The sequence below is a fragment of the Astatotilapia calliptera genome, chromosome 8, assembly GCF_900246225.1.
Source record: "Astatotilapia calliptera chromosome 8, fAstCal1.2, whole genome shotgun sequence".
NCBI lineage: Eukaryota > Metazoa > Chordata > Actinopteri > Cichliformes > Cichlidae > Astatotilapia > Astatotilapia calliptera.
Genome location: NC_039309.1, coordinates 17,989,606 through 18,129,868, shown reverse-complemented (window position 1 = coordinate 18,129,868; position 140,263 = coordinate 17,989,606). Strand labels below are relative to the sequence as shown.

The 140,263-nt window shown below is 41.8% G+C and overlaps 10 protein-coding genes across 24 annotated transcripts; 5 read left to right on the top strand and 5 right to left on the bottom strand.

The window, feature by feature from the left end:
• Positions 1–1,307: 1,307 nt before the first annotated feature.
• ogfod3 (2-oxoglutarate and iron dependent oxygenase domain containing 3) lies at positions 1,308–33,831 on the bottom strand. Of its 2 annotated transcripts, none has more exons than XM_026177256.1 (9): positions 33,646–33,829; positions 31,800–32,026; positions 30,230–30,305; positions 30,050–30,092; positions 26,931–26,995; positions 26,068–26,124; positions 25,452–25,605; positions 17,121–17,244; positions 1,308–2,069 (listed from the first exon to the last, which is right to left on the bottom strand). In XM_026177256.1, the coding sequence occupies exons 1-9, from the start codon at positions 33,711–33,713 to the stop codon at positions 1,933–1,935; spliced, it is 951 nt and encodes a 316-aa protein (XP_026033041.1). In that variant the 5' UTR covers positions 33,714–33,829; the 3' UTR covers positions 1,308–1,932. The 2 variants fall into 2 exon arrangements, with proteins under 2 accessions (XP_026033041.1, XP_026033043.1); XM_026177258.1 differs by lacking the exon at positions 1,308–2,069 and adding an exon at positions 16,484–16,684 and having other exon boundaries at positions 33,646–33,831.
• hexd (hexosaminidase d) lies at positions 33,542–39,125 on the top strand. 3 transcript variants are annotated; one of them, XM_026177254.1, is made up of 12 exons: positions 33,542–33,600; positions 34,112–34,199; positions 34,288–34,403; positions 34,597–34,684; positions 34,763–34,927; positions 35,006–35,189; positions 35,383–35,454; positions 35,831–36,029; positions 36,108–36,269; positions 36,363–36,470; positions 37,126–37,215; positions 38,267–39,125. In XM_026177254.1, the coding sequence occupies exons 2-12, from the start codon at positions 34,113–34,115 to the stop codon at positions 38,436–38,438; spliced, it is 1,443 nt and encodes a 480-aa protein (XP_026033039.1). In that variant the 5' UTR covers positions 33,542–33,600; position 34,112; the 3' UTR covers positions 38,439–39,125. The 3 variants fall into 3 exon arrangements, with proteins under 3 accessions (XP_026033039.1, XP_026033040.1, XP_026033038.1); XM_026177255.1 differs by lacking the exon at positions 33,542–33,600 and having other exon boundaries at positions 33,934–34,199; positions 34,775–34,927; XM_026177253.1 differs by lacking the exon at positions 33,542–33,600 and having other exon boundaries at positions 33,935–34,199.
• On the bottom strand, positions 38,620–42,370 carry cybc1 (cytochrome b-245 chaperone 1). Of its 2 annotated transcripts, XM_026177260.1 has the most exons (7): positions 42,183–42,370; positions 41,932–42,059; positions 41,173–41,260; positions 41,008–41,049; positions 40,743–40,913; positions 40,495–40,639; positions 38,620–39,527 (listed from the first exon to the last, which is right to left on the bottom strand). In XM_026177260.1, exons 3-7 carry the CDS (start codon positions 41,258–41,260, stop codon positions 39,371–39,373), a joined length of 603 nt encoding a protein of 200 aa, XP_026033045.1. In that variant the 5' UTR covers positions 41,932–42,059; positions 42,183–42,370; the 3' UTR covers positions 38,620–39,370. The 2 variants fall into 2 exon arrangements, with proteins under 2 accessions (XP_026033045.1, XP_026033044.1); XM_026177259.1 differs by lacking the exon at positions 41,932–42,059.
• A 190-nt stretch (positions 42,371–42,560) lies between these two features.
• Positions 42,561–52,980, top strand: narf (nuclear prelamin A recognition factor). Of its 5 annotated transcripts, none has more exons than XM_026177250.1 (12): positions 42,561–42,786; positions 43,703–43,777; positions 43,885–43,950; positions 44,231–44,359; positions 44,442–44,574; positions 44,866–45,000; positions 45,904–46,022; positions 47,327–47,459; positions 49,002–49,074; positions 49,229–49,366; positions 49,870–50,027; positions 50,120–52,980. In XM_026177250.1, the coding sequence occupies exons 2-12, from the start codon at positions 43,721–43,723 to the stop codon at positions 50,368–50,370; spliced, it is 1,392 nt and encodes a 463-aa protein (XP_026033035.1). In that variant the 5' UTR covers positions 42,561–42,786; positions 43,703–43,720; the 3' UTR covers positions 50,371–52,980. The 5 variants fall into 5 exon arrangements, with proteins under 5 accessions (XP_026033035.1, XP_026033034.1, XP_026033033.1 ...); XM_026177249.1 differs by having other exon boundaries at positions 42,561–42,916; XM_026177248.1 differs by having other exon boundaries at positions 42,562–43,000.
• A 20,928-nt stretch (positions 52,981–73,908) lies between these two features.
• On the top strand, positions 73,909–77,541 carry LOC113027871 (uncharacterized). Its single transcript, XM_026177692.1, has 3 exons — positions 73,909–74,392; positions 76,133–76,415; positions 76,549–77,541. The coding sequence occupies exons 1-3, from the start codon at positions 74,262–74,264 to the stop codon at positions 77,215–77,217; spliced, it is 1,083 nt and encodes a 360-aa protein (XP_026033477.1). The 5' UTR covers positions 73,909–74,261; the 3' UTR covers positions 77,218–77,541.
• Positions 77,542–80,087: 2,546 nt separating this feature from the next.
• Positions 80,088–83,818, top strand: maff (v-maf avian musculoaponeurotic fibrosarcoma oncogene homolog F). Its single transcript, XM_026177246.1, has 3 exons — positions 80,088–80,524; positions 83,027–83,120; positions 83,298–83,818. The coding sequence occupies exons 1-3, from the start codon at positions 80,436–80,438 to the stop codon at positions 83,739–83,741; spliced, it is 627 nt and encodes a 208-aa protein (XP_026033031.1). The 5' UTR covers positions 80,088–80,435; the 3' UTR covers positions 83,742–83,818.
• A 5,040-nt stretch (positions 83,819–88,858) lies between these two features.
• Positions 88,859–99,337, bottom strand: tmem184ba (transmembrane protein 184ba). 4 transcript variants are annotated; one of them, XM_026177243.1, is made up of 10 exons: positions 98,946–99,337; positions 98,813–98,855; positions 96,933–97,166; positions 95,566–95,731; positions 92,773–92,863; positions 92,020–92,187; positions 91,602–91,771; positions 91,318–91,512; positions 90,998–91,024; positions 88,859–90,419 (listed from the first exon to the last, which is right to left on the bottom strand). In XM_026177243.1, exons 3-10 carry the CDS (start codon positions 97,164–97,166, stop codon positions 90,190–90,192), a joined length of 1,281 nt encoding a protein of 426 aa, XP_026033028.1. In that variant the 5' UTR covers positions 98,813–98,855; positions 98,946–99,337; the 3' UTR covers positions 88,859–90,189. The 4 variants fall into 4 exon arrangements, with proteins under 4 accessions (XP_026033028.1, XP_026033030.1, XP_026033029.1 ...); XM_026177245.1 differs by lacking the exon at positions 90,998–91,024; XM_026177244.1 differs by lacking the exon at positions 98,813–98,855.
• Positions 99,338–102,132: 2,795 nt separating this feature from the next.
• Positions 102,133–109,971, bottom strand: LOC113027619 (casein kinase I-like). 3 transcript variants are annotated; one of them, XM_026177239.1, is made up of 11 exons: positions 109,432–109,971; positions 108,040–108,137; positions 107,837–107,947; positions 107,289–107,437; positions 106,804–107,032; positions 106,437–106,607; positions 106,175–106,323; positions 105,896–106,094; positions 105,661–105,806; positions 104,522–104,587; positions 102,133–103,433 (listed from the first exon to the last, which is right to left on the bottom strand). In XM_026177239.1, exons 2-10 carry the CDS (start codon positions 108,113–108,115, stop codon positions 104,555–104,557), a joined length of 1,263 nt encoding a protein of 420 aa, XP_026033024.1. In that variant the 5' UTR covers positions 108,116–108,137; positions 109,432–109,971; the 3' UTR covers positions 102,133–103,433; positions 104,522–104,554. The 3 variants fall into 3 exon arrangements, with proteins under 3 accessions (XP_026033024.1, XP_026033022.1, XP_026033025.1); XM_026177237.1 differs by having other exon boundaries at positions 102,133–103,436; positions 109,432–109,970; XM_026177240.1 differs by lacking the exon at positions 109,432–109,971 and adding an exon at positions 109,188–109,270 and having other exon boundaries at positions 102,133–103,436.
• A 2,205-nt stretch (positions 109,972–112,176) lies between these two features.
• On the bottom strand, positions 112,177–134,153 carry tnrc6ba (trinucleotide repeat containing adaptor 6Ba). 2 transcript variants are annotated; one of them, XM_026177235.1, is made up of 22 exons: positions 133,956–134,153; positions 132,245–132,334; positions 131,616–131,637; positions 130,841–131,278; positions 127,300–130,209; positions 123,877–124,041; positions 123,465–123,661; positions 122,917–122,991; positions 122,562–122,768; positions 122,241–122,360; positions 121,915–122,040; positions 120,654–120,824; positions 120,064–120,186; positions 119,760–119,949; positions 119,395–119,562; positions 119,141–119,287; positions 117,377–117,520; positions 116,608–116,700; positions 115,963–116,166; positions 115,600–115,667; positions 114,611–114,750; positions 112,177–114,075 (listed from the first exon to the last, which is right to left on the bottom strand). In XM_026177235.1, exons 2-22 carry the CDS (start codon positions 132,299–132,301, stop codon positions 113,508–113,510), a joined length of 6,333 nt encoding a protein of 2,110 aa, XP_026033020.1. In that variant the 5' UTR covers positions 132,302–132,334; positions 133,956–134,153; the 3' UTR covers positions 112,177–113,507. The 2 variants fall into 2 exon arrangements, with proteins under 2 accessions (XP_026033020.1, XP_026033021.1); XM_026177236.1 differs by lacking the exon at positions 122,241–122,360.
• A 240-nt stretch (positions 134,154–134,393) lies between these two features.
• Positions 134,394–138,793, top strand: LOC113027620 (probable endonuclease 4). The gene is made up of 7 exons (XM_026177241.1): positions 134,394–134,554; positions 134,633–134,842; positions 134,958–135,140; positions 137,780–137,911; positions 138,056–138,160; positions 138,243–138,372; positions 138,504–138,793. The coding sequence occupies exons 1-7, from the start codon at positions 134,407–134,409 to the stop codon at positions 138,562–138,564; spliced, it is 969 nt and encodes a 322-aa protein (XP_026033026.1). The 5' UTR covers positions 134,394–134,406; the 3' UTR covers positions 138,565–138,793.
• Positions 138,794–140,263: the final 1,470 nt, after the last annotated feature.

The following is a 140,263-nucleotide window of genomic DNA, read 5'->3' as shown; positions in this document are numbered from 1 at the left end:
TACCTCTGTTCTTTATATCACCAGTGAATGTGCTAACAGCTGTGCAGCAAGGTGAGAAAAGTGTGAGAAAAAATGTTTCAGTCACAGCTTTTGAATATGTGTGCTCACTAATGATACATTATAAATGTATACTTACATTTTTGAGAACCAGTGTGCAACTGGCACGTCTTTCTGTAGCACAAAAGTTGCAATTGTTAGCAACAAACTAACAGGGAAGCATCACCTCACTTCAGTTTTTCATGACCTTTACGAGCATTCTTCATTTACCATTCATCTATTCATTTATTCTGCTTTATCGTGCAGGTATTTTTAATTTAAAACTAAAAATCTGTGATAGTCCAATGTGCAACGTACACAACCAACAACACCCAAACAAAATTAGTTTGGGGTTTTTCAGAATTTATCTACACAGCCTGATATTTTCAGTAGGAGCTGGAACAGAAACAAAAAGAGCTAAAAAAGAAAGCGAATATTGGACATGCACACAAAGAGAAGTTTACTAGCATATTTATGTTAATGAGTCAACTATATACAAGTGAACCTAGTGCCTAAAAATGAATGCTTTTAGTGTAGGCGATTTATAAAACGTTTACTTTCAAATGCCAAAAAATGCAGAATTGCACAGCTGATTTTAAATATACGCTAAAAGATTGTCCTAGTGTGTTGACATTAACAGAAGTAAACAGCTGTTTGCATTTATTAAGTGTAAAAAAACCTGCTGTTATTTTAAATGACATGAAGAGCCGTTCTTTTGTTTTGCTTTTTTTTTTTTAATGGAAAATGACACCACGTAATAATATTTTGACTTTCTCTTTCTTTCTTTCTTTGATGGCTGGCTGACATTTTGTTTCTGATTCTACCTTTAAAAGAAAAAAAAAAAGAAAAAGCCCCAAACACATGAACGCATTAACATTTAAAATCACATCAGAGCATAAAAACTGAAATGGGTGTTGACATATAAAATAAACACAAAATTATGGATCCTAAAATCAAAAAACTCCAGAATCAATAAAGAAAAAATAAGAATGGAAACGGTGGGTGGTTCGGTGCAGCTGTGTGAAAAATAAGAAAGGCGAGGATGATGACTTCCCAACCACATGATAGTCTCAGATCAATCAAGAGATTCCTCAAGTGGCTGGCTCACAAAGGAAGGGCGGATAAGACTCTAGTAGCAATCAGCAGGAGCAGAGACGGGTATAACACTGGTTAATTGAATTTAAAAAGTAGTAATACATAAAGGTTTAATGTTCCAGGCTGCTGGTTTTAAAATAGAAAAGTACAGAGAAGCATGACTAACAAAACCAGGCAAACTTTTGATGTCATTTTATTTCAAAACATCCTCAAGACTGCACAGAAGCATAAGGTAGGAAAAAGCAAACGAACAGGACAGAGAGACGGTTCTTCTTAGAAGAAAATACCTCAACGGGTCATAGGACGGGGTATGAGTGGTACTTGGTGATGAAACGTTGATTATTCAGTTGGCAGTTCATAAGTTTCAGATCTCTTCTTCAGGGAATCAGCAGCTCTCTTAAAATAATAAACAGAAAGGCAGAAAACAATCCTGCTTTGGCAGAAAGCCTGCAGGGGAACTGAAAAACCCTTAAAACCAGCGATTAAGATGGTGCAGGAAAAAAAGACATTTCTGTAGAAAACAGGATAAAAACACAAGGGTGCGTAACAAACAGGAAAGCACAGAGGGAGACCACATGTGGCTCTTTTTTCCCCCTGCTGCACCATCAGCAAGTCAATACTTGAAAAATAAACGGAGAAAATTGAAGATATTGACCGAGCAGCTACAGAATACCAATGTAAAAATCCATGTAAAAGCTCTTTTTCCTTCCCCTTGTTCTTAATTCCTGCCTATTCTGCCTCTTTGTTGCAGGGCCTATCGGAACCAGTGGGCAGTGCCGTCATCCATCATCCGTGGTTGCCTCATGGCAGGGCAGGGTCAGAGATGGCGTGTGCAGGGTCGCAGGTGAAGGACACAGTGATGGCGTAGCGTGTCCCCCACATTACCTTCTCCACGCGGTGGAGGTTCTCTGAGCCAGAAGAGAAGAAAGAAACTCTCCCTAAGGGTGGGGACAAAAGGAACAAGAGGAACTCTTTAGGAGAGAGGAAATGTAAAAGCTGTTCAATATTTACCGATTCAGATCCAACACACACACAGCTGGTGTTACCATGTGTTGAACAAGGCTTTTAAAGTCAGAGAAAACCTCTATTAATCTCATGGTCGGTTGTTACATCAGAGGTATTGGCAAGGCAGAGATACGGCACTTGACGAATAGAAATCTTGAAGCGAAATCTATTGGAGAATGCTGTAAACCCAACTATAGAAGCTGCCAACCATACCTCTTTTACGAGATGCGATCACAAAGTTCTGGGATTACACTTCTACAAATCAAAAACAGCATTAGATTTAAATGTAGACGATCTGTCCTTCAAGGGCATCTTCTCGTATATCTCTGGACTAATTTAAGTGCCTCTGTGCGCACGCTGGATCCTCCGCTGTGTCAAAATGACGATCAACTTGAATTAAATCATAGGTGTCAAACTCTGGCCCGCAGCCTAATTACATTTGGCCCGCGAAGCCATACCAAATTACTATTAGAGCTGGCCTACTGGTATTATACAGCTAATATATATATTGTTTAGTATTAAGCTTTGCTTGTTCCATATTCAGTTTTTCAGCAAAACGTGTTTTGAGTCCATAAGAAAAGATTAATTTTTATATCTGGAGGAATAAATATATTTCAATAAATATTAACGTTAGCCCGCGACATTGTTCCAGTTTTGAATTTTGGCCCACTGTGTATTTGAGTTTGACACCCCTGAATTAAATTGTATGAAAGTGGGGGAAGTTGCAGGAAGATAAATCTGGCGGTGAGGCAGGTGGTGAGAAACGATTATGCTGTCGTGGCCACAAACCTGTAGCATTTTTCATGAGCCGTGGGGGCTCACAGACACACACGGCAGTGCAGGTCATTCCAGCTCAATATTCTCTCACAGATACTTCATAGCTATAAAGGAGAACTCTGCGCTGACAGCTCAAGCCCCGCCCACCCCCAAAACCCCCCAGCAGGTATGCTCCTGTTTATAAAACTTAGGTGATGTGCTGTGCTGGAAACTGGACATTTCAACAAGAGAACGAGAGGGGAAAAGAACATGTAGTCCCTGTATCATAATTCAATACAACAATGATCCTCTTCAAGAAAGTGTTTTCAGTTTGACACAAGCTGAGGTTTGCTCTCTGTGCACACTTGAGTCGCTGAACTTGGATCATGGTGAAATCACAGAACGCACAATGTCGTTTCCAGGGATTTAAATCAGCAGCACTGGCAGCTGTTCAAAGGTGTATGAGAAGATGACTTTAAAGTCAAACTAATATATAACAAAAAATGTTACATTTTTTAATTATGATCACATCTCATCTCAACAGTCAACCTAGGAAACATATAAATGAGTTGACTGGTTTAAACCGTCATAGTAAAGATGATGATGGTACGTCTGCTTGTTTCTAATGGCTGATCATTCACATGATTAGCATATTAACATTCATTACAGAGCAATGCAGGGTAAGAGAAGTGATTGTATCAGAAATCTGGGTAGAGGTGTAGATGAAACTTGGGGCATGTGTACTAGAAATAAATCTGTGGGGAAAAAAGATTTTTAAAACCTCTTTCTGATGAAAAGTCAGCAAACTTTTTAAATGATTCTTATGAGATTTAACTGGCTGCAAACATTCAGTTTTTATGAATTACTGATCATTTATATAAAGTTATGGCCTCCGTAACCTTCCTTCAGATATGTATCTGGTTTAACAAAGTTGTTCTCAAACTGTGGGGGTGGGACAGAAAAACGTCAGTTTGGGCTTGGGTGACCAGGCTAAAAACCCCGAGTCTGTATTGAATGAATATGATAAAAAATTAAATTGCTGATACTTTCGTGCATACTGAAATTTTCTTTTATATTGTTGATTTATAAAAAATGTTTAAAATATGAGGCGTGTGAACTATTATTGACTTCTAAAGTGGGACATAGTGGAAGTAGTTTGCAAACGATTGGTTTAACCTGTTCACTGAGAACACAGTCGTCCCTGGCAGAGCCCGACCAGAGATTTTTAACACTGATATTTGGTGATTTTAAAATCTGGCATTCTGAAATAAACGCTGATCGTTTTAATAAATTCCAATATTGATATTTCGGCAAAATGTTAATATCAGCCAATAATATCAACTCGCTGGTAAAATGGTAAGGGTCTCGAGACAACTCCAACTCTAACACCATACCAACACCATAGAAGCAGAAGTTTAATTGACTTGATGATAGCTTACTAAACAGCTATGCTGTTCATAGAGAAACTGCTATAACATCCAATTTGAAAGTGTTGGTATGCACTTTTTAAAAATTATTGTTATTATTTTAACCTTTCGACAGATTATACCTTGCTTATTAACCACGTTTCCAGGTTTAGCCTAATATAGCTTATAAGCCTTAAAACAGTTCAAACACTCCCCCTAAAACTCTCACTACAATCACAAAAGCTGGATGTTTATTTCGAGCTAAACTTGCTGTTTTGTAGTTATTATGCAAAGCAAGGTAAACCATGTCCTCCCTCTGTCTGGTTGTAATATTTTCCTTTCATTTGCAAAAAGAAAGTAAATAAGGTGAAGCTATTATTTATTATTATTTATTTTTTTAAAAGTATTTGCAATGATGGTGGAGTCAAAAACCATTGATAAGGGAAGCGAACACAAAGACAAGCAGTTGGGAGCAATTTACTTATTCTAGGGTTTCATTTTTTGGACTGAAATGCATTTCCTTTGACTGAAAAGGTTTTTTTTTCATTAAATAAACAAACAGTCTGAGTCTGGTGAGGTTTCCTCAGGATAAATTTTCTTCACTTATCAGAAGCTCTGCGTCACCAGGTCATCTCATGAACTACTACCAGTTACTAGCCAGTGTTGTTTTACCTGTGCTCTGTGTTAGATAAGACATTTCCATTCAGTTTGGAACGTTTAAGCAGCAAGCCCACAGTTGTAGATTTTTATTCAGAATTCTTTCAGACTCTTGGTTTGCTAATAAACTTACAGTGTCTCAAACCTTTTGAAGAGAATATCTCATTATCTTATGCCATGAATAAACAGCTGGAATCACTGAGCCCCCATTCTGCTGCTATAATTTCCCTTACAGGCGCTTTATACATTTGTGTGTCTTTGTGTGTCTGTGTAAGAGAGTTTGAATCTCCCTGGATAGCATTAGCTGATGACATCAGAGGTGCTCGCTGTATAACAACAGAATTTATGCTGCAAACTCTGAGAATAAGGGAAAAAGGAGAAGGATAATAATAATAGATAATAATAGTAATTCAAAATGCAGTTTTGAAATTTGATAATTAGGGAAAAAAGCATTTTGAGAAAAAAATAATTGCCCCCTACCCCTAATAACTGGTAGCGCCATCCTTGGCAGCATGAACTGAAATTGAGCACTTAAGATAACTGGCAATGAGTTTTTCACCTCACTGTGGAAGAGGTGAAAAACTCAAGCCCACTCTTCTTTGTTTGAATTCAGCCACCCTGGAGGTGGTTGTTTGAGCATGTACGGCTTGTTGAAGGTCATGTCAAAGAATCTCAATCAGATTGGAGACCGGACTGTGACTGGGCCACTTCAAAACCAACAGTTTGTCATTTAGAGCCATTCAGAGATGGCCTTGCTGCTGTGTCTCAGATCATTGTCCCGCTGCACAACCCAATTTTGCTTCAGTTGAAGGGTACAAGCTGATAGCTGGACATTATCTTTCAGGGTTTTCTGGTAGAAGTCAGGTTCAGTCAATTACAGCAAGTCATCCAGGTCCTGAAGAAGCAAAGCAGCCACATAACTTCCACCACCATGTTTGACTGTTGGTATGATCCTTTTAGTTAGTTTTACACCAGATGGAACGGGACTCAAACCTTCCAATGATGTTTTGTGGCAAATGTGAGACTGTTTTCCGTTTGGTCAACAGTGGGTTTCTCCTTGGATCTCTCACATGGAGGCCATTTTCGCCCAGCCTCTTTCTTACTGTTGAATCACGAACTTTGACAAGTTAGCCGTGGAGTTCTTCAGATGTCGTTGTGTGGATAATGGCTCTTTGTGGTTCAGTGGAGTCCCAAAGCCTTAGAAATGGTTTTGTAACTCTTTCCACAGTGATAGATATTACTGACTTTGTTTCTTTTTGTTTTCTTTTTCTTTTAGCCTACTTCACTTCATGCTTTTTTCGACACTAAAATTATCATTTAAAAACTAAATTTTGTATTTACTCTAGGGCAGGAGTGGGCAACTCCAGGCCTCAAGGGCCGGTGTCCTGCAGGTTTTAGATATTACTCTTGGTCAACACACATGAATCAAATGATAAGTTCATTACCAGGCCTCTGGAGAACTTCAAGACATGTTGAGGAGGTAATTTAGCCATTTAAATCAGCTGTGTTGGATCAAGGACACATCTAAAACCTGCAGGGACACCGGCCCTTAAGGCCTGGGGTTGCCCACTCCTGCTCTAGCCTATAAAATACTGATGACCAACGAGTAATGCATTTTTTTTAAATGTAACATCAAACATCCACTTCCATTACCTAATAACTACCTTACAATATCAGCCACATCATCTTGTCTGCTAGAGTCTAAATAGTACTTTCTTCATTAAAAGCACAACTAGAAAGGTCTTCATAATAAATGCAACATGCTTATTAGCAGAAAAAAGGCAAAACTGCTACTTCTTAAAAACAGAAAAACTATATGTTGTAATTATTGCTTTACCTGCAGTCTTTCCCAATAGTATTTTAGCACTTTGCGGTGTCATGAAAAGGAGTAAAGCATCAGTACATTTCTGTCATTTAAGGATTTGGGTTTCCACAATAGAAATTTTCCCATGAAACAGAAAACTTTAGAGAAACAATTCCACGTCCTGAGCTTATTCTTGAAGCACCTGGGTCAACAATCACTTCTATGGAGGAAATGTATCCTCCCAAGCTAACCTCTGTTTAGCAGTGCTGTTAAGTGCCGCACTTAACATTGTCTTCACTAAATGTATAGGGGAAGTTTTGCCTCATGCTACTCATGTGTCATGCCATTAACCCATGAATATTTGCCCATAATCACCAACGGGATGAGCAAGAGTACAGGTCTAACAGTAAACAAGACCCCGAGATACTTAAACTCCTCCACTTGGGGCAGGGTCTTGTCCCTGACCCGGAGTGGGAACTCCACCCTTTTCCAGCTGAGGACCATGGCCTCAGATATGGAGGTGCTGATTCTCATTCCCACCGCTTCACACTAGGCTGCGAACCGTTCCAAGGCGAGCTGGAGGCCATCACCTGATGAAGCCAACAGAACCACATCATCTGCAAAAAGCAGAGATGAGATCCTGAGATCACCGAAGTGAAAGCCTTCCGCCACTTGGCTACGCCTAGAAATTCTGTCCATAAAAATTATGAACAGAATCGGTGACAAAGGGTGGAGCCCATCACCCACCAGGAACGAGTCCGACTTATTGCCGGCTGTGCGGACAAAGCTCTTGCAACCGTATAAGGACTGAATGGCCCGTAGCAATGGGCCAGACACCCCCATTGCTGAATATAATATGTACTTAATAATGTATAGCATTGATATTTTGTAGTACACTGTATGATTTTTTTTAATTCTTTAATTTTATATAATAGAAAAATCCAATGTATATAATTTTAAAGTCAAGTGAAAAAAATAGTTTTTTTTTATTATTTCATGGAATTTTCTTTTTTCACAGAAAGGAAGAAAAGTGGTTTGGGAACTAGTTTGCTTCTCTTGTACGTCAACAACTGAGCATCATGTCAGTGTTTGACTGACAGCAGGCTGCGGTCCGGTAGCAGAGCGAGAGAAACTGGGATTAATTTTTGATGGATGGAGTGAGAAAGTAAGGACCACACGCCTCCAACTAGACCTCAGTGAGAGCTGCAGCTTTGTTTACATGGAGTTTAATGCGCGGAACCAAGCAGCAAACTAGGCATCTAGCCTTCAAACTAATGTTAGCGCACTTTTCCCTGGTGACGTGTGCTTTTTGAAGCAGGAATGTGTGAAACAAGACATGCTCATCTTTTTAGGACAAGAAAGAAAAAGACTTAAGTAGTAAAGCTAAAGTGAGTTATTTTTAATATGTAGATGAAGCAGTGCGTGGGCTCTGTGTTTGGCAGATAGCCGACATAATGTAGTAGTGGTAAGTTCAAGGTTTGGCATCTACCATTGGTTAGTTAAATTAAAAAAAAAGGCAGACCTTTAAATTCCAAGCTTTTATGTATCAGAACACTTGAAATAATCAGATCCTTATTATATCTTAAACATCTGAATCCCACTGAAGTGCGTTTGGTTGATTTTAAACAGGCAGTATAAGCGCTACAACTTGTGCAAAAAATGTACACATTACTTCTAAAAGACACGGGGCTGGGTATCGTCCCTGATTTCTAGAATTGATTTGATTCGATCCACGATTTAAATTCGATTCGATTCGAATCGGGGAAATTTTGTCAAAAATATTATAATTCTGATCATTTATCAGTACTGACACTTGTGAGAGCTGTGTGAGAGCTTCTTATCGTGGTGGAAGCAAAACAGCAAAAGTAAAAAGGGAATTCATGACGATGTGTATGTGAAGTGAAATGTGAAGCTTAGATTTGATCTTCTTTTGCTGCTGGTTCAGTCAATTTTGGTTGGAGAGTGATTAAACCTACAGCTTCAGAATCTAGTGCAAAAAAAGACAAAAACACAAAGCGCTGATCCGCCGCTTCAGAATCAGCCCCGGTGGTGTGTCCGTGTACATGCCGTCGGGTGAAAAAGCCGACAGCTCACTGATTCTGATGTGTCGAGTTCGCGCTTTGCGTTTATTTCTTTTTGCAGAATCCGTTCACCTGCTCTCGTTTGCTGTTTTAGTTGTTTGGTGGTTGGTGAAATAGTTTTGTGAGGTTTAACCTGAGATTTTGGGTTTCTGGCAAAATACATTTATATTTAAAAATCGATTCAGGATTTTAATGAATCGATATCGCTTTATTCAAACTAAAACCGATTTTAATCGATAAATCGATTATTGAAACCCACCCTAAAAATACAGTAATAAACTGTTAAAATTTCCACATAAGATTTAATTCTACTAATAGTTTGTAAAATGTTATTTTTTAGGTGATTCTTACTTTGACTGTATTTAGGAAATTCTCCATTATCTGTGGGTATCCAATCATTAGGATCAAAAGTTTGATGCCATATAAGGGCGTGGAAAGTCAAACATTTTCCCTGAATACACGTTTATTTTTTAACATCACGGTGAATCTGCATTTTGGAGTCTCATAAAGTGACTATGTGCACCATGATGAATTTTTTTCTTTTGTTGTGTATTATTCAAATGAACGAATTTGCCTTGAGAACCAAACACGGTTAAACATTCAGAGAAACAACGACCACGTACAAAGATAGATAAATGTAAACGCCATCAACGGGAAGTGAACAGAAAAAAAAAAGTATGTCATAACACTTGAGACAGTAGGAGAAAAAACCTGCAGAAACACTGCCGTCTCTCTTGGACCTGCTAATAAGAGGCTTTTAAAAAAAAAAAAAAAAGAAGATCCAATTAATACCATCACAGAGGTACTACGATGCGTAATAGTGATCAGCACGAAATACTTCAAGCAACGCCACCAGACTGTTTTTGTTTTTAATAATAAAAAACAGCCACATGCTGCTGATTAGCACTTAATGAGCTCTTGAACTTCACAGACCCAACCGGGATGAGTGCACAATTCTAACAAGATGCTAAACGACGCATGACTCATCCAGTGCCGATAACAAAATCGCCTGCTGGAGCGAAACGCCTCTTTACACTGCCGGCACAGTCACAAGGTGCGCGGCACACTGACACAATGTCCAGTCAATTTATTACTCCCACAGCCTTATAATTAATCAGCTGGGGAAGAATTAAAGAGGGTGTTTGGTGTAACCAGAGATGAAAGGGATAAAAGTAAGATAAAGATAGATCACGCTAAGCTTGAGCAGACAGGACAGAAAAATGTGCTCCCAGATGCAATTACCTGGATTACATTGTGACTGACTTCAATTTAAAACCCTTGAGAAGGCTGAAAGGAGTGTGGTCGCTTTCCATTTGTCACCATGCGTCAGTCTAAAGAGCAGCTTAAGTGGATCCGTTTCACTCTTTTCTTTTAACGATAACTGGATACAGCTTAAGATGGCGAGTGCTGGAAAATGTATATCTGCTAAACATCATCTTATTAGCATTATGACTCTGAGAGTGTTAGCACCGTGAGCTTCAGACAAGAACAGAGCTGCAAAATGTTCTTGTTTTATTCAGTGTGAAATTATTCTGGACATTTTCAGTAGCATTTGGGCGTCTCACCACTGGCTGTCTGTCGGGGTGTGTTAGCTGTGTGATAGACTGACAACCTGTCCAGGCTTCACTTCAGCTCCCATCCAGTGACAGCCAGGATAGGCTTCAACGCACCGCAAACTAAATGGGAAGAAAATGCACGGAACTCTGTCGAGCTCTCAATACATTTATACAGGCTTACACTCGATACTAAAGTCATAAATGATTTCACAAGAATCAAGTACAGATGTCATCCAAAGACGTTTCCCGTCATTTGTAGAACAAGAAGGAGAAAATCCTCTTCAGGCGAGCTCTGACTAGACAAGTGGAGGGTATGCAGCAGGACGCGTGACGCACAATGCACAAACAATTACTGTGAATTCTCTGGTCAGTTAGTTGTGCTATTCTCACATCTCTGCAGTCTTAATCCACACAGACTTTGGATTCCAGAGCTGGGAGGCTAAAAGCTAACTTGCTTTCTCACATCCACCTGTAGAAAACTGTAGGGCAGTGCGGCAGGGATGAAAGCATCTTAACACAAAATCTGTTTGTCATTGAAAAGAAATGAGCATTAGACAGGAGTCTAACAAACAGCTACAGAAATGAGAAGTGTGGGATCCAGCCACTGTCACGTTAATGTTAATCATTCTGTCTGTGATGAAACATGAGGAACCAAATTTTATACAAAATTCAAGGACTCTTTTACTTCTTAATTCTATAAACAATTCTCACTTTAACCATGTGGCAGCCTCCAGGGATGAAAAATCAACCGAGTGCAGACATGCTAAAAGTCTACAGTTTCTTCAGTTCAGTTCAGTTCAATTCAGTAATAGTTATATATCACCAATTCACAACAACAGTCGCTTTATATTGTAAGATAAAAACCTTACAATAATACAACAATCAAAGACTCGCTATGAACAAGCACTTGGCGACAGTGAAAAGGAAAAACTCCCTTTGAACAGGAAGAAACTTCCGATGAACCCAGGCTCAGGGAAGGGCAGTCATCTGCTGCTGGGAGTGAGGGGAGGAAGACTGGACAAAAGACACACTCTGGTATAGAGCCAGAGATTGATAATAACTAATGATTAAATGCAGAGTGGTGCGTAAACGCACAGTGGATGGAGAAAGTAAAATGTGGGTGAAGAAGAAACGCTTAGTGAAGCTCCCAGCAGCCTACGCCTATTGCAGCATAACAAAGGGAGGATTTAGTGTCGCCCTAACTATAAGCTTTATCGACAAGGAAAGTTTGAAGCCTAATCTTAAACGTACAGAGGGTGTCTGTCTCCCGAATCCAAACTGGCAGCACAGAAGAGGGGCCTGAAAGCTGAAGGCTTTAAATATCCTCGGAACCACAAGTAAGCCAACAGTATGAGAGCGAACTGCTCTACTGGGATGACACGGTACTGTGAGGTCATTAAAATAAGATGAGGTCTGTATATTAAAGACCTTGAATGTTAGGAGAAGGATTTTAAATTAAGTTCCAGTGGCCACTTGAGGCTGCATACAAAAGGAAGTTGATCCCCAAGTGCCCAGCTATGGGCATATATGTTTAAACCCTGGCAAAAAAAATGGTTTTAGTGTCCTTTCCCTTTATGGCAGTTGTGTAGTAGGTACATTTAAGTAGCCAGTCGGCGTCACTCTGTGCTTCCTGTGCCTTTAATTAAACTACCTGCAGAATCCTACAACTTCCTGTAACACTGCAAGCTGATCTTCCATATACGGTCATTTCTGACTAACATTGAAGGCATCGTTTCGATCGTATGATTTCGCCCACACACACTAGCAGCGTCTTTAAAACAACACACCTTCTCAGAGTGAGAGATTAATGCACATATTTTCACTCCATACACTGTGTGTGTCTGTACAAGCACAGCGGGCAAGGTCAGACCGGCCGTTTTAAGGTGTCTGCCCAGCTGAGGTTATCTAATTCCCCCGTGGTTATCCAAGCAGTCAGGTTAACTGCTGCTGGCTCCTCTAACTGGTAGACGTGTCTTTTTCGCTCTGTCCTTTTATTACCCTGTTTGTATCTGCCATTCCCAGCCAAACACCATATCTCTCACGCTATCACACACTGTATTTACTCTTTATCTGTCTCCCAGCCATTTTCTGTGTCTGACCTACCTTCTTGCCCTATCGGTGGCGCTTTTCACATTCCACAAATCTATCCATCATCTCATCTAATCCTCCACTTTTTCCTCTGCAGTCTGAACACCTCCACCTCTGTCCCCCTACTGCTCGTTGTCATTACATCCTTGACTGTTGCGCTCTCTGACAGCAAAGTCCTGATTGTCTTCCTGGTGTTATAATTACACCTTGTTCATTGCAGTCGCCTCGAAGAGACATGATTATCTCGGCAAACTAATCATCCAACCAGATATGAGGATCAGACTCTTATCAAGTCAAAACATGTCAGTGGGATCCATCCCAAACAGTTTCTTGATGAGGTGATGGTGGATTTTAGTAGAGAAAATAAAATGATGGGATGTTGATGCATTATGAATGAGCCTGTATCATGTCTACTACTCGACGCACACACATAGCAGGTTAGGATTTACCAGCTTTACAGATTGCCAAGCATTTAAAAATCTATCCAAGGGACAGACTGTACTTTTCCTAGTTCACTTTTCCATGACCCTCTTCCCCACCTTCCTCTTCCTCCTGCAATGTTCACTGGGTTTAAAAATCCTGCTCATGTCGCCCTCTTTGCTGTCTGGAGGTTATTCTCACCTCGCCGATACAAGACGGCTGAGCTATTCACCAAAACCCGTCACAGGAGACTAGGAGGCAGACACGCTGCAGTCACTCTTTATTATCATACGTCCTTCAGTCGATGTTCAAGACAGTGTCAGCAGCCCAGGATCCTTCACTGCAGCTCACCGAGTATGACACATGAGCGAGAGTGGTAGCAGAGATTAAATGGAGGTGAAAAAAGGCACACAAAAAAAAAGCATTTAAGGTAAGAGAAGTAGTAAAATATCATTTTTCTGAATTGCTTTTGATTAAAAGTGGCAAAAGACTTGATGTAAATGGCACGAGATGATGGACAGTGGGGGAGATAAAGGGAGAGAGCGAAAAGCGGTGAAGAAAGAAGTTCAAGAAGGGACAAGGTGAGCGGAGGCAGTCTGGGATGGTTTGCTGTCAGAAGGAAAACGCCTCAGGCGATGTTTCCCATACAGAATCGTTCAGGAGTAACGCGTACGTGGGGGAATATGAGCCGAGAACGAAGCTGCCCCAAGTTTTTTGCACAAAAACTAGGTCACACAAATATTACAAACCATGACACTTTGGAGCGTCACCTCTTCTCTTCCCCCACAGTGAGGCCTCCACGATCAGCAGACTATACGACACACAAAGCTTTTGAGTTTATCTTTCAAATTTTCTTCAGTGACGACCTTTTTACACTGAAGGGGAGCTATTACAGGGAGTGCAGAATTATTAGGCAAATGAGTATTTTGTCCACATCATCCTCTTCATGCATGTTGTCTTACTCCAAGCTGTATAGGCTTGAAAGCCTACTACCAATTAAGCATATTAGGTGATGTGCATCTCTGTAATGAGAAGGGGTGTGGTCTAATGACATCAACACCCTATATCAGGTGTGCATAATTATTAGGCAACTTCCTTTCCTTTGGCAAAATGGGTCAAAAGAAGGACTTAACAGGCTCAGAAAAGTCAAAAATAGTGAGATATCTTGCAGAGGGATGCAGCAGTCTCAAAATTGCAAAGTTTCTGAAGCGTGATCATCGAACAATCAAGCGTTTCATTCAAAATAGTCAACAGGGTCGCAAGAAGCGTGTGGAAAAACCAAGGCGCCAAAATAACTGCCCATGAACTGAGAAAAGTCAAGCGTGCAGCTGCCAAGATGCCACTTGCCACCAGTTTGGCCATATTTCAGAGCTGCAACATCACTGGAGTGCCCAAAAGCACAAGGTGTGCAATACTCAGAGACATGGCCAAGGTAAGAAAGGCTGAAAGACGACCACCACTGAACAAGACACACAAGCTGAAACGTCAAGACTGGGCCAAGAAATATCTCAAGACTGGTTTTTCTAAGGTTTTATGGACTGATGAAATGAGAGTGAGTCTTGATGGGCCAGATGGATGGGCCCGTGGCTGGATTGGTAAAGGGCAGAGAGCTCCAGGCCGACTCAGACGCCAGCAAGGTGGAGGTGGAGTACTGGTTTGGGCTGGTATCATCAAAGATGAGCTTGTGGGGCCTTTTCGGGTTGAGGATGGAGTCAAGCTCAACTCCCAGTCCTACTGCCAGTTTCTGGAAGACACCTTCTTCAAGCAGTGGTACAGGAAGAAGTCTGCATCCTTCAAGAAAAACATGATTTTCATGCAGGACAATGCTCCATCACACGCGTCCAAGTACTCCACAGCGTGGCTGGCAAGAAAGGGTATAAAAGAAGAAAAACTAATGACATGGCCTCCTTGTTCACCTGATCTGAACCCCATTGAGAACCTGTGGTCCATCATCAAATGTGAGATTTACAAGGAGGGAAAACAGTACACCTCTCTGAACAGTGTCTGGGAGGCTGTGGTTGCTGCTGCACGCAATGTTGATGGTGAACAGATCAAAACACTGACAGAATCCATGGATGGCAGGCTTTTGAGTGTCCTTGCAAAGAAAGGTGGCTATATTGGTCGCTGATTTGTTTTTGTTTTGTTTTTGAATGTCAGAAATGTATATTTGTGAATGTGGAGATGTTATATTGGTGTCACTGGTAAAAATAAATAATTGAAATGGGTATATATTTGTTTTTTGTTAAGTTGCCTAATAATTATGCACAGTAATAGTCACCTGCACACACAGATATCCCCCTAAAATAGCTAAAACTAAAAACAAACTACAAACTACTTCCAAAAACATTCAGCTTTGATATTAATGAGTGTTTTGGGTTCATTGAGAACATGGTTGTTGTTCAATAATAAAATTATTCCTCAAAAATACAACTTGCCTAATAATTCTGCACTCCCTGTATAGTTTTCTTTATTTTCTGTGATATATCTACTGTTACAGTGATGAATGCTCAACCTACAAAGTTTAAAACATGAAGTCACCATAAGAGCTCCCCAGTGAGAGTGGATATCCCTAATATTTTGACTTGCTGCCTTTTATTACCAAAAACCAGTTTCCAAAAAACAAACGTCAGCAAAGTGTTCTCATATTTTTTCCTCTTCTTAGTTCAGTTTAAGAAAACAAACTGCTGCTGTCATCTGTTCAGTCAACAGTTTTTCTTATTTACACACGTTTTAGTCCTGATGGAGCGCTTAGTTACGCTTAGTTACGCTTAGTTACGCTTAGTTACGAATCATGTGGACAGATTTGTGGATAATAAATGATTGAAGTGGTCCTATTATTCTTCCTAAAGCTTCATATTTTTATCCCTGGACTCCACATAACTTAATCATAATCATTTTATTTATGATAGATGGCCCCTCAGTTGATCCATCCCCTGAAATGAGCCGTTTCAGCTCCTCTCCCTTTAAGCCAAACTCTTTCTGATAAAGAAACCAAAAAAGGATCATTTAACAGCGCTCCATGTCTGCTGGCTGTGCAACAGTGCATATATTACAGAAGACAGGAGATATTTGCTATTTGTTTTAATATATGTGCCCCCTGTAAACTGTGCTACATCTTAAAGCTGTCAGTGTGGCAGGTGGATGTTGTTCAGTCTGCCTGGAAGCATCCACAATTTTAATATGACAAAAATAAGGAAAAGTAAAAAAAGGTGCACATTACCAACGACTCAGTTATTATCTATTTAATAATAATACCTTATTGATATTTGATAATTACTTCTGTCTTACATCTTTACTCTCTACTTAAAAGCAAGTATCTTAAGTGTGTCTGTATATTGGAGAGCCTCTATTAAGTATTGACAGAGTAAAATGTGAGGTAACCAGTATTTCACCCCAGAAAGCGCAGACATTACATTTAGACTTAATGGACGACAGAAATAATTAAATAAATGTGATTTTTTAAAAAGCCATGTTAGATCTATAACTAGAAAAAGAATCCAATCACTCTTTATAAAGCATGGCGTGCCATATGTTAAACAGGAAGAACAATTTATTGCTCACTTTCAATATCATCCAATTCAGTATATAAATAAAACCGGTGTACATGCTGTGTCACATTCCTTTAAAGTGACCAGCTTGGAAACTTTCCAGATTTCCTGCATGCTCCCCCTGAGGACTCCTCCTCCGCTTTAAAATGTCTGAAAAGCAGATGCCCCTCTAGGCTTTTCTGCTTCAGTCTTCAAGGTGTTCATTTGCTTATAGTGTTGCCCATTTTTTTTCCTTAATGTGAAGTGTTGACACAGACAGATCACGTTACTTACTAAAAAAAGACCACATGTAGTTACTTCTAACTTTTTAGGTCCTAAAAGCTCAATACAAAAACAAATCCCCTGCATGCGCACTGTGCTACAGTCTGTGCTGCTGATTACCCACTTACAGAGGATTACGCCCACTTTGCTGCACACATTAGTGTGCTAAAACCATCTCCAGGCTCCCTAATGCAGCTCAGCAATTATAATTTTAACCTCTGCTGCTATAATGAAATCATTTATCTGTCTCACATCATTTACTTTAACTTTTAGGCTTATGAGAACGAATCAGCTATCAGGTGTTAACGTCGACGGCCTGCGTTTACACCATCCTGTCTTTAAGCAGGTCAAGCATTAAAAAAAGGCTTAAAGCTAAAAAAGAGTTAGGTAGATTCAGCTTCTAATACCTGTCCGTGGTTCCACAGTCCGGTTGCCATTCTGGTCCATGAAGACAAATCTACCTCCAGTGAAGTCAGAGCCGTAGTCAGACAGGTACAGGAGGGAGGTGTAGTCGAAAGAGCCATAGGTCACCTGGCAGACAGGGAGAGAGGAGGAAAGCACGAGTTGAGAGCTGAATAATATAATTTCATGTCTCATCTCCATATTCAACCAACACTCACAACACACACGTGTCACAAGTTCATTCCCAAACTTCTGCACGCTTTAAAATTTAATGTGTTCACGTGGAGCAGCAGCACCGCTCCATCATCATGAGCTGACGGGTAAAAAACACAAGCAGAATATTTCTGACTGCTGGCTTGATTTTTGAATTAGAGCTAGTGCAGTGTTCACTATGGCGACTCCTAAATGGAGCAGCTAGAAAGAAAAAGAAGAGAGGAGGAGTGACACTGCGCTTAGTAAAACATTTTTTCTCCTTTGTTTGTCCTTGAGAAACAGCGCTGTAGATCTATCAGTCTATCTAAGATTAATCAATTATATTCTGATTCTGATCCTCGCCCCAACAGAGGACTACAAACTGACCAGCAGCCTGTGTGAAAAAATTAATTTATCAATATGAGGGAGGGGGAGAACCCTATCATACAAGCCTAGCTAATGCTGCTGGTTTCACATGTCACAAATGTGTTCCCAAAATACTTTCACAATACAACAAAAAGAACAGACAGCATGCCTTTGGCTTTTTCTTTGTTGTACCTCCGCGACAAAACGTTTGAAAAGCACTAACCTAAGGCTCCGGTCTGCCTATGGAGCGTCACTCCGTGGATTCCCAAAGTTATTGTATGGATTCTTACTCAACACTGATTTTAAAAGCTCCAAAAAGCATTTACAGCTGTGGAACCGTTCACGCATGCATTCAATGCATATCACTTCATGAATCATATCCCTGAAGGTTTTATCCATCACACTGTAAAAGAAGCAGCAGCAGCTCTCTTTCTGTACATTTTGGCTCCACGTGAGGTCCCCAGGCTCTGAGGCACAGTTTGGATCTACTCACAGCAGTTTCACACATAAAGCATTAGGTAAAATATCCCACCTGCATGTTCTTTACAGGCAGGCGGATTTGTTACTTTCTGCATAAACTCATTGTGAAGTTCCTTTGTGTATACACCACACAGCTTCTCCCACAGCAGGATGGCAGCCACCTGTTTGTGCCCACTGTGTCAGCAGCTCATGTGGAAAAAGAAGAGCTTTGTCTTTACGTCTCTCAAAGATTACCTGCTGCCAGGTCCTCCCTCCCACTCCCCCCATCGTATCTGTAATCACTCAAATACAAGTCAAAACGATGCCGCTTTGAGCAGCAGCAAGCGTTATTCATGGGAAGTGAACTGTTGCCCGTTTCTGCAGAACAACTAATAGCAGTGCTAACGTGAAAGCGCCTGATCTCAAAACCTTAATATATCATCTGAAGGTAAGCTGAGAGGGAACAAGAAACGGCTGCCTCTCTTATTTCTTGCTGTGAAATAAGTCCTCTCACTTCAAAGAGAGAACAAAAGTAAGCTGCTAAGAGTTTTATGAATCCCTGAAACGACGTCAAACCGGCATCGTTCACAAAGCGCTCGTAAGTGTTTCCAATCGAGTTCTACAATAGGAAACTTTAACAATTCATGAACATTTGTCTCTTAATGTGCGTGTGCCCGAACGCCTGTGTTCTCCAATTAGAGAAGAGTGTGAAATGGAAATATAGTGTAACCATGGGGACTGAGAAGCTGCCTGAAGTTAGAATCATCTTATGTAAGATGTTATTTTTGGCTAACGTTTAAACACATTTTACTAACATACACTGTAAATCTGAAAAGTTAACATATTACTGAGATTTACAATGCCAGGCAACACACCTAGCACACATCTGTTAATAGTAAAAGCCAATTGTTGCTTATACACTGTTACTGTAACAGAAGCTCACAGCAAACGCTGCTGAAGTTTCAAAAGGATTTTGCAGGTCTGAAAACCAAAGTAGTGAGTTTGAAGATGCTTAAAATCCCCTAGTATTTAAAGTCATGTGAAAAATAATTTACACTCCATTGAATGTAGTTAAACGTAGACGCTAGTTAGAATATCTAACTGGCTTTCTAGACTTGAAGGAATCCACAACTTTGAAAAAAAGAAAATGGTTTAGCGTGCATCTTACAATGACTGCACAGAAAGCAAAGAGAACAGCACGGCTTAAACACCAGTTTTAAATAGGACAGGTTCCACCTATCTCGAAACACTGAGTTACGAATTTGACATTCTGACACATTTATTGACAATTATTTCCAGACACCGATTCAAAGAAGTGCAAATGTTTACTTGATGATTAAAATTTAAATTAAATTAAATATTCTGTAATAAATCAAAAACTGAAGAAAAACCATGAATCAACATATGAACATTACCTGATACTGCTGAAGTGAAGCAGAGTAGTGTTTTATTAGAGACACAGCCAGGTCATTTTTGAAAGAAAAAAAACAAGGTGAGAGCTGCTGTTGCGATTATTCAAAAACTTTAAGAAACAAAATGACCATCGATCTTCTTTGATGGGGTGAGGATGATCATGAGAAAGGAGGTAAATTAGCTTAAAACTACACGATGGGAGCTTGTTAACAATCTGAAGGCAGGTGGTCCACAACTGGTAACACACCTGCAGGGTCTCCTGCTCAAGAAGGCACAAGTTTGCTGACTTCTAAATAATTTACAGGAGCTATGGAGAAAGTGCTGCAGTTAGAATTCATGCACTAATGCACCAAAATCGAGCTGTTTGGCAGCAACTTGACCCGCCACGTTTGGAGAAAGAGAAATGTTCCATGATCCAAAGTAGTCTAAGGAGCTTGGAAAGAAAAGCATCTGGACTTCTTTAAGTTGCTTGAAGACAAATGGTCAAATGGTGGAGAGTCCCAGATTTAAACCCTGTGGAAGTGTCCCCCCAAGAGAGACATAGACCCCCTAATGATCCTCTACCTAATCACACGAGCCAAGGTGTGAAAACGGGTGTAGGTCACAATCAGCCAAGGTTTTGGGTGAGCTCATTGTGAAACCTAGCCCCAGCCTATTATGTGATTTCCAGAGGTCACATGACTCAGGATGTGAGTGGGCGTTAAGGCGTCTGGGAAGGGATCTCAACACTGGATTATAGATGGCAGACAGTTGGTGTCGTAAACCACCGCCTCTGTTCAAAGATGGCCGCTCACAGTGGACATAGATGGCTTCTTTCACTCCTCTTTCAAACCATCTGTCCTCTCTGTCCAAAATGTGAACATTGGCATCCTCGAAAGAGTGACCTTTGTCCTTTAGATGCAGGTGGACAGCTGAGTCTTGTCCTGTGGAGGTGGCTCTTCTGTGTTGTGCCATGCGCTTGTGAAGCGGCTGTTTGGTCTCTCCAATGTAGAGGTCTGGGCATTACTCGCTATGCTGTACAGCATACACTACATTGTTAAGTTTGTGTTTAGGATTTTTGTCTTTGGGATGAACCAGTTTTTGTCCGAGTTCGTTGCTTGGCCTGAAGTACACCGGGATGTCATGCTTGGAGAAAACTCTCCTGAGTTTTTTTCCGATACAACGGCTACATAGGGGATGACAATGTTGTTACATTCGTCTTTGTGATCCTCCCTAGTTGGGATCCAAAGTACGCCATGTCCACAGTCAAGCACAGAGGTGGAAACGTTCTGCTTTAAGCCTGTTTTTCCTACTAAGGGTACAGAATGACTGCATTACACGTACCAAACAATCTTAACAGATAAACTTCTTAACTAAGAACACTGGTGGGTCATGGATGAGTCAAACACACAACAATGTCCCTTCAACTGATGTGGGGCTGATCAGAACTGCACCATTTTATATGTTTGTCACGACACACATTCATCTGACCCATTGTCAGTGTAAAATAATGAGTGTATGCAAGATGCCATCTTTGTGTGATACAGTGTGACACAGCCTTTGTAAAAAAAATGGACCAGGTGCTATTTGAGGCTGTGAAAAGATCTGAGTGTTTGGTGACAATACGTTTGTTTGGTGGAGTTGCAAACATTGTCTGAAGAGAGTGCAATTATCCTTGGTGGGTGCATCAGAGCGGTTGTATTTCAGGGTAAATCCAGGGTGATTACCATGTTAGTAAGTTGATGTGCAGCTTTACTCCAGCAAAAGTCAAGGAAGGGTCAGGAATGAACAGACTACTTGACACTCGTGTCTTCACCTTCAATTCCATTTCATTACAACTCCAGATATGAGATAAAACACACTCTCTGTGCTGTCACACCCCAACTGCTGCTATGACACCGTATCAGTGCTATGATCGATGGGAAGAAAAATCGACCACCCAAGACAGCCAAGGGCCATTTACATTTAAATGAGAGTTGGGTTGGACAATTAGCCCCAAAATAGCAGCAGAGACAGATGGAGGGGAAAAAGTGGCTCTTTCTGATTAAGTTTTACCAGCTGTCAAAGGCCAGCAGGAGACGATTAGGTGGCAAATATTAATATGGCCACAGGGCTCACATTAGGTGTTAAGTATACACCAAGGATGAAGCGAAAGCAAACAAGAATAATCTTAGAAAGATAGCACGATCGTCACAAGCAAAGTGAACACGTAACAGAAACATGTTGTTTCTGCCTCGTGTAGCAGGAGAACCACAGAATAATATTCAGACTGCCGTGCAGTTTAAACACGATTGCAAAAGCAGCATTCAGGGACATCTCTTACATTTTAAAGTGTTTTTCTTTCACCAGCTCTTCAGTAACACATTAAAAAAATACAAGAAGAAATTCTTCCAATAAGAAAACTCTTTTCAGAATTTACTTACTAACACATTTTTCACTCTTAATAACATAATTTGTAAGCCATTAAAAGTTTGTTGGTCTTTTCCTATCAAAACACATCTAACTCAAATTTCCTCAAGGTCTTCTTTCAAACGCAGAGCAGAGAATGTGTCATGACAATGACCAAAGTGTAAAATGAAAGCGCGAGATTAAAGCAGCGAGCTTTAAAGCTGCACCTCATGAATAGAAATTATGACTGAATGATGTAGGATGTGAAGAGTTTACATAACAGAGACATGGGCTACAGGAAATTAACAACCTGCCTTGCATGGCAATGTCACCTATTTGAAGCCATGATCTATGTAAAACCATGTCTAAATGTGAAACAGCAGCTGTTTTAGAACTGCTGAACTGATGGTATAAGGGATGATCAAAAAATATTAGTAGGTGTTAGGGCTGGGCCATATCATACCGTTCATGGTAATACCGGTATAATGTTGGGCAACGATAAGAAAATGAAATATCGTGATAGAATATGGGTAAAGCGCGCATGCGCAGTGCCTTTGTTTTCATACGCACATGGCGGAAAAAGCATGGCGGCGACGGAGAATGAGAAGGGTGAAAGCGAATCGTTGAATGAAACGGATGAACCAGAATCGGTTTGCAAAAGTGCTGCAACTTCAGTGGTGTGGAACTGGTTTAGCTTTCGTCCGTCAGATACGCAACAAAGCATTTTTTGGTAGCGCATGCTAGCGGGCCGTCGTTAATACCGTGTTTTTTGGGAACATACGGCACACTTAAAATCAATCCTTTGATTTTTCTGAAAATCAACCTGGGTTTGGGGGTAGGGATGGGTATTGATAAGATTTTCACGATTCCGATTCCATTTTCGATTCTTTTTAACGATTCGATTCTTTATCGATTCTTTTTAAAAAAGGAGAACACTAAGGTCGAATAGCTTAGAACTTTGTTTTATATCTTCTCTTTGAACAAGATAGAAATTTAGGAGTAACATGGCCTTACAAACCCAACAGTGACATCTTAAGAGATCCAGCCTACGGCTCTTCAATGGGGTGTCACAGCGTCCCCAGGAAAGAAAATCGTAAATGTAAAATAATAAAATAAATATTCGTCTGTAGCAATTACACAAGAATATCCAGTAATGTCCCTGCCTACAATTAAACACATTCACTTACCGAAAATCGGAGCATCTGCTGTGGTAAATGGGAGTTTCTGGTGTGGCACGCACACCAAAAACTTAGTCACTGCTCGGTGACATTCGTCTATCCTGGCTTGAAAGGAGACGCTAATGGTAAACTGCAGCAAGAACTGCCAGCATCTGAGCCAGACTCTGTCTGTCTCTCTCATCATGGTCACCTAAATGCACAGCAATGGCAGGTTTTGTAATAAGACAGATCGCGCTAACATAATATGCACTGTTAGTTGATTATTTATCCGCCGCATTAACGGGAGAGGACGTGCAAACGTTACCGCTGCTGCTGGGTTGAGATTCACGAGTCCAGAGAGGAATTAAAAACACGACATTCATTTAAGGTCATCGCGTGTTTGTGAGCAAATGCTTTTGCATATTCGTAGTGTTTCCTCCCTTAAATTAAATATCTACTTTGCAAGTATTGCAAGTTGCCCTGTTGTCATCCGTTCTCGTAAAGTGTAATCAAACTTTTGAGCGTTTGAGCCGCTTAGGCGCCGTGTTTCCTGCCAGGTAAATGACGCTCCGCAACGTGGTGACGTCATTCAGGGCGACTGGAATCGATAAGGGAATCGTTTGCAAAAATGGCAAACAATTCCAAGGAATTGAAACAGTGGGAACCGGTTCTCAACAAGAACCGGTTTTCGATACCCATCCCTATTTAGGGGTACGTGCTTTGGAATTGTACGTGCTTTTTGGAGTTTGTACGTGTTTGTACTCTAGGGGCCACCGTATATATTTATATATAAACATATATAAATAAAACCACTTTTTTTTACATTAGTAATTCCTTTTGTGCATAATTTTATATTGTTGTTAATAATAAAAAATTAATTAAAGCAACAAAACAACCTGAAGAGCCGGTTGGGAGCCGAAAGAGCCGGCTCTTTTTAGTGCGCCGAACCAAAAGAGCTGGTTCTCTAAAAAGAGCTGGAATTCCCATCACTATCACATATATGGCAGATACAGACCGGAGTGGGCTTGGCACTACATGTTTGCAACCTCGCTTAAAGGTAAAAGGAAAAGTCTTCCAGTACTGACAACTTTCTCTTCATTGAAAGTGACCTAGTAGCAAACAAACTGAGCTTAACAGAAATTCAGATCTTTGTTCATTTCAGAAAAGTCTACAATACATTTTAAGTGAGAACAAGATGTGGGTGGAGAGGCCTTGAGATCATTTTCACTGTTGCTTTGATGTTGCAAAAAGGTTCCCACTCAGTTCAACAAGATAATGAGATACACCCTTTTACTAACCTGAATGGAATCACTGGAGACACAATATCCATGGGGCCACTGTTTTCTAATCTCACTTGATCTTCATCCTCTATGGGGGTCTCTCTGCCAGATAATTGACTTTAGCCTTCAATAAGAAACCATTTGCTTTTTTGCGCTCAGCTGCTATCTCGATAATTCAGCAATCCGGCACTGAAATTGTCCTGTTAATATTCGCTCGGAGTTTTGTGTCTATAAACAGTCTTGATAATTCAGGCCCTGAGGCTGTAATTGCAGCCATTATCATCTTATTACAAACCAAAGCTGTGCCAAGAAAATATCAACCACACCACTACACCACCACCAGTCTGAACCACTGATAGAAAGCAGGAAGGATCCATGCTTTCATGTCATTTCTACCAAATTCTGACAGTACATGTCAAAGTCACAGGTCAAGTGGTTATTTGAGTTACTGTTACCTTCCTATCAGTCTGCCCATTCCCCTCTGATCTCTGGCATCAGACATTGTCACAAACTGGATTCCCTCACTGGATATTTTATTTTATTTGAAAAATTATTTTTAATCCCTGGAGACGATTGATTGGGAAAAAAAATCCACAGTTCATAAATAGTTTCTGAAATACCCAAACAAGTTCACAATCATGCCGCGTTCCAAGTCACTCACGTCACCGTTCGTCCTCATCCCGATGCTCAATGTGAACTTTAGCATGTTGCTGTCACCATGTCTACATGCCTGAATATATTAGGCTACTGCCTTGTGATTGACTTATTAGATATCTGCATTAATAAGCAGCTGAACAGATGCACCTAATGAGGTTTCCAGTGAGTGTTTACCACAATATAAAATTTATTAATTGCCTCTATTGCACAGACTACTGACACGGACAGAGATAACTCACTAACATTAGTAAAAATTCATTTTTATTTCCTTATTCTGTTAATTTAATGATTAATGAATTAGCCTACCATATGAAACCTACCTTGTGGAGGGCTTTAAACTTAACAAGGTAACGTCGCTGACAACAACACATAATGTCGGACTGGTTCTTTTAGTTTTTCTTGCTTGTTCTGAAAAACAGACGAGGATCCGGTTTTTGTGCCTTACCTTATCAATGTGCGGGTGCCAGTACTCGTCGTGTTGGGTCTTGGCTGCCGTGCTGTTGATCCTGGAGAAGAAGGTGGGCTTGGTGAGGTACATCAAAGCTGGGTCCAAACCAAACGTCTGAGCGATAACTTCCTGGATTCGCCCACGCACATCTCTACCGGGGATAAACAGACACAATATGACAGGTTGAAAGCTCTGACTTTATTTCTTCAAACAGAATGATTTATGACCGGGGTACGCCGTCAGGCAGCGCTGCTCGAGCTTTTAAAAAATATCCCAAATAAAGCTCTGCAGGGCTCAACAAGCACTGATATTTACACAAACGCTCGAGCACTAAAACTGCTATTAGCAAAAGGTTTGTGACAATGTTCAGTCATTTTAGTTCTATGTTACTTTTTAATAATAGAAAGGTTGTATGTGCACATTGGGAACAACGAAACCTAAATATGTGTACATCTAAATGATGTAATAGTTGTATTTTATCGATGCAAATAAAACAGGACATGTATTAACAACTAACATTGCGTATGTAACCATTTTAAAAATTCAGGTGTTTCTTTTTGGTTTAAACTCTAAAAATATACAGAAAGATTTTTAATAACGGTTCCTTCATCACCTGTAAAGCTGGAAATCCTCTTGTGTGAATACATCCTTGAGCCGTTCCCCAAAATACCTGCAGTCACATCCCCACCGCACAACCACAGGCAGGTCCAGACACAGCCAATCAGAGACACAAACACAGAGAGGAGGACAGGGGGGGAAACAGAGCAGAGGAGATGGGATCTGTTAGGAGAAATTAATATTTCACAGCACAGTGCACTATTATCCAGACAGGTATTCCCACCCAACCGTCCAAACGCAACAGATTCTGAACATCTGACTGTTTCGCATGAGGAAGTCCCCAGCGGAGGGGAGGCTAACCGGGTGGGAAGTGAGCTGGGAGTACCACCGTCACTGTTTCCTGATTAAAGTCAGCCAGATGGTCCCTGAGGATCTCGTGTCAGCCACCTGCGCTATGTGACTAGAGAGCGACGGAAGGAAACTGAGGCAGAAAACTGATTGTACCAGCGCTGATGAATGAGATTCGTGCGGGTCGCTGAACCTGGAGAGTTCAGCTCACAGAGTCCGTCATCATTAAGATTGATTGTCAACTCGATACTACGACTAGATTTCTGCACATGATGCTGTAGGTGGTTCCTGCTGGGGAACAAACTGGAAAAACCTTGTAGACATAAGTACCGAGTGTCTAGGGCTGTAAAATGAAGCCAATGCAGAAGCGCCAAAATCTGCAGTTCCAAAAAGGAGTCAGTCCCCATAAATCAGCATGTTAAAATGTTTTCAGCCTGGTATGTAACACAGTTTGGCCTCTATGGATAGTTTCCCCATTCATAAAAACGAACAGTCTATGTTTTTTTTTTTTACACAGTTTCTGTGTCGATCTATAGAAGAACAAATAAAAAAACTGATGTACTTTCCCACCTGTATATGTTAACAAACTGTTTTCCCATCGACAAGGCTCCAGAGTGCAGGTCCAGTATGGAGGCCTGCAGGGTACAAACAAAAGAACTGGAATGTGTGCAAATAACAACAAAAAACAAGTCAGCTGAACAAATAATTCCAAAGTGTTGATGTGCACTGGTACAAGCATGACACAGTGACCGTTTCAAGGGTCAACACTGATCCCTCAGTGGCCTTTTTGGGGCGTTCTCCCTCTGCCCTTTACTTGTTATTGCTTATCAACTCCTCGGGGACACTGATCTGAAAATAAGTCATTTTCAAAGAAGTCTCTCTGTGGCTTCCCCTCGGTTCATGTGAGTGTCTTAACACTCCATAAACAGCTCCTTTATTGGTTGTGGACCAGGCCTGGGGGGAGCGGAAAGCATTACTGGAGAGTGCCCGGAACATCCAGGCAGTCCCAGTTTCATCTTCCACAGCAAAAGAGCCAAAGCTCTAGTTATTGCTCAAGCCTGCCCTCAAGTGCTGAGAGGGCCCATTACAGCAGTGGTGCTTTCTAGGTTCATACTGGAGTATTATTTCATTCACATCCAACAAAAACACAGATGTAATAACTACAGCACATACACATTCCTGTTGTTGAACAGGCTTCCTAGAACTGCTGATAAAACTTCATCAGACACTAATTCCTAATAAATGTGCCACATACCAATTAGTTTTCTAAAAACTACAGTGCCCGGGTGTTTAAGAAAACTGTTTAGACTTTCTCAAAAGAAGCCATTACATACCGAGTCATTTACATATCACACAGCCCATGACAGATTCAATTATTTTTTTATTTAAAGAAAAAACAAAAAAAACAGCTGGATTTCCTTCTGTTCCCCTGTCAGCTTTTTCTTTTTTTTTTAAAGACGGATGGGTTATTCAAAAGCTCTGCTCACACTCCCAGATGGATGTAGACAAATGCATACATTAATCATCTGAACAGTGTGGGATCATTTTGACGTAGAATACAAAGTTGAAGGGAGATTGCTCATAGTCACCCTCAGTGCTCATTTACCTTGTTGTATTAAAGCTTACCCTCTGCAGATTGCTGCTTTGCAACAAAACCCACAATAAAGCAGTCAAACAAATACTGACTTTTAAGCTTTAAAGAATTGTTTTTGCCTTATAAACTGCATTTCCATCTATATTTGCACATGTGCCCAGTTCTCATTTTCCTGGCAAAAGAAAGAAAAATGTGTCTCTTAAAACAAATGTTTACATTTTTCCTGTTTCCGTTATTGTTCTCTATATTGTCCTCTGCTGTCCACTCTTCTTGTCATTGTTTGTTCTAATATGATGTCATCACTGTTTTTGTCCTTTTTGTCTGTAAATAGTGTATCTGTATGTTTTTACTAACTTGTGTGTAACACCAACCTGCCAGAGGGTCTGCAGATGGAAATTAAGGGTATAGGCTATAATCATTTGCATTTGTTAAAATGTTCATTAATATGCATTGTCCCTCTTTCTAAATAAGATAAGATAAGATAAGATAAGATAAGATAAGATAAGATAAGATAAGATAAGATAAGATAAGATAAGATAAGATAAGATCAGTTTCAACATGACAGTATGAGAGGATCCCATCTTACTAACTGGGTAAAGTTTCTTTCACTACTAATAAAAAAATGATTCTGTCATCTTCCTCTAATACTTCTGTATCTATAAAGAGACTGAAATGTCTATAAAATGAAACTTTACCACGATAGGATGAATTTCACAACACTGCACATGAATGCACTCTCATTACAAGTTATAGGACACATGTGTAAATATCAAACTGGCTATAAAAATATACCAGCCATGATACAAAAACTCTAATGCAACGTACAATCAACACTCAAGCTGAGTAAACAAGGTGGGAGTGGATGTTTTGGAGTGACGTCCATATTTCTCATGTTAGTTTTAATTTCAAAGGCTGTTTGTTAATATATTTCATGCTTTATTAGTATTAAAAACACGAACCACCCATTTAATCCTGTATAAATGCACTTGTTGAAAGCTTGCTGTCTCAGAGATAGCCGGGTTATCCCTGCTTCACTGTCATGTAGGGCTGCCACGATTAGTCGACTAGTCATGATTACGTCGACTATCAAAATCGTCAACGACTGATTTAATAGTCGATGCGTCGTTTGAAGCTTTGTAAGATCCCAAAAGACGCAGGAATAAGTAGTAGTATTTAAGAGTGTAATAACGGACTGAAACAGAAGATGGCAGCACTGCATGTACAAGGATGCCAGCTGCCGTTAAACCCCGAAGAAGAAGAAGTAGCTCTGTCCCAGAATTCATAGCGCAGCCCAGCTCAGTTTCCAACAATGGCGGCAGCTAGTTAGTTTTAATGTTACTCTTATTATTCTTTCTGGGTCACAAAATAAACGTTTAACATATTTTCAGGCGAGAATGTAGCTGTGTAAACCTCAAATATCTGCTCAGTTTATCAGGACACCACATATTTTCAAAAGCGCTCCGACGTTTTCGGAGACGTCTGTTACCCACTAGCTCGATAGTTAGCCGGGGGCAAGGCTAACTAGAGCCGTGAGAACACCGGACTCCCAGCAAATCGTTTTCAAACCCACCGCTGTCTTTCGCTACTCAGGTTAAACATACATAAGTCACTTAGATAACTTAAAAATGTTATTGTTTGGCTTTTTTAGTATTTTATTTGTTCCTGAGTGAATCGGTTTGGCTGAGATCAAAGTTATAGTTTTTACACAGCTGAATAAACGTCAAGCAGACAGCTGATCATCAGAAGTGTGAGATGCTCGAGAATATACTCCAGTGTCCTGTTATATTTTAGATAGCAAGGAGTTTATTAAACTTCACCGAACAATCTGCAAATTTCATTAAAATTTAATAAACTATCATCTTGTCTTTATTTTTAGTTAGCACAGACCTTACACACTTAAAGCTGTAAGCTAATGATAGTTATATAAGAGCAGATGCTGCTGGTGCAATAAGCTGTAGTTTTACGTCCAATGGATGATGATCTGATTAGTCGACTAATCGCAAAAATAATCGTGACTAGTCGACTATCAAAATAATCATTTGTGGCAGCCCTACTGTCATGTTATTCCAACAGCATTATTTGGGGATATACTCACTCCTCCCTCTGACCCAGCCAGAGCCAGCCCCCTCTCAGCCAACCTGTGTGCCAGAGACAAAAGCACAGAGAATAATTCAGCTGCACCACAAAACACAGAAGATGATGAAGGAGAAAAGCACAAAGGTAGCAGGGAAGGGAGGGAAATGAGACCCAGCGCTCTCAGAATGACATTGTTTACCTCCTGAGTGTCTGAGCCTCCTCCCTCGTCACCACGCCGTCTGTGACAGCACGGCCACACTTCTGAGGGGTGCATCCTGAGGAGAGGACGGCCAGGAGAGGTTTTCAAAAACAACAGGAGCATAAAAATAATTGTCAGTAGACAGGGAAAGTGGGTAATAATAAAAGCAGTACTGCCAAAACATGTCCAGTCTTACTTCCAGATTCTTGACTGGTATAATTTCTTGCTTAAAGCTTCTCACTTCATTATCTTTAGGCACTGGAGAGGCACAGTTTGAGCTGTGGGCAGCCCTCATGTTTTAGAGAGAACAAATACAGATGCAAGCCTCGATCAATTATCCATGACTTCTGGGAATGCAGATTATTAACAGTTCTTCAAAAGTGCCACATGATATGCTCAACTTCTGTTCTACAACACACCAGTACAGTACCACTTTAGTACACAACTGGACAGGACAGCAGGCTCTGTATCTAGAATAGATTAAACATTATCAGGCTCCTCCTCCTCATCCCTACGAAGAATAATAATATTTTTTAAAAACAATACTGAAACTAATAATAAAACCTAAACTAAAACTTAACACAAAACTAGGACTTAACACCATAAAAATACTAGCAACTGCCAGTACTACCCCTCAAAACTTGACCTCTGACCTTGAGGTCGCTGAGATTCGAACTTGGTATCGATTTGAAGCTCTTCCGTCACCTCGTTCTCCAGCTATCCTCTTCACAAACTTAGGTGTCCTCTGCCTGCCCAAGCAGCAGGGTTACAACAATAAATACTGAAGTGAAACTAGAAAATCCACTCTAGAAGCTAAACTGAATTTAAAAGAAAGTCAAAATAAAAACTAGAATAGGTCAGATTTCCACTGACATCATACAAAGAAAAACGTAAAAGAAAACAAAAAAAACTTTCTAAAACTGAGCATTTCGAGTTTTCGCTTACAGGGATTACTTACATGTTGACAAAAGTTTTTAACTTCATCATATAACAGTAGATATATGCCAGAAAATAAAGAAAAAGCATAATAGATTCTTTTTTAATAGAGTGATCAGTGCTATAAGTAATAAAAGAAATCACTTATTGCCACATTACTCACAATCCAAGCAGCAGCAGATTTCCAAAAAGTCTGCCACTCATTCCAAAACAGGGGGATGTTGACTCTTAGCTGTATTCTTTTTACCGTGATAAAGGCCTGAGCACAGATGCAGCGATACAAACCACAAACACACCGATGGACGCAATTAGCATATTTGGGTACAAGTACATAAATTTGGGGCTTCACCTTAAGCACTGTAGCTTTGTAGAGCCTTGTAAAGAGATGTGCAAGAGATACTGTACTATGCTGCCATCTAGTGGAGGAAACTTTAAAATCAATCCATTTGACAAACTTAAAAAAAGCAATTGTGAAAAACTAATAACAGTTCCAGTTTGATTTTAAAGCCAAAAATGTGCTGCTGGATTAAAATGTTATTCATTAACTAGACAGAGCCTCAACCCTGCCATGTTTACTCAGCACAGGAGTGTCAGCTGATTAGCTGACATTATGCAGTAAGAACAGGAGCCTTACCTGGGTAGCGTTTGTAGTTGTCATAGTCTTCAGAGCACTGGACGCTGTAGACTCTGGGCTGAGGTGCGACCAGCTCCCCTTGGCTGACCAGAGTTTCTGTGACGTCACTGTCCAAAGAGGTCATGTACAGCCACGTTGCCGCCCCACATGCAGACAAAGCGACCAGCAGCAAGGCCACAAGCAAACGGGACCCCCGCCATGACGATCCCTGCCTCAGTGCATTACCTCTGACCAAGACAGAGAAAAGCTCCAGATAATTAGCTGAAGTTGAATTCTGAGAGAACTTCCATAACATGTTTAGATGAACTAAAGCCATTTCTCTCTCAGGTAACAGTTAGAGGGATGTACTGAGTAATTATTTGACTTCTAAAAAGATTCCCACATTTGTGTGTATGATAGGAAAATCCAAGATTGTATTGTTTCATACTTGTTTCCATTTCTAATGCACAGAAACTGCATGGCAAATTCAAAACAAATGACATTCTTCATTAAATGTCATGGCTAAATAACAGTGAAATACATAATTATGTGGCTATAAATGAAAAACCGCCTTAAATTGATGAACAAATAGTTGAAGTAGTGAAATCTATCAGTGGAAACTAAATAACACTAATAACATCAAAATTCTGGGATATTGAACAGTTAATTAGTTACAACTGGTTCATTAGAGGAACCACAGGTTTTACAGGTAGAGGCCACTGACATTTTCCCCCATCTTATCTGTCTTATCCCATCTATTTCTGGCTGTTTTTTTTCTTTTTTTTACTAGTTTTGCATTCCACACAGCTTCAAGAGCATGAAGGAAATTGCATGGAGACAGGTAGGAACTCTAGACAGAGCCATAGAAGGTCCTTAACCCACAGATGAGAGCAGGTTCCCCCAGAGCCCATGTGACATGCCTGAAAGACTCTGGTGAAGCCGTGGAAAACATTACGCTGCCTGTAATGTTTTTCAGAATGACCGGTGGGTCAGTGACAGTCTGAGGAGGAAAATCCATGGAGGGATTTAGGTCTATTGATCTAAATCCAGTAGAACACCTCTGGGACGTTATCTTTGGTCCAAACCTTGCTGCCAGTTCACACCTCAGATTGTGCAGGAGCTCAGCGATGCCCTGGTCCAGATGTGGAACGAGATCTCCCAGGTTACAATTCATCATGTCATTAGGACCATGTCAGGCATGCATACAAGCGCACGGGGGGCCACACAAACTACTGAGTACTATTTTGTGTTCCTGCAATGAAATTTTGTCAAAGTGAACTAGCCTGCTGCGTTTTTTCCCCACTTAGATTTTTTGGGGTTTCTTTGATCTCTGTAGGTTGATCATTTTCATTTCTATCAAACAGCTGGCATCCTTTCACTCCTAACACATTACCCAGTCCATATCAGTGTTATGACATGATTTTTTCCCCCCCAGTGAGTTGTAATGTGTTTTCAAAGTGTTCCTTAATTTATTTTTAAGCAGTATATATGCAGTGTACATATACATATAATACATGCTTAATGACGAAGTTTTTAGTTGGGGCTGGATCATTGTTGAACCGGGCATTAATACTCAGTCAATATATGTCACTGCATAATTATGTGAAATGCAAATATTATGTGCATATTATTGATTCACTTATGAGAAAACTGTGTACAGGAAAGCACAACTTAAAAGTATTTGGTTCACCTGAACACTCTATACCTGTGTTATTTTAACATTAGCTTAGCATTTAGCCAGCTGACGTTTCATCGCGGTCAAACACGGTGACAGCACCTGACTGGCACACACTCCCCTTTCACACCGTACAGCCGTGCACAGGTGAGCACATTAGCACGTTTTTTTGTTTGTTTTTTTTTAGCTCACCTTTTAATTTTCTTCTCTATCTCGGCTGCATTCGCACCCTTCGCGTTTCTTTGCCGTACTGGAGCCATTCCACCTTAAAACATCTACTACGTAGCATTTAGAAACGCATACAGTCACACACGGCCGCAGTCTTCACAGCCTTCTTCCACTAAACCATACCGCTCACCCCGCCAACAGCTTGTACAAGCTCCCGAAACTCTCTACTTCCTGCTTGCCCCGTATAATCCAATCCTATTGGCTCCGGGGAAGGGAAAGCCTTTTTTCTATTGGACCACGTTCGGGTCTCTTTGAGTTGCACTTACAGAGCATAGCTGCGAAAACAACATAGCTAGGCTACAGTGTAGGTAGCTCGGCTGTTATCATCATTTTGATAGTAAACAGTAAGAGAACGGGCTTACGCCACAATATTAACATTTCATCTGTGATTAAAGTGTACAAGTGAGTGGGGCTCTGTGTATGCATGCAGAATGAGCTGTCCACCTTGGCCTAAAGGGAAGAAAGTGGTGCACCTGGACTTAAAAGGTGCTCCTCCACGAGTTGAATACCTGCACAGGGTAAGCTTCCACTCGGGTCTTGCTGCAACATGAACAGTATTTACAGCTCTGTCACTTTTTAGTTCCCCATGTGTGCTAACATCCTCAGCTGATCGAGCTCTTCTCTGAACTGGGAGTGGATGGCCTGCTGGTGGAGTATGAGGATGTGTTTCCTTATGATGGGGAGCTGAAGCTGCTCCAGGCAACAGCACAACCTGCTTACAGGTGCAGTTTGGGGATCTAGTGCTTCTTAAATAGTTTTCACTGTGTGTGGATTTTTAATCTCTTTTCACAATAAAAGATCCTCTAATAAAATCATAACCCTCCCTGTGTTTGATAGAGATATTTTAAGTGCAGACTTGCTGTAGAAATGCTTTGGTTTATCAGACTGTCTGATTTTTGCGTGCTGTACTTTCAGCCGAGATGAGGTGCTGTCTATGCAGGAATTCGCCAGATCCAAGGGGATGGAGGTGATCCCACTCGTGCAGACATTTGGTCACATGGAGGTGAGGTGTGTCGCATGTGGCTCAATTTTAAGATGGGAGTTCTGTGTCGCCCCTGCGCTCATCTCATCTCTGTCATAGTTTGTGTTAAAGCACCGATCCATGTGGCACCTAAGAGAGGTGGCACACTGCGTGGGAACCCTGAACCCCCACAGAGAGGAGGGGGTGAAGGTGGTGATGGAGATGCTGAGGCAGGTAGTAGAGTTGCATCCGGGGCTCAGCACGCTCCACATTGGAGCAGATGAGGTGAGGGGTCAGTCTTCAGGGGGGAACCAGTTGTTTATGTATAACTGAATCTCTTACATTCGTCTTCGCGTCCTCAAGGTGTACATGCTGGGTGAGGGCGAGGAGTCCAAGTTGTGGCTGGCTTCACCTGGGCGTACAGTGGAGCAACTGTTCTTAAGTCATGTGACCAAGGTGGCCAGGGCTGTCAAGGAGGCGTGGCCTCATATGACCATCATAATGTGGGATGATATGATGAGAGGCATGAGCCTGGACACACTGAAAGGTGAGGTGATATTCAGGGTAGTTTGAAGTTCTTGTACGTGTACGGGTCTAAATACTGTCTAAAACCACTTTGCAATAAAGTTAGTACAAAAAAACATTTCAGACTCTTGTGCTAAAACTGTACAGTATAAATGATTTGTATTTATTTATGATAAAAAATTCTTAATTACTGTTTTTTTTAATCCATATGGAAGCCAGTGGTTTAGTGGGACTCGTCCAGCCTATGTTGTGGGACTACACCCCAAACCTGGATGTGTCCCAAACTGGTAGGTAAAGTACACAGATGTACATTATCAAACAGTGCACTGCAAAACTATTGACTTCAGGCTAATAATTCACCTTCTGTAAGTTTTCTTTTTGCTAGTACAGAATGTTTTCAAATGCAGAAGCTTTAAGAACTTGATATCAATGAGGGGTAAAAATGAACAGAGTAAATACAACCAAAAATATGTGACCTAATGATGATTCAACATGTTATCTTAAATTGACTGAGCTTGTTTTACTAATTTAAGTTGAAATTCTGAATGGCCATTTTTACATTTTAAAGACTTGGGAAAAATTCAACCTATATATCCGCTTTATTCATTAAGTTACATTTGTAAGTAGAATAAACACTGAATATTCTCAAACTATGTTTTTCAGTGTCTCTGCTGGAGAAGTACTGTAGTGCCGGTATGGCAGATCTTTGGGCAGCCAGCTCCTTTAAAGGCTCCACCAGTGTTTACACCTGTGTGACCAGCACGCAGAGACACCTGGATAATCACCTGCAGTGGCTGAAGGTGGCTGCTTCTTTGTCTCCTGCTGTAAATATAAAGGGTATTGCCATCACAGGCTGGCAAAGGTAAGAAGCAGAGGACGTTCTCCACGGAGTAAAAGGAAAATAAGATGTTTATGTGGGCCATCATTTACCCTTCATCAGGTATGACCATCTGTCAGTGCTGTGTGAGCTGATCCCAGTGGCTATTCCATCACTAGCAGTCTGTCTCCAGACTCTCCTTCACGGACAGTTCAGTGCTGAGGCCCAGAGCAAAGTAACCGGGAAGCTGGGGATCTCATCAGTGGAGGTGGAGACCATGGGAATGTGAGATTTAACACCGTTGTAATAAACAACACCATCACTGTATCTATGTATGCATCTCCAAGCTAACAGGATTTTATTCCCCACGGTCCTCAGGACATGTGTAGCTGACACAGTGTTCCCAGGAAGGAGGCTGGCTGAGTTAATTGTGGAGCTCAATGCACTCCTCAATTCAGAAGATATAAGATTTTTTGAAAACAGCATGTAAGTTATGGGAAATGATCATAACATTTCATTTAAATGGAATTGAATGCCAATTCAGCCTCATGTCTGTAGGCTAGCATCTATGATTTGTGCACAGTGTACCACTTTATTAAGGATATTTGTGTGCTGCGAACATGAACTAAAATTTAGTCAGTCATGTCGTTATTGAACAACAGTTTCAGTGAGATGTGGGAATGGATTAAGTCTTTAGACAGATTTTAAAACATTCTAAAAATGTTATTAAAAATATTTATATGTGTTGCTATTTTGGCAATTACTACAAGACAGCCAGATATGTTAGGTATAGTGTTTGGTATAGTGCACGGGCTACCTGTTAGCAGTGAGGTAAGCTATGCTGCTAAGTTTATAAAATGAAGTCTAAATATGAAGCCATCGTAAAACAAATTTCATTTTTACATTTTAGGTTTTGGACAATTAGCTTTAAAGGTTATACTACAATTTTTTCATTCTTCGTTTGATCTTTTTTTAATTTAACTTTAGTTAGAGCCCGCTTTTAGCTAACAAGCTAACATTAGTGCTATGTATAACTTAGAAATGTGAAGCTAACAGGTGCCAAATAAATTTTTATTAGAGATTTGTCGAGAGTTATTTTTTTCCAGTGTAGAGATTTAACTGTATGCTTGTGTTTCTGCAGGTTTGTGAGAGGATGGTTTAGCCCATACCAGCGGCAGAGGAAAACTGTTACCCCGCTAATCACCATGCAGATTCACAACCAAGCATCCCTGTGAGCACACCTTCCTTATGTTTTACCAAAATGTGGAAAATTAAAAATACACAGAATATGCAGTCATAGTAAAAAGAAAGTACAGCATGTACAGGATATATTTAAAAATCCTTAAAATTAGGCAACTAGAACCTCAATTAAACTATATGATATATATGTCATGATATTTAACAAAAGCTAAGCCAAAATGAAGAAGTGGTGTGACCCTGTTTGGCCAACAAGCACTTTGTAATCCTACATGTATGCTGAGGTCAGAGCCAAGAGCGATTTTTCGTAGACTCTGTGCAGCTAATGGGATCGCTCCATGGTGACCAATGAGAAGAATTCAGGTTTAGGGCACTTCACAATAGCTTCACTTTTCAGACCCAGAAGTTTGGAGCATCTTTTATGCTGTCAATAAACCATAGAGGGATCATGTCTGACATGATTTTGTGTGACAGTGGTAGCAACACACCTTTCTAGGTAACTAGTTACCAGAGCAAGTCTACAGAGAATGTCTTTATTTCCTGAAATTCTCAAAGGGATGCTCAGAAGATATGAAGTGACGCAATTCTAATGTCCTTATGATGCTTTTTTACCCATAAAATCTAACAGGACTGGCTTAATGGCACCAGTTTCCTGATAATAAATGCAACAGATGTTGGGAAAAACATGTACAAAAAGGAGCTTGCTGTGGTGCCAGATAGGCTTGAAGTCCTTAATGCAAGAACGAATATGTTTTACAGCAGTTACAGCTCTGTGAGAAAAACCTAGAGATGAAACTACATCTGCTTTACTGATATCTTCTTCAGAAATCACAAAGGAAACAGACAGAAAATTTGTTTTACCTCTACAAGTTACTTGTTTTCGGGCTATAGTTAAAAAGGGCCCCTGTAAGTAAGTGCTGCCATGAAACTCATATTTTGTGGTTCCATTTATATGTGCTAAGCATGTGCAGAATAGAACAGTTATTTAAATCATTTTAGCACTTAGCTCAGCCTGTGAGCTAGCATCGTGATAAGTCTTAACCTTAGTCTGTATGGCTTTAAACTCTCTTCCGGTCACGTTGCAGGTATTTGGCTACATTACAGCAGAAGGTGGAGGCAGTGAGAGAGGAGATGGCCAGTCTCTACCCAGATTCAACAGTCCAGGAGTGGATAGAGGAACACGTCAGCCCTGTAACAGCTCCTCTTCAGAGGATAACAGAGGATGTTGCAGCCTGTTTGAAGGAGATGGTGCCATAGAATCACTTTTCCGTCTTTGACATTGCTGATTAATTCACATAAAGCCTTCCTAATTTCTGCCACACACTGGCACTAAAGTTCAAAGGAGTGATTTTATATAGGGTTCTACGCTTATGTGAGAGTAAACTGCTATATGTAAATGGAGCTACATGTAACAATGACAATAAAAATCAAACCCTAGTTTAAAAAAAACAAAGTGTTTATTCCCTTAAAGCAGCACACATTTGAACTTGGAATGAGACAAAGTTTGACAAAAGCACAAAAGTCTTTTCCTGAGATACAGTCTTTGGTTCACTTTAAAAAAAAACAACAACAGGTAAAGGTTACAAGATAGACAAGCATGACGTCAAAGCATTTGACACATAATTCACTCTTGACTAAGCTCAGAAGATCCTTCATGCTCAATTACAGTTTACACATGCATTCATCTGGATTGTCTACTGGGTTCAAATAAACACGCAAAAAGACAATTATGAGCGGGGTGGTCCAGAAAACTGTGGGAAAAGCACTTTCCTGAGGCTCGCATACACAAACACTCAAATTCAGTAGGAAGGCACGGGAAATCTGTAATCTGAAGTGTGCTCTCAAACAGTAATTAGCTCAAAGATGATGAAATAATACTCGCTTAAAGAAGACTCCACTTAGAATGTAACAAAAGGGAAATAAAAAGGTCTATTCCAAGATTTCCTAAATTGTGAACATTTGCAGGACAACATATAACTGAATTATTACCAGTAAAAATACAAACAAGGAAGACTGTAAGTAGAAACTAAGGGTTATTTTCCCTGCTGTTCCACATGCATGCACATGCTTAGAGTTTGCTATATATTAAGGGCCTTGCACAAACCTCACCCTCTGTAATGGCTCTGCATTGCTGCACTGCCCCTAATTAAATCTCCCTTACATTAGAGTAACACTACACTTCAGACAGATCACAGCTTGTCTGCTTCATCTGAGTCGGTGCTATTGTCTAGAGAATCTTCATCCTCTGCGTCCCCGTACTCAGCCTCATACTCCTGCTGCCGACGTTTCTGCAGTTCCTCCAGTGCCAGGAAGCGCTTGAGCAGAGCAGCCACTGCCTCCACATCACTGAGGAGTAACCGGAGTGCAGAAAACAGATCCAAATAAATCCAAATATTAATACAGTGTATTCATGAATAAATGTTCATCTCAAATCGTAGTAATCAAAGTGCTGTGGTACTTTTTCTGCAGGGTATTATTAGCCATCACATCTCGATAGCTAATTAGCATGCAACAATAATTCCTGTTAGCAATCTTAAAGTGAACACCAGAAAGCAAACAGTGTGTCTTTTCTGTCCTGTCTCCCACACCTCACCACCAACCGGACGTGGCAGATGGCTGAGCCTGGTTCTGCTGCAGGTTTCTTTCTGCTATAAAGGAGTTTTTCCTTCCCACTGTCGTCAAGTGCCTGCTCATAGGGGGTCATGTGATTGTTGGGGTTTTCTCAGTGTCATTATAGGGTCTTTACTTTAAAATATAAAGCGCCTTGAGGCGACCATTGTTGTGATTTGGCGCTGTAGAGATATAATTGATTTGAATTGATTTGAACCGATTTAAACGGTGAAGACAGGCGACTCATTTAATGTTTATATAACACTTGGCACACACATCTACTTGGTGGTTTCTTAGCTAAAATAATTAAAATCTAACAGAACTGTTTTGGAGTCAATTCTGTGTTCTTTGGTTTTTGTTTGAACTGTGTAAGAGAGCTATTGATTTATTTATTGATGAGGGCAGGCTGAATAACAAACATCTATCTGTAGAAGTCAGCACAGTTTAACAGCAACATAAATTCTAGCCTCTAGATTGGCCACAAAATAAATCAATGCAGGAAGGATCTCTTATACAGTTGTTGTGTTTTAGCTGCGAGCCCTCTAATAAACTGGTAGCTAAACATGTATTAACTGCAAGTTTTAATTTTATGGGGTTAATATACTGAAAATCTGAACATCAAACCTCTATTTTATCTTTCATCTAGCAACAACTTCATACTAAATCAGATCCTGTGCTGAACTGTCAACTGCCGGTGACCTACCTGCGTCCCCCGAGCGTGGCACTCTGAGTGAGGGGGTAGGAGAAGCCTGCAGCCAGCTTCAGCATCAGCAGATAACCTTTTCCCAAATAACGCACCCTTTCCTCCTGTACGCAGATATCGCACAGCTGGTCCAGATCCAGCACAACTGGGAGATGGAGAGAAAAAACACAATGGTAAGATCCATTACTGTGGCCTCTCAGCTCACTAATGGAGCTGTAGTGACCAGCCCCCTCTGTGGTTTTACTCACCTTTTTCTTGGCCCTTCCTCCACAGAGTCAGGACTAAAGTGTATAAACTGAAGGTCTTAAGCTCAATCAGGTTCTTGGTTTTATCAAACACAGCCTCCTCCCATTCCTCCATGTTCTGCATGGCCACAAACAGACAGCCGGCCACGTAGAAGAGCTTCCACGGGATGCTGTCTGCGGGATCGACGCAACACAAGGAAAGAAAAGAAAGCTGTACTCAAGTGTTGGAAGTTAAGATGACATATCATATAAATTTTAGCTTGCATACCTGAGCTGTAATATGCAGCTGTTAAGCCAACAGATGCTATACCTGCAGTGAAAATAAGAGGCTTATGGTTTTGGAGCAGTTCAAGGGAATATTCCATCACTGAAGTGTGAGAGCGCATGTCATATTTGAGTATGGGAACAACATTTGCACAAAAAACAAACTTACCAACAAGAAGAGACCATGAACGGATCCCCGGGGATCTCTTTAGGTGGAGCAGGGTGGAGCTCTGGTCTTCTACTGTCATGTATCCCATCTAAACAAAGACAAGAACCCAGCAGTTTAGAAACACTAAAACCTTTGATTTCTTACAGTGGGAAAAGTGCAAAAACTTGCAAAACCTGCTTTACTCCATAATTTCACAGACCTTTCCTTTAAAGGAAGGGACTGTTTTAAGTGAACTCAATTTAAAGAGCCACTGTAAAACATTCACGTCTGTGTTCATTTTCAAATTGCCATTATAATAAATCTGATAGAGCCAGAGCTCAGTGAAATGTAAACAACTAGTGAATCACCCTATGTATTTTCTGCACTTTTTTTCAGTTTCAGCTTTTATATTTCGTATCTTTAAGTTAAAATTAATCAAATCAAAACCCCAAAAGGAGCTATACCAGACCTGTGCTCTGCTTCAATACAATGCCCAGACAGCAAAGTAACAGCTGTTCAATAGGGACCAAGTCTTCACTTTTTTACCCCAGAGCCTCCCTTGCAAATCAGACAAGCTTGGATTACCTCAAAATAAACCAAGATGGTTTCTCAAAAATAATCCAGACAAGTTGCTGTAAGCAGTGGATCTTTTGTTTGTTTGTTTGTTTGTTTGTTTGTTTGTTTGTTTTCTAACTGAAGAAATATCAAAGATGAAATGTGTTTCATGGTCACACATTGATGTTTTAACATGTTTCAGTCCTCTGAGTGGCATAGACCTACCTGCTGCTGTACTGCTGTACAGGGGTGATGGCAAAATAAAACTCAAACTGTTCTCGTGGCTTGATCTACATTTTTGTTCCATATATGTTTCTGATCAGACATACGGTTTTTTTTTTTTTTAACTGGATCTGAAAACACAAGACAAGAAAGATGCCGCTGCTGTTGCTGCTGCTGCTGACCACGATCACTCAGCGTGACAACAATCTCTGCAGAACAGGTAAAGACAGTAATATGAAATCTGTATTGCTTACCTTAAAATCGCCTTTTTTTCTTATAAAATTTTGCCTTGTAGATTTAGGAAAGAAGAATGCGTACAAGGGAACGCAACCGCTGAAAATATAAGGAAGTTCTATTCATATTATTGCAACAAAACAGTCCCTTAAGGGAAACACTTCCTTCCAGGAACAGGGCGAGCTATACTTCATCACGCCTTCAAAATAAAAGCTTAAGAAAGAAAAAAGTAAGTAAGAAAGAAAGAAAGAAAGAAAGAAAGGTTTTTTTACTTTAAATTTTACATTTAAACATTACATTTGCCTGCATACGCCTACCATAAGCAAGCAAGTAGTATATATGATTGTGTACTTAAATGTTTCAAACATAGTAACAATTTGAAAAGGCGTTCATAACTCGATAACAACCACACAGGTTTTCTTTTCAGAAATACCTAAACTGAGTTTTTATCAAAGCTGTTTCTATCACATTTGAATTTAGTGTGACGTGAGGTAAGAAGACGTCTTTCTACACACGAGCTTCCGGAGCAACTCGTACACAGTTTGCGCATGCGCTCAGAGGTCGCCGGGGTACACAATGGAGTCGGACGACTGGCTTGGACACTAGAGGAGTCTCGTCGCTTTTGTAAGCGGCAGTTAGAGTATTATGAAATAACCGCAGAGGTTCAAGCCTGGCGGCCAACAGTGGCGGTGACGCCGTCCACAGACGAGTTGACCGGAAAACGAAGGGTGCTGAGTAACTGTCGAGTTCACCTGTATGTAGTCTTCTTTAGCACTGGCTGCTCTTCTACATTTTTCCCCATGTCTTTGTCCGAAAGAGCAGTGAAATAAACCGTCCGGTGAGTTACCTTAAAATTCGACCTTGCAGCGTTAACACTGCGTCTGCCGCGCCGTTAAACCAGCATACACGCTTCGGTCCCACACAGGAATTAATGTAGAAACCCCAAAAAAGGCCTGGACCGAAATAGCGTGTTTTCAAGTGGTATATTTAAGGGCAGCAAAACTAACATACCAGGTAGCTTGTTAACGTGAGGCATGCTTAAGGATTTGGCTATTCTTATTTAAAGATATAAATATATTCACCCCAAACTAGATTTTTTTAAAGGTATTTTTGTATCATATGAAAGTAAGACTGTTTCTATACAACAAGCTAACTCTCTATAGGTTTTAATAGCACGGTAGCTTCCAGCCCATACTTCTCGCGCTTCCCCTCACGCGCACGCAATCTGACGTAATGGACTTCGTGGCGGTTTCTGTTGACTCTGTTTATATAATTAACCCGAGCAATTTGGGATGTAATGACAGAAGACTAGCTTGTGCTTGCACTCAGTTTCCCACCATTATAAAGCTGTTTTGTTTATGATAAAAACGCCCGCCTGTGATAGGACGCTGGAAGCAGTCAGTGGAAGGTGGAGTTAATTAAACAGCAAAGAGTAGTCGCCTCTGCCTTCATTACAGGAAACTTTAGGCTGTGTGGAGCTGGGATGTTAATCTCTGTGGAGCTGGGATGTTAATCTCTGTGTGTCTCTCTTAATTTAAAGATATAACTGCTGAAGAAAATGTCAGAGGTCAACATAGCCAAGCGCAAGGAGAAGTGCGAGAACTGCACCAAACAGGTATGATGATGGCTCTGTAGCACTACGCTGTCTCATAAATGGGTTGGTTGACTGCCTCTTTCTTGCTCTCAGTTCTGAGCTGAGTTTATCGATCTTTCTACACACAGTGCAATAAGAAGCAAAGCGAAGATGGGGCCAACTCAAACCAGGAAAGCGAAGAAGTCAATGGGCAGGTAGTATCTGCTTACCCAGTGCACTCTAGTCATTAATTGCTCTACATGAATCAGTCCTCATCATGTTCCCATGTTAAGCAGTTTTCATGCATCCTTTCAGACTGTTTGAAGTTCACAGGGAGGATAAAGTCTAAAAAGTTACAGTTCTTTATTTCAGCATGATTCAGATTAAGATGCTTTTAGCAGATAGTAGGCTTAAGGCAGGTAATAACCAGTACAGGAAGATGAAACGTAGCCCACTTCAAAGGTTGTCGGGGTGAAAAAAATCTAATTTTTTCAGGGGAATGAAGGCTCCCAGCTTTTGTTGAGCGCATGCCTGTCCTGTGACGGCTGTCTGTCAGACGAGGACACCTTGAAGATTTCTCAGCAGGGTCTGGAGGAAGTGGAGCGAGTTCTGGCGCTGAATAAGGTACACTTCCTCTGAAACCAGGGAGTGTTTCTGCGCTGCCTTGTTGCGCTTGCTAAACAACACCTTCCTCTGTCCCTGTCAGAAGTGTGATGCGTCGAAGCACAAGGTGCTGGTGGCGTCGGTGTGTCCGCAGTCTCTGCCTTTCTTTGCTGTCAAGTTCGGTGTGGACATCGCTGAAGCGGCCCACAAGCTCTGCGGCTTCCTCAAGCACATTGGTGATTTGAGTTTTTTTCTTTTATGAAATACGAAGTAGACTTTACCATAAGTTTCCTACTCTCTCCTTTTTGTTTCTTTCTGTTGTTAGCTTGTTTTGTTATTTTAAAAAAAGCTACTTTTTTTTTTTTTTTGGCCGTACTTCCCACTTTTCTGCTAAACAGACTTAAGTTTACCTTTCTGCAAGCAGGTGTGCACGGATTACCCGTACGCCCTGGTATTTATCATACATGTTCAACATTTCCCTGTTTGTTGTGTGCATTCTGCTTCGTCACTCTGGGTTTTCCCTGCAGGAGTGCAATATGTGTTTGACACCACTCTGGCAGCTGGCTTCAGCATCCTAGAGAGTCAAAAGGAGTTTATTCAGCGATATCGCAGGAGGCACCATGATTCCCACGCCCTGCCCATGTTCACCTCCTCCTGTCCAGGTAAACCGTCCTCTCTTCTTTGCCTTCCTCATACTCCCCCCACTCTTTACTGCTGCTTCTTCTTCTCCTCTTTTTTTCAAACCCCCACCCCGTTGTACTGGTTTGGCAGTGTGATTATCATCTGTGCTGGTGTTTGCCTCAGTTTTAAGATTTCTTTGTTCTGCAAGTCCCCGGGCTCTTTCTTGAGTGAATTTTTGTGCGTGTGCTGAACCTGGGGTTTTAGAGGTGCAGATAGCAGAGAGCTGCTGGGGAAAGATAGGAAGCTCTTCCTGCACCACTCCCTTTATCAGAGATAGGACGCTAGAACTTTTTTGGTCTTTAATTGCAGCTATACACGTGCATGCAGACACCCAGGTATTCATCCTGTGGGGTCTAACACTGGCCATGGAGGAGGGCTTTGCTCGCCTCCAGGTGAGGAACGACCAGTAATTAAATAGCAAGCCGGCTTATCATCATGAAAGAAATGTATTGGACTATGTGGATTTTTTTCCTCCTATCTCTTGGTGTGTGTTTCTAAAATAAAAAACTTCAATTCATAATAATAATAATAATAATGGATTGGATTTATATAGCGCTTTTCAAGGCACCCAAAGCGCTTTACAATGCCACTATTCATTCACTCTCACATTCATACACTGGTGGAGGCAGCTACAGTTGTAGCCACAGACTGTCAGACTGCCCTGGGGCAGACTGACAGAAGTGAGGCTGCCATATCGCACCATCGGCCCCTCTGGCCAACACCAGTAGGTGGTAGGGTAAAGTGTCTTGCCCAAGGACACAACGACCAGGACAGAGAGCCCAGGGATCGAACTGGCGACCTTCCGGTTACAGATGCGATTCCCAACCCCCTGAGCCACGCGTGCACAGTAGGCTAATGGTTATTTTAACATTGTGTGTTTACAGGGTGGATCCGCTATTCAGAGCGTGTTCTGGGCAGCCTGGTCACTCCTCATATCTGCACAGCCAGGTCTCCCCAACAGATCATGGGGTGTCTGGTCAAAGACTACTTCTCTAAACAGCAGGTAAGCATTGATCTACTGTGACAACTCACAGTCAAAGGTCTCAGGGTAATTGGAGGTCTTTCTACCACTTGTTTAAGTGTCTGTCGACAAATAAGGAAGGGTAAATAAATGAAAACTAATCTGTTGTATAGGCGTAAGAGTTAAATATAATGGAGGTAAGAGGTGATCAGCCTGATGGGGACTGATGGCTAACATTGATTGGCTAAAAGGTCTTCATGCTGCTCTAAATCTTTTTTCTATTAGAAAAGTCTCTAATAGGTTAAGACCGGGAACTTTGCTCACCCAACATGTGGTTCTAGGACTTGTTGTAGTTCAGGAAGTGCTTTACCAAAACAAGTTTCACCACTTCTGAGGCCCTGTGTTAAATTACCTCTAATTTAAGCTGTCACAAAATGCAGAAAAAGAATGCATCAAATGAACTAATGTTAATGAACCGCTCCTAAAATCTTAACAGCAGCTCAGCCAAAATATCCTGCAACAGAAATGAAGCCTGACAAATGTGTAACACCTTGCATTAAAGCTCTTTTATTAAACTGTCATTGAGGAAAAAGCAGAAGGTTAAAAAGAACATGCGTAGTTATTCATGATTGCTAGCTGGGATGTTTTGTTGGCATATTCAGTAGTGCCAGTAGCACTTGTAAATACAACCAGATATAACTTCATTTATACATACAAAGATCATCCTTTTAAATGACTTGCGACCCACTAAAATAAGCCATAACAATGCAGGCAGATGACCCTGGCACTTGTCTCCATTGCTACATTTTCTTGTTATTTTGCTGTGTTCAACATGTTCCTGGGCTTTAACCTTTGGGCAGTGGGTGTGTGGCATCCAGCCAATAGTAGTGCCAAGGGTATCAGATTACACCACTCTCAGGTGCAGTGAGAACACATACAGAGTGGATCTATGCCATTACGATTTTTTTTTTTTATTCTTTTTAATGATAACTGTCATTTTAAATTATACTAAAAAGAATACTTAAAATCCTTCAAAATAACTGTTGTGGGTTGTTTTTTGTTTTTTTAAAATGATGTTTAAAAATGTAGCCAAAGTTTAAAATAATGTAAAATTAAAGAGGTAAATTTATCAAACGTGTAAAAATCACTGTGAGCCAAAAGGCTGTTCTAAATGTTCAGTATTTGATCACCTAATGTAGTCACGTCGTCCCAAACCACACGTTCCATCTGAGTCAGTGTTTGTACTGTCTCAAACCTGAACAATCCAAGGCTAATGTCAGACTGAGTTCTGTATTTTATGAGAGAGAATCTCTCTTATTATGTCTTTGTTGTGTTTTCTGTACTAGCAGAAGTTGAGTCCAGAGAAACTCTACCATGTGGTGGTGGCTCCCTGCTTTGATAAAAAGCTAGAAGCTGTCAGAGAAGAGTTCTACAACAGTATGCTGGAGACCAGGGATGTAGACTGCGTACTTACCTCAGGTAAGATTATTAAAAAGACCATATTTGCAACCATATTAGAGTTTGTTAGACCCCTCTCTCTGGTTTCAGCAGAACACATTTACTGTCTAGAGGTGTATCTGAAACCTGAGGATTGTTTGTGCAGTGGAAAGGCTGAATTACTTGATATCCTTAAAAGGTTTCCTCCAAGAGTTGCTTTAAACAGCTATAATGTTCTTCAGAAAGGTCATAATGGATACTCGAATATAATCACTGTAATTATGCCAGCAGGATGCTGATCTGGTTTCTTTTGTTTTCTTGAGATTCAGCCATTTGTCTCTAGATCCATTTAAGATTAAGAGCAGCTGACCCCAGTATGACAGAGCATGTCAGAGTGAGCAACTGTGGGAGAGCTGCAGCTGTGGCTAAAAAAGAAATCTGCACTCGCACTCATTTGATGCACCTGCATGTACCAACCAACCAACCATGTTTCCTCTTCTTCACTTTCTTTGTTTCAACCAGAGTATCACTGCATGTATCATTGTAAAATGTACACTCACTGGCCACTTTATTAGGTATACCATGCTAATACTTGGTTGAACCCCACTTACCTTCAGAAAAGCCTTAGTGGCATAGATGGACAGATTCAACAAAGTGCTGGAGGCATTCCTCTGAGGTTTCAGTTCATACTAGTATGATACACAGCTGCTGCACATCTATGATGTACCACATCATCAGGTGCTCTGCTGGATTAAGATCTGATGACTGTTGGAGGTCATTTGAGTACAGTGAACTCATTGTTATGTTCAAGAAACCAGTTTGACATCAGTGCAACTGTGTGCATTATCCTGCTGGAAACAGCCATCAGATGATGGGTACACTGGTCATAAAGGCATGGATATGATGAGCAACTGTACTGTGGTTTTTAAACAGTGCTCAGCTGCAGTCCAAAGTGTACCAAGAAAATATCACCAGTAACAGCAATAGTTCATACTGGGCAGCATGTTGTTTATGCCAAACCAGCTGAATGTCACAGCAGAAAATGACATATTTGAGTTACTGTTGCCTTCTTGTCAGCTGATAATATTCCGTTCATTTTCCTCTCACATGAACAAGCCATTGTTTTCTTTTTTACAAATACAAATTTTATTTGTCACATACACAGTTCAACATATAGTGAACATGCAGTGAAATGCTTGTGTCCTGAACTGCGAACAGGCTGCAGACATAGCCGTGCCGTGACAGGACCCTTACTGGATACCAGGTGGGAACTGAACTTGCGACCACCACTCCAGAAGTGTGTAGTCTTACCACTACACTATCCAGCTTTTAAAACCTAGAGATGGTTGGGTGGAAAAACTTTAATCTGCAGTTTCTGAAATACTCAGATCAACAAAAATGCGGTTAAATTACTTAAAGAACCTTTCTCCCACATTCAGATGCTCACGTTGAACTTCAGCAGGTCGTCTTGTCCATCTGTACATAAGCCTTTAAACAGGTGTAGCTAATAAAGTGGCCAGTGAGTGTTGTAGTGGATAATGAAAGAGAGCACTGTCAAAGTAAGAGTCATGTTTCATGTTCCAGGGCAGATTTATTACCTGATGGAGCAGAGGAAGGTGTCGGTGGAGGAGCTGGACTCAGTTCCACTGGACCAAGTGTGAGTAGCTGAGAGCATTGTTTTTAATAATGTAAACGATGACGTCAGTGCTATGTAGTTGGAGTGTTAATAAATTGTACTTTGATGTGTAATGTTTACGTGACTGGATACAACCTCTGAGCCTGTGTCAATGCAGCTTTGACTGTGACTGTAGGCTGGGAGACGGTGGAGACGTGGCGCTGGTGAGACATGACGGCAGAGGCTCTGAAGGTTTCCTGGAACACGTGTTCAAACACGCTGCTAAAGAACTCTTTGGTGTGGACGTCCAGGAGATCACATATAAGACCCTCAGGTGAGAGACGGCCCAGTCGGCATAGTTGTGTTCTAATACCTCACGGTTGTGTCATTCTGGAGATGGTGTTAGGGTTTTAATCCATTTGTCCATCTGTTAATGTGAAATTATGACATTACTGTGGTTGTTTGTACGTTTGGCGCATCAACAGATGCACGGAAAGTGTTTTTTTTTCCTTCTTCATTGTCAACTTTATGCACATCTGCTGCTTTTAATTTCCTTTCAATTCAATTATTAACAATGAGCAATACAAAATTTGTTGTCACACCAACTTCACTGTGAGCTAACTTTGAACTAAGACTGACCCTGTGATCCTACACTCCCCACATTGCTGTGTCAGCCTGTACTTAAGAGCTGCTACTTTGTCTGTGTAAAGGTGAAAAACCAGTTTAATCAGCTTAGCAGTGTGATGTGGGTGTTTAAAACACGGCAGTGGATGGATCAGTTAAAGATCACTTTTCTTTGATTATCTGTGTATAATCCCTTTGCTGGTGACTTTACAGGAATCGGGACTTCCAGGAAGTGACACTAGAGCGGGATGGTGAAACACTTCTGCAGTTTGCTGCTGTCTATGGTTTCAGGAACATCCAGACTCTGGTTCACCGTATGAGAAAGGGACGTGTGCCTTATCAGCTGGTGGAGGTGCTGTCCTGCCCCGGAGGTAACGCCCATCACGGCCCATGAGCTCAGACATGCTGCTGCCAGCTCTTTAAGATTTATGACCCTTAACATTCCTCCTATGTTTCCCTTCAGGGTGCTTGAGCGGCCGCGGTCAGGCTGAGAGTGAGGGAGGTGCAGGCCGGCTGGACAAAGCCTTGGTCAACCAGATGGAGGAGATCTACAGCAGCCTTCCAGTCCGGCTCCCAGAATTCAACCCTACCCTGCACACCCTCTATCAGGACTGGCTGGAGGGTCAGGACTCGTCACAGACCAGAAAGTTGCTGCACACAGAGTACAGAGATAAGAGTCACGGCCACGCACAGCCCCCACACATGCAGTGGTGAGAAGAAAGGGAACGTCTTCCTTTAAAGACATGAATGGACAGCTATTCGATTGTGCTTCTGCCTGGACCATCACATATTCTAAAAAACTGTGGATGACGCAGAATGACGGACCAGTGACTGACGTCTCAAAAGATCATTCTTCCATTTAACCACGGGGGGGGGGCTGCCTCTTTTGTGCCGAGCCTGATGATATGTGAGGGGCAGAAAAACAAACACTTAGAAATGATACCGAGTGAATCAGTGAATGCAGTGAGGTGTTCTTAAACTGGCAAAAAACAAGATCACCTGCTGTGCCAGCTGTTCTAATAAGTGACATCTGTAGCAAGTGTGAACCTGTCGAGTCACAGAGCAATAACCCCTTGAGAAAACAGAAGCTTTTATCACAACTGGAACTCATGAACCGAACCTGTGGATGCTGAATGTATATTTGATGAGTTTGAATCTTAGCTGTCCAGTATGAATCATGCAGTTTTCCATGCTAAAGTCATCTCCACTGTTCCTAGCTGAAAGACTGCGTGTTCTCTAACACAGTGATAACTATGCAACAGTGTCTTATTGAATCAGTCACAGTAAGTCTGATGCATTATTCAGATTATCCGTCCCAGAGGAAGGACAGTCCTTCTGTTTAAGGCTGCAAGAGGGTTTCATTTGTATCACTGCTCCAGTTTCACAAACTAGTATTTTTATTAAGTTATGCATATTGTTTTACAAGATCAAACATTCGTGTCCTATGTAAAGCACAAAAAGAAAAATGCTTCTCACAAATAAGTGACTTGTCTCATTCTGATGCTGATGGTTTTTTGTTTTGGTCGGGGGACCTGGTCATAACCTAAAGAGACGTCACTCCGGAAACTTTTAAAAAAAAAAAATTTTTTTTTTTTAAAAGGACCCAAAAAAAAAAATTTTTTTTTTTGGGTCCTTTGAGAACCAAAAGATGCTGATCTCTCCAAACCAGGCTGATCACCAAATAATCTAGATAGAAAAAGAGTACTACAGGTCACAGGAGAAATGTGTATAGTCTTAGTGGAAACATAGAAGAACTAGAGAACAAGAAGGGACCAAAATTTGAACCTTAGGAGCACCTCAGATGCATCACTGATGATTGATGGCTGAAAATATTTAGATTTTCTGTGCTGTCATTAAGCGAACAAATGGATTAATCTTTGAATTTCTTCAAAAGAAATATTAAAACTGGCAATTTAAAGAAAAAGGTTATGACACTGTTGAAATAACATGCATATTCACACTTATTATTGCTTATTATTTAGATCCAGGTTGTCTCTGAGTCAAAGGGAAATGGCTCATCTGACGTTTTCTCACCAACACCTGCCAAGTTGTTCAGTCTGTAGTCGCATCAAATTAAAGCAAAATATGAGATTTATTGTTTTCTTGGATGGAGAAAAACACATTTGGTGGACATGTTTTTGATTTATACAAGGAAACAAATCTGTTTTCACTCAGTCAAAAAGTCAATATTGCAAGCTTCAAAGAAGGAAAGATATTAACATAGTTAATTATCACAACAAAAAGCCAAACGTGCCTTTGATTTTAAATCCCCCTTGTTTTCAGTCAGCATCAGTAGCATAATTCAGATGAATACTATTTCTTAAAATAATCTAAAAAACACTTGTGGGGTGTTTTTAATCTTCAAAAAGTTTGTAAGAGTTTAACATCAGCACCATGTTTCTCTGGCAGCGCTGGTGTGTGGTTAAAAAAAAAAAAAAAAGCGGCATTTATAATCGGTGGTGTTACTCTGAGTTGTCCCCAGATGCTCTTAAAGCAACAAGCTCTCTAACAGGTGCGTGCTGCTGCTTCTTCATATTTTAACAAATGATAGACATGCGTGAGGGTAACTGAGAGCTGCTGATCCAAATTTACAAAAGCAAAACGTTGAGTCTAAAAAGTGAAATTGGTTATTACGTCAAGCTTTTTCCTTTCAGCCAGCCTACTTAAATCCTATTTGAATTACTTTGATCTGACTGTTTAGAACATTGACTCCTGTTGGATTTTAATATGGACTTAAGTTATTCCATAACTTTCTCAGGATTTGATCATTTTTCCATTTTCTTTTTCTTTTTTTTTTCTTTTGGCTTGCTGTGTCAGCCACAGAAAACCATAACTCCCAGTGACTCAAAATTATAAAACCAGTGAGTGTGTTTGTGTATTTATGGGACATCTTAATCTATTAGTTTGTTGTGCATGTATCACAGTCCACATCCTTAAAGGGCAATGCTGAACAAGAAAGGTTGTTATACATCTGAACCGCCCATAGCATTTTTCATTTGCTGCTGTTATGAGCATGTTAACACAGCAGTTATCACACACTGTACAATTTACCAGTTCAACATTACAGATGTGATCACTTTGAGCACATGCCTCATCAACTCATACACCTACTTATATTTTAATGTGTGTGTAAATGTAAGTGAATGGACACATGACAACAGTTCATGATCTACATGAAGTATTCTCACAAAGTTAACACTGTCTTTAGTACAGTAAGGACTTGGAGATGAAGATAAGCAGAGACACAGAAATAGCATCTGTAATCTGTCTTGTGGGTTTTTCATTTAGTTTCTGTTAAGCAATAAACTCAGAGATCTGCTGATATGTATCTGTACCTCCCTTTTTTAAACTACTCACCATATCAACACTCACCGCTTGACAGATTTGTCACCCTTATAACTGCTTGTATTACCTCAGAAAACGTATGCTTGGTAAGAGTAACAGTACAATACAGCGTGGCATGTAGTGGCATGGTTCTGTATAATCTTGCCGTGACATCACACGATATCACAAGTATTTGTCACCAATTGTGACAACTACAGTTAAGGTGTAGAAACAATACACACAGCAGCTTTAAACTCAGAAAACATAAAGATGAAATAGTTCAATGAAATCCAGAGAAATCCTCAAGCATTCAGGTCTGGTTAGTCAACTCCATGACCTTAATGTGCTTCTTCTTTAGTCGCTCCTTTGTTGCCTTGGTGGTATGTTTTAGGTCATTGTCATGCTGGAGGTCGTCCCCTACCCTTGGCAGAAAAACAGCCCCATAGCATAATGTTTCCACCATGCTTAACTGTGGCGATGGTGTTCTTTGGGTCATACTCCTCAATTTAGGTTTTATCTGAGCAGCACTTTCTCTACAGTCTCGTCCTTGATGTCCTTTGACAGCTCTTTGTTGAAATGCAGGTTTTAATAACAGCTTCTTCTCAAACCTTGATGTGACTATAATTTATGAACAAAACAGTAGGAGGGGACGATGGGGTGGGTTGTGCCATGTTTTACTTAAAACCATGACTGTAATGCTTCCAAATAAAATATGTAAATATATTTCAGGATGTCGTGCGTCCCTGGGAACAATCACACATATAGTATTTAAGAAATATAGCTTTCTGAAAAAAAAGTGGTCTTGTGGCACAACTTGCCCCTGGTGCAGGGTAAGTTGTGCCTTTGGAGAGAATACCTTGGGTGCCATTGATTATGAAAGTAAAACAGTAGACTTTGATCTCAGAAACTGTAATGCTATATAACAGCTAGACAAATTTAACACAAAATTAATAATCTAAGGTTTATTTAAACTTATTTTAAAACCTCAAAGGCCAATTTTACATAAGCCAATTCTGCCACATGAGCACATCAAAAGTCAGTTTTCTTAAACACAGCCTAACAACACTTGAACTCATTGATGCTACCCACTGCTCTCTTCTGGCAGTATCACCAAGTTTGTGTGGTGTGGATGGCTGTTTTTATGCACATCTACTCTAGGGATGACTCCGTCATCATTTTCCTTGAAAGTGAAGATGGGCTTTAAATTTACAGACCTATTACGACTTCACCTTAAAAACTTAAAAACCAGTGTCAGCACCATCAACCAATCCAATGTAGGTGTATGATTTGGTTTTGATGCGAACTTCACAATGACAATCACAACTACTTTCAGATTTACATCTTCAAAAATCAAAAATGTCCGGTCTCATGACCAATTTCTTCTATGGTTCACTAGAAACAAGGGGCGGCACAACTTACCCGCTGGCACAAATCACTGCACTTTCCCCTGCTGAAATTAAACGCTAGGTTTCAATAAACCAACCAGTATGTTTCTTCATTTTTTTTAAAGATGCTCTCAGAATGATCCTCATATCTTTTCTTCTTTCCTCTAGTTTCCAAACACAGTGAAGCTTCCAGCATGTTCCATCTGTGGGTATGTCTGTGTCTGTTCTATGCACTACAAAGCAGTGTCTGATCAGGTCAAGGTATGTCTATACTGCTTGTAATAATTACTGTTAAACTGGCCACTGCAAAAACATTAGGGAGAGTAACAAATTGAATAATATCATATGTTGATGTTTTGTCTTTCAGCTGTGTCACTGAACTGCAACAAGACTGCAGGAGTTAGACAAAGTGTGACTATATTGTACAATAAACTGGAAAGATGACTCAAACTGTAGAATTCTAAATTATACCTGGGAGAACACAAATGGAGCCATAACATGTAGCAGCAACTTGATTAAATACATCCGTGAATGGGATCCTCTGAAATATGTATCTCTGACCATCCAAAATGTCCAGAAAGAGGAAAATGTCACAGTTGAAATCAGGTCAGACTGTGGTATGGCTAAATCCCATCCGGTACAGTTACTCCCTGGTAAGTATCTTTCATCAACAGAAAGCATGTGTGTGTGAATGAGTGCGTGTTTTATTCAGACATACAGTTAACACTGTATTCAGTGCGCCTGTTGAAATGACTCTAATTTACTTTGTAGCATCAGCTAGAACTGCGCAGGACAAGAAGTCTGAAGACACGACCGCCAAGAAACTGTTTGTCTCACTTTTTGCATCAGCTATTGTTGTCGCCATTTTGGTTTTTGTGTATATAACTTACAGATGCTGAGAAACACCACGACCCAGACAGAGGGAAGACTAAGATCATTTAACATTGTGAATGTTGTGTTAGCCAGTGTACAGGTGGATGTGGGTGTATATGTGCTGTGCGTCACACTGCTTTCTTCTGAATTATCACACAAACATTTTTTAAATATATTTTTAAAACTTCTTGGTGTCTTTATAAAGATCAAGCCATGTAAATATGACGATGTAAGTCAATTTTACTGCCGACCTTTTCGCTCCACCTTCTCTGGCTTTTTGTGGAATCTGAATTAAATTTTCTTGCATCTGGATTAAAACCTGAAAGTCTGCTATGACTCTCTCGTATCTTTATATTTCACATCTAGAATTTGTATTACCCACAGTGCAACCTGGCTAGTGTGTAAAGATATATGTCCATGTCACTATGGTTGTATCCCAATTCAGGGTCTGCAGCCTTAAAGTACGCATTTCAAGGCCGATTACGTCACAGCGGCGCGCCGAAGGCTGTCCCAATTCAAAGGCTGCCCTGAAATGCGTCCTTCATTTCCCTGAATTTTAAGGCTGTGGCAGTGTAGACTTCGTGGCGGCTCAGCTGGTTAACAAAGAGGGAGAACTACTTACTTACTACGACTTTATTGCACTATATAATTTTCCAATCAGTGTTCAGGAATTCTCAATGGTGCTTGGTGCCATACCCTCAGCGACTTTAATGTTATATAAAAACACTGACAGCTCAATATCTACCTCAGTCACTCTCCCTGATCCAGCTGAGTCACCAATAGGAAAAATCTGCTTTTCACAGGAACTTGGTAACAGCAATAAGAGAATACGCAGTTTATTCCAAGAAGATATCGTCTCTCTCCCATATATAATATCTTATTGGAACCGATATGTTCCAGATATCAAGTGGAAGACAGTCTGGATGGTCCCCCATAAATATTTGATTGTAAATAAGGTGAAAGAAGTCTCATTTAAAATTCTACATAAATGTTATGCAGCCAGTCACTACATGGTAAAATTTAAAAGGGACATTAATACTAATTGTACTTTCTGTGGGGATCATCCAGAAACTGTGACACATCTTTTTTGGTACTGTTCTTTTACACAGAGGTTCTGGAAGGAATTTAGCATGTTTGGTGTTGTCCATATTTTAAGGGAGTTTTCTTTACGATGGGAAAATGTTTTATTCTGTTTCTTTAAGTTCCCCAAGAAGTATGATAAATGTTTTGTTATGATAAATTTGTTAATACTTTTAGCTAAATTTTTTATCCATAAATGTAAGTTTACTAACAAAACACCATATTTCTGTCATTATTTTAAGGATGTGGAAATGTACATACAATCAATATCAGACTCCACCAACAAAAAGGCTCTCAAAACAATATATGTATGTGAATGTTTGTGTGTATTCTTATAATTGTTACCTTTTTCTTTTACCCTTGGCTTTTTGTGTTAATGCTCTGTTGTTTTGTATACTTCATCTGTTCATATGTTGTATACTCATTGTTTGTTAAATAAAGTTAAAAAATAAATAAATAAATAAATTTAAAAAAAAAGGTGTAGACTTCGTGGCCCAACATATCCCAGAATGCATAGCGCGGCGGTGGGTGTGGATAATTTTGCCGAAAAAAACGGCGGATGAGGGGTGGCCGAAGAGTAAACTTTAAGTAAGTACTGAATATAATGTCACCTATTTATGTGCAAATATTTAATAACGAAGACCATTAAAACATTACTGTTGGCCACATGTCGGCAAAGTTATGTGGCATTAGTGACGTTTGTACTAACTTGGTTTTAAAGCCTTTACTTTAAAATATACTCCGTTCAATAGCTGAGCTTAATCCTACAGAGAATGATCAAAGCTCATGTAGAAAGAAAGAAACAAATGAACAAAAGATGTTCTCCTTCATTTCTGTCAAACAAAGCTGTATGACACGTTTCCAGCTAGTATCATGGTTGCTAGGCAACCTGGGCAGCGCAACGGAGGCTAGACCGTCCCATTTCACAAGCCTCGCACTTCCGGCCTTAGTGGTCTTTGAGTACGCGGCCCTTGAGGATCGTTGAGGCTGCGTACTTTAAGGCTGCAGACCCTGAATTGGGATACAGCCTATGTCACTGTAAAGCCTTAGCAATCTTTGCCATGGTTATATAAACATCACAGGCATTCATCAAACAGGAGAGGATTATGGGAACTTCTAATTTCCCATCTCCAACTGGGCATCATCACGCTTCCTAAACCTTCACTGGTTTACGGAGAGTATCATTAAAGGGGGATGGACACAGGGGGGACACACGTACAAGTATGCTTAATGACTTGCCCTGTTAAACAAAAGTGCCAAATGTTCTTTGGCACAAATTGTTATTACTGCGCAGTTTTAACCAGCTGATATCAGTTTAAGACACTCCGGCTAGCCCGGCCACACCCCACAGCTTACGTATAAAACAGCTGTGCAGACATGAAACTGGTAATTGTTTGCTCTCCACTGTCTCGGCAGCCTCCCTGCACACTGCCTATCCCCTAGCCCCTATGTCACTTAAAAAGCAAAAGGCAATAAGAAGCTGCTGTGCTCGAGTGGCTGTTGTGGGCTGTGTTCCCCTGGCGTATTGCCCACGTTTCCCCGGCTTACGTGTCAGTTGGACCTCGCTGCGGCGAGTGAGAGTTCTCCAGCCTACATAACCAGGTTCCTGTCTGGTGTATTGTCCACCTTTCGCTGATTTATGCGGCCAGCAACCCCCCACTCGATCACTTGGGAGTTAAGCTCCTCACTCCTGTATTGCTCTTTTTGCCTACTGTTCTAAGCGCTCCACACACCAGAGAGAAAGAGAAAAAAAAACCCAAATGTGTAAATAAACAGTGACAATGGGAAAAGGTGGCAGCTGGTAGCCTGCTTATCTGACAGTAGAGGGTTTTCCCTGTGTAACCCTGGTTAACATAGCTAACAACAAATAAAAGCCTGTTAGTAAAAACAGTCATAAGAAATATATTACAGGTGATAAATAGTCAATAAATAGATCATAATGGTTAGAAAATTCATTAAAAACATCAGCAATGATATAATTCATGGTATAGGATTTCATTTGTGTTTAAAAACATGTTAAAAGGGTACAGAACTTGCTAATTCATGGTGTTTTATGTTAATTCAGGTAAAATGGCTAAAATATGTGTTGAGACTCTTATTGTGAAAGGGCACGCTGCAGCGTGACTCCTGTGATTAGCCACACCCAATCGGGTTGTTCCTTCTTTTTGATGCTCGAGAGGGAGAAATGCAGACAGTCCTTGCAGAGCTGCTGCTTAAATGAGTGAAAAAATAGTAAAAACAAGCCAAAAATCTACTTAAAGCCATTTTTGTACTCTGGAGAATGTATTTTTGTTTTTTCCGACCTGTCCTTGCCTTGGTGACGTTGTGAACATAACCGAACGGGACTTGGTGAGTTCAGAAATTGTCTTTTATTTCATGCAAGAAATTTTTGTTGTATTATATTGCTCATTTCATGCAAATGGAGAGCCAAGGTAGCAGATTTATGTTGTTTTATGTTAAAAACGGTGGATTCGTGCTAGGGCTGGGCGATATGACCCAAAATTCATATCTCGATATTTTTTAGCTGGATGGCGATATAAGATATATATCTCGATATATTTTTTTTAAGCCATAAAGTAAGAACAAAAAGAGAGTTCTTAGTCAAAGCTGTGTCCCAGATGTCACACAGGCACTTTTATTAACATACAGCACAGATGTACATGAAAAATTACTCAAAATTAAATTATGAGCATTCATTAAATAATAATGCTCCATAAATAAAAGAAAACAAGGTTGTTTTTGTGCTAAACAAAGAGCTCACAATTGTGCAGTCAAAATGTAAACTAAAAGACGCTGAGCGTAATAACAAAGACAGACAGATTTCACAGCTGCTCTGTTCCCAAGTTTTACTGTGTGACTGACAGCCTGGAGTTTGAAATCCGCTTCATAACCACGTCTCTTACAGGTGCCATTTATGGTCCTTATACACACACAATACGGTAATATTACGTTGATGCACAGTACGTATCACTCCGCGAAGCTCTTCGGTAGCCGTAATGCGCCGACAATCTATCAAGCGGTGCAGCTCCGTAGCTTACCAAAGTCGTACTCAAACATTTTTGACAGATTGCTGAGCGCCGTGTACCACATAAAATCAGTTCGCGGCCATCAAGCACAACCAGAATTCATGCATAAGGCGCGCTATCAACTTTTGAGAGAATGAAAGGATTTTAGGGTTAGCGCTGTTAGCTCGTTAGCATGTTTAGCTCGTTAGCACGTTGACGCCGTCCAGCCCCACGCATGGGGCGATGCGCAGTAATTCGTTAACGGAGATTTGCCGTGTCCGTCTTGTCGCTGCCTGCACGTGAAGCGATGGGGTAGGAGGGGGAGTTGTCTTCAGTGAAGGCGAGGCGGAGTAACGTTGCGTAGAGACAAAAGTGGACGAAAGAGAGGCAAACTTGCGGCTCCACAACTATAATTATAACGTAACATAGACTATATCGATATAAAGGATATTGTCACATCTTATATCTCGTATAAAAATATATCGATATGTTTTAAAAACTCGATATATCGCCCAGCTCTAATTCGTGCTTAAACGACACACAGGCTGCAGTTCAAAGGCCTTTGAAGGTGTTTCAGCGCGCCATATTGGCGTCACCTCATTTACGGCTAAATAAGCTGGAAAAAACGGACTTTTACTGTTATTTAAGGGCTACCCGTGTGTTATTTTCGAATGTTTATGCACTTTATTTTGTTGTTATGGTAGGCCATTAAGGTTTGGATCGGGAAATGCTGAGCTAGAATCGGAGTTTGATCCGCTGAGCGAGAAACAAGATGGCGAGCCACCCACGGACCCATTGAACTGTACCGAGCAGGAAAAAGGAAAACGCCCCCTGCTGGACGTTGAGCTCTTTCGCTGATAAAACTGGTAGGATTAATCCATACACCTCTGCAAAAGAACAGCGGACTTTTCAAAGCACTGGATAATCATTCGGAGTAATTCCAGGACTAATAGTTAAAGGACACAAAGACAACTTTCTTTTGTTTATTTGTTTGTTTAAGGGATTTATTCAGCCTTTTGCTGAATTGTTTTCAGTTTTACATTTATTTATTTATTTTCGTAATTTATTTTGGTCAACCTTACATTTTAATGCTGTAATGGTGTTAATGGAAGTGTAAATAATTTTGTTGGGTTAAAACAAAATAAGAACTGGTTGAGAATTTAAAGGTGAACCTAGACCAAGATTAAATTAAATCTTGGGCCTAAAGAACTGAACTTGATTTAAAATAACACAGTGTTAATGCAAATAGATCAAAGGATAAACTTGAACTTAGAACTTGAAATAAATAAAACAATAACCTAGGTTGAGAATAACATCCTTCTAAAGCCAAATAAAAGGTTTTGAGATAAATAGGATGAACTAACAGAACATACTGAACTAAGAAGGGGAAAGAAAACATCTTGTTTTCCTTAAATGTGTGATGTTGAATGTTTTATGTAATGTGTCTATAACTGTCTATTCTCTGTCTTCACAAAATAATAAGCCGGCAATTTAAACGTATTTACTGGTCTGTGGTCTTTATTACATGCTACGCTCATTACTGCTCTAGTAGTCGAACCTAACTGGTCCTAGTATACTGTAACGACTCCAGAAGTGTTACACCTGCATTGATGGTTCCCCGCGTGGAGATGGTTTGCTGCCATGCATGGCTGGGAGCAAATTGCCTATGGCCCACTTCCTCGCGATGGAGCCAAACCTGGCCCAGCTGTACGCTCCTTTGGTTCCCTTCTGAGGAGAGCCATGGGCCCTGGCAGGGATGCTAGGGTGTTGGACCACCTGTTGGGCTGCACAGGTCCATGGCTTCCCAGGCCTGTCTGTCTAACTCGACAGCCATTTGTTGCTTCATTTGCGGTACCTGGCCCGCCAGTTGCAGGCATGTTCCATGGAACCGGACGGTGCTGAAGGGGTGCTGGCTGCCTCCGCCAGCATGGAGGAGCATGCCATAGCTAAGCCTCAATCTGGATGTCGCACCACCACCTCTGGCTGTCCTAGTCCCAGCTCCGGCAAGATGACCAGGCGTACCTGATGAGGCTGCCGGTGGACCCTGCAGCCCTGTCGGCCTGAAGGCAGCCTGGCTCCTGCAGTGAGCTGGAGACAATCGATGTATTGCTCAGGAGATGTCACTGGGCCTGCTCAGGCTTTCGGCAACTGAACAACTGAGTGGGGAGACCCAGAACTTCTGTGTGTGGAGCCAAGACTCAGCCATCGTCCAGCCGCACATCTCCCTCCTCCCTCCTGACTTCCTTTTGAGTCAGGTTCAGTGGCCAAGCTGCTGCAGGCTGTGTTCCCCTGGTGTGTGGGACGCGGCTCACTGGTTTACACGCCAATCAAACCTTGCTGTGTCTGATACGTCAAGTGAAAGTTCTCCAACCAGCAACAGAGCCCTGTCTAGCATATTGCCAGTGTGTCGCGTGTTTACGCAGCCAGCAGGGGTCTGCTTAGTGAGCTGAGCTTCCTAGCTGCACCAGTGTCTCATTCGAGTTCACTCTTGTTGCTGCCCTGTCTGCAAACAGCGTGGAGTGGCTGCTAGGCTCTGTGGACAGACCTTCGGTTGGCATCCCTAGCTCGGTCCTCCACTTTCAGCCGCCAAGCTGCTGCTGCAGGCTGTGTTTCCGGGGTGTATTGCCCGCATGTCCTGGGTTTACTTGGCCAGTGGGGCCCCAGTTGGTACCTCATTGAGCTACGCTTCCTGGCATCGGGCTAGCAGGTTAACCGTGAGCGGCTGCTTAGTTGCAGTCCTTGCGTCTTCCGGGACTCATCCAAGGTTTTGGTTGCACTGTCTCACGGTGTGTCTTAAAGACTTAACCCTTACATATGTAATACGTAATGGAGTGGAGAGATAGCCTCGATATGATAGCCCGTACATACTAGAGATGGACCAATCCGATATTACGTATCGGTATCGGTCCGATACTGACCTAAATTACTGGATCGGATATCGGAGAAAAATAAAAAATGTAATCCGATCCATTAAATATCACGAAAGCACCTCACAAAACTTGCAACACACCGTAACTCACCTCAGGTTAGCACGTCGGAGCAGTATGCATCACGTGATAGAGCGGCTGTGGCATGCGGGACCTGTCAGTGGTCTGGATAGCATGTGGAGCTTCGCTAGCAACCCGGCATTTCATCTCCGACAAAGTTATCCCGAGAGAAGTAAAGCAAGTGTGTAAGTCCATCTCTGAATGTTTGTAAAGCATTCCTGCGTTAAGCTTAACAAGCGACTGCCTCTTCTTGCTGCTACTTCAATCATGAAACTGCTTAACGATCAGCTGATCGGCTTTTCTGTCGCGAGTCCGTGTCTCTAGTTTGCTTTTGGCCCACTTTGCACCAGAAAGAGGAAACCAGCGGCTGAACAACAGCAGCACGTTTAAGCTTGATCAGCTGTTGTTAGAATGTATTTAATATTACTTTCTACTCGAGGATCCTTTTCTACGTAGCTGACGGCTGGTAACTGTGCAGGGGCGGATCTAGCAAAGTTTAGCCAGGGGGGCCGATAGGGCATTAACAGGGAAAAGGGGGGCACAAAGACATACTTTTCTTTCTTATTCTCATTTAAAATGTCTAGCTTTTAATAAATAATTATCTGACAGCCAAAGTTTTAATTTGATGCAAAATGAATAGAAGTCCATTACTGTATATAGTAACTATTAAGTCTAATATATATACCCTAGTAAGCTATAGTACTTTTTCCTTTGGGAAGGTACCATCTGTGCAGTCTGCAATTTTGTTGAAGAAAGATGTTGAATCTATTTAATATTTCTTGAAAAATAATTGATTTCTGTGCATTTTTTTTCCACACTGCATCAAATTAAGGTTGATTACGTCGATTAAGCATCATGAGGTGGAGCGTGAGGGGTGGTTCCCTATTTTTTTATTTTTTTATTTTTGTTGTTGCTGGGAGTTGGAACCCTATTAGTTAGGTTGCTTAATATTTATGCTAAGTACTCTTTAAAATACCAGAATAGGGAGGATGGTGTAGGTTTAAGTTTATTAGATTGATCAGTATTGCTGTACTATGAAATATTTTTTTTTGCATACAGGTATAACAGAATAGCTTTAGTGTAGTTGTTGTTTTAAACTTGAGTATGAACTTATACAAAATGCAGCAAGATATTTTAAAAAACAGTTTTGTTGATTAAAAAACACCATATCGGATTCATATCGGTATCGGCAGATATCCAAATTTATGATATCGGTATCGGTATCGGACATAAAAAAAGTGGTATCGTGCCATCTCTAGTACATACGGAATATGTAACACAGTGGCTTCACTCACAGAACTAAGGTTAAATGTAACCATACGGTCTGCCTTTAAAGCTCCTGACTACTCGGGTAATCAGAAAATTTAATTTTTAGCAACTAAAGATTATACTGTGCTGAGGTAGGGAATCAGTTGAGTCATACAGGCTTTAAGTTATGATCCTGCATTAAGATTAAATTTAAAGTAATCTAAAGATTACTTTAGATGAGTACAGAGTTCTGTAATACTAAATGTCCTTTAACCAGTCATTTAGACTTAGAGTCATTTGAGTGGTTTGGCACCCCGCTGGGTCAGAATAAGTTTATATCTGAGGAGGAGTTTGAGAAACAAGCTGATGCTTACACTACAACCAGAAGACTTTCAATAGTCAAAGTAATGGATAGAAATGGACGTTTTACATTTAATCATCCCCCTCACAAGAGATATTCAGTTGTTTAAACTTGCACTTTTTCATCTACTGGATCTGCAGTGTATACTATGGCATCAAATGAGGAATTGTTGTGGTCCTGTTATTTTATGTTTAATATACGTGGTGCATAGACACGTCTGTAGTTCTTACCAGAGGTCCAATCATGTCTATATAATTAACTGATTTATGTCATTCTATGTAATGATATTTGAACATGAACATCGTTCTGGGTGGTACTTTATGCAGGATCATGATCACAGGTATCAGAAACACAAAGAAAAGCCACGAGCTGAAATATGTTACATACTGAATTGTGATTACTAGAGATCTTCGTAATAGTATCTTCACTCTAGACTGTTTAGTTGTTTCTTTAGTTAACTGTTTAGTTAGCAGTTTTTGTATAATTTTTAATCAGGGTAATGTTGGCCCTTTGATCTAAATAGAGTTAGCATTAAAAAGTCTGATTTAATAACCTTTAAATTTAAAGACTTTAACTAAAGTAAAAATGTCTCTATTGAAATTTTAAAAAGCAAAATCCTGAGTCTAAAACGTTTAAAAGCTTTTTTTTTGCTATACACTCAGGGCGAAACACCAGATTATGTCTCAGATTGTGGCATGGCTACCAAGTACTATTTATAAAAGAATACTGCGGCAAACAGCACTGGAGATTTCAAACACCAGAACAGTTTCAACATGAGGCCAGCCACAACAAGCCTGATACTCACAGCTTAAAAATCTTGATGATCTTGAAAAATTAATGAAAGTAAGAACAGGACACCACAGTGACAAACATGACACACTTGGATGTGAACCACTGAATCACACCCTGTGAGATTCTCCAGGGTCCTTTCTTTTGGCCCACTCAAAAGAAAGGACACTTTTACACTGATTGAACCCATAAAATTTCTGGTTGGAGAAAGTGCGTTTATTTGCACTTAAAAAGTATCAAACAGTGCCAACAATCCACAGCGTGTGTGTTCCCAATCCCGGTGCCGTGATTCGGTGCCGTGTTAGTTCTCTTTTGAGCCAGAGAACTAACTGAAGTCCTGGTCTAAAGAACGCACGCCAACTGCCGCTCCACTACTCTCTTAAGTAGGACTTCGTGACTATGCAGATCAGCAACAGGTGAGTGACGATCCTCAGCTAAGTCTGGCTCAAAGGCGGGAGACTCTCCAGGCCTGATGTGGCATAAAAACTCTCACACCACATCTCACACAAACACGCACACACACACGGGGGACAAAGAGCAGATCACACCAATGAACAGCCCTACAAAGCAATCCAGAAAGACCAAAAAATTTATAATATTCGTTACCCGAAAAACAACACATGAGCCCTGGGTCTCCTGACAGGTATCAGCTGTGTTTCAGTGTTACATTGTGTTAACTACTGTCAGTTTCTCATGTGAAATCCTGAACTTGTCAGTCAAGACATAAGCATAGACCAAAATCATTGTGCAGATTCAAAACACAGCAAATTTGCAACATTCATGTCAGATCATCCCATTTTCACTTTGTAACCTGATTAAACCAAGTTTGAGCTTTTCTATAACAACAGTGGCACACCCAGATGTTCAACACCTTCAACTGTTTTTTTCACTTTTATGTATAGAATAATTTTCATTTCCTATAATCATATTTCATCAAACCAAATCTTAAAAAAGTTTTTTCTTTCGTTCACTTTCAGACTGATTGAACCCATAAAGTTGAATTTCCAGACCCCAACTAACCAAATTTAGTGTTTTTTAAGCTGCAGAGTAGTTTTCAGTAAGATGATTCGAATCATATATTAACCATCTGACCTGATACATTTGCATTAAGTACCACCATGTGACCTGTAAATACAGGAGTCATTGTTACTGAAAAGTGGGCCCCTGTATTACTGTGTAGAGATTTTCTAAAACAACATAACTGATTTATGTAAAAAACAACATCTGTGCAAACATTACTGTTAAACCTCATGTAATATTACATGTAAACCAACGGAAATTTGTCTTTTAAACAAGGACTTTTCAAACTGTTGAGCAGTAGTGTGTATTGTATGCATGTATCTGTCTGTATCTGATCAGGATTTTCTCCTAACTTCCAATCCAAGGTTACATTTTTAAACTGTGTCCTTCTTTAAAAAGTGACTTCAAGTGTTTCAAGACTGATGGGAAACTCTCCCTAACAAGTCCACTTTATTGCGTGCTCATTTATTCTCTCCTATAAGTGGCTCATAGGTACTAGTCCACTTTCTGCATGCTTCCTAATCTGTCACGCTTATCAGTGGCTCATGGTTGCTTAAAGCCTTTGTCTGTACTGGACCACAGAGGCAGAGCATCATTCAATCCTGCCAGCTGCCAATCTTGGTAGCATTTCAAGGATGACAGACTCCACTTTCTCTGCAGCAAGACAGCTCATAACGTTTCACAGTCTCTCCCTGTCCTCATACTCCTATATCATCTGCTATAATCAAGAGCCATACACTATCATTGCATCTACACTGCAGCTCAAAAGTTTGAAGTGCACCAGAAACATCTGATTTTCTAAAAACACTGAAATTCATGTTCATATTTTTGTTAAATTAATCAGAAATGTCAAGAAATATGAATGTTTAAAAGTGACATTGATCACAGTTGATGAGTGAGGTTCAGTGGAATATCTACATAGGTATACAGAGGCCCAGTTTCAGCAATAATATCTGCTGTGTTTCAGTGATACATTGTGTTAACTACTGTCAGTTTCTCATGTTAAATCCCAACTAGTCATACAAGAAACTTATTCACAAAGACATCAACACCCTCTAAAAATTGTGTGCTTCTCAAGAAACCAAACATTTCCCCACAATATTGTACTGATCATCCCATGTTTTTTCCTTCCAAGGTTCCACTTTTCTATCAATATACAAAGTCAGGTGTTCAAAATCTTTAGGTTTTTCTTGTTTCCCACATGGAATAGTTTTCGTTTCTACAACAAGATTTTCATTTTCTCTTTTTTTGTGCCTTTTCAGACCAGTTGAACACATAAATCTGAAGCTTTAGACCCTGACCTTACCTTATTTCTTGAGCAGTAGTGTGTATTGTATGCATCAGGATTTTCTCCTCACTTCCAATCCAAGGCTACATTTTTAAACTGTGTCCTTCTTTAAAAATTGACTTCAAGTGTTTCAAGGCTGATGGGAAACAAGTCCACTTTACTGCGTGCTCATTTATTCTCTCCCATAAGTGGCTCATAGGTTCTAGTCCACTTTATGCATGCTTCCAAAAGCCCCCAGAGAATTAACGTTTCTCTTGTCAGAAGTGTTTTTGTGTCGAGTCCTAGTTATAGGTTCCTGTTTAAATCATAGACCTAAGATATCTAACTTCATAGTTCACACTTCTAATTTCTTGTTTCCTTTTGGATTCTTAGTTCATAGTTCATGGTCTTGACTTTTTGCATTATTGTGTTTAGTTGTAAATAAAGCTTTGCAAACCATGCAGTCGTGTGCTTCCATGTGAGTTCTGCTCTGAGTCAACCTGTGTTGTGCGGCCTCGGCCGTGACAGTAGCAATTGGCCAGTATATAGACTCAGCGGACCCCACACAGATAGCAATCGCAGGGTACCAATTTAGGAGCACATGAACAGTCCATTCAATATTTGCTAAGTTGGGTCCATACTCTCTCTAGTCAGCAAGTGACAATGCAAGCCACTGCCCAACCCTTGCCTTTTATAACAAGTCTGCTGACGCCGGTTTTCCGTGACGCCGTCTCCTTGGAGCCAGAGCCTTATTTTGGCAACCCCGGGACCTGTAGCGACTTTTTTGTTTCAATACGCTCACCAGACACCTTTGTTAATGATTCCACTCGGATTTCGTATTTGGTGGGGAAGCTGCATGATCAGGCATTACGGTGGGTGCACTTGTATTTGGTTTTTTTTTTTTCTTTGGTTTTTTTTTGCCTGTCCCATTTGGTTCTTTAGCCGTCAGAATTGTTGTCTGAAGACCAACAAGGATACCCAATGGATTTATTTTGCCAAATGGATCATCGTGGCATTGCCGTATTGGTCCATTTGATCAACCTTTGTTTTTATTTTTTATTTTATTTTATTTTCAGTTGTTACAGACGGGACAGACATGAGTGAGGGATAGGAAAGGGAGAAAGAAAGAGGAAGGAAAAGAAAAACAGAAGGGGAGAGGGACAGTGAGAAAAGGGGGGAAAAAAATCTCCTGGATCACCTGTTGAGAGAAAAAGAAGAGAAAACAAGCAAAAAAAACCAAAGCAACATACTAAACACAACACCATCACATTAATCTAGCTAAGTGTAAACAGCAGTAAATACTAAATATTCAATGTTGTTGTGCAGCACGCAGGACAGACAGCGCACAATGTGCTTTGAAGTAGCAGCCAAGAAAGGTGTAATTTAAGTCTACGAACAGTGAACACCCGTGTGCACACCTGTGTGGATCAGCACGCTTGTATTCAAATGGTTTCCACATGTAACGGTCTGCAAGAAGATGTAGAGAGCCATAGCCCCATCCCCCAGGGCATGAAGCAGGCATGGAGGAGATCCAGGCCCCAGACATCCAGAGGCCCCAGAGTGCGAGAGCCCAAGGAAGACCACCGGAGGGGCATCCGTGCCACCGTCATGGGAAGGGCTGAGGATCCCCAGACGAGGCGTCACCCAGTAGCCACCGAGCAGAAGCTAGAGGGGGCTGCACCGGCGTGCCCGCCGGCTCTGCCGGCAGCCAGCTGTGCCAGAGTGAACCGAGCCGCAGGCCCAGAGGCCGGAGGCCCGAGGGCCCCCCGCACCCCGGAGGAGGCCTGACTGAGCAACAGGCGCCAGGCCCCGCCAGGTAGCCACCGGGAGTGAGCTGGTACATACCTGAGTGCCCAGCCCCGGACACCAAGAACCACCAATGCACCGACCCCTGAGGGCATCAGTCACCGGCAGGGAGTGTGGTGAGGGGAGATAGGCCTTGGAGGGCCTGGGAGTTCCCAGAGAGGTGGAGTCTAAGACCCGACCTGACATATAGACACAGACAAACAGGCACACACAGACACAAACATGCATTCCCACCCTCATGCACACATATACAAACACTCAGCACTCACCCAACATAAATGGACATGTACACACAATCACACTCCCCAAACATACTCTATACCCCGGGTCCAGGTACCCTCGCCCCCAGAGGGGGAAACAGAACCCAGACCCAAGAGATGTTACCCTTCCCCCCGGGGTGGAGGCAAGCAGACTGTCCCAGGCTCCGCAGCAGCAGGGAGGCCAATCAGACAGCCAACATCTCCTCCCAGCCCCCCCTGCCCCGATGGCTAGCAGAGAACGGGGGTGCGTGAAGACCCCATACCTCCCTCCTCCCGCTCATGTGTAGTGTTGCTGCGTGTTGTTCTAAAGTGCATTTAAAACAAGGGAGAGCATGGTGCTGCTGCCAGAGAGCAGCAGGTGTTAGCACGGCCCCTCCCGAGAACCCTCAATGTCTACATGGATTTAAAATTGAGAGGTGGGCACCGGCGCCAGAGGTAGGTTTGAGTACACAGACCATCCACTGGACGCTGTTAACGTGCCCACCCTCAAGGCCCTATATATGTGTGTGTGTGTTATGAGAGTGTAAGTTATGTGGATGTCTAAGTTCTGAGATAAAATTGAGGCACAGGTGGCCAGAAGGGGACAGAGGGGGGGGGGAAATGTCTCCTCTGCACCCTGGTGACACACCCGCACCCCAAGGCCCTACCTGTGTGGGTGAGTGTGGTGGAGCGGGAAGAGGGAGGTAGCCGGGGATGGGGAGTAAAAGGAGGGAGGGGAGGATGCCCCTCCCTAGGGCCAGCTCCCCCACTGACCCCAGTAGGCACCCCCGTCCTCTGGTACCCACCAAGGCAAGGGAGCCCAGGTCCATCCAGACCGGGGCCTACGGTAGCAGCACTGCCAAGCCCCACAGGACCCGGGGCAACCCGGGTGCACTTATATTTGTTACGTAATTCTCTGTCTACCTGCCGCTATGATGTATTTCTGGGTGAATTTAAGAAGACTTTCTCTCACCCAGTTTCTGAGGGAAGCACAGGACAGAGGTTACTGAATCTGTGCCAGGAGCAAAGAAGTGTGGCTGATTATCTGATTGACTTCCATACTGGTCGGATCAAGCGTTGCAGGGGATTTTCTTGCAGCCAAATAGAAAACTGCTTTTAATATGCCCCTTGGACACTTTGAATACCTGGTAATGCCGTTGGAATAACCAATGCTCCAGCAATCTTTCAGGGCCTAGTTAATGACGTCCTGCAGGACTTTCTAGATCATTTTGTTTATGTATATCTAGACAATATCCTCATTTTTTCCAACACAGTAGAGGAACACACAACTCATGTCCATGCAGTGCTGCAGTGCATTCTTGAGAATAAATTGTTTGTGAAGGCTGAAAAATGTAAGTTCCATGCACATACCGTCTCTTTCTTGGGTTTTATATTGTCGGGAGGGAAGGTGAAGACAGATCCCACTAAGATAAGAGCAGTTATGGAATGGCCAGTTCCAAAGACACGCAAACTCCTACAGAGATTTTTAGGATTTGCTAACTTTTATAGACGTTTAAGAATGACCACTCGGTAGCTTTCCTTAAAACGTTGCTTTATTGAACATGTCACTATCTAATAGCCACTGGGAGGTTCTTTTAAGGATTTGGGTATAATTATCTCACTGTAGGCCTGAAGGTCAGTGTCCTCAAAACAGGACTTATTAAACAGGTTAAACCGTTATGGTAATTACATCAACCAGGTAACAGTGGCATTGGTTGTGTCTCAAACCATAAAGTGAAAGAACAGTAAAAATACATTCTGACAACACCCCAATCCTTCCAGTCCTCCCATTACCCCAGTCCAAATGGTAGACACCCCAGTGTCTACAGATCCAGTCTCATGACTGGCTTGCATACCCGGCTGTACCTGGTGCGTACCTGAACCAGTGCGTCTGTATGGACAGGTGTAAGTGTTGGGGCAAAAGCTCACTGGGATGGCAGCCCCTCCGTATCCTCGGTGGGTGGTGGAAGGGGTTTTGGTGTAGGTTGTGGAGATGGTCTGAGTCGGAGATGGTGGTGATTCCGTCGCAGCACTGGTCATTTCCAAGAAACATGAGTAGTAATCCCATATAACAAGGTAGTTATGCCAGTTATGTTCACAGAGGTCAAGAGCTATTCTTTTCAATGGAAGATCCGGCAAAGGTGTGGAGATAAGCAGCTCCCTTGTCTGTGTTGGCCTCTTACCAGACAGGCATGGCACTGCAGCACTACATCCTTTATCTCGGTGGAGAGTCCCGGCCACCAAACGGATGAATTAACCCTTTCCCTGCACTTGGTGAGGCCTTGGTGCCCGTCGTGTAGTTTGTCTAGAATGGCTGTTCTCTGTGACTTTGGAATAAAAATCCTGCCTCGTATGACCAGGCCTTCGGCCTCCTATAGCTCATTCTTCATGCTTTGATGTTCGGTGGCAGACTACCTCCATATACGGCCATTGCTTTTGTATGTATTTAATGACAGTCTGTAGTTCACCATCCGGTGCAGTGGCTGCTTTATTGCTTTCCATTCGGCTTGGAGACACTGGAATGCCCTGTATCACAGTGGCTATGTAGTAGTCCACCTTGCTGTAAGTGCTAGTCTCGTCCTCTACCCGAGTCTGTGGGCTCCGCAACAACGTATCGGTAGAGGCAAGCTTTTTGCCAGGTGACATAGAAGGCCTCCGGTTTATACCTCATGAGCTGCACTTGGAGGTGTTGACACCTCAATGGAACATTGTCCTAAGCCCGTAGCTACTGACGTTGGCGGATACCGCTGTGGGTTTGTTGACGTCATAAAAGGCAAGAACAGGTGCTATTGTAAGCGCTTGCTTAATTTTCTCAAAAGCTTGCCCACTGCGGGTGGCCCCAGGTCCAAATGTTCTTGCTTTTGACTAACTCATACAATGTTTGGCATATTGTGGCAAGAACAGGAATATATCTGCTGAGGTAACTGGCCATGCCTAGGACTTGTATAAGTGCTTGCACGTTTTCTGGCGCTGGCAGCTGAAGAATAGCTTTCATTTTCTCAGGGTCTGGCTTGACCCCACAGTGGTCGATCAGGTGCCCCGTGGGAGAGGTCCTTGGATGTTTTCCTCTTTACATGCATCAAATTCACAGTACTCTGAGAGGTCAAACAGGACTCATATAAAACTCTCTGCCTTCTCGCCTGGACGCTGGACACGTCGGTGAAAACATGCTTTCTCGTGTACAATATTCCTCTGCAGGGAAAAAATACTCGTCAAACTTCCTCATTACGATGGTGATACGTCATGATTTTCATCAGCGGCAAAGGTGAGTGACTTATAAATGTTATCTCCTTTGTTGCCCATCTTTGGTGCAAGATGCCATAGCTGAGACTGCTAAGCTTTTAGTTGAGAATGTTTTTAGGCTGCACGGCATCCCCGTCGAGATTGTCTCCGAAAGGGGGCCCCAATTCACCTCGCAAGTATGAAAAGTGTTCTGTATTTCCCTATGAGCTAAGCTTTGCTTAAGCTCGGGTTACCATCTACAAACTAACAGGCAAACAGAACGGCTCAACCAAGAATTTGAAATCACTCTCCGTTGTGTTTCCGCTCACAATCCGACGACTTGATCCACTTACCTCTCTGACTTCGTCCACCACAGGTATCTCGCCGTTCGAGGCTTCACTTAAGTACCAGACTGCCTCCTTTATTCACTCCTCCCTCTTTACTGACCTCCATTTGTCAACTATCCCTTACACTCTCTCTTCCTCCTTCTCTCCCTAATTCACTCACTCATCATTATTGCTCACTCAGGCCCTTGTATCCCACTTCCGTCATTGAGCACCCCCTTCTTAACTCCCTCTCTTAGTTACTTATCCCTCACTCTTTTACTCACCTAGTTGCACACAAACACACACACTCTTACACCCACATTCACTAACTGACTTACTCATTCCCTCACCCATACACAAACTTACTAATTTCTTCACTCACTTATCACTCACTCATTCAGTCCATTGCTAACTCACTCTCTTGCTTACTTATCCTCCATCTTTATCGACCTCCCTTAGTCCTTTATCCCTCACACACTCTCTCCCTCCTTCTCTCCCTCACTCATTTCATCACTCACTCAGTCCCCTGCATCCTACATCCCTCATCTATTCCACTCTTCCTAGATCCCTCCCTTAGTCAATTATCACTTCCTCACTTATTCACTCCCTCACTCACTCACTCACTCACTCGCACACACAGATTTTTATTCCTTTACTCACTAAATCACTCACCCCCTTCCTACCTCACTAATTCACTCACTCGATGGCACACAACCACACACGCTCACATAACCCTTCCTTAGTCACTCATCCATCACTCACTAACTCACTTACTCTTTCACTCAGTCACTCTCTTTCTCCTTCTTTCTCCCTCTCCCTACCTCACTCACTCATTCCATCACGCACTCATTCACTCACTCACTCACTCACTAACTGATTCCCTGTCCACACCCTCCCTTACTCTCTTTTGCTTCCTAGCTCCGTCACTCATTACATCCCTCCTTGTCTCCCTGTCTCCATACTTCACTCACTCATGACATCACTCAATAGCTCTCTCTTTTCCTCAGTCAGATGGAGTCTGGGTGTCTAAATCAGACCTCACCTGGACTGTTAACACCTCAACCCAGCACAAAGGACCATTACAGTTTTTCTCAAATGTTAAAACACAAAAGCCAATCCTGTAACCCAAATGACCAGTAGTCTAAACACATTTACTAAATGTAGCCACCATATTCCAGTACCGTAAACACATGTCACATGAAGACACAATTCACAAAACACAACCCTCTGTACTCATAAATCTAAACACATTTTTCCTTGCTAAAACACATGTTGCAAAACAACTCTGCTCATATTCTCAAATGAAAGCCCATGTGATGCAAAATGCTTGCCACAGTCACCAATCTTTGAACACAGGGAACACACCTGGCGTCAGTCACTACACACAACGACTCAAAATTGAAGACACCTGTTGCTAATGATGTGACCCCACCTATAAAAGCATAGTTTGGTGAAGATGCCAAACAATCACAATGGATGAAGGCATTTGAGCGTGCGGAAGGAGAAGAGCTGCAGGCCAAAGAGGAAGAGGGGTTGAGATCAGAGGAGGAAGAGGTGAAGGCCTAAGAAGAAGAGGAGTTCGGAGTAGAGGAGGAAGAGAAGGAGGCCAACAAGAGAGAGGAGAAGGTCCAGGTGGGAGAAGAAGACAACCTCGCACCATCATAACAGATGATATGCGAGCAACAGTAATTGATCATGTCATTGTCCATGGCATGACAATGGCTGAAGCGGGACGAAGAGTACATCCAAACCTGAGTAGGTTCACCGTGGCCACCATTATCAAGGCATTTAGACAACACAACAGGTATAGTACCCTATTGCTTTCTTTGTCACACTACAGTTTTACAGGCCTGTGAAAGTGGTCTGTTACTTTACATGTAGTTTTACATATACAGTGGGGCAAAAAAGTATTTAGTCAGCCACCGATTGTGCAAGTTCCCCCACTTAAAATGATGACAGAGGTCAGTAATTTGCACCAGAGGTACACTTCAACTGTGAGAGACAGAATGTGAAAAAAAAATCCATGAATTCACATGGTAGGATTTGTAAAGAATTTATTCGTAAATTAGGGTGGAAAATAAGTATTTGGTCACCTCAAACAAGGAAAATCTCTGGCTCTCACAGACCTGTAACGTCTTCTGTAAGAAGCTTTTCTGTCCCCCACTCGTTACCTGTATGAATGGCACCTGTTTGAACTCATCATCTGTATAAAAGACACCTGTCCACAGCCACAAACAGTCAGACTCCAAACTCCGCCATGGCCAAGACCAAAGAGCTTTCGAAGGACACCAGGAAAAGTATTGTAGACCTGCACCAGACTGGGAAGAGTGAATCTACAATAGGCAAGCAGCTTGGTGTGAAAAAATCAACTGTGGGAGCAATCATCAGAAAATGGAAGACATACAAGACCACTGATAATCTCCCTCGATCTGGGGCTCCACGCAAGATCTCATCCCGTGGGGTCAAAATGATCATGAGAACGGTGAGCAAAGATCCCAGAACCACACGGGGGACCTGGTGAATGACCTGCAGAGAGCTGGGACCAAAGTAACAAAGGTCACCATCAGTGACACACTACAACGGCAGGGAATCAAATCCCGCAGTGCCAGACGTGTTCCGCTGCTGAAGCCAGTGCATGTCCAGGCCCGTCTGAAGTTTGCCAGAGAGCACATGGATGATACAGCAGAGGATTGGGAGAATGTCATGTGGTCAGATGAAACCAAAGTAGAACTTTTTGGTATAAACTCAACTCGTCGTGTTTGGAGGAAGAAGAATACTGAGTTGCATCCCAAGAACACCATACCTACTGTGAAGCATGGGGGTGGAAACATCATGCTATGGGGCTGTTTTTCTGCCAAGGGGACAGGACGACTGATCCGTGTTAAGGACAGAATGAATGGGGCCATGTATCGTGAGATACTGATGGAAGGAGCCAAAACCTCCTTCCATCAGTGAGAACTTTGAAAATGAAACGAGGCTGGGTCTTCCAACATGACAATGATCCAAAACACACCGCCTGGGCAACAAAGGAGTGGCTCCGTAAGAAGCATTTGAAAGTCCTGGAGTGGCCTAGCCAGTCTCCAGACCTCAACCCCATAGAAAATCTGTGGCGGGAGTTGAAAGTCCGTGTTGCTCGGCGACAGCCCCAAAGCATCACTGCTCTCGAGAAGATCTGCATGGAGGAATGGGCCAAAATACCAGCTACTGTGTGTGCAAACCTGGTAAAGACCTATAGTAAACGTTTGACCTCTGTTATTGCCAACAAAGGTTATGTTACAAAGTATTGAGTTGTATTTTTGTTATTGACCAAATACTTATTTTCCACCCTGATTTACGAATAAATTCTTTACAAATCCTACCATGTGGATTCATGGATTTTTTTTTTTTCACATTCTGTCTCTCACAGTTGAAGTGTACCTCTGGTGCAAATTACTGACCTCTGTCATCATTTTAGGTGGGGGAACTTGCACAATCGGTGGCTGACTAAATACTTTTTTGCCCCACTGTAAATCAGTCAATTGACAACACATGTTTCTTTCTTTAGAGCTGAAAGAATGCCACATAGAGGTGGGAGGGTTGCCAAATTCACAGCGGCACAAGAAACCCTCATTGCAGATATGGTCCGTGAGAACAACTCCATTAGACTCCGAGAGATCAGAGACAAAGTCATTGCAGATAATGTAAACTTTGAGAACATTGATGCTGTCAGTGTGTCCACAATAGACCGAGTTCTCCGGCGCCAACAGATGAGGATGAAACAGGTCTACAGGGTTCCCTTTGAGCGCAACTCTGCGCGACACATAGAACAACGTTACGAGTATGTGCAAGTACGTATACATCCATGTCCACAGTACAGTTAGTGGACATACTGTGTTGCTTAGTGGCTTACATTACTTCTGGACAATACTGTGCTACCTGATTGACCGTTCTGAACACCTGTACGCTTTTCCATGTTCACAGAGGATAATGCAGTTGGACGCGATGGCCAAACCCCATGAGTACCTCTTCCTGGATGAGGCTGGCTTCAACCTCCAGAAACGAAGGCGAAGAGGCCGTAACATCATTGGCCAAAGACCCATCACTGAGGTTCCTGGCCAACGGGGGGGTAATATTACTCTTTGTGCAGCTATGGGTACGGAGGGGCTTGTCCACCGGCATGCTGTCCTTGGGTCTTACAACACCCAACGTCTCCTCACCTTCCTAGAGGAGCTAAAAGACATCCTCCTGGACCGTCAACAACACCATCCTAGGCTAGCACATCACATGTATGTGATCATTTGGGACAACGTCCGCTTCCACAAAACACACCAAATCAGAGAGTGGTTCACCACCAACAGTGACCACTTTTTAAACGTCTGTCTGCCACCCTACTCCCCTTTCCTGAACCCTATAGAGGAGTTCTTCTCATCATGGAGATGGAAGGTGTATGACAGACAGCCATACACAAGAGAGAACCTCGTACGGGCAATGGAGCTGGCCTGTGCTGACATCCCAGTGGAGGCCTTCCAGGGATGGATTCACCATTCCAGGGCGTTTTTCCCGCGGTGCCTAGCAAGGGACAATATGGCCTGTGATGTGGATGAGGTGATGTGGCCCAATGCAGCTCGGCGACATGATGCCGCACAGTGACTGTGTGTAATACTGTAAAAAGACCGTGTAGACAATAAAAAAGACTTCACACCCTGATCGTGTTTCCGAGAGTACTGTTGTGTGCGATAGATTCCGTTTTTGCATTGAGTTGTGTTACAGTAGTGTACGTACATGCAGGATGTTTTTATAGATTTATAGTCTTCATGTGAAACTCACAAATCTAAATGCCTAATCCTCTGCAGGGTTCTATGACGATCCGTTACTGTACAGTTTATAAAAATATGCATTGGCAGTTATGAACCAAAGAACCTTCTCACAAATTGAGCATTGTGTTTTCAATTGTTTTGCTGTAGTGTGTAATGCTGTGTATAGTGTTTACAGTTTTGACAGCTTCGAGCTGCTCTCTTGGTGTGGGAGTTTGAGTTTTGCAGTGGGAAGGTGTGGTTGTGTTTATGTAGCTTTAGAGAAGGGTGTTATGTTTGGACATTGGGGGACCTGGTGGTAACGTTTGTGACATGTGTTTTAGCATTTGAGAAAAACTGTAAAGAATTATATATTTTTACAACATATTCAGATAATTGATCCTGCCTCAGCATCACGCCTCTGTGCTGGGTCAGGCCACAGGACTTCATCCACATTACATGCTATGGTCTCCCTTGCAATGCAACGAGGAAAGAATCGTTTAGGATGCGGAATCCAGCTCTGGCAAGATTCCACTCCTATCTCACCACATGCTCCATTCAATGCTTGAAGTAGATTTTCCTGTGTTTAAGGGTCTCAGTTATATACTTTACATCTGCATGCTGAGAAAAACTCCTAAATAGGGTTCAAAAAGGGAGAGTATGGTGGAAGAAACAAATTCATAAAATGCTTCTCATTGTGAAACCAATTGTGTATTCTTGGACCACAGTGAAAGCTCACATTGGCCCAAATGATATGGGATGCTCTGCCTGCTCGCGATCTCTCTACTCAAGCAAAGCATCCTGTAGACCATCCAGGAATGTTGCTATAAGTTTGTTGTTGTATGGCCCAACAGGACTGTGGGGAACCCCATAGCTGCTGATGGCAGCAGAGAAGAGATAGTTACATTTCCACCACGCTGGCCAGGCAGTTCAATAATGGCACGCTGACCTATGACATTGCAAGTTTTTCTTCTCCTTTTTGTTAGATTCAAAATGTATGTTGTCTTCTATATTCCCTTGCTGCATTTCATGCAGTCAAATTGCATTTTTCTGACGGACCATGATAAATAAAATGGTAAATGGTCTGTGTTTGTATAGCGCTTTACTTGGTCCTAAGGACCCCAAAGCACTTTACACTATACACAATCATCCACACATTCACACACACATTCACACAGACCATATCCACAATAAGTGTCTCCTGGTGTGAGTGCATGCATGTTCTTCCACCCTCATGTGGCCGTCTTTAAATTCTAAACAAAATATCATTTAGTTATAAGTATACTTGTATACATAGCGCATGTATAGACTATACTATTTCATTTACAGAACTAAAATTAGTTTGTTGTGTACAGAGAATCTTTGAGCTTGACTCAATGGTTAGGCCTCATGAATACATCTTCGTGGATGAAGCTGTATTCAATCTAGCAAAAAGCAGAAGAGGAGGTTGTAACATTACAATTTTGAGTGGTAGTGTGTTAATGATGAAAACAGTGTGTTAGTTGTGTTTAACTTCTGTAGCCTGTGTGCACAATTCTGGGTACAAGTGCACCACACTGCTAAATGTGTTTTGTGTTTGAGAATATGTTTAAAGTTCTGGTAAATGGGAGATTCAGATTGGCAAATGGTGTCCTAACCAGATGAATAGTGTTTAAGATTTTGGCAACTGTGGGATTGATTTGATGAAAGAGTTTTCATAGTTGACAGTTTAGTTTTTACATTGGGGTTTAGTGTTTTAGCAATTCAGAAAAACTGTAATGTAAACACCATGGGTTTAGAACTGAACTTAATTGGTTAAAGTTTTTACATTGACAGGAGTAAACAATATATTGACAGACTTCGGATTATATGGGATCATTGTAGTTCCTGAATTAATTTAATGGGAAAAACAAAACAAAAGTCACTCTGTCTGTTTTTGTTACAAGTCACGTCCTTGTTATAAGACTAATACATAACATTTTACCAGATGGAGATAAATAAATAAGAGCCCTGACGGAGCACAACTTCCTCTGAACGACAAGTGCTGAACTAAAACTTTGATGCTTTTATTACAACATACTGACCTCAGCCTGGTTTAATACAACACTGATGTCAGCCTGCTGAATGTAAAAATATAATGTTTATGACTCAGGCCCTGTAGGTGAACATGCACACAGACAGAAATGATTAAAATAAAAAATCCCCTGCCTTCACTGTGGTAACAATAAGCAACAACAGATTGATGCAGTTTAAAAATTAATTATTAAACTCAATTTTCCACACATGAATACTATGATAGCTTTAGTTTTAATAGATCATCTTGCTGATGTCAGCATGACAATATCAGCAATATTTTATAGATCATTGGGCTGACGTCAGCAAGATGACATCAGCAGTTTATATAGGTCATTTATGCTGATGTCAGCACTGGTAATATGGAAATCTATTGTAGTGTATTAATCTTTTTGTGTCATTGTGAAGTCATATAATGTCTTGAAAAAATGTTTTAAAGAGCTAAAACAAAGAAAGTTCTTATGTCAACCAATGACTAACAGTATTTCTTTAAAGTTTGGAAATCAAAGCAATTTCAAATTGCTTTTTATGTTGAAGTTTTTTAACGCAATTATGCTTCTCCGCATGTTTTCCAGTAGGGGGCGGTAATGTCCCTACAAACGGAGGCATCAGTAATCTTTAAATTGGACCCAGAAGAAGACGCATTCGACCTTTTATTATTACTATTATTAAGTAGCTAAGAGGACGGTGTTTCGGGGAAAAGACGCTCGTAGAAATTTCTCCTAACTATAAGTTATAGCTTTTGATAAGTTGGGTTTTAGCTGAAGTAGTTTCTTATTATTGTTGAATTCTGCTGGATTTTACATCTTCTGCGTCGTTGGGCTGGACAGTGTTAGGAAAGGCGGACTCTGAATCCTCTCCCAGGGTGTTATGTCTTTCCAGAGTAGCTGGGGGATGGTCATGGAAAAGTTCTGGGATTCAGGGATTCCTTGTTTACATCCTCCCGGAGTACGTCTCGGGGGCGGGCTTGGCTCCGCCCTCATTCTTTAGCCCTGACGTCATTGTCGCTTGTGTTTTTTATGAATGAAAGAATCCAACCTCAGAGAGCAGCGGAGTAATTCCGGGAAAAGGCGGACTGACATTTTGTCGCCGGAGTTGCGTCGAGCCATCAGGTAAACCATTACTTTTTTATAAAAATACTAAACATTAAAATGTTTAGCCGGTATTCGTGGTAACAGCTGAGCACTAGAGGAATGGTATCTGCCGGGGGACGTGCCAACCAGGGTAACCAACCAAGGACAAATGAGCAGTCAGCAGCTGGCTTTAATCTCCTTTAGCCTGTCACTAACCGTTTATGCTAGTTGCTAACAGTTCATACTAGCATGTTTAAGATGATACGAATAATTTGGCCCCGCTTTGCATATTTCTGTCTATATTTCGGCTAGACTGACACCCAGAGGGGGTTATCACTTCCTTATTTCATAAGTGTGCTTAAATACAATTTAAATTGATTAAAGTCTAGATGTCGGAAGAGGCTCTAATGATAGCTGTTTACTATAGCGCACATTTGCCCTACGGTGTCCAGCCCCGCTCTTTAAGGGTAAGGCTAGATGCTAACTGGAGCTAGATAAATAAATAAATATAGGTCCCAGGCCTGGCTTGTATTTTCCACTCGGTATTTAATCGTTGTATATTAAGTATTGAAGATAGACGGGAGTGGAATTTCTGAAATCGTGCTATAGCTTGCGTTTAGCAGTGTTGCGTTGACTTGTTGCTTTCCACTTAAGACAAAAAAACAAAAACTACTATGTCCTCCAACTGGGTATTTATAGTATGGCATAAATGTGGATATCCTGTGTTGTTTGGACTGACCGAGAAAGACGCGGTCACCCCTGGTTTTCCTATATTTGCACTGACCGGCAGTCTTGGTGGAGCTGAGCAAGAGCTTTATTGCTGAATCACCCTGACTTTACGAAACGGCGGTCTCCTCGGTTTACAGCCGGAGTCCGACGGCTGGTTGGACAACCGCTGTTGCTGCAACCTCTACTTCCTACGCATTTCGGGAAATGCTGTTTATTGTCCGGCCATAACAGCCTTTTTTATTTAGCTTATTTAGTTTTACCATCCAGTGTGCCTGAGTTGGAGGCCCATGCAGCAAGTTATTCTTTTATTTATTATAACTACGCATTCATAGAAAATGGGATTCCCCCCAGAGTGAAAGAGATCAAACGTGACATTTTAACTCGAATGACCCTTTTTGGTTATGTTTTGTTTGTGGTTCACTTGTTGGAAATGTAAGTCGTCTCCTGTAAAGTCTAAGCACATCAGCAGTCTTCTTTTTATAGTCATTAAGGCACCAGGTCTGTATCTTTTATGCCTAATTTATAGAGGAAAAGTTACAATATAACTGGGGTTTCTAAAATTGTTGTGACACAATTTAAATAAAGCTGTGAATGTCTTTTAAATAATTAAAATGAACACACTGCTTTTTTGTGATTTGCGATTTTCAAGAGAAAAAAGGCTAAAAGGTTGTTAGGGATCAGTCTGGGTCTCAGGAAGAAAAATAAAGAAAGAGATGACTGCACTCATCTCTTAGCTCATCAGAGACGCTGCCAAAAGGTCAACCTTAAAGTAAGCGGTGAGCGCTCTGTCATGACATGCAGCTTTCTGTGTTTACTGTGTTTTTTCTCAACCCTTCTGGACTACAGCGTGAGAGCAGCACAGGGAAAGAACATTCGCCATAAGGAGAAAATCCAGTGTTGCAATAAATGAGAAAGTTAACAGAGTGAATTTGCAGAAGTAAGATGGGAAAATCCCCATGGTTTGCATGATGTCAGAGTGAAATTTGGTGGTCTTCATTATTAAACATTATCATACAAAAAGTTTTAGCAGTATAGCTGGCCCAGAGTACCTTCATGTCAACAGACCACTTGGCCATTTGTATCCTTTACTTTCACATTAGGATCTGTGTGAAGGAAAGACAAAAAAAGATGTCTCCAGCTGAAGTGCTGAGTGAGGTTTTTTTTTTTGTTTTGTTTTGTTTTGTTTTTTAAATAAGCAACCGAGGAGTGACTAAGGTGGGGGAAGAAGTTGAAGTTGGCCCATTTAGGTTAGACTTTAATCCCACGCTGTGGCATTTGAGAGGCGTGTAGCAGTCCTGATAAGAGTCTGTGTGAAACCTGTGCTTCTTAGGTAGACTCTTTAAGACATTTTATTACATATTTATTTTTAAATCAAGTATTGTAATTTTTCAAGTTTAACTGTTTAAAAAGTGTCCCTTTTAAAAACCACGTATTCAAGTTTTTGGTTTTTTGTAAAACCAAGGGCTCGAACCGTTGGTGTTGTGCTGACAAGAGGAAGTGCTCAGGGAATTGGTTAGGACACCTGCTTTGAGCAACCAAAGGGCAGCCACATGATAACTTCCTCCTGATAATTCCAGCTAACAGAGAAAGGCATGTCACTTTCAAAACCTCCCCTGTCTTTCACATGAAACCACAAATTATAATGAGACGGCGTGCTTTGGAGAAGCACGAAAGATCTGCAGGTTCTCCTTTTTCTTCAGTAGTGCATGACTGCATGTCTTGTGAGCGGATGGTGAATGTCAGGCAGGCTATGAACCAAAAATGCACAGTGTCCCACATTTCATGTGATGTTGTTTGTGTTTGTTTCTTCAGATTGTGTGTATCTGGTTTTACTGGTGCTTGGGGAGGGGAAAAAAACAAAGACAACTGGACCATGACGACAGAAAGAAACAGCAAAGCTCTGAAGGTAAAACACAGCCAGACATAAAACCGAGTCATGGGGAGGGGGGGGGTTGTTTTGTTTTTCAAGAGAGAAAACTGTCATTTTGAAAAAAGGAAGAAGAAAAGAAAGTATGTTTTCCTTTCTCATTCTTCCTTCTTTAAATGCTTCCTCTCTTCCTGTTTCCTCCTGTTTTTACTTCAGGTGAAGCAGGAATGCGGCGAGAACGTGCCCTTCCTGTCGGACAGCGAACTAATGTCCCTGTCGGTGCGAGAGCTGAATCTCCACCTGCGTGGCCTCTCCCGCGACGATATTCAGAAGCTGAAGCAGCGGCGTCGCACCTTAAAGAACAGGGGATATGCCGCCAGCTGCCGGGTCAAGCGGGTGTCTCAGCGAGAGGCCCTGGAGCAGCAGAAGATGGAGCTGCAGAGAGAGGTGGAGAGGCTCGGAGCCGAGAACGCCGGCATGAGGAAGGAGCTGGAGGGGCTCAGCGCACGCCTGGCTGCGCTTCAGAGATTCGCCAGGGGTCTGGAAGCGGGAGGAGGCAGCCTGCTGGCGACGGCCCCTCGCCTCAACACCGCCTCGGTCATCACCATCGTCAAGAGTCCGCAGCAGCCTCAGCCACAGAGGGAGCACGAGCTATCCTAGAAGGAGATGCTGAAACCAGACTGGGGTTTGGGATTCGGGGTGGGGACGGGGAAGCCTGCAATGCAAACACGCACACATCTGCGGGCCTTAATACTCACGCAGGCAGGAGAGCAGGATGACTTGTAATAATAGGAAAATACTAAGCGCCTTGTTCACATTACAGTTGACAGAAATCCGATCACAGCTACGATCACCTTTCTAACAAACAAGAAAACAGAAACGGGTTCAGTACTGTAGTTTTGATAGAGATGTCCTCTGATGATCCTCCATGAAACAGCAGTCTGGTCAAGTAAGATTTACTCAGTGATCTTTTTTTTTTTTTTTTTTTCTTGAAGCACTCAAAGTTTCAAATTCTGTTTAATGTGAACAAGGCGTCGCACATATTTATGCACAAAAAACCCTCACAGTCTTTCCCTTGAGCTACACGGGGACTCTGACTGAAGCCCAACCAAGCCAAACAGGGTTACTGAGCACCTTTAGTCCTCAGCAAACCCCCACAGCGAGGCTGGTGTAGCCTGATTATGCTACTTAAAGGCTGGGGTGCCTTTCTGCTTCCGTTTATGGCACCTGACCAACAGCAAAATGCTAGGGTGGAGCTTCCTCGGTCTCCATAATGCCTTCTAGTCTGAAATCACTAGCTTGGCGCAGCCTCGTGTTCCCACCCCCCCTGTATTTTTTCCTTTTCTTCCCTCTCAATGCAGTTTCTCACCCTTTATGTCACTTTATGTGCCGGTGGGATAATCGAATCTGTTTTCGCCTCCTTCCATTGATGGCTCTCTAGCTGCTTTAGTCATGAGACTTTTGGGAGCAGAAACGGTCAGAGAAATGCTGCCTGAGTGCATTGTGAATTTCTCTAAGTTGTGCGATTCACTAAGATTTTCCAGGTTTTTGTTTTTGTTTTTGTTTTTTGGGGGGGGGGGTCTCACCAGTCCAAAAAGACAATTCTGTATTATATGTGTGCTCATTTTTCACATTAATGCAGTGCCTTCAGTGTATGAAGGAGCTCACCAGTCCTCCTGATTGTCTGAAACGACTCACTTCTTATTTCTCATTGTGATTTCTGTGGATTTCCATCTTTTTCTAAGCTTTAATCCCAAATTTCTCGTTTCATAAAAACTGCCGTGCAGCAGTTTGGCCAAGTCCAACGTCAGTGGCTTCTTCTTTCTGACGAAAGATGTTGGTCATTTTAAATAAATAACTGAATAAACGAATGTGTGGAAATAGAATCACGTCTGGTAGGAATTACGCTCAAGTCGATGCAAATCCTCTGCAAACATTCCCGTTGTTGTGTTGTTTGTAATGTCTGAGAGACGCAAATGTTCAGTGACATTTATATATTCTAAATTTTATTTGTATTTAAAAGTAGATATTATGACAAGACAAGCTAACGAGTGCTGTGATGTTCTGTATGTTTTCAAAAAGTACTTATGACTAGTCTGAGGATATTCTCACGTCTAATTATTGTGCTGCGTGGCGACGATGATTACTTTACAAAACGTTTGATTATTAGCTGTGTAGAAATATGCTCAAAGCCAATGGCCATATTGATGTATGACGATTTGTGTGTGTATGTGCGCGTGCGTGCGTGTATATGTGTGTTTTACGTATATTTTTGCAATGTTTGTACTAGCTCGTCGTCGTGGATATCTTGGAGGGACATTATTTTTCTAAGATGAATCGTATGTTGTTTGTGCGGAGAAAAAAAAATTGAGGTCATTTCTGAATGGGCGGGGCAGACAGAGACACAGGAGGTTAAAGAGAGAGAGAAGACTGATGGAGACGAGGGTGAGAGTGGAGGGTTGAGAAGAAGACTGATGATGGAGAAAGAAAGTAGGCACAGCAGACTGGAAAAGAAGGTGCATAGAGATGGTGTTTTATTCACTTGAAAAGCCTCCGTCTGACGTAGGCCTGTTTCACTCAGCAGGCTTAAATTTCATGGGAGTTTAGGCCACTGAATAGTGCTAGCAATTTAATATATTAAGTAGGCATGGTAACACATGAAACTGTGTTGACAAATAACTCCTAAAGATATGAGGCATATATTTAGCTATATATGAGTATTAGTGTGGCAAAGCATTTATTCTCTATATTTTAACGTCTCACATCTGTCAAACCCTGCTGGATGTTTTATAATACCTGCAAAACAGAAATGGTCTTTCTATTTATTACTTGTATTTTTTCTATTGTGAAAATTTAAGTACATTGTCTATTTTATATATTAATTATAATAAATGTTGTACATATTGTACATAAAACTGTGGTCTCGGTTGTTTTGTTTTTTGGAACGTGTGCGGTCCATGAGAGGAAGTGGATCTGCAGGATGTGTTGCACAACTTATTGGTCTGGATGCAAAGATAAAGTCGAGTTACATGTGTGAGTGGTTAGCAGAACCGTGGGGAAATGAACTTAGCCTCCAGTTTTTGATGTATTTATAGCAATTTACTCTTATAGGACAACTCATTAGGTATACTTTACTACTACCAGGTTGGACTCCCTTTTGCCTTCAGATCTGCTTTCATTCTTCATGACTGATTCAAAAAGGTCCTGGAAACATTCCTTGCAGATTTTGGTCCATATTGACACAACAGCATCACACAGTTGCTACTGTTTTTTTTTTGTTGTTGTTTTTGACTGCACGTCCATCCTGTTCCATCACATCCCAGAGATCCTCTATTGGATTGAGATCTGGTGACTGGAGGTTATTTGAGTACTTCTCAAGTTAAAAAATCAGTTTCAGATGATTTAAGCTTTGTGATACTGTGCATTATCATGCTGGAAGCAGTCATCAGAAGATGGGTACACTGTGAGTGATCCACTGATACAAGGTGGGATGAATCCATGCTTTCATGTTGTTTACCTGATGTGGTCTTCTGCTGCTGTAGCCCATCTGGTTTGCATTGTACTTTCAGAGATGCTCTTCTGCATGCCTTGCCATGTAACAAGTGATTATTTGAGCTACAGTTGTCTTCCTATCAGCTCAACAGAGTCTGGCCATTCTCTGACCTCTGTCACCAAAGAGCCATTGTCCAGAGAAGTGCTGCTCACTGAATACTTTCTCTTTTTAGACCATTTTCTATAAACCCTAGAGGTGACTGTGTGGGGAAATCCCAGCAGATCAGCAGTTTCTAAAATACTCAGACCTGCCCATCTGGCACCAACAAACATGCAACATTTAAGGTCACTTAAATCGCCTTTCTTCTCCATCCTGGTGCTCAGTTTGAACTTCAGCATGTCATCTTGATCATGAATTACTACCATCTGATTTGCTGATTAGATATTTGTGTCAATAGGCAGTTGAACAGGTGTACCTAATGAAGTGGCTGTTGAATGTATATTCTGAGTCAGTGTCTTGATAAACCTTAAATATATAGTCTCTATAGAGAAAAGTGCTTATGTTATTTCAGCTCTTCTGATAAATCCCTGACTGTGACTCGCAGGGCTATTTCTCCTGGTGTTTGGAGGCTGTTTTTAATATAAATGACATCTAGTACTCTGTGGTAAGTGTGGAGATGTTTTCTATCAGTCTGCTGGCTTACTTGTGTTTCCTAGAGTCTCTAGAAATATAATGGGAGGCAGAGCTTTCAGGATCCTGTCCATGTACGAAATATCTTCCAGTTTAGGTCAAAGACCACAAGACCTTGTCTACCTCTGAGGTAAGGTGGAAAAGTTTTCTTTATGACAATGATGATAGTTAGAGTGGATCATGTGACCCAGTGTCGTCCCTTAGTTATGCAGCTGCACATAGATAAAGCTTATTCTTTGCACTTATCACTCCAAATATATTTTTATGCAATTACTACATAAGGGGAGGGAGTAGCATACAAAGGTGGATCATCGGGTAGGTGGCGTTCTCTGATATTGTAAAGTCTTAATTGTTACAGGAAGCAGTGATCTAAAAAGAAAAGTGAATTGAAGCTGGAGGTCATCTATGTGTAATATGTTTGTTGCCAAAGACCATTTACTTTGTTGTCCTAGCTCATTTTATTTTAAGACAATTAGCATCGCAGGGCAAATAGCTTCCTTTCTAGCAGATGACTAGTTAGCACATTAACTAGTTTTAATGTGTTAATCTCCAAAAACACAATTTCATAACATGCAACTCATTAACATTTTCATTAACCCTTCCTTGGCAACATATGACACATACATGTCATTTTAATGCATATTAGAGGAAAATAATGTGAATTAGACAAAAAACAACAGTAAATATCTTTATTTTTGTCTTCATGGTTTTCCATCTAATGTGACACAGAAGCATTGTGAGCAGCATTATACATTATACAAAGAACTAGAAACAAAAAAAACATATTGAAACAAAAGTTGTAAAAAAAATAGGCCTTTGTTTCTCCTGTGATCAATCTATACAGTATATATGATTATTTAGACATACATTTACTCCTGTAGATAGCACTTAATATTTTCATGTACTTTATGTGCAACATTAGTCTACAACAAACATTTTTTTCCCCACATAAGAACAACTCACACTGCAGCAAACAGCATGGCTGCAGACAAAGATGAGGAGTACAAGGGTGAATTATGACACAGAGTGCAAATCAGCATACTGTCTGCTTTGCTTTTAAACTGAGAGTTAATTTAATGCCACGCAAGCAACCTGTCAGTAGGAGCTGCAGTGCGACCTCAGTTTCATCATCGCTAAAAATAACCCCGTTTTTAAAGTGTCTATAAATAAGAGGCTGCTCCTGCACGCACACGTGGCTTCTCTCCTATTTAGAACTAATAATGTCTCAGGCAGAAGCACAAAATAAGAAAAAGAAGGGAAAAAAAAAAAACGTAAGCACTGTCTGAACATGGGACACATTTCTGCTTTCCAATGAAAATAGAAGACAGTCCTAAGAAGACATTAAAAAAGTGACAAACATTTTCTTGGTGCATTTAAAATTTTTAAATATGCTTCAAGCTCTGACTGTATGTTTATGACCTACAACTGGCTCCAAACGCGCTCCCTGTGGCCCCCTGGTGTTGAGACAGAGCTACAGCAAAGCAGTGAAAGTAGAACTAAAAAAATGTTGGCAGGTTCTTGTGAGTCATTCAGATGACTCAAGAAATCCAGTTACAAATAAATAAAAAAAAACAAAAAAAACAAAAAAAAAAACAGCTTAGACTGCGGTAAACTTACACCAAAAAATTTAAAAAAAAGACTGACTGGAAGAATAAAAGCGAATCCAACTCAAAGAAACTCAGTAATGTCAACAACAACAACAACAATGTTTACGACCTACGACCCACATGTGGTCAAGCTGAAGAAAGATAAACTAATCACAATACTGATATCTGATGAGATGAGAGTTGTAGGTTGGCTCAATAATGCTTCAGCTGGAGGCATGATGTCCATTAAGGTTTTGACAGCACTCAGAATGATGTACTGTCATTTAACAGCTGTGTAGGCACACGCTAAAATGTTTTATTAAATCCCTGCAAAAATAACTGCCACACAGGCAGCTGCCCACACACTCCTTGCCTTAGTTGCCAGATCTTTTTTATCAAATTCAAACTTATCCTGTTTTCAAAAATCAAAGCACAACACCTAACTAAGAGTAGAATTGAAACTTCTGTTCGCCTCTGAACGTGAACTACAGCACGCCCAGCTTCGACAAAGTAACGAGAAAAGGCATCTAAAGTTAGCTTTAGCCTAAATTCCTCTTCTGTTTTCTCCTCATTTAACCTACATTGTGGCCTGGAGAGGTCTTACTATCAGAGTGAAACACAAGCTTTAATCCCGGCCATTCAAATAACGCTCCAATTACACAAGTCGGCCGCAGATGCACTCTGTAATCTATGAGCTGCTCTGCCTCCCCCTCTGCAATATCAATAACAACATTGATCCATGTGTTGTGCTTACTAACTCCTGTTTTTGACATGCTTTCCCTTTAAATGCATCACCAACTGCTGCCCAGGGTCTCTCACCCCCATACGAAGACCTCCACAACACTGAAAACTGCTTTAAAGCGCTTTGACCAACCAGTCAATGTCTTGACTAAATATTCTTTCAAGTTTATGAATCATGTCCAAAGAAGAAACCTTGGTAAACACTGCCAAAGATCAGAATGTGAATCTGAACAAATAAATAGCAACACCTATAAAGTTTACAGCTCCGCTGCTAAACACAAGGAAGGGGAAACAGGACTGTGCATAAAAAAGAGAGAGGGAGAAAAAAAAGAAATTCAGCTTTTTTTCAGTTTTTGTTCCAAAGCTATGAGTCATTATCTGAAAGTATGACTCACAACTCAACCGTGTTCCCACTTGTGACCCTTGGGAAAGGCGGGCCCCTGCATTTTTTGATCAGTCGCAAAACAGGGGAAACGAAAACAAACAAGCAACTACTGATTCGTATACTGAGGGGGATCGGCTGCAGAGAGCAGAGTACCATCAGCTGTTTTGACATCAGACTGATGTCAAGTTTTGCCCGCTTTTGACTTGGTCCGCTCTAGAATTCATCGTCTGAGCTGAGCAGCAGCGTTTTCTCTGTGTCCCCGCGGCCGCTGACAGCACTGTGGGCGCGGGAGACTGGCGGTGGCGCCCCCTGCTCCAGCGTGGACTGCTGGGTGTACTGCTGGTAGGCCGGGGAGAAGTTGTGGATGGCGTCCTGGACCATGTCGCCCGGGTTCATTGTCTCCTTCAGGCTGCTGGAGATGCTCTTCATGGGGGCGCAGCGGCCTGCGGGAGAGCCATAAAAAAGGAGGGTTAGAGGCCAAAAGCTGGGGTGAAAAATAGAGAGACTGGATGCAAGTGGAAAAAAAAAGAAAAGGAAGGACGGTGGGAGGCTAAACATCAAAAGAAAGTGGATTTATAATGTTTAAGCACAGGGAGAGAGAGAGAAGGGAAAGGAAGAGAGATAAAAGAGTCAAAAACAGAAAGAGATTTAAGACAAGGGGATAGTCTCTGAGAAAAAGGAAAAGGGCATCAGTGATTTAAAGGATGTAAAAAGAAGGAATGAGTGGGGGAAAGGGGGGGGAGCAATTGTACAAGGGCAGTGGATGAGATTTAGAGAGGAGGCAAGAAAAGGGGGTTCAGAGTGATTTAAAGGGAAGTAAAACAGGGAGAACTGCATAAAGGGAGAAAGGTTGGGGGGGTTGCTTTAGGAAATGTCAGCACAAGAACCAAAACTGAATTGAAATATGAGATTTTAAAAATAAAAGAGAGAGAGAACAGAAACTGCTGGCTTAATGCAGCTTAATAAATCAAAATAGAAATAGCAGCAGTGTGAAAACGCACAAGGGCGGTGTTCAACCTACCAAACTGTCCATATGTAGGAACAGGTCCTTTAGAGTGCAGCAGAGAGGAGAAGATAAAAAAGAAGATAGATATGTAGAAACAGACAAGTAGAAAACGACAAGTGGGATATCAGGAGGTGAAAAATAAAGGCGAAAACAAAAACTTAAGGAAGTAGTAAAAAAAAAAAAAAAAGATGCATTGAAACAAAAGGAAATGAGATGGAGGACAGACACGAAGTGAAAGACTTTTTGAATTCTTTTTTAAGACGGTAAACATTTACGACAGATGTGTTAAACCCCGCTGTTTCCTTCCTCCCTTCTTCCCTCGCCTTCCTTCTCACCTGTTAAATCGAGACTTTTGTCCTTGTACACGCTGTATGTGAAAGCGTGCCGCAGAGCCAGTGCCGCGAAAAACATCTCGATGCATATGATGAAGTTCTGGTAACCGGCGGCGACCGTACCCTCACCGACGGACACTTCCACTGAGTTGATCTGAGGGATGGCACCGCATTTCTCCAGGATGGCCAGCAGCATGCCTGACCACAAATAAATAAGCACAGGAAGCTGTCACTCCACCTGTTTTCATAACAAACGTCGTGTGGCGTCTTTTGCCACGCTGACCTACCCTGCCAGAAGGAGAGGAAGATGACCGACTTGACCATGAAAAACTTGAGCATGGGGCTGTAAGGGCTCAGCAGCTCCCTGGTGGCGAAGTAGAACAGGAAGAGGGCGTACAGCGACAAGCTGACGGAGATATTGTAGATGATGGTCACGTACAGGTAACCGCTGGCAACACTGCAGAGTGAAGGTCAGATAAAACTGCATTAATGGTGCTGGTTTGTGTTTGGGGTTAGTTCTGACTACCTTTTGTGATTATTGGAAGCTCCCATTAGAGATGAAAGTCTGAAGCGTTCAATTAATCTAGAAATTAAAGTGGTAATCCTCATTTTGTGGAAGCTGTGAAACGTGTGAAAACGCCTGGATTCTCACAGATATACACCACCAAGTTCACCACCAGCAACCTTCCTGTCTGCAGCACTTACTTAAAGTCTCCATCCTTGTATTTGCCGTAGGCCTGCAGGATGACGGTGATGACAGCCATGAGCGGTTTGACCACACAGAATTGCAAAGTGGCCTGCTTGCAAAATCGCAAGAAGCCAATGGAGTAGGCCTTTCCCCTCAGACAGCAGGTACCATACATACAGCTGGACCTGATGGAACCAAACATCAGGAAAAAGGAAAACATGTTGAGCAATAGTTTGTATTTTTTAAAAAGAGTCCATGCCATGAAAACAAATACTGTTTAAAGCGGACTTATTATGGCTACACCATGGGTGGCTCAGTGGTTAGCACTGTCGCCTCACAGGAAGACGAGGTCCGGCTAAATCCTTTCTGTGTGCAGACTGCATGTTCTCACCAGTTTCACTTCCTGGTTAAATTAAAGTTAATCCATTAATTTTTTTTTTGAAAGGTGTTTTTCAGCTGCATAATTTCATTCTTGGACTTGACTAGAGCAGCCTCGGTGGCGCCCGTCTGTTAACTGTCTGGCTGAACAAGCTGTTGCAGGACAACTTTCTGCTGATTGGCTGCTCCTCATACACAGCAGTAAAAAACATCAACATCTGAAATACAGCATTTAGAGTCTGAAGCCTGAGCTTTTAGGGACTTAAAGGGATTATTTGTAAAAACAGACCTGATTATTTTAAACTCTGCCCATGTTTAATACAAGTTCACACCAGCAGAACAAAAGGAAAGCATAACGAGTTCAATTTAAAGGCCTTTTAGGCTGAACTTACTCTATCGGTTTTCCTCTGATCTCAGCCATGATGGCGCTTTCTCCTCCCAAGTATTCGTAACACAGACTCAGGAAGTTGTAAATAACAAATGCTGAAGAGACACAGGGGGAGAAAAAGAGCTGATTTGATTATAATCGCTACATATGTGATAGTTTTGGTTTGTTATTTGATCGTTGCTTACTGTAAATGGTGTTTCTGGAAAAGCTTTTTTCAGACCACTGTAGGAAACTTGAAATAAATGATGGCTTCATTGACACATTCAAGTCTCCCAGAAGCCATGACAGCGTGACAGTGAACCAACATGCACAATACCAGGAATTCTAAGGACCGCAGCTAAATGGAAATGAGCAATCATTCAATCAATTTTACAATTGATTTTCTAAGTCTGTGTTGTCCTCTGTGACTGGAGCCTGTTCACTGAAACTGTTAATGTCACAACAAACATATTAAGACTTTCTAAACATGTTTGGTTACAGAATTGTCTCCATTTGTTTTACATGTATATAAACAACTAAACATTTCACAACACTGGGTTCAAATTGTCAGAAAATAGCCCATATTTTTATAGCAGACTGAAAAAAATACAGCAGTAACTCACTCGATTACTCACAGACCTCCCAGCAGTCACACAATAACAAACACATCACTTCCTGTCACATTTGTTTTATCATGCGGACGGAAATATACAGCACAATTCAAACTGAGGCGCAGCTCAAAAACAACAGCTGACCACACATGAGGTAATTATATGAAATAATTTTTATACTGTCATAGGGACATAAGGCATAATAATATTTCACTGTAACAAAAGGGAAACCAGCTGTTTATAAATCTGTACTAAAGCATGACCTTCACACACAATCACAAGCATGCTTATATTTAGTATTAGAAAGCAACAGCTACTTATGTCCAAATCAAATCTAGTGCTGCTCTACTCAATGCAAAAACACATGGACATAATTCACGTAATCTGACAAGACTTGACCTTCAATTTTAATATCCAAAGAATTAACTAAAGTTGTATTTCTTTCATTAGCTAATAAGTCTTCAGCCACCTATTTTCTCTCCTCTGTGCTGCTTCAGTGAGAAGGTGTTCCAGATCAGGAGGCTCATAAAAAAACACAACCGTGCTAATCCCGTTAACCCCCGAGGACCTTCCAGTCCCGCGTGCATACGCGCACTCTCGCAGGGGTGTGTTTGAATGCATGCAAGGTAAATCCGCTCTTGGATAACTTTTGTGAACTAAATGCATAAGATGAAAATGAATTAAACAGAATCCAAATAAAGGAGGGTAGTGACTGTGCATCAGTTCATTGTAAAGTGTGAAAATGTAACATATCCTGGGTGTGTGTCATGTTTGTGCATGGGAGGTTCACAAAAGCACTATGCACATGCAAGCATCGTGCCATAGCACAGAAGTCTCTGTACTGCTGACAGTGACTATAGTTCATCAGCTCTTTGCAGCTGTGTTATTTCTGCATATTTTCTTGCTCTGTTTTTAAACTCCACCCAAACCCTCTCTACAACTTTCCCACTGCCTTCTATCTGACGTCAGATGTCTGTCAGACAGTACTCAGGTAATAAGATGCCACACATGCCAAACACAAAAAGCTCGTCCACAGAGCTGAGTGATGAGAACTGGTTCATCTGCTTCCAGCAGCTCTCCTTGTGTCTTGGCTGTTTACCATTATGTTCTTTCACTTTTCCCCAAGGACTCCCGCCTGCAAGCGCCAGTTGCCACGGTGATACAGTAGGCCTACATACAGTGAGAACAGTAGGAGCAAGTTTGCAGCAAGTTTGGTTGAGGTAAACTCATTATCTGATGCAGCCAATCTGGTTGATGAGGGAGATTTGTGAGCGTGGTTGCCATGCAACAAGTCGGTCCTCGCCGAGGAAAAGGACTCAGCGGCATTATAGGAAGATGACGGCTGATGAGAGGATGAAGAGAAATGAAAAAGGGAGTGAAGACTTGGGCAAGAGCGCGGAGACGGAGGAGGTGAGCCATATGTATGACAAAGCAATATGACGAACATAACGCTTCCTGCCAAAAGCAGAACCAAACATAGCGATTCCCTTCAGCTCACATTCAAAAGCATGTGACGTCATCGGTTCGCCAACACAGGACACGACACGTGAGCCCAGCGTCACAATAAGACGATCATTTTTAGCTTTATCGTGACAACTAAACTCAGAGACTGAGGGGTGGAGGCAGTCGACTTCCTTTCACCATCTTCTGCCAATTCCTGACTTTAATAGCGCAGGATACAACATGTCGGTTGGAATGTGTTTTGTTTGAGTCACCATTGGCCGAGAAGCCGCCAACCCACCATCTCCGTTAACCAAAAAGACAAAAAGAGCCCAGATTTTTTATTAAATCCATTTTTAGTGATTAAACTCATCCTGTCTCTACTGAGATTGGAGTCGTGTTTCCTCTCAGAGCCAGTTTTATAATTCCAACCAGAGAATTATGCCCAAATCAAAATGGCTGAGACAGAGCCAAAATATAATGCAGAAAAGGCAAGAATCTAATAAGTGTGAGAGGGTCCTTTACAAAATAAGTATTGACTTGTAGTGGTAGATAATCTGTTAAGGATGACAGAGCAGACTATTCATTTCCACTCTAATCAGACCACAATGTGTTTCAGCAACTCAACTGGAAAAGCTGCCTGCAAAGACGTGAAAAGGATTTAAATCAGAGAGTTCTGTTAATGGGATACAAATGACCTAGTGGGTCATGGGAGCTCAGAGTTTTAGCTTGACATTGATGAGATAAAATCAACAGCACGTCCTCACCTTCATAGCAGTCTCTGACGGTGTCAAAGTAAACATAGTACTGGTCATTGGTGAAGAACAGGAGGCTGAGCCAGGAGTCAAAGGCATAGATGGGAACGATGAAGAGGATCCGTACGATATGGCGCTGCTCCCTGGGCGAGCTGTAGAAACGCAGGTGCATGTAGATCTAGGAGAGAAGGAAGAGACTTTCTGAACACTGGCAGGTTTTTACAATGACTCACAAGTCTACTTTAATGGGCATGGAGGATTTCACAGGAAGTGAGCACAGAGTCCTTACAACTCAGGATGGAGCAGAGGTTTTATGAGCATCATCTGCCGTTGTGTAGATCCTCCATTCAGATTTTTTTATTATAAGTCATTTATGCCTTTTTTCTATCTTGTGAGTTGGTCCATGTGACTGACCTCACTAATCAATACATCCCCTGAGCTCAACTCACAGGAATGTGATTTTATAAACCCCTTTCAACGTTTTAAAGTATCTGTGTGTGTGTATTCATGCTCTGTGTCACAAACACCTGCCGCGGGATGTTCCCCGGCAACTTCTCTCGGCCTGAGCATGTTTGCTGGATCACATCACCTGCGCATTAAACAAACACACCTGTCTGTCTTTTTCGTGAGCACATCCATCACAACAGACCGTCTGCTCGGTCAAACACCAACACATGCACTTCCAGCAGAGCACAATATATTATAGTAAAAGTAGAACTGAACAGCACACATATCTCTCTTGATGCTACTGGGAAACAAGCAGGAGCCCATAGAGATAAGTGCTGAGCCAATGTGCAAGTGCCAAAAGCTGCAGTCCCCATAATGGCCACCTGTGATTGGATCCCAACTTTGCACCATTAAGGACCTGCTCACAACCTGGTGCAATAACGGTCTTCATCTCTATAGACAATTAACATTCTTATAAAAAGTACTGAGATATTTTTTGTTATATAACTCACCTTTTTAAACTTTATTAAGGCTTCAACTATTGTGGTCAATTTGGAAGCTGACACATGCAGCTGGTGTCTTATATCTTGCAAGCTCTCAAAGTCATAACTGTTTTTGTATAAATAATATTGAATACTTGATATCCAAGATGTCTGTTCTCCTTTTTTTGTAAATGAAACTTTAACATTATTAGTCTGTTACTTAGCACTAATTATTAGCTAACTGAGTATCTGCAAAGTATCTCTACAGTGTCTGGGTGCAGCTTACTGATCTAAGCCTGCTATTGCTAGCTTAGGTGATAAATAAGCACTCCACCCTCACGTGAAATCAAAATATGGCCCCTGCAAGTTCCAGAAATCAAATATGACAGGTAAAATTTAAAACCTGAGAAGGTCATCTTTTATATAAAGTCTACACCAGGAGGCTGTTACCTGGTGACAGGTGAGGATTAGTGCAGTCCAGACAAAGAAGCCAGACACCGCCTGCGTCGCTGGAGTCATCAGAAAGATAGGCGGATCCGAGCTGAGAAGAGGGGCATCAGGAAGCCATGAAATATTGGGGCCCATCGGAGCTGCCGTGGGTGGGGGGCCAGGTGCCGGAACAAGCGGAGAGTCCTCCCCCAGCCTCTCTGAGAGTGGCACGTCTCGCCTCCACAGTTTTAACATCTGGAAGTGACGTAGACACTGGTAAAACATTCACATCACAAACTGGAAAGAATAAAAGGCACATCAGAGATGTCAAAACACTTCTCCAACAGTGATCACACTGTGATCTAATCCATGAAGTATGAAGAGTCACCAGTAATCATCGACCTGAAATGTCGATGTCGTGTTATCAGTGTAATGTGTAATCTGTGATAAGAGGAGATTTCAGAATAAATGCAGACAAACTCTAGGTCAAAATATCTTCACTCTGAGTAAAGAATGTGTGTGGACTGTTTGCTCATGGGCACCCACATTCAACTCAATGTAAAACAATGTCTAACAGCAACATTTTAACTCTGGTTTTTAAGCTAACAGACAGCAAAGCCGTCAGGTATCATCCATTCAGGCCTTTTACGGCTCAAAACATAAGAAAATGCTTTTTGAACAGAAAGACTAGCAGCAAAACATGACGTTTAAAGACAATTGTTTTTAGTTTCTGCATTTCTCTGCAATGTAACCGCACACTCAGAATAAAATCCTGATGATGTGGACCCTGGACTTTATAACAACACCGAATGGGCCTAAAATAATTTGTTAAAGTTTATAATGTCACACCTTAGGGTGCATTTTCTTCATGTATGATCAGTGAGCTGAACAAGAACCACTTTCAGCCAGAGGAAATTTAGATAGAGACAAAAGATTTTAAGTCAAGCGGCCCTATCAACAGCTCCTGATGATGGGGACAGCTCCTCGCTGACTGTGACAAACAATGGGAATGTTCTCGGGGTGTCCGTGTTCTTGCTCACTGACAGACAGTTGTCACCTCACTGTTGACAGAACCAGGGACAATAAATAAAAAGAGCAGGCGTGAGTGCTATAAGTGGAAACTGATTGTGAGCGAGAGATGGTAACCTTCAGTCTCACTAATCATGCTGTCTGTCAGAGCAGCACATGAAACAAACAGCACACAAGCTGACATAATGACACCCCCTCCTCCCACACACACACACACACACACACACACACACACACACACACACACATCAGCAGTCCTTCCATTTACTTTCTTAAAATAAATGACATTAAAGTGTAACAACTGAATTTAGTGGGTTGATAAAATTAGGCTACTTATAGGCGTTTCTTTGGTGGCTAAGATCTGTGTGTATGTGTGTGACAGCAGGCCATTTGTATTGGTTTGCAGGGGATCAGCATATGTCAACAAGAAGAAGTGAAGGCATCAGCAGCCACACATATAATAACAGGCACAGTGAAAAGATGCTCTGCTGAAGCAGAGGGCCATCTTTGTGTCTCATTTGAAAGGGGGGAAATAAATAAAAGGTCAGTCTATGCAGTCTCACACGCACAAGGGAATAATATAGGGAGAGGCAGGCAGTCAGGAAAACAAAGTAACAGATGGAAAGGGGCAATGGGGGGCAGACGGGGTGGGCTTATCATTAATGGTAGCCAGACTGGATCAGCAGGCGTACAAGCAACAACAACACAAACAGTTCAAAAACAAAAAGACGCTAAAACTCTGTGTGTGTATGCCTTTCAGTTACTCCAGTAATCATTTATTATGTTGCTGTGATTTATTCAAAGTGAATGAATTATAAAGTTGAAATAAGAAAAATATTCATTTCAACAAGCTTTTATTTAAAAAGACTCACCTTTGCTAAATGTTAGCTACAACAATCCACAGCTGAACTTGAACTGTAAGCGTGAAACAGACACAGACTTTTATTATGCTAGCAATGAAGTAACAATTGAAGTTTTCTAGTTTGTTTTAAAGTCTAGACTCACCCGCTTATTTAAATCCGTCCTCAGCTCCGTCACACACACACAAAAAAATCTTCGGCTAGAAATAACCCACAAACGGCCTTAATTCCTTCTCAAAGCAGCACCGTTGCTCCCCGGACATCCATGTTGAGTCGTCGGTGGACCGCGCCGTTAACCCCTCAGCGTCTCACCCCAAAAACTCACCTCTAAAGTTTGTCTGTCATGTTACACAACTTCTACTCTATCTTTCTGTTGCTCCTATCTATTTATAACACCTAGCGTCCACCTAGTTTTGTCGGTGTTTCAGAAGTTAGTGCAGCAAAACCTGTCACTCTCCTCCGATCCCCTGTCTGCGCTCAAGCTCCAGCTCCAGTCCAATCCCTGTCGGATTAACTGCAGATCACACAGCCCCGCCTACTCCGCGAGGACGAGCCAACGCAGCCAATCACCTACCTTTTAATTACCCGGAAAGGGGCGCGGTCTGCCTACTTAACACTGAGCTTGCGCGGTCCAGAGACCAGCAGCAGTGAGAGTGTGGGTGCTGCACAAACAAAGGTGCTCCCGCAAATTCAGTGAATGATTCATTATTCGTTTACAACTTCCTGTCCAAACTGTGTAGTCGATGTGTGGGAAACGGATACTGTGTAACGCCTTTATTTTACTTTTTCAGACCTTTGTCGGCTTTTCATAGCAGAAAAAGCACACGTCTAACTAACTGCATTAGTAATGGCTAGTGAGTTACCATTTAAGTGCACCAGTTAGCAGTTATTAAAAAACACTTTCATCGCAGTACCATTAATATAATCTAAAAAAAAAAAAGTTCAATAAATAAACAAATATTTTCAAAATGGCACCCTACAGGTTATTATTTCCACATTTGACACCCCGTCATAGACCTTCATTACCAAGGCCTGGGAATTTGGGAATTTTAACAACATTCATTTGGTAACACAGAAGGTCTGGCTGAAGTCCTCAAGTTTATTTTGACTGCCAACATTACTTTTCATCTACAGTAATTCCTGTCTTCTTTATTACGAAATGAGTACAAAAGCTAAGAATTAGACCTGGAAGTAGAGCAAAAAGAAGGGGCCAGTAAGTGTTGATGTGGGGCTAGCATGCTTAATTTTCACGCAAGCTTGACATTTAGACGGAGCTACACAAACATGGATATACATGACAGACTGGGGAGACAATTAAGGATGAAACACAGAGAGAAGAGCATGGAAACAAGTAAGGGAGACATAACTGAGATGAGGAAGACTTCCACAGGAGACACTAAGGACAAGACACAAAAAAGGAAAAGCTAAAAACCCTCAAAACAGTAAACAAGCAAGATGCACAGGTCCAAAACAATCAAAGACCCAGAACTAGAGAGGCCCAGAACTCTGTACCATGCCTCTCTCCAAGTGACAGCTGGAATAGGCTCCAGCTCTGAATCATTTTATAAGAGACAATATAAACAGTGTTGTTCAAACGTCTAAGACCATAGGGGACATCTGTCATGTTGAATAGAAACGAGTGATAATATTAGCTACAAAAAAACGTGATATTTATTGTCTGGTACACTTTCCTTTTGTTTTAATAATAACTTTATGTAGAAGCTGACAACCTGTGTTATCCCAACATGATTCGACAGTGTTCCAAAGAGCCTCTGGTGATGTCATGGGTGCTTAACTTTTACAGCCTTCACCTCCAAAAAAATGACCAGGTGGCTATGGAGGAGAGTCCACGAAAGTCAGCACTCTGTGGATTATTTTGGTCTTTTGTAAGCCTGGAAGCCCGGGAGGATGTTAGCTGGGCACAAGCGGTGCCGAAAGGTCTTACAAGAGACAGGGCTTAGATGGATAAGAAGTACAACAAGATGTCCAAAACTGAGCCACTAGAAATGGCCTATAGCTCTGGCTCTATGAAAAATAAATCAGAGAAGCAGAGCCCAAAAGAATAAATGTCCTGTTCTCCAAAGACACATCCAGGGTGTAGTCCCAGCTGGAAGGACAGAACCCCCTAGAGTAGTAGTGTCCAACTCCAGGCCTCAAGGGCCGGTGTCCTGCAGGTTTTAGATGTGTCCTTGATCCAACGCAGCTGATTTAAATGGCTAAATTACCTCCTCAACATGTCTTGAAGTTCTCCTGTTATGAACTAATCATTTGATTCAGGTGTGTAGACCCAGGGTGAGATCTAAAAAATGTAGGACACCGGCCCTTGAGGCCTGGAGTTGGACACCCCTGCCCTAGAGTAATATTGAAAGGGCATCTCAAAGAAAGACGCATCAAATAAATAAATAATTGGCCCTGAGAGCAGACCACGACAAAAAAGAGCCAGTCAACATCACAAAAGCAGACATTCAAAGACGAGTCACAGAGCTGGACAGCACCCAGACCTGACATGATCCAGGCTTACTAGCTAATGATGCTAACTGCACTCCATGAGGACCTGGTGAAGCAAATAACAACAGGTCCCCACCCAGATGGCAGGACAACTTTAAACTTACCAGCCTCTCCAAAACTGGGATTTTCCTCTCAGGCATTGTAGCAACCAACCCGAGTAGCTACAAATCATCACATTCAAAGCTGTTCTTTGGATGATGTTGGCTGTCTTTTGTTCTGGTTCCACACTGTTTGGCAGACCTGTTGCCACTGATTTTCATTCCAATTTTTGTGCAATTCGGAATAACAGTCTTTTTCTCCCTGTTTCTCTTGCTTAAGAGCAACTTCTCGACACCCACCCTTCCATTGAGACCATTTCTGATGAGGCTTCAGTGAACAGCAGATGGATCAACTGAAGGGCCAGATGGATCTCTCAGGTTCTGTGTCAAGTCTTTGCTATATTCTTTCCTATTTCTTAAAAAGATGGCATTTGAATATTGTACACCACACACAGGTTTTCTGGAATCACTTTATTCGTGCAGGAATACTATTTTATGCCTATCAAACTGTGTTATCTTTGGCATGCTTTGAGTATTCTTCAAGTTCAAATTCCAGTTTCAAATTGGTTCAAGTCTTGTGCCTAATTTATACTTAAATGATTCACGTATCAGCATTAAGTAGCTTAAAAACAGATAACACTTCTCTGGTCAGATAAAGGAACTACTGGAAGTAAATTTTAAAGAAATCTTTAGACTTTTGTACAGCATTTGTATTCTGCGATCAGTTATGAATATGAATATTTAAGTATGTTTCCATCAAGAGAAAGATATCATTAGAAGTTTGTATAAGGTGTGTATATTTTTTATTGAATCAGAAAATATACACAAATATCATATTAATAAAGTTGAAGCATGGTAAAGAAATGTACAGGACATCAGTCATCATCCTCTAATCAGAGACCTCCATCCATCCTGACAGGCCTGGGTTAAAATACCGATGAGTACATTTTATATTATAACAAGAACCTTTCTGTCATTGCCTGCCTCAGTGCAAACCAAAACAAACGCGAGGCAGACTCTAAAGGTTTCCGGTAAAGTTTCACTTTCTGTCCCAGGTGTGTCAGGAGGTACTCTTCTCTCCAGCTCCGTCTTTAAACAATCTGTCACATTCTGGCAAAAGTATGTACACATTTTACATGTCATATAAAATGGGACAAAAGCCAAAGTAAAGAAAAATACAAATGTAACACCAGACTTGCTCACCACCAAGATCTTACAACTTTCTCGAGTCTCTTCATGCCTGGAGTTGCAAGCTGGACTAAGGCTTCATCATATCATACAATCCACGTTATATCCCGATCTCTGCTCGTGGCAGTCTTTTTGCACTTTTCACATTCAGTAATGTTTTCAGTCTTCCTTAGGTAAGACTGTAACAAATGTGCTGAAAAATAGGAACTCCTAACAGGTTTTACAGCCTCCCTCTTCCTCACAACTAGCTTTCCTTTCTTCTGGCTCTCTAAAGCAAAGCTGAAGGCAAAACGAACGATTAGGACAATAACACAGACAGACACGTTTACTGACGAAAAGCAGCCTCGCTCCCATTTATCCCCTTCCTCTGTTCCTCTCGGTGGTCCACGTTAAAGCAATCGCCTGGCTCGCCTCTCGTAGGCCTGGATACACTTTTGTTTTGCATTTGTCTCCATGTTTCCTTTTTTTTATTTTTTAAAGATATCTATTAATAATAAAGAATACCACAAGCAGCAGATGTAGCTCTCAAACATTAGCAGATTGATAGTTGTTGATTTTATCACAGGTGTAAACCACAAAATAATTGACTTAGTCCATTTTGTGCACTTCGATGGTTTATTTTATGCGAGTTGAGTTGAGCCTCTGAATTGACCGAGTCGACCCCCGTCCGGCAACACTCTCTGAAAAGCAGTATCAAACGGTTCCAGGCTAGAGTTCGTCTGTCCCACTGGTTTTCCATCATCTCAGCAAGCTTTAACACTGGGCATGCTCACACCGCATACTGACAGACACACGGACGATCGATCCCCCTTTAAGGGCCTGTAATGCTTTCTCCTCCTGCAGACACTCATGTTTTCATTCATCCATTTGAAAAGTAAGGGGTATTTGATACCCTGCAGCTGCTGAACCGCAAGAGAAAAAAAGAAGAACAAAACAGGAAAATGTTAGTCTTTAAAAGATGAAGATTTTCAGCTGATCACTCTGTGCTGCTTCTGTTTTGTAGCCTTAGTCAAATTGTAGTCCACCCGTTTATATGCCTGCTAAGTGCTGTTGTACTGCGCTACTGCTACCATTAATACTACTTAAATTCTGTTTAGAGTAAATATATTAAGTCTGCTTTTGCAGCATTTCAATTTTAAAAGAAATTTAATGACAAATGTCTTATGTTACCCTTTCCTGCATTTATAAAGTCAACTGGGATGTCATAGAGCAGTGCCATAAAACAAGTCATCAAATTTATTTGTGTCATCTTTGTGCATTTTTCCCTCTGAGCAGTTTTACTACTTCCCTCGCACCCTGCTGCACCCATACACTGTATATAAAAGATGGATCTGGTTTACAGGACTGAAAACTGAAGTTAGTTTAAAAAAAAACAACAGCTGCAATCTTTTTAATTGACCAGAAGGTGGCCGACTCCATCCATCCACCCATTTATGCTTGCCGTTCACCCCGTAGCATGGTGCTGTGTGACGAATCTGTGACGAAACTGATGTCACATTGTCTGTGCTGATTCTGGTTGGTCATGCATCTTTCAATTTTTAACTTGGAGTGCACAGCTGTGTCTGTTTTTACTGCTATTTTGATGCCAAATCAGTGCAGAAGCTCATTGACAGATTCCACAGGAGTAGAAAACAACAGACTGTGCAATGTCTTTGACTCCAGGTTTGACTTCTTCTCTTCCTATATCAGCGCTGATGTTTTGTTGATAGTGTCTTAGTGGTGACAGCTATTGCTCGGGAGAATACTGCAGCACCTGCCTGTATCTTAATGAAGACCAGAAAACCAGGGTACGTTTTACAGTGTGGCTGCACTCTTTTGACAAGTTGGTATCGTGTGAGCGTGTAGGGTGACTCGTGACAATCTATTTTCAAACTACACTATCCCTTTGATGGGGATGGGAGCTTGTACAGCTCAAAAGCAAGGATTTTTTTTTTTTTTAAATAAAAGAAACGCTGTCTGTGTGAGTATGTGTCAGACATGTCCTCACCTGCCACTGACTTGCAGGCCAGGGAGAAGGAACTCACTTTGCCAGATGTTCAAATGGCACACTGACCTGAGTAAGGAGGGAAAACGAGATGATTAAAACAAGGCAAAAGCTAAAAAATAAAGAAAAGAGACTTTCTACGCCTAAACTACGCGAGCCGTCTTCGAGTTTAATTTAAGCAGACGGCCTTCATAGAGTTTGGATCATTTTATTCACTGCAGCAAACAAAGGACAGACACTGAAAAAAACCTGAAGTGCCTACTTATTACCTGTCAAGATCATAGGATAGTCTGGACAATTAAGTTCCTTGTTTTATATGTAGGTACATTATAAAATATTCAGTCAGTGAACAAAGTCATATTTTATCCATTTGAATTTCAGGTTTGGTTCATGTAAGAATCTTTAAAGAGCTCAGAGTGGTCATTCAGTTTGTCTGCTGTCACTGCTACAGGATGTAGGCACTGAAGGAAGGCCTTGGAGAATTAGTCTGCCTTCATATCATATTTGACTTTAAGCTCCACAGTAACAAAAACTCTTCGTATGCATGTTTTGGTGGTAATTATAAGTAGATTAATGATGACTATTTTCCTGCTTCCAGTATTTCAGATATGCATCACTAGTTAGAGCAGAGTGCCAAGTATAATGAGAAAATGCAGTAATCTAAGTTAGTGCAAACTCTTCTCATCCACTTTCTCCACCAAAAAGAAGAAATAAGGAAAAAAAATTGTTTCAAAAGAGCAAAGAGTGACACCTGCTGCAGATTATTTGTGGTCAAGTTTCATAAAGTTCCTTGTAGTTCCTGTGTGCTAAACATGCCTGCATAACATGTAAGGTTCTCTGTCTTAGTTTACTGTATTAAGTTATATTTATATAGCACCAAATCACAACAACAGCCAGCTCAAAGCACTTTAGATGACGAGGTATAAACCCTACAATAATACAGAGAAAACCCCAACAATCAGACCGCCCCTTATGAGAAAGCACTTGGTGACAGTGAGAATGAAAAACTCCCTTTTAACAGGAAGAAACCTCCAGCAGAACCAGGCTCGAGGAGGGGCAGCCATCTGCTGCATGTGAGGTGATGTCTGAATATCCATCACCAGTCCTGAGTGTATAGAAAGACACAGTGCTAATCTTCCTACCTGTGATGTGGTGATGCGTGATTGGTCGAGGCGTGCAGTGAGATCGGAGGAGGAGACATTAGCCGGGGCCCCGCGATGAAGCCTCATGGCCACCTTCCTCTCTCGCTCAGCTCGCTCTGCTCTCCCAGCCTGAGGAGAGCGATTACCTGTGTGAGCACATAGAAACACACACTTAAAATGAAAACCTGAACTCTGCTGCTGCCCTCCAACACCCAGAAGAAAGCAACACCCTAACCTGACTGCTGGACCCCACGCGTAGCTGGGTTAGGAGGAGCAGCGTCTGCCTCGTTCCTCACTCTGTTGGCTGCAGAAGGGTTTGGACCCGGCGGCAAAGCTCGACCTCCCGCTCCTCTTTGGCCTCCTCCTGGTCTTTCCTCTCCATCTTTCCCCTCTCTCCTCTCCCTTTCGCCATCGTCTGTTGTCCTGCCCGCCCCCTGAGACACAAAGGAATAGCATAGATGAGAAAGTCTGCTAGAAAAGGGATAAATCTTCCAAGTCCAAGTGCGACACGCACAAACTTCAGCATGTTCCAGTCAAAGACATAGTCGTAGGAGAAGCCTTGTCGGTGGAAAAGGTTCCTGAAGAGCTGCCTTAGATAAGAGTAGTCTGGCTTGTCATCAAACCGTAGGGAGCGACACAGGTTCAGATACGTGGAGAACTCAGCTGGGAAACATAGGAGACAGAAGATTTAGAGCAAAGTCAGATGAACAGTCTGACAGAAAAACTGCAAAAACCTCTTTACTGCACTCAAGAACACCACTCTAACAGCTACTCACATGGGTAACCTTTGCACAGCACCTCGATAGGGGTGGACATTTTCTTCTCACTGATACGTTCATACTTCTGCCGCTTGGTGGCAGCCTTGAGTCCTTGCCATGGCAGAGAGCCCAGGTTGAAGTACATGAGAACATAGCCCAGAGACTCCAGGTCATCACGTCTCGACTGCTCTGTGGAGAAAAAGACGGAGCAAAGGGACGAAAAGAGAGAAGAGAATGAAACAGCAGCAAATGTAGGGAAAGAAAGGAAAAAGCTACAGCTCTGAGAATCATGTCACAATTAATAAAAAGGAATCAGAAAAATCATATTGGGGTCCGCAGAACACACACAACAAGACAGATACGCAGGCCGTCTCCGCTGCCTTACCGATGCCCAGATGGGTGTTAATGGAGGCGTAGCGAGCGGTGCCGGTTAGGTTTTTATTCTCACGGTAAGGGATGTGCTGGTGTGTCCGGGCGTCACGGTATTTCTTGGCCAGGCCAAAATCGATGATGTAGACCAGGTTTCCCTTCTTCCCGAGCCCCATCAGGAAGTTATCGGGCTTCACGTCTCTGTGGATAAAGTTCTTGGAGTGGATGTACTCGATTCTGCTGATCTGAAGACAGACAAAGGGGGTCACTAGTTATCTTGTATGCTGAGGCACAGTTAACAAAAATTTCCTTTCATGAAGGTAAACGGACGAGTCTCAGTCTTGAGGAAGTGTTTTAAAAATGGTATGAAATTCTGACAAAGTACACAGAAGCTCTCATTTGAGCTCTTAACGTGATTAGTTACTACAGATGATAGGGTGCAAGGTGGAAAAAAAGAAGCCCTGATGAGCTGTTAGGCTTTTTGTGGCCAGTCGGTCTCACCATCTGGTCTGCCAGCAGCAGGACTGTCTTCAGGCTGAACTTGCGGGAGCAGAAGTTGAACAGGTCCTCCAGACTGGGACCCAGCAGCTCCATCACCATGACGTTGTAGTCGCCTTCCGCTCCACACCACTTGATAGCCGGGATTCCCACTGTGGTGTGAGAAGGAGCAGAAATGTTAGGAAACCGAATCATTTGGAGTAAAGATTCTCACTCATATATCAACCTCTGCACATAAATAAAGCTTCAAGTTATTTATCTTATGTCCGTCACTGTGTTATCACCAGCTTAGTGCAGCAGGATGATCATTACTCCTAGTGACCATAAAGACACTCAAATGCTCATTAATTGCATTTCAGTCAAAGATAACTTGAGTTTCAATGCCTTTGTGTGCCCTGAAATGTCTTTCAAATTCACCATAATCTCTTTGCAATCATGGTTGATAGCTCTCAGCAGCCCTAAATACTCCTTAATGACCCTAAAACTATTTACTACATCTCAGCAGACCGGTAGTAAAGCTTTCAAAGAGACCCTGAAATATTTCTCTGTACCTCCACCCTGCATCATTTTGTAGAATTTGCTCTCGATGTGGAGCTGTGGATGTTTGGTCTTCACACATTCCAGTTTAATGGCTACTTCCTCTCCTGTAGCAATGTTTGACCCTGATGAGAGAAACAGAGGTTAGATCAGAAGAACTTAAGTCTACAAAACCCCAAAACTGATGGCAATTGGCACTACTTGCTTAGATACTCACCGAGATAAATATCTCCAAAGGATCCACTCCCTATCTTCCTCCCAAGGCGGTACTTGTTCCCCACCCTCAACTCCATGGCTCCTGAGCTCTTCAACTTGCTGGAACGGTTCGACAGAATCACACAGACACACACACGCACAAAGCTGTCATCAGTCACCGGTGATCAATAGAGTGAAAGGACACTGGTGAAAAGACTGCAGACTTTAGAGTACAAGCGGTTAGGCCTTAGGCTGCTGTATCAGTGAAGGGAAACAGAACTGTAAGCCTGAGCAAAGTACAATGACGTAGTGCAGCCCGAGTTGAATCTCTGGAGCCAGGAGGGAAACTGTGGCACACATGTGGCCAAAGCGTCAAAGAGACACGACCTAATGAAACACCCCTGCTCCTGACGTGTGCCGAGGATGGTTGACAGTAAATTCCAGGCAACAATGTAGGCCAATAAAGTATTTATAAACTGCATGGAGCAAAAAAAACAAGGTGAGAGTGAAGAAGAACAGAGCCTGTAGTTGTGTAACATGATTTATTAAGAACTGCAGGGGGTGGGGGGGAAATCTCACACACACACACACACTCTTCCCAAAGCACTTTAAAGGAGTCTTGATCCTGTGTACAAGTGATTTGCATAAACTTGCTATTTCTCACCGGGGTCCCCTCACAAAATTTGAATGAGTCATGTTTTCCTCATCCTGGCCCTAACTGTGTGCACAGCCCTGAAATGAGGACATGAAAGTGTGAGATGTTGGAGGGGGCTTTTCGACAAAGGTTACGCTTTTACAAGCCAGCCTGACATCGCATTAATCGCTGACTAAGTCGCCCCCCCCCCTTCCCCTTTCAGTCTTGACTGCATTGTAGACGAACCTCCACATACACACCGTGCACTGCTGCACACCGCCAAACCCTTTCCAGCAAGCTCGTTTTCTCTCTCAGCCTTCCAGGAGCTGCTGCTGCTGCTGCTGCTGTGCTGCCAGCGTTACAAAACTGGGACCCACTATTGCAGCAAGAGACTGCAAAAACAGGCGAGACGTGGTATTTTCACCCAGCGTGCTGTTGCCCCAGATATCACAAAGCAAATGAGGAAGGCCGTGCATGCACAAAAACCCCAAAAACCCCACAAATACAAACAAACAAACAAATAAACAACAACATACCGTTCATGTCTGGATGGCCATCAGATATGGTAATAATTCCCCATAACCGCACCCTCCACACAGGACCTCTGATCGAGCGCACCCCCTCGCCCACCCCAACACGACTATCTGGACTCTGTTTGGCTAACCCAAGCCCTCCCCCCTCCACGTCTCTCTCGCTCTCTCTCACACACACAGACATCTTCGCCAGCCAACATACACCCACCCCCCGAAAACCCTCACCACCATCCCTGCACCTTCTCACCGGCTTCGTGGTCGTCCGTCGTCTCACTCAGGACCCTGGACAGCGACGTACCGATGCGGCTTCGGACGGCTCATAGCCTCGGAGATGCGTGACCCAAACCCGAAGTGTCGACCAAAAAATGACCAGCTAATCCGAGACGACCCGGAGGTGGAGATGCGACTAGAGGAAGCTCCGTGGAGTCACGTTTATTTAATGGAAAAAAAATCTGAAACTAGACACCGAGGTCCTCCTCTTCCTCTCTCCTTTGGCTGCTCCTCTCCGTCTCCCCCTCACACCCAGCCCTCCCTCACTCTACACCATTGACAATATCAATGATGTCATGCACAGGCTTGCAGAGATGCCCGGATTGTCTTAAAGCAGCAGGGCTGCTGAGAGCTGCTGCTTGCAGGCATGAATGAAGCGCCCTGATGCCACCAGCTGCACTCTGATCTCCCCTCGCTCTCAGCAGACTCTAAAATTAAAGCACAATAGAGAAGTATAAGATGATCACCGCCCTGCGTCTGCTGGAGTAAGCTATGTGCCTGTGTATGGAGGACCGAAGCTGCCAGGATTAAAAAATAAATAAATAAATAAAAAAATTAAAATATTAAAACTTAATAATAAAATATCGTTTCCGTTACTTCTATTATTCAGTTTTCTATTAATTATCCTATTTATTTATTTATTTATTTGTGTTCCCATTAAATGTTTTTGCATATTAAGTTGCTCATTCGCTCTGTGATCCCACAATTTTACCCGCCCAAATAAAAGGTAAATAATTAATGATTGAAAGTCAGATGTGTACTTTATTAGGTACACCTGTCAGTTAGCACAAATAACTAATAATGACAGCAGGTCAATGCATTTAGTCATGAAGACATGCTGAATTTTAAACTGAGGATTAGGATGGAGGTTAAAGTGACTTTGGTGCAAGATGGTCAGAGCGTTTCAGAAACTGCTGATCTCTAGGGTTTACAGAGCATGGTCTGAAAAAAAGAAAATATCCAGCGAGCAGCAGTTCTCTAGATGACAATGTTGTGTTGATGTCAGGGTAGAATGGCTAGACTTTGAGCTCAAAGGTAGGCAGAAAGATTTCAAATAACCATATGCTATGCATGCATCTCTGAATGCGCAATACACATACACACAAAAGACCACGCCAGGTACCACTCCTGTCAGTTAGGAACAGGAAGACTAGGGGATCGATCAGAGCTGGACAACTAAAGACTGGAAAACAGCTGGTGTTGTGAGTCTCAATTTCTGCTTCAATATTCAGACATGAGAGTCAGTTTAGTGTAAACATCATGAAAGAATCAACCCATTTTGGCTTGTATCAGTGGATCACACTGGTGTGGTGTCCATCTACAGTGTACCCATCTTCTGATGGCTACTTCCAGCAGGATAAGGCACCACATCAGATCACCTCTAACCAATTTGGTTGACTGTACTCCACTCACCAGATTTCAATCCAACGGAGCATCTTTGAAGGTGACGGGAAATCGTGGATATGCAGCTGACAAATCTTCAGTAGCTGTGCTATCATGATAATATGGACCAAAATCTGTGGAATGCTTCCAGCACCTTGTTGAATTTGTGCCATGAAGAATTACGGCAGTTATGAAGGTAAAAGTGGATCCAACCCAGTAGTAGGGAGATCTAACAAATAAAGTGTCTATTCCAGTGTTTTCACAGTTTTTATCATTTAGATTTTATTTACTACATTAAAAAAAATAAATAAAAGTATCAGGCTGACATTCCTGTTTACTGAAGATTCATTTTATCAATTGAGTATCTAGCTAAAGAAAAAATAGCTAAAATCGAATTGTTTTGATTACAGGGTTGACTAATGACCCAACATTTTGATGCCATCTGACATTTCACCCCTGGAAATGTCAACACTTCATTTTATCCTATTAAGACATTTGATAGTGAGATCATAACTGGCGTATGATTTAAGTCAAAAGATGTTTTGTGAGTTCAGTGACCATGACCTTTTTTTTCTTTAAATGTTCCTTCCTATGTCAGAGAAAATCAATTTAGTTCATCAAATCGTAGACAAAAATACTCAGAAAACAAAATCCTGAAAGCACAAATAACAGTCTATGCCACCCTCGACTTCTCAAGAAAACTACTCAGAGGCACAAAGTGAAAAAAAGACAGTGCTTCAATTCAACCTTTATTATCTTGTTCTTTTCTGCTTTAAATTAATTTCCTCTCCTTTTATGTAACATCTGAAACAAAGGAAAACATCCTGAACAGGAGTGATAATAAAGACTGACTTAATTTAAACTGATACATAATAAAAAGAAACACAGTAAAACATAAAATGTCTTTAACGTGTCTGTAAAACACTGTTTCCAGCTCAGCTTGGTATGGTAAGATGTGGCATCTTAATAAAAATGCCTTCGGTTGGTTGCTTCGTCTTAAAAACAAAATATTCTCTTATTGCATTTAAAAGAAAAATATATATAAACGGAAACAAAAAGCGACTAAAAACACAACTTAGGAGACAAATGCAATAGTGCCAATGTTTTTGAACTTTTTAGCTATCACAACATCCAGTCAAGCACGCAAAAATGTGTACACACACACACACACACACACACACACACACACACACACAGTCTTTCTCTCAAATGTAAGCTGTCAGATTTACATCTATTCACTTCCCTGACTGGAGAAGATCAGTGTTCAAAGGCAAGCACGCACGCACACACGCGCACACACACGCGCACACGCACACACGCGCACACACACACACGCGCACACACACATGAATCTCTCATGGACAAGAAAAAAGAAAAAAAGGAAAATAAACATTCAATGTTGCAGCAATAACACAGACACTCCCGATATAATTGTCATCATAATCACATCCTTCTCCATTCGGTCGTAACTGTCAACACTCAGTTCATGCACACACAGGCAGGCAGGAGGGCACCTTGTACAGCGAGTAAATATGTGATCATAGTCACCATTACATCATGACAATATATAATAACCAACTTGATTTCTTGAGTAAGAAAAAATACAATAGCGAGGTCAGTGTTTGAAGGGCAAATAAGAGGACATCTCTGGATTTCCACTGTTTTTTTCCACACATTTCTCATTTCTTCTAAAACAGAAAACAAACTGATAAACAACCAATGCACATCGACAGTATCGACAAGGAGATACAATTTTGCTTGTCAAATATAAGAGCAGTGTGTAACTGATGAAAAGGTGTGACGACGCTGTTGACATGGAGGGTGGGTGGCCGCTGGGTGTTAGCCAAGGCCACTGCTGCTGTAACATTTAATTGTTCTTTAAGGTCTATGTAGTTGTGTTGTAGCTCTGTTTCAAACATGGAGGGATTTGTGGAAGGATGCGTCAACAACAAACCCAGAGGCATATAGTGCAAGTTTGGCTAATGTTGTTTTTTTTGTTTTGTGTTTTTTCCACCCTGGGTCCCATAGTGATGGCATATTCCCACCAATGTAGACGTGTCGGTACCTACTAAAAAGACTCTTTCCTTTTGCGCATCTCAAACGTTGCTGATCGTCCATTTGACTCAGTAGTGTGGCGCTGTCCCAGATTTTTTATAAAGTCCCGATCCTTCCCACTCTTAAGCTTCCAAAAGTGGGAACTCCGAAGTACGCCAGCCAGGTCTAAGAGGGCTCAGTCTGCATGTCTGACTTTTGAGATTTGACCATTAAATAGCAATATAAAATTAAAAAAAGTGGCACACTAAAAACAGCAATAGCTAAACTTGTTGACGTGTAGGACTCTGGCTGAGCCTGTCTACAGTGCATGCCTGAGTGATTGGGTCTCTGAATGCAGGTGTGTGGTCTGAAGTACAAAGACAAAGAGCTATCCAGTTACGTCCTAAAGAGTTTAATGGATTTCACCTTTTTCCCCCGGTTCAAGTTTTACTGTTGTCTTCATTTAAAGTTAGGCGGTTTAATGTCTGTGTGAAAGTAATGTGTGCATGTAGCTTGTGTGTAGTATGACTGTTGAGTGTCTATGTTGGATGACCAGTGTAGCTTTTTTTTCTCCACGTCAATGCAGAGCATGACGTGTTTCACCTTAGGTGTAAAACGTGTGTGTCAGCTGGCCCCTCAGATAGAGTCGCCCCCCCCGCCCAGGAGGTCCCCTGGAAGCAGCGAGGCGGGGCTGCCCATCTGGTGACGATCCTCAAGCGCCGGAGAAGCCCAGAGGCTACTGCTGGGGTACCCTGTCCCCCCCATCCCACCCACACTTCCCCACAGACCCTGCCTTCCGGCCTCCACACCTCCGGCCCCACCTATCCCGGTGCCGTTGGTGCTCCATTGGGTGAAAATGCCCAATCCGGGCCCCTGGGTGGCAGACTGGTCCGACGAGCTGCCTGTGCTTTCTAGACTTTGCCATGCAGAACTGGAAGACCCAGCTCCTCCATTTCCTGCCCCTCCGACTGTGGAAGCTCCATCTACTCCTCCTACCCCACCGTTTCCTCCTGCTCCACCTCTTTCACAGCTTCCTCCGTTACTGTTAGCCCCAACTATGGAGGCTGCTGTAGGCCCGGAGCCTTGGGAGCCGGCTGCAGCTCCTCCGCTTCCTGCTCCTCCAGCCTGGGAATGTGCAATGTAGCGAGCCACATCTTCCTCACTCATAAACTCCGCTAAGATGGTTGTGTTACCCAAAACACACCTGGGGTAAACAGAAAGTCCGTCATACACTTGTAATGAATGAAGGGCCTCAAAAGGCTTTTCAGCCTCAAAATGAACTGCAAACGAAAGTTTAACACTCAGTTTGTGATGTATAGTCTACACAACTGTGAAACACACAAAGTGAAACTATACCAGAATATGGTTTGCTACACATCACGTTTGCAAGCAAGTGAAAATGACTAGGCTTGTTCTTTCTGCAGGATCCAGATCACCTCTAAACTTCAGAACTTTATTGTAAAAACAACACTTAATGGTTTAACACTTTTCCAGGGATCAGTAACAGGGATCTTTGCAACTCTTGAAAGTCAAGCGTTATGATATTTTACAGAGAAAATGCTCAATTATGAAACAAACTAGGACAATATAATGCTGACCTTTAGATTTACTGGTAGATGGTTTTTTGTAGCCATTTGCTACCACTTCTAGTCAACATATTAAGCTAAGCCAAGATGCTACTTTAGTTTCTTTTACTTTAAGATTTACTTTAAAAAGATGTTATCAAAATAATTCCTTACATGTGAAGTGCACTCTGAGCCTTGACTGCCTCTTGTCTGGAGCTGTAGCGAATCAGAGCAGTGCCCTGGGTCAGGCCAAGGTGAAAGGTCAATAACGGCCCGTGCTGCATGCAGATGGTTCTCAGAGTGGATCCATCAATCTGTAGTAAAAAAAAACAAAAAACAAGCAGACGAAAGATCTTAAAAGGACAGTAATAGGTTAAGATGTCAAACAGACTGGGATTTTTAAATGTGCTATGTTTCAAACACTGAAACACAGCACTGCCAAAATCAGGGGCAACCATGATGGACCTTCACTGCAGTTTCAGGCTGTCTAAGTAGATTCTGTTGGGCTGGCTATAGAGATAGGTGGTGATTTCTGCGGTTCATAGAGAATCATGTAAGTCTGGATAATAATCACAGGTCTGTTTGGTGTGTCACAAGCATTTAGCTCCAGCTAAGATAGCTTTGGGGATCACTAGACCTTACAAGGTGTGCTTCCACAACAGCACCACACCAAGAATTAAGGAAGGCAACAGAGATGGTGATCATGAGGCCTTTAAAAAAAAAAAAAAAACTAAATAAATAAATAAATAAAACATTTGTTTAAAGATGCTTTGGGTGGTCAATACTGGACTCCATGTTCAGCAGAGAAATTTAGTTCAATTTTATTTATGCAGCGCCAAATCACAACTGTTGCCTCAAAGCACTTTAAGTTAAAGACTCTACAACAATACAGATTATTTAGAGGACTCAGTTCTACTTGTTCAGGCACATGATCAGGATTGGACGAGAGACCTCTCTGATCTGGCCTGGGAGTGGGAGTGCTAGAGATACCCCAAGAGGAGGTGGAGGAGGCTGCTTTAGCCTCAGCTCCCACTGCCGCTAATACAAATGTGAAATGGACTAATCAGTTTGAATTAATTAACAAATAGTTTTATTTGTTTTCTTCTCTGCATTTTGAGAAATTCTTTTTCTGCAGATCTGCCTGAATGTGTGTGTTTGTGTACCTGTGGCGTGAGGTTGCTGAGCACCAACCAGCAGGTTTCTCGAGAGCTGCCGTCACTCCAGGTCGAGCCTGCACAGAAAAGAAACCGAGGAGAAAAGTGGTCTTAGTAACAGGAGTCATCCATGGAGTGTCACTTTATTTTTCCTCCCAGTTTCTCAAAATAAATGATGAACAACTTTCCCACTGCATGAACTGAGCCTCACTTAATCTTCCAAATGAAATATAAATGGATTCTTTAGCTCAAAATAACACTTTCAGTAATCAAAGACATTTTTTTTTTAAATCTCCTGACTAAACATTTTTAAAAATTACTGCGTTCAAAGACAAAAACCAAAACAACATGAAAAATTAGTCACAGCGTTACCAGTGCTGTTCGAGCCACTACTCCAGCTGCGGGCAGCCAATCGAGGGGCTCCTCCTGACCAAGGGGAAGGCGATGGCTGCTTTTGACTGGCTAGGCCTGGAGGTGGGCGGGATAACTGGGTCTGGCTGCTGCCACGACTGGCTTTCCAAGACTTAGGTCCAATGGGCTCTGGGGGCCAGCTGGTCTTGTATTCTGTGTACTTTGCTGTAGGAGACAAAAGGACACAGGCAAGACGGAGACTTTAAAATATCTGCAGACAGTGGATTAATGTAAGGAGCAACACATATATTCCATATTCTTTTAACTGGTTCATTACAAAGCTACTCCCTGATGTCCATGGTTTTCCAGGACTAGAATTTTCTAACATATTTAAGTGCCGTCCAGATTTCACTGCAAATTATCCAAGTATCTGCAGAATAACATTTAAACCTGAATCTGTTAAAATTGTGACCTTCAAAGCAATCAAATCCAATTCAAATGTATATTGGAAATTCTTTCACTGCTTCATTTACTTTCTCTTCTTGTAGAGTTTATTAAAAACCCGACAATTCACTATTACCAGAAATTATGAAGTAAAAATACAAACGTAGATAAATTAACCAAAAGCCTAGAAGGAAGATGGTATATATTCATGTGTATGGTTACCTGAGTTGTGTGCGTTGTTGAGAGGACTGTCTGAGGCACTGTAGGGCCAGGCACCAGGTGAAGGCAGCAAGGTGTTGAGAGGAGGGGTGGAATCTGCATACAAAGATAGTGAGAACCATAAAATGAATGATCATAAACGATGCAAAAACAGCCTCCATGGGTAACATATGTAGAGCTAAAGTTGCACCTTTCCAATGTCAAACTGCTTTTTATACATGCCAAGTGAACATCAGCAAAATTTGGAAAACAACATATGAATCCAATGAAGATTAATTTTCTATTTCATGTCATAAAGCGCTGAATCACCACAAAAGTGACACTCATGACACTTTTTATACCAAAGTTACAACAACATCCTGGAAAAAACCCAGTGACTCTCTCCGACTATGAAATCAATCACAGTGGAGGAAAACAAAACCTTCCTTTTAAACCTTTAGGAAAGCCATTAGTTTCAGTTTTAAGCACTTGTTTCCAATTAGTCAGATAAGGGAAAACACAAGAGGGAAAAATCTGTGTCAGCAGGCTGCGACCAAGTTTACTGTGAAAACAAACCCACTTGCACTGGCAGTAAAAACACTGATCTATGTGAAAAAACTAAATTGAACGTTCTCATACCTGCTCAGTAATGCAGATGAGATGAAAAATATAATTTTGGACTGCGCCATTGTGCAAAAAGGAGCCACAACTCCCTGTTTATATCTTTACTTGGTAGCAAAATATGAGGAGTGGTATCCATAAGAGTATCGGGTGTCGACACGCAAATGCTAACCTGTATTGTCTTGTAACAATTGGTGCTCTGTATCATTGAGAGTGGGTGGCACTGTGTTTCCCATCATGCTCCCTGGGGTCATGTAGGGGTCAGACTCAGGGTCAACACGGTCAATTCCTTTCCATGGCACACCAGGCTGGAACTCTAAAGAAAAAACAAACATGTGGTCCGTTAAAGCCTGAAAAGCCTAAACTTTAACCCTACAGGCTTAAAGAGGACATGAAACAGCACAATTTAGTTGGTTTTACACGAAATTAAGAGTTGTTCTTTTTTTCTGTTCATAGTAAATTACAAGTGGTTAGCTTATTACAGAGGGGAAGAAAGACAAATTAACAGGTAGTTGGCAGAAGATGGCGCTGACAGATGATTTGACAAGTTACCTTTGACACCTTATGGTTTATGTTTTCAAGCCAGTAAGCATGAAAGACATTTATGACAAAAAATTGCTCAAATAACAATTGGTGCTATACGGAGGTGTAGAGAGGTTGAGAAACACCACCTTATACAGGTATGGTAACTGCACAGGGATGCCACCCTAGCTCTACCCACCCTTACCAGATACTCTGCTGTGAGAGGGATATTTTGGGAGAAGCAACATGCTCGCTTTGTGAAGTCTGTGTGGAGACAGCCAACAGCAGGTACACTTATGCTAACAATAGCTTGGCTTTAGTTGAAGATGTCGAACTAAACTGACATTTTTTTAAAAGTTGCTCATTTTAAGCTGAAAATCACATCCACAGATGTTGTTTCAAGTGTTCAAAACTAGTATACCTGCTAGTTAGTAAGCTACTTTGCAAACTTGCAGTAATTGGCAATTAAGTCAGGAGCACAGACTCTAAAGTGACCATTGGGTAACCGCTATTAGTTAAACGGCTAAATTCACATATAAGACTATTTTAAGACTTCGATTTTGTTGAAACAGAAGCTTTACTGTCCTCCTGAAATGTTGTTTGGTGTTGTGAATGTCATCTACTTTTCATGTGGACAGCTGGCAGTGACAGTGATGAAAATAAAATGTAACAAAATTAAGCATTGTGGTTATTCTTTTCACAATCATTTACTGAGTGTAGTCTATTAGAATCATGCTGAGTACAATGATCAAACTTAATTTTTTTGGCTTTTATTAATACTAATTAATTACTGTTTATAGCACTACCCGGCCATCTCCTTACAGCGCACAGCTAATTCTTGTGTTAGCTGGCCAGGTGGGACAATCTGTACACCTAACAAGGCAAAATTAAACAGAGGGGCCAGCCTTAGACTTCAGCTTGTTAGTCTGAGCCACCCTTTTCTGCACACAGTCCTCATTTATAAAGTGCTCTATAAACTCTAGCATGATGGCTAATGGGTAGATTCTCCCATTTCAGCTCAGCTGGCATCAACAAAGAACCACTTAAGAGAAAAGAGAAAAACTCATTGCTGTACTGAAGTGACCCCCTTAAAGTACTTTTTAGTTTTGGTTTCCTTGTTTTCCACTGGGTTAATGGTTCTGTCACTGTTTAGCTGACATAAACCAATGGTGGGCTATTAACAGCAACCAACCAACACAGTGATGTCACTGATGTCAAGATTTGCTCTAACAACTAACTTAAAACACTGAATTTTTAAATCTAGTTTCATAGACTGATAATGTATGACAGCTTTTTTTTTTAAAGCAGGTGTCTATGATTAAAATTAGAGGTAATACATGTTGTGTTTCACGTCCTCGTTACATATAGTGCACAAATTTGATAATCATCATCTTGATTTAAGGTAGTCACTAACCAGGGGGCCAGCTTGGTGTGGAGGCAGGCTTGGCACACATCTTGTTGCCAGGGGTGCGATGCCAACTGTCACTCAGCCCTTCTCCAACCATCATGTCATACTGCGCATATGGTGAGCCCCCTGGCATCTTTATGGGGGTGACAGGACCTGGTAGGTAGGAAGAGAGCGATCACAGTAAGATGCGACTTCACAGCTAATCTTAACCCTTTCTGCCTGCACTATGAAATTACTTTCAAAAAAAGTTATAATCTCACCATTTTTATGAAATGCATTCTCAGATGAGGAAGTGTCTGGAGAACAGTTTCCCTCCATCATCCACTTGAAACGGGACTGCTGACCCCCTAGGTCCTTCATGGCTCCAGGCCCCCCCACCACAGAGCCACCCAGGTCCAGACCTGTAAGGTTCACCCCAGATCCAAACCCTGAAGAGAAATATTACAAAGGTTATTTTGTTTTAACACATATGTAGTAAAGTGAATCCACAGCTGCCATAAAACAAAAAACAAAAAAAACCAACCTACACTACATTCAGTTAATTTCAAAATTAAAAAATGTTTCAGTTTCATTGTTGAAACAACAGTTTTAGGACATTTTTTTTATTTAAAAAGTAATTGTTTACCAGAGTATGGTCCTAGATTTTTTTGGTGCAGGTCAGCCACAGATGGTGCCAGGCCTGGGTGGGACATGGGATCAGCCACAGGCAGTTTAGGACCCCCTCCTCCACCATGGTGGGAGGGGGATAGTTTGGAGCTGCTGCTTAACCCCCCGACCTGCCTCTGCTGCTGGAGCACCGCCATAATCCTGGCCAGCTGAGATGATATAACAAAAAACAAGAACAATCATTGAAGAGGTGGAAGTAAAAAACAAAAACAAAACAAAACAAGAAGAGAGAAGTGTGTGTGTGTGTGTGTGTGTGTGTATACCTGCTGAGGGTCAGTCTGCTGACGTGTGTTTGGTGTGAACTTCCTCTGGTTTTGCAGTAGCTGCTGCTGCTGCTGCTGTTGTTGTTGCGGCTGCTGCTGCTGTTGGAGGAGGAGCTGACAAGCCTGAATGGACATTAAAAAAGATGCAAAAGGACGTGAGATCGCAACATAAAGAAAAAAGAATTAAGAGCAATATTTTTGGAAGTTCACTGTACAAGCCAGAAAAAAAAGAGAAAAAGTTTGCTTCAAGACCAGTTTTAGGTCACATTTTGTTTTGCATCCTTCACACTGCAAAAGTATTTGAATGGATTTTACGGTTTCAGTGTTATAACAAAAAAAATTAATTTCCTTCTAGCTATTTGGCTACATAATTTCATATATATGCTGACTGTGTCACACAAATTATGCATGAAAATTAGTCACACATATGAGAAAGTAACAATCAGAGGGAATGACGCCTTGGTAACGGTGGTGTACGAAAAGTACAGATCAGATTCTCCAGTGGCTGCGTACAGCCTTGCCTATGCCCTTAGCAGATGTGTGCTGGAGCCCTGCAGTAGCCTTCAGAGACATATAATGCTGCTTCTCACCAGCTGAAACTGGATGTGGGGTGGGTAGATGCTGCTGAGCATTGCAATATGCTGGGGGGACAGCTGCGGAGGGAACACACCTCCCCCAACTCCTGCCACCCCTCCCACACCACCAACTCCCCCCATGTTTCCACTGGGAGGGGGCATCTGCTTCAGCACAGAGCCTGGCACCTAGAGACAGACAGCAGACGGGCACACCTGTTACCAAAGAAACATTTTGCTTTCCTGTAACTATAAGCAAGTACATTAGCTTCTTCCTGATCAACATTCAATCCCTTTACATGGTCTCATCAGTTGGTGACAGAGATGCACTGACTGAAAGCTTCATGAAATCTTTTCCAGTCTGAAACACTGATTTTTTTTTTTTTTTGGTAAAAACTAAAACTGACTACATACATAATATTTCTAACTTTTAAAAGAAATTGTAATGTATGGCCATATTAAAATATTAACCATTTACTAACTCTTATAGTCTCGCTAAGTGCAGGGTGTTACAAGGCTTTTGATCGCTTTCACTTAAATGAGAATGTTAAGCAAGAGTTGCTTATTGTAAAAAATGAGAGATGACTGGACACCAACCAAGTCTACAGACAGATCAGCAGATCTATGAACATGAGGAATGATGTATGCTACATTAGCATATTACTTTTTACTTAAGACTCATTAAGTAATTACATAAGTAATGTATGTATCCATGTATGTATGTATTCTAACCGTACTAAACTGAGCAATGCCAGAAAATGCAGGGCTCTAGAATATGAGTATTTTGTTACATAACACCAGCTACAAGGCAAATCTGGCTTACAAAGAAAAGTACAGCCTTTACAGTTTCCAAGTTGAAATCATTCTGCATTTGTATCAGCTACATCCGATATAAACAATAAAAACAACATGGCACAAAATGAGAATGGTTTAATGTATGACGCAGATGTCAAACTAAATTTACACCACATAGCCCACTTTGATCTTCAAGTGGGCTAGATCAGTTACTCTCCCCTTTCTAATAGAGTAAAGACATTTAAGTAAACATTTAGTGCCTGAAATGTCTTAATATAAGAAGATGAAGTACAATTTCAAAAACAGGTCTCAGTTTTTCTAAATAATAAATGTGAAAACTTACAGAATAAGTTCTGGTAGCTCATTGCCAAGACTATCCAATATTTAAAACAATAATAATAAACTTTTATCGTAGATAGTGGAAAAACAGGAACTTTTCTGTCATTTAAATTTAAATCTATTAAATTAAAAAAAAATTTAATACCTGAGGTGACAGGAACTGATGAGGCACTTGCGCTCGTATCCCTGGTGACTGGTTTATCTGCGGGATACTTGGCTGATGTCTGGACTGAGCCATTCCTCCACTACTGCCAAAGATATTGTGACCAGCCTGCGATCAAACACAGAAAATTAAATGTCAGATGACCTACAGTGGAGGATGGAGTATGTGAAAATCTTAAAAAATTAAGCCGAATGTGACAGAAGGTGGATGTAAAACTTTTCATATTTATGAACATCTAATGAAAACAGAAGATTTATACAAGGACTTTAAAGACATTAGGGCAGAAACAAAAGGAGTGATTATCTTACTTGTCTAAAGGGGATAGAGTGGTTGAAGAGGGAATGGGGCTTGTAGACAGAGGGTGGAGAGTACAGAGAGCAAGGACCCTCCTCCCCAAGGCACCCATCCTGATTGATCAAAGGCAATGTCTGTCACAGTGACAGCCAGTGGAAGACCAGTTTTGGTGGTATATTATGGTGTAGGGGAAGTTTGAGGAAAGGAGAAATGAGGCAAATGGAACAGGCAGGAAGAAAAGGTAGAATCACAAGAGGAAAAAATTATGATAAAAGACAACATGTTATCTAGACATGAAAGACACGAGATACAAAGACATGGTAATGAGGCATCACCTTGTCATAATAAGCCCCAGCATCCCCAGGTGCTGCCTCTTTGGAACCAGGAGGACGATAAGACACCCCCACACCTCCTCCTCTTCCTCCCTTCCTCATGTCTCCATTGTAATCAGTCATTCCCATGCCTCTTTTATCCATCTCTATTTTCTTCTCCTGGATAGAACCTGAAGTTGGGTCAATGTTTGGGCCACTGGGATCATCATTCTGTCCAACAAAGAAACCCAATTTCACCATCATGAGCACTGCTTTTAACACTCACTGCACAGAACACTATAACGTGTCAAATGTAATTTATGTTAATTTTTAGTATGAATTCCTACCACAACAAGAAGTAAGAACGTTTCTATCTTACCATCAACCCCATGTTAGAGAACTGTCTGTTAATGGGGCCCATCCATGACTCTCCTCCACCAGCTTTCAATTGGCCCTAAGAGACAAATACAAGGAGAGCAAAGGAAATGACTTTAAAGATTTTTTTTGTTATAAGAATTCACAATAAAAGCATTCCAATTGTGGGACTAATTCACGTAAGTATGTTTACTCGCCTCTGTCAGTGCGCCCCAGGGCAGCTGTGGCTACAATGTAGCTTGCCATCACCAGTGTGCGAATGGGTGGATGACTGAATGTAGTGTAAAGTGCTTTGTGGTCCATAAGGACTAAGTAAAGGGCTATACAAATACAGGCCATTTACCATTTATTTTATCTCTCCTAAGGAATGTTGACAAGACTAAATGATGGCTAAATAAATATATTAAAAAAAAAAAAAATCATGAAATTACTTCAAATAATTTAATTGTTTGTTTTTTTTTAATAAAACAGAACCTGTTAAGGACATCTGTCCTTCCACTTAATAATTGATTTTTCCTTTACAGAGATCAATTTTCCCCAACAGTAACCCACCTTACTGCTGGGCTTCTTCCCACTGTGGCTCTGACCCCAGCCACCATTGCTTCCCTGTCCCCAAGATGACCCACTTCCCTGGGAGCCAGTACTATTCCACATGCCGCCACCTTCCTCCTCATCCTCCCAGCTTGGGTTACGTGATGCTGCCACAGGGCTCTCTTTGTTCCCCCAGCCATCTTGCATAGTCTTTGAACCTGCAGAATAAAAGTTACAAGCCATTATCAGATTATGATTAAAGCCATTAGAAAATGACATTTATATAAATACAAACACTTTAGTTGTGTGTCTACTGCATCATGCATCATAACAAAACCCGGTACAACCAATGCAAACCTCAAAATCAGACTGTATGACTAACACTTGCGATTCGTTTCAAAGACGTGGTTTCGTTTAAAACTGATTTTCTGACCAGATTTGATGGGATTTGAAGAAGGGTTTCCCCAGCATGTTGTCTTTCCTCCAGCATCATCAGGGTCTCCCCAACCAGTCGGAGCATCACTAGGCTTCCCCCAAGCTGCTGTGCCATTGTCTACTGTAGGACTAGTTGGGGAAGTGCTCCCCCAGCCTGATGGACCTGCAGATACACATGGGCATGGTTAAGGTGAGAAACAAGAAAGAGGCTTCTTTTAATCAATGTTTATTTGTTTGTTTTTACAGGGGAAGTAAAAAAATAAGAGTCTACACAAAGGACACTTCTTTGAACAGTTCATGGCTTCATGTGGTCTGGCTCACTGATCCAAAAATCAAAGTGTTTTGTCTGCAACCATACTGGCTTCCGCTATCAGTCAGCAATGACGCTTCACTGCTACTGTGGTTCCACAGTCACGACTGCAAAAACGTCAAGCTGCTGCTTGGTTGACTACTTTCCCATGGCTGAGCTGCTATCTTATAACACTAAACTTCAGTGATGACCTATATAACAGTTGCTCTAGCTGTCCCATTAAAACTGCACATTCAACAGTGGATTTCTGATTTGTTCACTTCATTCAAACAGTGATTTTTGGTGGCAAACTTCAGCTTCTTCAAATTGCTGTTTAAGCAATGAACAAATATCAATTTATACAAAGCAATTATACAGAAAACTGTTTTGTTTTGATTTCAGTACATTTAACATAATATCCTTGTGTTTAACCACAAGAAAATCTTACTAACCAATGGGATCACTTTTATTCCAAAAAAGATAAAAATAAATCATAGCACAAATCAGACCGTTCTCATTTTCACATTACAATGTGTAACAATGTATAAGGTGTGAACGAGTTCAGCAACTCTGGCTATAAAAAAGACAACAAAAACAAAACAAAAACAAAAAACAAAACAAAAAAAACAACCAACAATACCTGATCTAGTTCACCTAGACACAATGCTTTCAAAGGAAGAAATGTTTCATTACTCATCTAAAGTGAAAACAATGCATTCAGATTAACTGTATCGGCTTTAACTGATCTAAAGTGGTCTGACCTCCACTTCAAGACTTCGCTGCAACAAGGCAACACTTCCTGCACAGAAACCCTGCTTGCGAACCACTTGAGAGTTTAAAATCCTCCAGTGTATACAAAATGGTCACCATTCAATTTAAATTTGGGGAAAGATAAAAGTCAAAGGGAACAAAAATCTGGTGAGTCGAGTGGGTGGTGATCAACAATGATGACTGGTATGCACGTGTGCCAGTGTACAAAGACACAAACTAAAGTTAAAGTGGTTTGTGCCAAATGCATTTCCTCAGATTAAAGGCTTTTTCACACCGGGTGCGTAAAATCTATATGAATATTTTTCTGCATTAAAAATATTTTTCAGGCTCGCCCATTCTTAATGCAGCCAATCACAACAATTGTGTATTTTCACTGATATGGAAATAGGGCTGCTCGATTATGGCAAAAATGATAATCACGATTATTTTCACTGAAATTGAGATCACGATTATTTGACGATATTTATTTAACCCTTTAAGACCTACTATAGAACCAAGTCCACCAGAGCTTATATATATATATTTTTTTTACATGCTGTAGTGCCATTTGTGGGAGCATTTCAAGTTGCTATACATCAATACAACTGTTATAGCCCATATTTTAATAATATGTATGCATTAAGTCCATAGTAATTACATAAATTGCAAAAAAGTGCAATAAACTACAAAAAAAATTGAAAATCGCTTTTGTTTTGTTTACATATATTTCTACTTGGAGAAATTTAAGAGGCTTATCCCTCAAAACTTTAAAAACAATAAAGTTGCAAAAAATTGTTTACAACAACAGGAAATTTATTTTGAGTGTCTTCATAGTTTTATTTTGGAGATACAGCAATTTTTATATACTGCAGGAAAAACAAAAAACAATCCTATGATGCAAATTTGCAAAGAAAACAGCATGTGCATCATTTCACTGTGGGAAGTGTTACGAACAGCTGATAGGAACGGCAAAGCGTGTTTCTGGAATATTATGTTTTTGTTCCTGCAAGCGCTTTTTATGCAATTTTTGCAAAGCTATATGTGGAACGAAACCGTGACCGAGGACAAGCTGATGGCATAAGATGTAAGTACAACTCCTCCGGTTTCATATGCAAAACAAATTATTGCGCTAGCTTACGCGGTTCAGGTTCTACAGGGATTTAAAAATAGTTACGCAAAACGGAGCGTGCTGCTCTGACCGGCTTTAAAGGGTTAACAATGACTTTAAAAAAATAATATAAAATAGTGTGCAACACCACTGAAGTTTTTTTTTTTTTTTTACCTCTCTTTTCAACCAACGGCAGTCACTCTCCTCTCCAAATAACTTCTGCTTAGCTTTCCGAGCTTCCCTCGGGTCCTCTTAATCAGCGGTCTCCAACCTTTTTTGCGCCACCGACCGGTTTATGCCCGACAATATTTTCACGGACCGGCCTTTAAGGTGTCGCGGATAAATGAGGGAGGGGCTAATAATCGGCTCAGTCATTTTTAATGATCGTTGAAAGCCCAGATCGTAATCGTGATTAATTGAGCAGCCCTATATGGAAATAATAAAAGGATACCATTTTACCTCAGACACACAGCTAAACATACTCGGCTCTCTGAAATTGTGTTCCCAACTCTGCCAAGAAGTGTTCAAACTCGCCTATGACATCCTTTCATACGTAAGAAAGCCGTGATACATCTTCAACTCCTGGATCAAACCATGAAATTCTCCCTACTCCTGCCTTCCTGTGAGAACTGGATGAACCAAGAATTTGTTTCTTCATTTTCTTGTTTATAAACATCAGGACCAGCTCTTCATCACTTCATGTCAACCTCATTTTTTATTTCAGTCTTTAAAAAAACAATTCTACAAAAATGCAACGCGCTTGGTGTGTATACAGGTTATTTGGCTGGTTCTGATCCGTAGAATTCTGAATTTCGCATTGTTTTTTTGCGCAGCACGTTCAGTGAGTAATGTCTTTACGCAGACTTAAGTCTGACCCTGAGGGAGACTAATTCAAAATGCACAAATAATAAACAGTGACAGAAATGATAAGCATGCGGCAGGTTGCATTCAGGTTTGAAAACTATAACTATACCACTAAAAAGTCCTGTTTGGAATCTGAGGCCAGCTATGATTACCAGCAATGATTCTCAATATCTAGGACAGATCAGTTTCCTCCATAAGTTTATCACTGCTCTTTGAGTACACTTTGACATGATGGCGGAAATGCAAACAGTCAGATAAAAGAAATTAACAGAGGTGAACAGGGAGACGAACTGGAACAAGAAATTGATAAAAAAAAAAATGTATCAGGTATTGTTGTGGATTTGTATGGGTTGAGTTATGGAACTTATGATTACACCCTGGTTAGTTAAATTAAATTCCTAATAACTTACCCATAGCGGAAGACTTCCCAGGACCAGTGTTGAAGTCTCTGTTACCTCCAAGTGCTGCAGTCTGCCTGCTGGGCTGCTGCTGCACTGGAGGTCCCTGCTGTTGCTGCTGCTGTTGCTGCTGCTGTTGCTGTTGCTGCTGCTGTTGCTGCTGCTGGGCCTGGGCCGGGCCCTGGGCCTGGCCCTGGACTGCATGACCACTGTTCTTATCCCACAGGTTGACCGGTTTGTAATGATCTGGGTCTCCCCATGCTGATGTTCCATCATCTACTTCATTCTTCCGGCTTATGGACTGCGGCGAGGGTTCCTCCCAGCCGCTTGGTTCAGATCCACTTCCATCTCCTCCAGGGACACCAGGGATGGGCCCTGAAGTCCAGCCTGAGCTTTGGTTCTGATTCTGGGCTTGAGAGATGAGTTTCCTCCCCCCACCCCCTTGCATAGCCCCTTGGTCCATTGCTTGGTGCAGCTGTGGATGCTGTGATTGTTGCTGTTGCAGTTGTGCCTGTGGGCCTGTGATGGAGCCCGACTGGCTGTTTGGCATCTGGTGCATTTTGTTTCCTCCACTCCAACTTTGTTGGGGTTTGGACCCCATGCCTCCAACAACACCAATACCCCCTCCTCCACTTCCTCCACCACCTGTACCCCCTGCCCCCCAGGTCCTCCGGGGAGCACTTTCACCCCAGTCTCCCCACCCACCCACACCTAAATCCCCACCTGAGTGCCCTCCTCCATTCTTCCTCTCATCTCCCCACCCTCCTCCACCACTGTTTAATTTGGAGTCTTGCTCTCCCCAATTCTTACCTACCCCAGCCTTCTGTTCTGATCCCCACCCACCCCCTCCATTCCCACCCATGTCTTTCCACCCTCCTGTCCCTTTTTCATCCTGACTTCTTCCCCAGCATCCAGTCACAGAGTCACTTTGTTTCCCAAGATCACCCCATCCTCCTTTTTCTCCTCTACTATTGCCTCTGTATTCATCACTACCCCAACCTGTGGCTTCCTGGCAATCCCCAGCCCCCATCCCTCCTCCACCCCAGCCTGTAGCTTTCCCCTGTTGGCTAGGGCCTGGCACTACCCCTGACCCTATAACAGGTCCAGTTGGAGTCACTGGCCCAGATTGTGATACGCCAATATTTCTCATGTTGGGGCCGATAGGTGGTGGGGCTCTCCCAGACAAAGAAGCCCCACTACTGCTACTGTTGCTGCTGCTCTCCCAGCCCTCACCAGAGGACCCAGTGGATGGAACCAGGGAAGGGCTGACCCCTGGAGTCACAGAATCAGTGCTTAAGGTCCTAGGTCCACTAGAATATTGAGAAGGACCACCGAGAGAAGGTGGATGTTTTGATGTAGCTGATAAGGATCCACCTTTACTCTGTCCTGCATGTTTATCAATGTTCCATTCTGTGTTTTGGCGGATCTGTGTCTGGCCCCAGCCTGTGTTAGACAGGACCCGAGGATCCAGATCAGAGCGATTTAGCAGGCTCTGTAAGGCAGCTTCTGCATCAACTGCCTGCCGACGTGGTCGGCTGCTATTAGGCGCGCCCCCACTTCTAGAATTTCCACCACTGGACGACGATCCTCCTTGTCCTCCTACACCCTCACCCCATTCTCCCGTTTCACTCTCTCCTTTCTGATTGTCCCAGGCTCTGGTAGTAGTGGTGGCTGTTGAGGAAGAGGAGGAAGCAGTGGGCGGGTTCCCTGCTGTGCTGCCTCCACTACTGCTGCTGTTACTGCTGCAGGCTCCACTCATTCCCTCACCTCCTGGATTCGGTCCACCAACCCCACCAGAGTTTCCACCCCACTCACTACCAGAAATCCCTCTTTCACCACCATCTCCCGATAACCCCCACCCTCCCTGAGATACCCCAGAGGTTTGAGTCATGTTGCCCCCATTTCCAGCACTACCCCAAACATTAACCCCACTTGTGGAACTTGGATAACCCCAACCTGAAGTCCCATTATCCCCTTCTGCAGCTCCAAATACCCCCGTGCAAGTTCCTCCACTCTCCCAACCATCAGTCCTTGAGGCACCCTTTTTGGAGTTAGCTGCAGGGTAAGAAGGCTGGCCTCTCCATGAGGAGACAAGGCTGTGCTCTTCACTCATCCCACTTCCTCCCGCACCATGGTCCATTCCTCCCCCTATCCCTTCTCCCCCCGCAATTTTTGGTCCCGCTGATTTACTATCCCAATTCCCTCCACCCATTTCTCTGTCTCTGGATGGCATTTGGTGAAGTTGGTGCTGATGGGTGTTTGATTGATTCACAGATAAAGATGGGTGACCCCCCAGGACACCGGCTGCCCCTAGGGAAGCAGAGTTGTTGGCAGACCCGCCAGGGCCCTGATGGTGAAAGGAAGACTGACCTCCTTCACCTACAGCAGCGGGGCCATCCTGCTGCACCAGTGCAGGCCAGGCTGAAGGGTTGGCATTTGGATTGAAGTTGGCACCTGGAATCCCACTGCTGCCATCAACGGAGCCACTGGCATCATGGCTCCCTGGCACAGCGGGGGCTTTGGAAAGTGAGGAGGACTGTTGTAGCAGAGGCCCAGCTGCAGTTACTGCAATACCTCCTCCAAGATGACCCTGGGAGGCAGCCGTCACCCACGCTGAACTGCTGGACGACTGCATACATTCATTGGGCAAAGAGAACGAGGAAGTGGGTGAGGATTGGTTGCCAGAGGCACTAATGCTATTCACAGGCATTCCGTTGTTGCCGCTGCTCCCTCCATCACTGCCAGCAATACTAGGCCACTCCTCTAGGTCATTGCCATCAACAATCACCTTCTCCCTGCCCTGAGAGGAGGCCTGGCTGCCTGAGCTTGCCACCCACATGGAATTTGCATAATTAGAAGTAGTAGTAGAAGCAGCAACTGATGATGAGGTGAGAGCCAATGAGGAGGCTGCTGTGCCGGAATCTGTAAAAGTAAATCCCACAAAAGAGCAACTTTAGACTCTTCATCAGTTAAAAAAACAAAACAAAAAAAAGAACAAAAAACATTAAATAATGCAGTAAATGACCTGTGCTTTGACAGAGCTATGTAACGCTTGCGGATCAGACAGTGCTTTACAACAGCGGTTTCCAAACATGCAGAGACACACCAGGTGGAGCTTCAAATGTTTACATTTGCTCCAAATGTTTGAGTCAGTCACATCAGACAGGAAACAATTCTGAGAATTCACAGTGAGGAAGCAGACATCTTCTCTGCTCTGTTCACACATGGCCAAGGTAGCACCCTTGACTAATAATACAAACAATACTGGTTTAATCACCCATCTCCTGTTTTCTGCTATGTGAGAAAACCATCTAGATTATGCATTAACTTGATTTTCCTGACATTTCCCAGAATTAATGTGTGACAATAGCCTCTATTTCACAAACACATCACAGGTTGCAGGCCTTCAATGCTTGCCTGCCATCGTGAGGAACTCCTTTTTCAAATTACTCTTTAGCAAGCAGACAGGAGACTCTACACCAAAAACACCACCCTGTGATTAGTTGACAAACCCGCTTTAATACTTGTGACCAACAGCATTGTTAACACTTACCTGAAACAGCAGCCATGTTTGCATTGGGGCCATCTCCTCCCACCCCCCCTCCCAGCAGCATGGAGGACAGTGGCGGCTGACCCCTCTTCAGTAGCACTTTATGGTCCTGCTGGCAGCGGAATCGTGGCGGCACTTCTCTCGGCATGTAGCGCGGTGGCTGCTGAGGCGCCTGAGCTCCGCCTCCGCTACTTGCACTGCTGTTTCCAGCAACACTGGAGCCGCCAGCGGTGGAGGAAGAACTGGTGGTGGAGGTGGGCTGTCCGTTGGCCACTGCCAGGCGCTTGGCATTGTTGCCGCCCTGTGATGGGGTGGCAGCACTGCCAGGGCCTGAGGTGGCTGGAGATGGGGAGGCAGAGGGGGTGGGTCCAGGGCTGGGGGAGGCAGAGCTGCTCTGGGTAGCAGAAGACTGGGCAGAAGCCGGCTTAGTCAAGTCTGGCACTACAAGAAGTGCAAGGAGGTGAGAGAGATATTTGTTTAAGCAGGTGCATTTTAAGAATGCAAGTTTTATTTACTTCAAATGTAACCTCTAATCAAGCATTTGCCAGAAATGGATAACAAACTGGACTATAAAACAAAGAAATCGCTGATGCAGATGAATGTGCTCTCGTTTAAAAATTAAAAAAATGCATCAAGTGTTGTCCAACACATTATTAAGCTAGAGAAATAATGTTACTGTGACTGTGATGCCATCACAATCTTTTTAGACATAAAAATATTTAGGAGCAAACTAATATTTATATCAAACTCCATAAAAATACATCACTGTGCTGCTTACCTTTGTTTTTTTGCTCTGCAACCTAAAATGAAGAGAAGCAGAAAGTCGTGTTAAAATTTAGTTTGTTTTTTGTTTCTTTTTGAGCCAGACAAAGAAAGGAAACTGTTTTTTTTAATATTATTAGTCTTTCACTATTCACATAATCTGTCAACATTTAGTCCTCACAAAATTAATGTAACATCTAAGGACATTTAAGGACAAGAGATTTCATTGCAACAAGTTCAACAGCTGCAGTGTTGACTGCAACTCCATAGCTTCAGGAAGCCCAAATTAGCCAAGATCATGAATCAGGTATCTTGTCAAACATAGTTAAATTGTATATACGTGTATACCAAAAATCTGAAATGGCATAATGTAAGATCAAAAATTCAAAATCCAAACTAAATGCTGTTGTTGAACCCACTGACTTAATGTGACAGTTCAAATGTGTCCACCTGAGATAAGAGAGCACACTGAAGTCACTTTAATAGAACCATACATATATCCATGCAGAACTGCCATTTTAAATGATATGGGTGAATGTGCACATATTTTACTGCCTGCATACTGTGTCAAGATACAAACGTTCATTTGAATTTGAGAATATCTGTCCTAGAGGACATGAAATCTGGTAATACAAACACACTCACCTTCTGAGAGGCTTCCCTTTTCCTTTTTTCGTCTTTTTTCCTTTTCTTGTCTTCCATGAACTACTGCTCCTGTCCTGATGCTCCTTTCTTCTGTAGAAAAAATAGCAGGCTATTCAAAATTGTAATTTTGTATCAACTATATTAGAACAAGCAACAGTTTGTTTTCATATTTTCTAGATTTTTCCTGTAAACCAAATTTATTCAAGGGAAAAAAAAAGAAAACATTTAATTCTAACTCCATATCAGACACAATCTCTGTCACTACACTTCCACTGGACAATTGGATAAATGGACCTTTAGGTCCTGTAGGTCCAATCAGTTAAGCTTGATTGACTGGACCTACATATCCAGGAACCCATAACAGATAAACTGAAAGTTTGAAATCTAGATTTGTTTTTGAGACAGTGTGCTGGCAGTTACAAACCCAGAATCATACTCTTTACTGGCTTTAAATAAATAAAATAAGAATAATAAAAAAAGCAGATTTCAGCTACAGCAAAGAGTGCATTGTCATTAGGATTCCCCATAGCTCCTCTATGATCCCTAGAGCAGGATGGATGTCAGGGACAAGCTAAACATGGTATTGTTAGATTTTTCAGTTTGAAGATGGAACAGCTGAGCTATACTACGATTTTTAAAAGAAACGAATGGTTTATACTGTTTATTTAACAGGGTGATAGAAATGTCATTCATTTCTATTAGAGCGGAACCAGGGAAGCGCCCGTAAATGCGCAAAATGTAAATCATGTATGCATTACAATATGGCAATAACCGCAACATTAGCATGTCTGGGTTCATGTTAGCACGTTAAAACACAAGTCGTTAGTTTTCTCCTTTAAAGGGGCTCGTTTAAAGCAAAACCCAAGCAATCTGGTATGCTCCGGCTGCCTCGGTCTTATGTTGGTTTCGTTTTTGCTTCGTGTCGTTAACACTTCCATAAAGCAGGATTCCTACATTTGGGGACAGCGACTTGTCATCGTCCTTGAAGCATTTATGATCTCAGGCCAGAAGTATCAGAAAGCCAGACATCATCACGATGTTATTTCAATCTGTCAGATCTGCAGTATAGTAAACCTTATCCAGCAGCTTATGCGTGACATACCTGTCAACGTTATTCCAAGCTCACCAGCATTCGGCAGCTAGCCCCACAGCACAAAAAGGTTTGAGTTTTGAGCTTAAATGGAAAGGCATATTCAAAAACCGAAGACACGGGTGAATAAATCCGCTTTAGCTGAAATAGTCAGACACATTCATCCTCGCCCCTTCAGGTTTACACAAGCGGCAAGTTCAGCAGCTGCTGCTAATAAAATATTTCGTCGAGGCTAACGTTAAGGAGGGGTTCAGACTAAAATACGTGGACACGGTGCACAGCAGACATTAACGAGTTCAAACCAACGCAAGTTCAGTAACTGCTCTATTAAGTGTACACAACGTTCTTGAACAGCAAACACATAAGAGGGCCAAATACCCAGCTCAGCTAACGCAGTGCCAAAAATACAGCTAAAACGGCGCTAATGCTACCGAATATTAGCCAGATAAGCTAAGGTAGCATTATCCAGTGACAGCAGCAATTACAAGTAGCCAGGTTAATGGCGCTAGCTTGGTTTGCAAGCGCCGTGGCATGGCATTCCATTAAGATGCAGCCCACTCGCATGCATTCAAACAACGTCCCAGTGCAACGCCGAGAAAAGTAAAAAAATCACCCACTTACCTCGGGAATCACATATGAAGATACGCTAGCGTGCTAGCTAGCTTAGCTAAAGTGCTTCAGTGCGATTTTTTTCTAGCTTTTTGAGGCATTCGTCGAGGCTACAAGAACAGCGACGCCTGAGCGGAGAATCAAGTAAAGTGTCAGAAAATGAAAATACACGCGTAATAACGTACTGGTTCGTGAGCACTACCGTTATAATAGTGTAAACCCTAATGTGCAGAAGAATTTAAATTCAAAGCGCTGTGGAGTCAGTCGGGTGACGGGCGGCCATTTTGCTGCTCAGCATGAAGCGTCTCCAATGACCAGCCTGTAGCAGCTGCGTGGAAGCCCTCTGACTGGCTGGCTTCTGCCTGGAGGGATGCATAAAACAGGCTATTTGACCTCCATAAACTTCTGACAGTCAACTTATTGCTTATTTCGTAAGGGCTGCTTACAACTTTCTCTTCATAGCATGAGTCAGAGAAAAAGGGGAACGAGGAAAAGGAAAAACGAGGATGCCTCTGCAGGAGTAAAGGAGGGCGAGGACACCGAGGAGAGAGGACACACGAAGAACATCCGCGCGACTAAGAAGTACATTGGAGCTCATGTTGGCATTCAAGGTAGGGCCTAATGTCGTCTTCTTGGAACCCTTTAAGATAAACACACTTACTTACACTTGTGTGACGTCACGTCCACAGGTGGGATATGGAAAGCCGTGGAGTCCTGTACAGAGATGGGTGGCAGCAGTTTCGCCCTGTTCCTGGGCTCCCAGCGATCGTGGAAGAGGCCTGCATTGGACCATACAGCTGCAGCAAAGTTTCAGGAGCTGTGTTCCCAACAGGGGTTTGACCCAGCTCATATCTTGCCTCATGGTTCCTACCTGATGAACTGTGGATCTCCTAAAGAGGGTCCGTCAGACACTGATTATTGTCTACCATTCCTTTCATGCCTAGTTATCTCTTATTATACTTTGCAGAATTATTCTCCGTTTTGGTCTAACCTGCATGCCATGTTTTCAACTAGATGTGTTTGAAAAGAGCCAGGCCATGCTGGTGGACGAGCTCAGCCGCTGCAACCTCCTGGGTCTCAGCCTCTATAACTTCCACCCCGGCTCCTCCCTGGGTACCATCACCACTGAGCAGTGTGTGGACAAGATTGCAAGCGCCATCAATTATGCTCACCAGCAAACACCATCAGTGGTTACAGGTACAGAGGGCCGCCAGAGCACCTGAAACAACCAGCAGTGTGTATCTACCTTGCAGGCATTGCCTTTTTGATGAAACCCATATGCAGAGACACTGCCAGAGGTAATAATAAAACTCATAGACTCCATCTAAAAGATGGACATAGGTTCCCAGTCTGAAAAGTGAAGCCAGTGCATTCTTTCTAATAACCAATAGGGGGCAGCAACTCTGGTTGCAGAAATTATGGTTTCATGAATAAGACAACAACTGAAAATTCCAAGTTCCCAGTCGAAACTTTTTTGTGGAACGCCCCTTCAGCTCTGATTTCCCACTTGGAAAATTGAAGCAGACCAACATGCCCTGAGTTAGCAATCCAAGATGGCGGCACTGAACATAAAAAGCAATAAAACTATAAACGTTTAATCTGTACTGCCACTGTACAGAGCACTGATCAGGCTAAAGAAAAGTATTAGCCATTATTGTCAGTGAAACCTGACTGGCTCCACCTGACAAAGAACCAAAACAAATCCTGTTTTTCCCAACTTTTTCTAGAACGGCGGCACTCCAGAGATCTGATATCCGAGTACGCGGGTATGACTCTCTGACTCTGATCTCTGACCTCAGCAGGCACTATACCAGTGGGTTTATAGCTGGTTTGAAGTCTTATTTAAATACAGCATGAAGTTCATATTATAGAAAATGCATATGAAGGAGCACAAAATTGGGTAGACCTTAGTGTGGGCCTGTGGCAAGTAACTACCGTATGAACTTGCTCACCTGGTTTTCAAAACAGAAAGAACCCAATAGCATAGCAACAAAGCTCAGCCAGAGGTTTCATAACAAGACTTTACTAATTAATGACGCCATAGTGATTGTATCCATCTTTTATAAACCATATGTCATAAAGCACTTCTTTATTGTATTTGGTTCTAAATCCTGTGCTGTCCAGCAGAGGACTATAAATCATTGCCGTAAAGGTCAGTAGCTGCTCTGGCATACTGTAAACCAATTAGCAGTGCATGTCAATCTTACTAAATGTCCTATCCTCCCCGTTTCTAAAAGATGAGTTTTTAAGCCAAAGTACAAAAGGGAGATAAACAATGTAGCAAAGAACCAGTTGTCAAAAACTCAGTGATTTATGCCTTAATACACAAAAGTGCTCCATCAAGCCTGTGTGGGTGGGCAGGGAAAGGCGTATGTACGTTTTTGTGTACACTCCAGTTATACATCTGGTCTCTGGTGAATACATATTACCGAAAGGCTTGACTAAACAGATATGCCTTTTGCAGACTTTTTAAAAGGAATCTACTGAATCTGCAAACCTTTAGAGTGGAGGCAGCACATTCCACACCAGCAAAGCCTACAAAAACGTGATCACCCAGAGGACTGTTTGTGGCGGCGCTTGTAGCATAGAGGTAGTAGAGTCAGGTCGGAGTTTTTCTAACACAAGAATCCAAAGAATCCCTACACAAAATATAACTTCATGTTGTTAAGCTTTCTGTTAGTGGACTAAATCTCTTTATATATAGTTATTCTATACACTCAGTAAAACCTTTATTAGATAATCCATGCTACTGTGGGGCTGGACCCACTTTTGCCTTTAGAACTGCCTTAATACCATTTGAGTACAGTACCAACAATAAAGAAAATTCAGACCCTACCATCCAAACTCATCAGACCAAGTAATGTTTCTCCACTCTCCTGTTGTGTAGTTTTGGTGAGCTGATTTTAACCGTATCCTCAGTTTTCTACTCTTAGCTCAGAGGAGTGGGACCCATTCTGGTCTTCTGCTGTTGTAGCCCATCTACTTCAAGATTTGATGTGTTTTGTGTTTGTGCTCTTCTGCATATCATGGTTGTAACAAGTGGTTATTTAAATTACCTTTGCATGTCTATCATCTCAGAGCAGTCTTACCATTTTCCTCTGACTTCTGGCATCAACAAGGAATTGACACCCAATTGATATTTTTTCTTTTTTGGATGGTTCTCTGTAAACGATAGAAGTGGGGAAAATCCTAGAAAACCATCAGTTTCTATAATATTTAGACCAGCCCAACCATGCGACATTCCAGGTCACTTAAATTTTTTTAATTCTCCCTGCATTGAGTTGCTGCCATGTGACTAATTAGATGCATATCTAATGAAGTGCCTGATGACTGGATTTTGATGCCTATCAACAGGAATGATGTTTGCATGGCACGTCTGTTAAATACAAAGCCATTTGAACTTTGCCTGACATTTTAATGTTAACGAAAGTTTGACATAAATGCCAGTGCAACTTTCAGTGGTTGGAGCTGTCACCTCCCATCAAGAAAGTCTGGGGTTCGACCCTGCTGATTGACTGGGTGCTCTCGCTCTCCAACTTTCTCCCACAGTACAAAGGTATGATGTCATGTTAGCTGTTCTGCGTTTGATAGGTTTAGATGTGAGCATAGGTAGCACATTGTGTGGCGTGATGGACGCAACCAAGAGTGTACCTGGGCCTTTTACTTGTTGACACCTGGGGTAAACCGTACAGCAGAATACAACAGCAAAAGCTGCGTTCAGACTCTGTTTGAAGAGATAACGACAGAGAAATATTACAAATGTATGAGTGTGTCATATTAAAAACCTTTTTTATTCTTTCTTTGTCTCTCGCTCTCCGGGCTTTCTGTGTGGTCAGTGTTAGAGAACATGAGTGGCCAAGGCAGTACGGTGGGCGGCAAGTTTTGTGAGCTAAAGAGCATCATAGACAGAGTGCGAGACCAGACCAGAGTAGGAGTATGTCTGGATACCTGCCATGCATTTGCAGCAGGTGAGTGAAACCTGATAGCAGCCTGTTAACCTCAAATTTGTTTTCTGTCCAACAGGGCTGTGATACCTTAAAATATTCAACCTGGCATAAGACCTGAGAGTTTCTTTCTGTGCTCAATTGTTGTTTTATGTCTCGTCTTGGGAGGATACGACCTTGCTGCAGAGGGAGGCGTGAAGGCCATGCTGGATGAGTTTGACCAAGAAGTGGGGCTCCACTACCTCAAGGCCATTCATCTTAATGACTCCAAAGGTATAGCCAGGGCATAGAGACAGAAAAATCACACATGCAAGTCTCTAGTTGTCTTTCCTTATTCTTTCTGTGTAACCTGAAGGTAAACTTGGCTGTAACCTGGATCGGCATGAAGATATCGGTAAAGGTCACATTGGAATCTCTGCATTTCAAGAAATTGTCAATGAGCCCAGGCTGGACAACGTCCCTCTGATCCTGGAGACACCCGGACGGTGAGATGGTTGTAGAAACTGTGGGTTTGTTTGTTGTATATGGTAATGTATTTTATTCATTTCCAAAACAGGAGCTGCTCATCCTTTTTTCAGGTTCCTCTTTAACATGGCTGCTATGTTCTTCCCCACAGGCCTGGATTTGAATACGCTGAGCAGATTGATCTTCTCCATTCCCTGTGTGAGAAAAAGTGAGAAAAGCACTACTGATGAGTCGGCACTGATAAACTGAACTCTGCAAACGCACTGTTAGCTGTGAAGAGAAGAGTTGTTTTTTGTCTAGTACCAAAGTGGAGGAGTGACCTGTTGTGTTATCTCTAAACACGGTCATATTATTAGTCGTTCACCACATGAACAGTTTCTCCAAATTACAAACTTCGTCTTTGAATGCGAGTTAAATAAAGGTGATGTTGGAAGTTTTTAATATGGCGTGGGGAGGAGTCTTGTTCCGAGTGAGCCTTTAGGGGGCAGCAGAAACACACAAATGTAACCCAAACCTAACGAGACTTTGGTTTCAAAGGGTGCGGGTAGAATAAGTGTGAGGAAATGGTTTGCACATTTATATTGTTTTTATAGTACACAAGAGGTTTGTTTTTAACTTTACGCAAAAAGAATTAAAAAAATTGCTGATAAGTGAAACAAACTGAATTAAACGGAGGAAACAAATTATTGATCAAAAGGTAAATAAACCTTTTTGGATGACATATTTCCAATGGCAACACAAACACAGGCATACAGATAGAATGATACGTATACCTCACTGAAGTTTCAAGCAACAATTTTGTTAAATACTAATTACATTTTGTTACTATGACTAAATTGCTGTAAGTTCTATACTTTTTAATCTGTCATATATTACTCAATTTTCTTTTAGATGCAGGCCTGCATGACAAAATTAGAAAGCGGTTTTATTTTCCTACAACGTTCAATTCTGTTTGCTTTAACTCAGTGCCTCATCAATGGGACCTGCTCCAGATTTACCAGTCAAATTCTGTATGCAACTATTACAGACCCTAACACATGACAATCGGCCATTTTTGAGATGGGGCCAATGACTGGAGTTTTAAAAACTGCTCATATCACATTACAAATTATATTCCATCGCCATTTGTAAAGAAGGGATAAATAATTACATTTACTTGACAGCTGTCACAAACACACCACACTCGCAACCACAAAGAACCCCCGTCTTCCTTCTCTGAATGCCTCCAGCTCTCAAATAGCAACACTCTGGAGCAGCTGTTGAGCCATAGGAGGTCATTAGTTAATTTTTTCGCACCTACTCTATTTAACACCCTGTGGTGTGCATGCACACACACACACGCAAAGGAAAACATTTGCAAGCAGTGAAGGCTTAGAAATGTACAACAGCTTTCTATCTAAGCTGGGTGGGGGGGAGCATGAGAGAGTAAACAGACTGGGGGATAGGATCTAATGATATCTCTTGGCTCCATGGCTGTGCTGTGACTCATTACACTTAAAATAGTGCAAACAATACCAGATGCAAGTTTGATCATGAAGTTGAGTGTCTCATTGTCTATCTTAACTTTTTCCCACAGCTGAAATTTGAATTTCAGATAAAAGATATGATATGGAAGTTTGCCTGCGGGAGGTAAAGTGGAATGGGATACAGTAGTAATGAGAAGGATGGGGAATGTGATAGCTGACTTTAAACCTCATGAATGAAATCATAAAAATGTATTGGTTCAAATTCTTCATTTAGCTTTCATGTTCCAGCATTGCATCGTTATCTTATGGTTTGCAGTTTTCTGTCTCGCATCATTTAGTTGTGTTCACAGCAATGTTGTGCTCTCTCCACGTTCTCTACGACTGTGAGCTTGCACGTCTCACTCTTGTTTACGTTCAACATCAGTGATATTGCAATTTAAAGCCA

Excerpts from the sequence above, each read along its gene's own strand:
- LOC113027619 (XM_026177239.1), bottom strand. The coding sequence starts at position 108,115 with ATGGAGTTGAGGGTGGGGAACAAGTACCGCCTTGGGAGGAAGATAGGG. Across the intron at positions 107,948-108,039 it reads CTTTGGAGATATTTATCTCG|GGTCAAACATTGCTACAGGA; the intron begins GTGAGTATCTAA and ends TTCTCTCATCAG. Across the intron at positions 107,033-107,288 it reads TGCTGCTGGCAGACCAGATG|ATCAGCAGAATCGAGTACAT; the intron begins GTGAGACCGACT and ends GTCTGTCTTCAG.
- cybc1 (XM_026177260.1), bottom strand. The coding sequence starts at position 41,260 with ATGGGATACATGACAGTAGAAGACCAGAGCTCCACCCTGCTCCACCTA. Across the intron at positions 41,050-41,172 it reads TTCATGGTCTCTTCTTGTTG|GTATAGCATCTGTTGGCTTA; the intron begins GTAAGTTTGTTT and ends TTTTCACTGCAG. Across the intron at positions 40,640-40,742 it reads GAGGAAGGGCCAAGAAAAAG|TTGTGCTGGATCTGGACCAG; the intron begins GTGAGTAAAACC and ends TCCATCTCCCAG.
- LOC113027620 (XM_026177241.1), top strand. The coding sequence starts at position 134,407 with ATGAGTCAGAGAAAAAGGGGAACGAGGAAAAGGAAAAACGAGGATGCC. Across the intron at positions 134,555-134,632 it reads AGCTCATGTTGGCATTCAAG|GTGGGATATGGAAAGCCGTG; the intron begins GTAGGGCCTAAT and ends TCACGTCCACAG. Across the intron at positions 137,912-138,055 it reads CTGCCATGCATTTGCAGCAG|GATACGACCTTGCTGCAGAG; the intron begins GTGAGTGAAACC and ends TCGTCTTGGGAG.
- tmem184ba (XM_026177242.1), bottom strand. The coding sequence starts at position 97,196 with ATGTTTTACCAGTGTCTACGTCACTTCCAGATGTTAAAACTGTGGAGG. Across the intron at positions 92,864-95,565 it reads CGTCAGAGACTGCTATGAAG|CATTTGTTATTTACAACTTC; the intron begins GTGAGGACGTGC and ends GTGTCTCTTCAG. Across the intron at positions 91,513-91,601 it reads CTTCCTCTCCTTCTGGCAGG|GCATGCTGCTGGCCATCCTG; the intron begins GTAGGTCAGCGT and ends ATTTGTGGTCAG.
- ogfod3 (XM_026177256.1), bottom strand. The coding sequence starts at position 33,713 with ATGGCTCCAGTACGGCAAAGAAACGCGAAGGGTGCGAATGCAGCCGAG. Across the intron at positions 30,093-30,229 it reads GAGGCTCAGACACTCAGGAG|GTTGGCTGAGAGGGGGCTGG; the intron begins GTAAACAATGTC and ends TCTGGCACACAG. Across the intron at positions 26,125-26,930 it reads CAGTTTGTTAACATATACAG|GTATTTTGGGGAACGGCTCA; the intron begins GTGGGAAAGTAC and ends ATGTGACTGCAG.
- LOC113027871 (XM_026177692.1), top strand. The coding sequence starts at position 74,262 with ATGCGAGCAACAGTAATTGATCATGTCATTGTCCATGGCATGACAATG. Across the intron at positions 74,393-76,132 it reads GCATTTAGACAACACAACAG|AGCTGAAAGAATGCCACATA; the intron begins GTATAGTACCCT and ends TTCTTTCTTTAG. Across the intron at positions 76,416-76,548 it reads AACGTTACGAGTATGTGCAA|AGGATAATGCAGTTGGACGC; the intron begins GTACGTATACAT and ends CCATGTTCACAG.
- narf (XM_026177250.1), top strand. The coding sequence starts at position 43,721 with ATGTCAGAGGTCAACATAGCCAAGCGCAAGGAGAAGTGCGAGAACTGC. Across the intron at positions 44,360-44,441 it reads GAGTTCTGGCGCTGAATAAG|AAGTGTGATGCGTCGAAGCA; the intron begins GTACACTTCCTC and ends TGTCCCTGTCAG. Across the intron at positions 45,001-45,903 it reads GTTCACCTCCTCCTGTCCAG|GGTGGATCCGCTATTCAGAG; the intron begins GTAAACCGTCCT and ends GTGTGTTTACAG.
- tnrc6ba (XM_026177235.1), bottom strand. The coding sequence starts at position 132,301 with ATGGAAGACAAGAAAAGGAAAAAAGACGAAAAAAGGAAAAGGGAAGCC. Across the intron at positions 122,361-122,561 it reads CTGGGGCTTATTATGACAAG|ACATTGCCTTTGATCAATCA; the intron begins GTGATGCCTCAT and ends TCACTGTGACAG. Across the intron at positions 122,041-122,240 it reads ACTCTATCCCCTTTAGACAA|GCTGGTCACAATATCTTTGG; the intron begins GTAAGATAATCA and ends GTTTGATCGCAG.
- hexd (XM_026177254.1), top strand. The coding sequence starts at position 34,113 with ATGAGCTGTCCACCTTGGCCTAAAGGGAAGAAAGTGGTGCACCTGGAC. Across the intron at positions 35,455-35,830 it reads CCTGGATGTGTCCCAAACTG|TGTCTCTGCTGGAGAAGTAC; the intron begins GTAGGTAAAGTA and ends TATGTTTTTCAG. Across the intron at positions 36,270-36,362 it reads GAGGTGGAGACCATGGGAAT|GACATGTGTAGCTGACACAG; the intron begins GTGAGATTTAAC and ends CACGGTCCTCAG.
- maff (XM_026177246.1), top strand. The coding sequence starts at position 80,436 with ATGAAAGAATCCAACCTCAGAGAGCAGCGGAGTAATTCCGGGAAAAGG. Across the intron at positions 80,525-83,026 it reads GAGTTGCGTCGAGCCATCAG|ATTGTGTGTATCTGGTTTTA; the intron begins GTAAACCATTAC and ends TTGTTTCTTCAG. Across the intron at positions 83,121-83,297 it reads GAAACAGCAAAGCTCTGAAG|GTGAAGCAGGAATGCGGCGA; the intron begins GTAAAACACAGC and ends TTTTTACTTCAG.